Source organism: Castanea sativa, chromosome 1, assembly GCF_040712315.1.
Source record: "Castanea sativa cultivar Marrone di Chiusa Pesio chromosome 1, ASM4071231v1".
In the NCBI taxonomy this organism is placed as follows: domain Eukaryota; kingdom Viridiplantae; phylum Streptophyta; class Magnoliopsida; order Fagales; family Fagaceae; genus Castanea; species Castanea sativa.
In genome coordinates this window covers 87,076,227-87,219,712 of record NC_134013.1, presented here as the reverse complement: position 1 = coordinate 87,219,712, position 143,486 = coordinate 87,076,227, and the positions used below count along the sequence as shown (strand labels likewise).

General features: G+C 33.2%; 10 protein-coding genes, 3 long non-coding RNA genes and 4 pseudogenes across 15 annotated transcripts in view; 4 read left to right on the top strand and 13 right to left on the bottom strand.

Annotated features, from left to right (window-relative positions):
* Positions 1–4,832, top strand: part of LOC142622377 (uncharacterized) — a 5,386-nt gene extending 554 nt beyond the window's left edge. Inside the window, exons 2-3 of the mRNA XM_075795827.1 lie at positions 2,522–3,183; positions 3,960–4,832. Coding sequence (XP_075651942.1) covers positions 2,576–3,183; positions 3,960–4,644 — 1,293 coding nt within the window. The 5' untranslated portion in view covers positions 2,522–2,575 and the 3' untranslated portion in view covers positions 4,645–4,832. The remainder of the gene's footprint in view (positions 1–2,521; positions 3,184–3,959) is intronic.
* Positions 4,833–5,826: 994 nt separating this feature from the next.
* Positions 5,827–9,096, bottom strand: LOC142622831 (tubulin-folding cofactor A). Of its 2 annotated transcripts, none has more exons than XM_075796397.1 (4): positions 8,953–9,096; positions 8,215–8,373; positions 7,742–7,828; positions 5,827–6,123 (listed from the first exon to the last, which is right to left on the bottom strand). In XM_075796397.1, exons 2-4 carry the CDS (start codon positions 8,365–8,367, stop codon positions 6,022–6,024), a joined length of 342 nt encoding a protein of 113 aa, XP_075652512.1. In that variant the 5' UTR covers positions 8,368–8,373; positions 8,953–9,096; the 3' UTR covers positions 5,827–6,021. The 2 variants fall into 2 exon arrangements, with proteins under 2 accessions (XP_075652512.1, XP_075652505.1); XM_075796390.1 differs by having other exon boundaries at positions 8,215–8,379; positions 8,953–9,085.
* Positions 9,097–12,052: 2,956 nt separating this feature from the next.
* LOC142622734 (G-type lectin S-receptor-like serine/threonine-protein kinase At4g27290) lies at positions 12,053–18,444 on the bottom strand. The gene is made up of 8 exons (XM_075796262.1): positions 17,631–18,444; positions 16,670–17,175; positions 14,087–14,209; positions 13,770–13,924; positions 13,493–13,703; positions 13,132–13,369; positions 12,886–13,039; positions 12,053–12,605 (listed from the first exon to the last, which is right to left on the bottom strand). The coding sequence occupies exons 1-8, from the start codon at positions 18,392–18,394 to the stop codon at positions 12,294–12,296; spliced, it is 2,463 nt and encodes an 820-aa protein (XP_075652377.1). The 5' UTR covers positions 18,395–18,444; the 3' UTR covers positions 12,053–12,293.
* Positions 18,445–21,352: 2,908 nt separating this feature from the next.
* On the bottom strand, positions 21,353–25,835 carry LOC142622925 (G-type lectin S-receptor-like serine/threonine-protein kinase At4g27290). Its single transcript, XM_075796485.1, has 8 exons — positions 25,072–25,835; positions 24,096–24,604; positions 23,175–23,309; positions 22,841–22,995; positions 22,563–22,773; positions 22,195–22,432; positions 21,969–22,122; positions 21,353–21,702 (listed from the first exon to the last, which is right to left on the bottom strand). Exons 1-8 carry the CDS (start codon positions 25,833–25,835, stop codon positions 21,391–21,393), a joined length of 2,478 nt encoding a protein of 825 aa, XP_075652600.1. The 3' UTR covers positions 21,353–21,390.
* Positions 25,836–29,366: 3,531 nt separating this feature from the next.
* LOC142624507 (G-type lectin S-receptor-like serine/threonine-protein kinase At4g27290) lies at positions 29,367–33,740 on the bottom strand (annotated as a pseudogene).
* Positions 33,741–34,541: 801 nt separating this feature from the next.
* LOC142635763 (uncharacterized) lies at positions 34,542–36,640 on the top strand. The gene is made up of 4 exons (XR_012844213.1): positions 34,542–34,787; positions 35,681–35,761; positions 35,962–36,020; positions 36,168–36,640. It is a non-coding gene; the product is annotated as an uncharacterized LOC142635763 (long non-coding RNA).
* Positions 36,641–40,195: 3,555 nt separating this feature from the next.
* Positions 40,196–41,446, bottom strand: LOC142636341 (uncharacterized). The gene is made up of 3 exons (XM_075810532.1): positions 41,147–41,446; positions 40,915–40,995; positions 40,196–40,684 (listed from the first exon to the last, which is right to left on the bottom strand). The coding sequence occupies exons 1-3, from the start codon at positions 41,444–41,446 to the stop codon at positions 40,196–40,198; spliced, it is 870 nt and encodes a 289-aa protein (XP_075666647.1).
* A 4,720-nt stretch (positions 41,447–46,166) lies between these two features.
* Positions 46,167–50,523, top strand: LOC142608042 (uncharacterized). The gene is made up of 5 exons (XR_012839414.1): positions 46,167–46,256; positions 48,027–48,071; positions 48,914–48,972; positions 49,151–49,212; positions 50,420–50,523. It is a non-coding gene; the product is annotated as an uncharacterized LOC142608042 (long non-coding RNA).
* Positions 50,524–51,480: 957 nt separating this feature from the next.
* On the bottom strand, positions 51,481–56,320 carry LOC142636332 (G-type lectin S-receptor-like serine/threonine-protein kinase At4g27290; annotated as a pseudogene).
* A 5,044-nt stretch (positions 56,321–61,364) lies between these two features.
* On the top strand, positions 61,365–63,259 carry LOC142622845 (uncharacterized). Its single transcript, XR_012841970.1, has 4 exons — positions 61,365–61,439; positions 62,248–62,328; positions 62,519–62,577; positions 62,726–63,259. It is a non-coding gene; the product is annotated as an uncharacterized LOC142622845 (long non-coding RNA).
* A 690-nt stretch (positions 63,260–63,949) lies between these two features.
* On the bottom strand, positions 63,950–68,221 carry LOC142636324 (G-type lectin S-receptor-like serine/threonine-protein kinase At4g27290). The gene is made up of 8 exons (XM_075810512.1): positions 67,446–68,221; positions 66,489–66,994; positions 65,707–65,841; positions 65,373–65,533; positions 65,096–65,306; positions 64,731–64,968; positions 64,510–64,660; positions 63,950–64,240 (listed from the first exon to the last, which is right to left on the bottom strand). The coding sequence occupies exons 1-8, from the start codon at positions 68,219–68,221 to the stop codon at positions 63,950–63,952; spliced, it is 2,469 nt and encodes an 822-aa protein (XP_075666627.1).
* Positions 68,222–90,487: 22,266 nt separating this feature from the next.
* On the bottom strand, positions 90,488–96,663 carry LOC142636316 (G-type lectin S-receptor-like serine/threonine-protein kinase At4g27290; annotated as a pseudogene).
* Positions 96,664–100,166: 3,503 nt separating this feature from the next.
* Positions 100,167–104,991, bottom strand: LOC142607011 (G-type lectin S-receptor-like serine/threonine-protein kinase At4g27290). 2 transcript variants are annotated; one of them, XM_075778419.1, is made up of 8 exons: positions 104,066–104,991; positions 103,069–103,574; positions 102,256–102,390; positions 101,939–102,093; positions 101,659–101,869; positions 101,296–101,533; positions 101,077–101,227; positions 100,167–100,840 (listed from the first exon to the last, which is right to left on the bottom strand). In XM_075778419.1, the coding sequence occupies exons 1-8, from the start codon at positions 104,824–104,826 to the stop codon at positions 100,523–100,525; spliced, it is 2,475 nt and encodes an 824-aa protein (XP_075634534.1). In that variant the 5' UTR covers positions 104,827–104,991; the 3' UTR covers positions 100,167–100,522. The 2 variants fall into 2 exon arrangements, with proteins under 2 accessions (XP_075634534.1, XP_075634541.1); XM_075778426.1 differs by lacking the exon at positions 102,256–102,390.
* Positions 104,992–108,714: 3,723 nt separating this feature from the next.
* On the bottom strand, positions 108,715–113,169 carry LOC142609468 (G-type lectin S-receptor-like serine/threonine-protein kinase At4g27290). The gene is made up of 8 exons (XM_075781056.1): positions 112,331–113,169; positions 111,401–111,906; positions 110,579–110,713; positions 110,290–110,444; positions 110,012–110,222; positions 109,646–109,883; positions 109,426–109,576; positions 108,715–109,147 (listed from the first exon to the last, which is right to left on the bottom strand). The coding sequence occupies exons 1-8, from the start codon at positions 113,101–113,103 to the stop codon at positions 108,836–108,838; spliced, it is 2,481 nt and encodes an 826-aa protein (XP_075637171.1). The 5' UTR covers positions 113,104–113,169; the 3' UTR covers positions 108,715–108,835.
* A 3,391-nt stretch (positions 113,170–116,560) lies between these two features.
* Positions 116,561–121,908, bottom strand: LOC142621872 (G-type lectin S-receptor-like serine/threonine-protein kinase At4g27290). Its single transcript, XM_075795241.1, has 8 exons — positions 121,057–121,908; positions 119,893–120,398; positions 118,716–118,850; positions 118,389–118,543; positions 118,109–118,319; positions 117,746–117,983; positions 117,527–117,677; positions 116,561–117,289 (listed from the first exon to the last, which is right to left on the bottom strand). Exons 1-8 carry the CDS (start codon positions 121,815–121,817, stop codon positions 116,972–116,974), a joined length of 2,475 nt encoding a protein of 824 aa, XP_075651356.1. The 5' UTR covers positions 121,818–121,908; the 3' UTR covers positions 116,561–116,971.
* Positions 121,909–126,697: 4,789 nt separating this feature from the next.
* Positions 126,698–131,184, bottom strand: LOC142621839 (G-type lectin S-receptor-like serine/threonine-protein kinase At4g27290). Its single transcript, XM_075795206.1, has 8 exons — positions 130,300–131,184; positions 129,382–129,887; positions 128,561–128,695; positions 128,272–128,426; positions 127,994–128,204; positions 127,628–127,865; positions 127,408–127,558; positions 126,698–127,134 (listed from the first exon to the last, which is right to left on the bottom strand). Exons 1-8 carry the CDS (start codon positions 131,070–131,072, stop codon positions 126,823–126,825), a joined length of 2,481 nt encoding a protein of 826 aa, XP_075651321.1. The 5' UTR covers positions 131,073–131,184; the 3' UTR covers positions 126,698–126,822.
* Positions 131,185–138,360: 7,176 nt separating this feature from the next.
* Positions 138,361–143,486, bottom strand: part of LOC142636307 (G-type lectin S-receptor-like serine/threonine-protein kinase At4g27290) — a 6,318-nt pseudogene continuing 1,192 nt past the window's right edge.

The following is a 143,486-nucleotide window of genomic DNA, read 5'->3' as shown; positions in this document are numbered from 1 at the left end:
GATTATTTGTTTTGGACTGTTATGGGTTGTTTTTGGTTAGGATTATGGAAGTGGGTATCACTAGTTTAAGGGAATGGGGAGATGTATTGCGCTTGTGTGAAGCAAGATTTACGCGGTTCTCGTTAGCTCAATTGGTAAAGTATTGGGTTCAAATCTCGCTTACATTGGAGACTTAGCCTGAGGATAAAAGACGATTATCATGGAGTAGATACTGTAGGAGTAGATACTATAGGTTTGCCTATAATGTCTTGAGAATTAAGATTTTAAGCCTTCTTGAGCTGGTCGAAGTTGAAGCCAAAGTCCATAGAGAGAGAGAGAGAGAGAGAGAGAGAGAGAGAGAGATTTGGGTGGGGTTGTCGTTGTGATCATGCACAGGCTACAGGATATTATTATAATCCCCATTGTAAGTAAGTAGGAATCATAATGTTTGATTTCAATTACCAAGACTTTAATAGTTATAGTAATAGTTATGGATGGAACACAAAGTTCATTTTGGGAACTGTATCTGTTTGTTCAACTAATCCCTCTCCCAATCATTACTATTATTGAAATTCCCACATTATTTTTTTACTTACGGTAGACTTTAGAGAGCCAAACCCAACACTTTGTTTAGAGCTAGATATAGAGAAAGAGAGTCAAGGATCTCAAGCCCCCAATTCTCAAATGTTGTTATGAAGAAAGGTAAGTTGAAGGGTCTTTTTTATTTATTTATTTTAATCATTTATTCTTGTTTTTTTTTAGTTTCATATCATCTTCTAGTTTTGCTTTTCTTTCTTTTCAAACTGCTTGTTATGTGGTTTTGACTTTGGTTGCTATCTGTTTGTTCTTGGTTTTTGTTTGTGCTTAAGTAGTGAGCTACTTTTGGTTGGGATTTCATTTGTGGGTTGCCCATTTCTTAGCTAAACTTGAAGGATTTATTATTATTTTTTTCTGTGTGCTAACAAGTAACACCTTGGTTTGAATCAAAATTTTTGCTTATAGTTATAGTACTTCCTTTTATATCAATTATCTTTTGGGTGCGTGGGTTTTGTTGGCATGTTTTGGTTGCTTACCCACTTACCACTTCAAAGTTTGTTGAATTTTATAAGTATTTTGTCATTCTTTTGTAAATAATTTGAAGTGCAAATTGATTTCTCAGAATCGTAGTTTCTGTTTATTTGACAAGAAAATGCAGGAAAAGGAAAGTCCTGAGATTATTGGTATGGGACTTGGATGGATTATGCTAAAAGCTCAACTTAACTGATCATATGTAGATCATTTGCTTTTGAGTTTCTCATGTTATCAGACTTAAAAGAGCAAAAGATCAATTCTTCCAAAATAGAATATAAGGTCCAGTTAAAGTGTGAAAAATAAAGCAATGTTAATGAAACAACTATAAGCATAATCCTGCTTTGTGATGTTGGTGTAAAAGCAACCAGAGGAAGTACATAATGCAATACTACTAGATTTTAATAAATACCCACAAGGAAAATTATGAGATGCCTGCAACAAAAAGACATATATTGGAACCACTAATGGCATGGAAAATCTTGACAAAGAGGGGAGTCGCATGTATGCTGAGTCCAACCCTTCCAAAAAAATTCAAAAGAAATGTTTTACCTAAGATGAAAACTGATTTGATTCTAAGCTTGTGTAGATATCAATATTTTAAGCCTCTAACACAGCTTCCCTTCTTTGAGAAACTAGCTGATGTGCCTAATTTCGATAAAATATCTTTCTTTCTTAAGGAATTAATAAGCATATTCTTTTCTTCTATCTAAATGTTGCCAAGAAGCAAAAGGAATGTCAGAAAAGAAAGCAAGATCTTGTTCACATTTAGTGTCTTTCATACATATGTTTGCAGAAGCCAAACAGAAGTTACCTTTGGATTGAACAAAATTGGTTGCATGTTAAAAATCTGTTAGTGTGTTCTTTCAAATCGGTTCTGGTTGACTCTTTATTTCCATTAATCCAGTAATCAAATTGGATTGAGAAGTTCAGACAGAGGCCCATACAAAAATTCTTGTTTTCCTGTATTGATGATGCTACTCCTTGTAATTTGTTGTTCGGTTGTAGAAATTAGTAGTATTTAGCATGAGTTGATAGGCTGCTTGTTTGGTGCAAATGTCAAGAAATTCCAAATGTTTGACAAAACTTATATCAATGCATGGGCCCTTAGACACATAAATAATTTATGTATGAGTATATTTCCACACAAATGGTGTAACCTGTTTCTTCTTTTGGTCTAAGTGTAACCTATTTTTCAACAAACTGATTGCATGTTGATAGTTTGGGAATAAGACTTTTTTTTGTCCTACATCAGCTTATCATCATTTTACTTTTATAAACTACAATTTTGCCAGCTCCTCTTCACCTCTCTGTTTTATATTTTCATTTTTAATAAAGGGTATTTCTTACTTGCTGCAAATTGTTAAAATTATCTCCTCAAGAATAGGAACATTAAACGCGAACACCTGATGACATAGATGGAAGTATCATTTTTGTTTGCTACCTAATTGTCACTTGTCTCCTGATGCCACAGGGTTCTTGAACTATTTAAGAATAGATCTACAATGGCAAAAGATTTGTGACCATAATGGATCCTCAGGCTTTTATTAGATTGTCTATAGGCTCACTGTGGCTGAGGATACCTGGAGCAGCTTTGAACTCGGTGAATTCTGGAATTCATGCAATCTCTTCGCCATGTTCATGTGAAATTCGTCTTCGAGGTTTTCCTGTGCAGACTACATCAGTACCCTTAATAACCTCTCCTGAAGTTACACATGATTCTCACAACATTGCCTCGAGCTTTTATCTTGAAGAATCTGATCTGAAGGCATTGTTGGCACCTGGCTGTTTTTATAACAGTCATTCATGTTTGGAGATTGCTGTTTTTTCAGGAAGGAAGGGGTCCCATTGTGGTGTAGGCATCAAGAGGCAGCAGATTGGGACGTTTAAACTGGAGGTAGGTCCTGAATGGGGTGAAGGGAGGCCAGTGATTCTTTTTAATGGTTGGATTGGTATTGGCAAAATCAAGCAGGAAAGTGGAAGACCAGGAGCAGAGCTTCATTTGAGAGTGAAACTGGACCCTGATCCAAGATACGTTTTCAAGTTTGAAGATTTGACCAGATTGAGTCCTCAAATAGTTCAACTTCAAGGTTCCATCAAGCAGCCTATCTTCAGTTGCAAGTTTAGTCGAGAAAGGTAATATGATTTACATGATCTGTTCTACTTTGATCAGGCGTATAAAACCTTCAAACTTGATAAGAGGATTACCTTCCATGCCAAAACATATGATAGCTTTTTTTAAAATAAAATTGGGGTTGTCTGTTGTCATCCCAAATATATGAAACTTTCCAAAAGTGAAAATTTCATTTTCTATATTATCCTTAAAAAAAAAAAAAAAAATACAAACAAGATTGTTATTAAAACTCGTGCCATTTCTAATAAAGAGTAAAGGACACTTTAAGAAGATTACTATATTTTTTATTTTTCATTAATAATTGTGTCATTTCAATTGTTTTATTTATAGTGTGGAGAGAGTATCTAATATTGATATCTTGAGAGAAATTTAATATTCTTATTAAGTTTTCAAAAGGTCTTGCTAGCTTTAGATTCTTGTAGGATGGGTAAGCTTTATGAATGTTGTAGTTTTGGCCACATCTGTTTCAGGAGCTACTCCTTTAAGGTAGATGGAACTTTGGGTGACATGCACCTTTTGAGTGAAAGAAGCATGGAACTTTTCTTCCTTATAATAGAATTGGCAGGGGAAGTGATCTTTCTTGATGCTCTATTTGACCACCAATGAACAATAGAAAATGTAACCATGGGTCTCTTGCTTTTTGTGACAAATATTCTGTGTGAAAAGGATTTTTATACTGTTTTCTTGTTTCCATTTCTCTGTTAGTCATGTAATTGAGTAAGTTGAACTTTTGTTTTCCATTAATTTTTTGTAGTGATTAGTGATAATGAATTGACAGGGTACCCCAGGTGGATCCATTGAGCACTTACTGGTCAGCTTCTGCTGATGGTTCTGACCTAGAGATAGAGAGAAGAGAAAGGAAGGGGTGGAAGGTGAAGATACATGATCTCTCCGGCTCGGCTGTTGCTGCCGCCTTTATTACAACTCCATTTGTGCCAGCAACAGGTTGTGATTGGGTGGCCAGGTCCAACCCAGGAGCTTGGTTAATTGTTCGCCCTGATGTTTGCAGGCCTGAGAGTTGGCAGCCATGGGGAAAGCTTGAGGCATGGCGTGAACGTGGCATCAGAGATTCTGTCTGCTGTCGATTTCGCCTTCTTTCTGACGGCCAAGAGGGAGGGGAGCTTCTTGTGTCTGAGATTTTTATCAATGCTGAAAAGGGTGGGGAGTTTTTCATAGACACTGACAGACAAATGCGAGCAGCAGCAGCAAGTCCAATACCAAGCCCACAAAGCAGTGGAGACTTTGCAGCATTGGCTCTAGCTGTCGGAGGTTTTGTCATGAGCTGTAGAGTGCAAGGGGAAGGGAAGAGTGGCAAGCCATTGGTACAACTGGCCATGCGACATGTAACATGTGTGGAGGATGCTGCCATTTTCATGGCACTTGCAGCAGCTGTTGATCTCAGCATTGAGGCATGCAGGCCCTTCCGTAGGAAGATCAAGAGAGGGTCTCACCATTCTTTGTGATATATGTAGAAAATTGTGATGATTAATTTCCACGAACACAGAATACTTTTTCTATGATTGCTGTGATATTTGGCATTGTACAGAATTCCCTAATTAGATACTGACTTCCAAAAATTGTTTGACTAAGTATAGTATTTACAGCCTGCAAGAGGGCAATCTGCCCATGCATCACTTGGGGCTTTTGTACATTTTTTTTGGTTTCTGGGGGTGGTATTTTCTTTCCAAAACCCACTAGAAGTTGTGAACTTAGTTACTGTTCATTTTTCCGCAGAGGGAATTTCCAAAACTTTAAAAGTTATTTAAGGCTGAATTAACAGATTGTCATAGGGTTTAACTAATTGGGACACAGGTAACTAGTTGACTTGCTGGGAGTAGGGGTAATCCATATTGATAACCTCTCTTATATCCTGTTTGCTACAGATCTTTCTAAAAATATTGAATATGTTTTGTCCACACCATTGCAATACGAACAGAATTAATTGAAAAGCATTTTGGACTGAAATCTTGTTAACTGAAATATGATTTGTCCTGATTTCCAATGGAGTATGACCTAGACGTGTTGACCTAAGGGCTTCCCATCTGAACCAAAGGAAAGGGCTTAATGCATTGCGTTGTGCTGCTTTTCAGGCGTTCAAAGTAGAATGTTTATTGCTGCCGGTTCTTCGGCCCATTGATGATTACTAAAAGGAAAGATATATTGTACATGGGATTAATATTTGAACATTCTTGAAATACTGATTGAGCTTGATAAATTCCAAGGTTTGTTCAATTACTAAATTGTGGGGGAAGAGTTTCATAAGACATACTATGCACAAGAATCAGGAATTTTATAATCCCAAGCGGATCAATGGTATCATTTTGAAAGTATTCTCAAAGACTATGGTCTAATCCAATAGTTTTTCTTTCTTTTTCAAAATCACTCTCTACTCACTAGTTGAGAGAGAGGAAGCCATGATCACCAGCTGAGAGAGAGGAAGCTCTGATGCTTTGTCCGTATTGACATCAAAATTAAAATCACAAATGATATAAAAACTTTTAAGTAGTGTCTGCAGTTGTTCTTGTTAACCAAGTTATAGTTTCCTTTGTTTTTTTCTTGTCCCTCACTCAGGTCCCACAAAATGGAAAAAAAAAAAATGAACACATTTGATTTATAATATAAACAAAATAAGTAAACATGTCAAATAGAAACAAATCTGGCAAGAGAAATCTATTCATAAAATATCTTTTAGATTTTTTTAGACACCAACAACAGACAAGAGACTTAAGGCTCACAAAAAAGCAAGGTTCCAAATCTCATCAAGATGCACTCCATGCAAACTGGCTGTAAATGGGAGGACAACTTATATATAAAGTCAAACTCCCTTCCTTAATACAACATTAAGCTTCAGTTGTTTGAAACAACTGTTCAACCTCCACAATAGTGCTTTTTGCTTCCTCAATCTCCGTGCCTTCCTTTTGGTTTGACTCCTCCAGCTCAGCCTGAAAATGAATATCATACTTAGCAGAATGCATTTCATAAAACTCAGTTCACTCTATTGATTAATCCTTCATTTACATGAATGATGAATCCCCATAATTGGGGAAAGAAATTCATGCTATATGTCAAAAACACCAGCAGAGGAGGGAGTTTTAGACATGACATGACATGACAGTAACTTGTTAATTTTGGTTCCCTATAGCACTTGCAAAGTTGCAATTCAGTTGGCAAATAAACAATAATGGCTACTTCAACTCGATGTTATGGAGTATAATAGCATTAGCATCCTTCCCCATCTCTCTCACAAAGGGAAGAGTCAGAAGCAAAAGTGGGAAGCATATAAACCTACCTTTCATGTATTTAATTAATAAACTTATTCATTGCTCCATATTCAATAGTTTTTTTTTTTTTGGATAATTCAACATGTGGGAGAGAGGGGATTTGAACCCTAGATGTCTACCAAATACCAATAGGTGCCCACCAATTGGCTCCATATTCTGGAGATGACACCACTTAAACAAGAAGAATTCCTATTATCCAATGCAAATCCCTTTTAAAATTACTAAATGGGAACTCAAGATTTCCTTGATAACTCCTAATGGGAAGGTGGGTAACACCAATCAGTGGGGCAGACACATGCTTAAGTTTGAAAAAAGGGCCACTTTTGGGAGTTACCTTTACCTTCCTATAATATATCTATAAATCTAAAATTTAAAATGCTTTTCAGAAAATCTAAAATTTCAACCGATTTTAAAATGCCAAATTGCTTATACTCAACAAGAAGTTGCACTTAAGTATGTATACAGGCATGTAAATTGAGAGAATGATCAATTCGTGATGACCTGTGACCTGCCAAGACATGTCTGAACAAAAGTGATCACTTCAGAGTCACAGCCCATTAAAATGTGTCACAACCCACAAATTAGAAGGGTCACCGGTCACCAGAGTTAGTAATCTCATGTTCACAATGATTTAAAGCATAAATTTTCTTATACTTCTTGCCTTAGCCCTCTACTCTCAAGGTCAACGCTATAAGGGCCTATGATTAGCAACAATCTCATATATGAAGCCTTTAACTTGCTGATGCTAAAACACATTTGATTGCCAAGAATCACTTGACCCAGGGTCCTGCCCATTTAAGCATGTTGCAGCTTGCAACCCCAGACTACATGGGTGGACCACAGTCAGTAATCTACTTAAGTCATAGAGAACATGAATTAATAACATTCTCATCTACAACCCAACCATCAAAGCACTGAAGTAAGTACAAATTGTGATGATCCCATTGAATTAACCTTCAACATGCTTGTGTCCAGAGTGATTGCCAAAACAACATACACATACCACCACTGTGTAGCCTATTTACATGTGTCAGAACCCACGGTTAGAAGGGCAGGGCAGTGTCAGTAATCTAATTATCCAATCCTAAAGAAATAATCCATTAAAATCACAAATTTAGAGCATTGACCCTATATGTTCCCACTGCTGAAAGCTATGGAGAAAGGGAAAGCATGAAAAAAATTAGCATGTATTCTGGTATATAATAAATGTGGTATGCTTAGAATGTAAGCAATAAAACAGTGATATTCAGAAAGCACTTGAGAAATAATGATACAATACCAAAGTTCCTTTCAGATCAGCTAATGAGGCCTCTAGACGCTTGCGACAATCAGGTATCATCATCCTTGACTCAGCAAGCACATTCTCCTGTTCAAAGATACAACAAAATGAGAACTTCTAAGTAGGATACAACAACAACAACAATAAGTATTAGTCCTAATTTTTTTGGGATCAGCTATGGATGCTCAACATATTAGTTAGGGTTAGCCACAGAGCGTCTGAGTAGGATACTACAAGTATTTTTTTTTAAATACATTTTATGTAGGTGGGGTTGGGGGGGGGGGGGGAAGGGGGATTTGAACCTGCACATCTATATTTGGAAACACTAGGAAATGCCATTTGACGTAAAGGTCGTGGCGATACTTCAGGACAATTTTCGAATATGAATAGATTCTCATTCCTTCAGTCAAATAGGGAACAGAGGTATTTTAACAATGCACTTTGAAGTATGATTTTAGTCTGCCATATCATACCTGTTGCTTAAGGTCGTAAGGGTCGGCTCCTTTCTCTTTCATGTCTGCCGTTTTGGCAGCTTCTCTCTCGACCTCTTTCTCATACGAATGCAGCTCCTTAACAATACGTTTACAAGTTCCTGTCTTGATTTTCAGATTTCTTAAGGTTGCCATAGGAACCTGAACCTATCATAGGGAAAAAAAAAACCTCTACATGAATTTTTGCACATTACATCAATCTTAGGTTCCTCAATTAAATTCAAACACATGACTGTATTGAATTTAGTTATTCTTATCAACAACATTGTTTGTGCTGCATTGGTTAATGCAATCATGTGTTTGAATTTAATTAGACAACCTAAACTACAATACCTAAGAAATCAACAAATTGTACCTAAGTTTTGCTCACATTATGTTAATTTGAGACATATTACACATTTCTTACCTATCAATATAATAATAATAATAATAATAACAACACATTTTCTTAATAGAAAATCATGCATTAGGAACAAATTTATTGAACAAAAAATCATGGTTTAAAAATCATTAATTTCATTCTTAAATAAAAGGGAGAAAATCAAAATTTCCTATGCCCCCTTTTGCCCCTAGAGTTTCGGATTAAAAATGTCAATAAAGTTTTCTGATTTAGACCCATAATCTTGGGTCCTGAACAAAATCTTGCTACCCATAACTTGAATCAATCAAATTGAAGAGAGAGAGAGAGAGAGAGAGAGAGAGAGAGAGTTATCCTCTAACCTTGCTTGGCCACTTGTCACCGCCGGTGAGCACTTGAAAGAGTTGTCTGATTTGATTTGAGAGACAGAGATGCCGCTGCGCTGTGTTTGTGTGGGAGAGTGAGGGAGGCACGTGAGATGGGTCTGTGCGGGCCAGAGAGATAATGGGCCCATTTTTTTTTTTAAAGAACTAATTAGAGAAACACTTTATACTTAATATTTTCTTAATAAATTTTAAGTATCGGGTTATTATTGATAAACAAAAAAATTATTTATTGTAAAAATAGGGTTTGACTTATCTTTAATATATTTTTAACTGGACATGTTATTTTGTTTTAAATATATAATGACAAGTGGTATTGAGTTTTAATCTCTACAGTTCCGTTTGGATAATGATGTTTGTGTCTGCATCTAGAGTAAAGTTATATATATATTTTAAACCAGTGTGTTATGCACTGTTCATTGTTCATGAACAGTATATTTAGGCTAATGAATAGTGCTGAACAGTATTAAACAAAATTTTTTTGTTATTGTTTTTAGTTTTCAACAAAATAAGTTGTATCTAAACGCACACTACATTTTATTTAGTTAGTAGGTGATGTAATAGTCTCTTATTAAAATAAAAGAAAAATCATTTTAAAAAAGTACTAGAAGTAAGCCATATCAAAATGTTACCTAATTAAATAATTGTATTTATTTCTTCACAAAAAAAGTACACCTTTAGTTTTCGAAATTGTTTTGGTTTTTACATTTTTAAAATTTTATTTTGCTTCTTCATATTTGTTTATGATTTCATATTACCTATATTGTTCATTTCAATCAATAATTTAGTATGTTAAATGCCAAATAAATGTTGTTCATTAAGACATATTATCCATATAAGTCCATTTGTGCAAGTAATTTGACTATTTAGTATCAATCTAATATAAGTATTGTCTGCATGTCACCTATATAATGCTAGGTGTCACTATATTACTAATGGAAATGGATAACATGGTTAATATGAAAACAAAATCAAATATGAAGGGCTAAAATGAAAAGTTTAAAATGTAAAAGAGTAAGATGAAAAAGACCTCAAACTTTTGAAATATGTTCGTGTAAAATAGAAAAAGAAATTTTTTTTTTGAGTTAAAATAAACAAAAAATAATTTAGAGTAAGTAATGCAAATACTCTATTTCCTCACGGAAAAGTCTTGGTCAATAATAAGGCCCATGAATCCAACCTCTCTGGGGTCCAAGAGTCCAACATCCTGCTCCTGTCCTCAAAGACCTCAACGCCAAATTACGCAAATCACGTGATCTCTGGGATTTTGAGTTCGAATCACTGGAAAGTCTCAGTGGAGGACGTTTCTTAATCCTCACCATGATTTCCGTGAAGTCATTGATGCCTCCAAAGTTGAATTTTGATGTGAACAGTGAACACACCCAAAATCAAAGTTGTTTTGAACAAAAAAAAAAAAAAAAGGAGAAAAGAGAAAATGAGTTTTTAGGTGAGTTAACGATGTAAATGTGACAACTGAAGAGCACATTAATATCATTAAAATAGTTAAAAAAATGTAAATTACAAGTTTTAAAAGTTGACCGATTTATAACTTAAAACTTAAAGGGTGTAAAGTGCATTTTAATCAAACATTGTCAACTCATACGTTTATGGCAACGTTAATGTTTACAGAGATTACAATTCTGAGGGTGGCATTGCATTTTAAAGAAATACTAGTAGGTGTCTAGGCAGTTAAAATTGTCAACCGCTCAGGAAAATGAAGCACTACTAGGAATGCAATATTCTGCAAAAAATAGACTCAACTTATCCAACTAATGAATCATATATGGTATGAAATTAATTCCAAACCACATTCCATTTTTTTTTTTCAAGACTGAACCTAATTGGGTGCATATTCAATTCATTTTCTGGTTTTTAATTTTTTTTGCTGGTCCTATATGTGTAGTATATACATATATGAACAGGGTTTTGTTTGTTTGTTTGTGTGTGTGTCACATTCATTTGTGATATATTTTGTTCTTGCTGCATCCATCGTGAGCATGTCCGGGAAAGGTGAGTTCTTTGCTTGTCACTTGCACTTTTTCTTTGAGTTGAGTGATAAAAAATCTTTGATTCCCTTGCTATCAATCTCAACAACCATACAACTTGATCAACAGCAACTCCTAACGAATTACAATCTCAAAGTTTAAAAGATCAAATTTCATGAAAGAAGAACAAAGGCTAACTAGCGCACACATATACAATCGTACAAAGTTGTCGGGAATAGAGATATAAGTGAAATCAATAGAAGCTCAATTTCGTCAAAATTCTAGCTATTATTTTCTCTTGAAATTATCCAAGTAAGACATACTAGTGGAACAGATATTCTTAACTGGCCAGACTTCCCTTGTCAGTAAGCAAACAAATTAACAAGTTTCTTCTCCATCATCCCTCTTGACCCAAACATGAACACGAAAAAGAAAAAAAGAAAAAGAAAACTAGAGATCAAAATTGTCTTGGATTTCCTTGAACCAAGATATCAATTTGTTTTTGATATAGCCAGGTTCGAATCTGAATTTCTTATTCAGCAACAAGAGCTTTTACTAATTGGAACAAACACAATTGGTCCCCTTTTAAAAAAATTTCTACTCTACCACTGAACTAGAGGTTAATTCTTGTTTAAGCCTAAACCCATGCAACTTTGTGTCGGGAATAAGGTTATTTTGATAGTTACATTGGGGAAGGAGGTTACTTTTGGTTGTCTAGGAGGAAACGCCAATTGAGCTATACAAGGCTCTTGGCAGAAATAAGCTTCTTAAATACAGAAATTTTATTTTAAAAATGGAAATAAACATGTCATTGGGTTTCATTTGAAATAAGCTCTTCAAATGTGGCACAAGAGGAAAAGGGAAAAAAAGTTAATCATGACTTAATAGCTTTTATTATTATTACAATAATTAAGGAGTAAAAATGAAGACATTGACGATGTTGGGGAGTGGGGAAAATATTTTAAGGGCCACCAGTTTCTTTCTTCTAGAGAACATGTATGATGTGCATTTCATCAAAAGTGTCAGATTCCATAATTCTAATTACAATTAGGTTTAATGAAAAGAGTGGTGGCACACACTGCACCATGTCAACTAAAGTCGTGTTTTAAAAACATGATTTCAGTTAAATTATGAGTTTGTAATAAAAATTAGCCTAAAGAAAATAAGCAGTACCTTACAAGGAACACAAATTTTGCCACACATGACTTGCAGTGTAAAAGCTCCATCCTTCTAAACAAAAGCTATTTAACCGCACACTTTGTTATGAACAACACCACCTTGCTTCTTTCCTCTTCGGTCACTTCTTATTGCTCTCAAGTCTCAAGTGATGTTATCCTACCTTGCTTCTAATGATGTAAAGGTGATTTCATTTCTTGAAGGCGCTTCAAGCGCTCTTGATGAATAATCTTCTCCAACTGGAACCTTTTCAGTGTAAAAACCTGGTTGGCTTGGCTCGGGCAATGAAATCTCACTGCTCAACATTAGAACCACGGATGACATGTTTGGCCTATCTTCTGGTCTTTGTTGTACACATAACAGACCCACATGAATGGATCTTAACAGTTCCGATAAAGTGCATGAGTTGTCTAAGATTAAGAATTCATCTATAAGTTTCGTTGGCTCATCTTCAATCCATAGTCTCCATGCCTAAAACAAAAACCAGATTTTGTTGGAATACTAGAATTACATGAGTATTGTATGACCGAATGAGTTCGCATGTCAAGACTCACTTGAAATGGAGAGTTCATTTCACAGATAATAATTTTTGTACAGGTCTGTCATTTAAAAGTTTTAATGACATGAAACTAAATATTCCTTTAAATTTGAAATTTTTTAATTTTTGAAGTATGAAATGTGTCCAATTTTGTATGAAGATATCCTAATACCATTGAAATAGTAATGAACAAATGTCAATGTTAATACTTACATGCCCTAGAAGATTAAGGAATTGGCCAGAGTTACAAAATCTCTTGTTGTTCTTCTTCCCACTCACGATCTCTAGTACTAAAACTCCAAAGCTAAAAACATCGGTTTTCACTGAGAAATGTCCATATCCGGCATACTCAGGAGGCATATAACCACTGTCAAAGCAAAAAGAAGTCAATAAAATAAAAATAAAAACCTCCAAGCGTAAGCTATAAAAGAAGTTCAAGAATACTTAATAATTACTCATTATGTTCCAACAATTCTATTGGTATTAGCCTCTATCTGATCCATCCCAAATATTTTAGCTAGGCCAAAGTCAGAAATTTTGGGGTTCATATTACTATCTAGTAGGATATTGCTAGCTTTGAGATCTCTATGGATAATTCTCAATATAGAGTCTTCATGAAGGTAAAGAAGCCCTCTAGCAATGCCACTAATAATATTGTTGCGCATACGCCAATCAAGCAATTTACTCTTCGTTTGGTCTGTCAATTTTCATATTGTTATTAGTACAAACCTGGCCAAAATCTCAACAAAAGAATTAATTAATAAAAGATGCAAGGGCTAAACATGAATGTGTTTGATTCAATGAGGATCAAAGTTCAAACCAAATATAAATGAGTCCAAACTTTTGTTGTGCATGTATTCATAGATTAACAATTTTTCATTTTCTTGAATGCAACAACCGAGTAGCTTCACAAGGTTGCGATGTTGAAGTTTGGCAATTGATATAACTTCGTTTTTGAACTCGATCAATCCTTGTCTAGAATTCTTTGAAAGTCTCTTTACAGCTATTTCTTGCCCTCCAAGAAATGTACCCTAAAAGAAAGAACTATAGTTATGTTTTGAAAATAAAATAGTTTAATTGTTTAGGTTGTTACTTACCTTGTATACGGATCCAAAGCCACCTTCTCCTAACTTGTTGCTGCTTGCAAAGTTATCAGTGGCGTTAGAAATGACTGTCAAATCAAATATTGGTAACTCCATATCTTCCTTCTTGCCTTCATTGTTATAATCGTTTTGGCATCTTATATTCATTTCTGTAATAGTGAAAAAGTCATTGAGCACAAATAACTTTGACAAATTGTTAAAAGCAAATTGTTTGATGACCACCTTATTTAAAGTTTCTTCTCAGTATAAAGTCTTAGCCAAAAACTATTATCAACCATAAGAAATGATCAGAATCCATGTCTATAAATTACCTTCATTTCTAAGTTTCATCCTCCTCACATATGTGACCAGCCCCACTACAAGCATTACCATGAGTAGTGTTGCACTGCATACTATGATTATTACTTGAAGATGCCTCTTCTTCTCAATATGATCTGAAAGATCAAAAGTAGAGTCAACAAACTCATATTTCTTACTACATGATTCGTATACAATTTTGATTTTCCTGCCTTTTCTTTTATATTTTTTTCACTATATGGTATGCCATATATATATATATATATATTTTTTTTTTTCCTCTTCTTTTACGGGTAACTTTTGAGATGCATGGTACAACTTGTTTGACATTTTATGAAAATTTTGGTAACAAAAATAGAGTTTTTTTTTTGATACAAGATAGAATTTCTATTCTAGCATAATCTAAGTGTATATATGTGTGAAGCTCTCTCTTAAAGACTTGAACTCCGGCTCTTGCCCTCTACACCCCATAAGCATTTATACTTGTAGAGTGACTACTGCACCAATGGAGAGTAGTGGTAACAACAATAGAGTTTTACTTACATTTTGGGTCAATTCCCATTTTGGTCATAAAATTGATTTCTTTGCTAATGTCATCACTTAAAAAAGAAAATCGTTTTTAAAATGGTCCTTTCCGTCAGGCTAGAAATGGAGAAATCCTATGTGTCTAACGGAATGCCCTGTTTGCTGACGTGGTGCTGACGTGGCTATTAAAATATTATTAAAAAAGATTATTTGGCATTTTTAAATGCTATGTCAGCATTTTAATTTTTTTAAACAAAGCCACGTTAGAAAATTTATATAAAAAAGAAATTAAATTTTTTAAAAAAACCTTAAATCTAATTTAATTAAAAAAACAACTTGTTTCTCAAAAAAAAAAAAACAACAACTAGGTGTTCTTCGTGTTCTTCCCCATCAAACCCAGGAAGAACTCAAACCCAAATTCCAAGAAAACAAACCCAGCAACCAAACAACAAACACAAACCAACACCTATCATCCCACAACAAAGGAGCTATTTCATTTCAGGCTTATTCTTCTCTCTCCTCTCTCACTTCTTTTCTTTGTTCTCTCATCTCTCCCTTTGTTCTCTGTTCTCGCCGAGACCCAAACCCACCAACCTAGCACCCAACATCGCCGAGGCTTGTTCTTCTCTCCCTCTTTTCTTTGTTCTCTTTTCATGGGTTTGCGTGGATCGAAGGAGTCGTGAGCGTGGATCAAAAGGTGGGTCGAAGCGTGGGTCTGATTGTTCATGGGTCGGAGTGTGGATCATAGGAGTTGTGGTCAGATTTGGTTGATTTGGTTTGTGGGTTTTTTTTTGTTTGTTTTTTTCTTGCTGTGGATGGTGGTGATTTCTTGAGAAATGGTGGAGGAGGAAGTGGTGATTTCTTGTTGTGGTTGATTTTTTTTGCTCTGATGCTGTGGTTTGGGGTTTGGCTAGTGGGTGACGGTGGAAGTGGTGGTCGGATTTGTGGGTTTGGCCATGTGGTGTGTTGTTAGTTTGGGTTTTTGTTTCTGTTGTGGTGTGCTGTTGTGGTTCTGCCGATCTGGGTCTGTGTTTGTTGTTTGGTTGTTGGGTTTGTTTTCTGGGAATCTAGTTTTGATGGGGAAGAACATGAAGAAACACCAAGTTGTTTTTTTAATTTTTTTTTGAGAAACAAGTTTTTTTTTAATTAAATTAGATTTAAGGTTTTTTTTTTAAATTTAATTTTTTTATATAAATTTTCTGACGTGACTTTGTTTAGAAAAATTAAAATGCTGACATCGCATTTAAAGCCAAATAATCTTTTTTAATAATATTTTAATAGCCACGTTAGCGTCTCGTCAGCAAACAGGGCATTTCGTTAGACACTTAGGATTTCTCCGTTTCTAGCTTGACGGAAAGGACCATTTTAAAGACGATTTTCTGTTTTTGGGGATGACATTAGCAAAGAAATCAATTTTGGGACCAAAATGGGAATTGACCCAAAATGTAGGAACCAAAAGTGCATTTTCGCCAAAACCAATTTACCCTACCCTCCAAAAGAAATGGTAGAGAGTAAATCGGTCTTTTAGTATTACATTATGTTAGATTTAACACCAAAATAGATGACATGAGGGTTGATCGTGCATTTTAATAGTTCACGAAGTAAAGAGTAAATTGAGGTATACTTTAGGGTGGAAAAGTATAATTACCCCAAGAAAATATTAAGAATGGAAACGCAAAAAACATTCACTTTTTTTTTTTGGAGAGTATTAAAGACATTCACTTGGCACAATTATAAGACAACTTTTTCTTACATAGTAAATGATGACATAATATGTGATTTTAAAATGATTAGTGCAAAATAAAAATGTTGTTTGTGGTGGACATTGGTATTTTTTTTAATTCAATTATTAAAATGGAGGAAGGAGGATTTAAACCCTAAATATCTCTGTTGGAAACACTAGAAGATGCCAGTTTAGTTACAAAACTTAGACGACATAAACGAAAGCTAATTTTATTCCAATCATAATAAAAATGTCAATAGTTGTGAATAGAAGTTGTCAAAAGTGTTGCCTTCGTAGCATTACTTGAAAATAAAATGACCTGATAATAAAAGAAAAGCAAAGAGGATACCTAGTATTGAAGTGGCCACACGAATATAGAGGTCTTGCCCATCCATTTGGAGCACTACTAAATCAACCAAGTCAGCAAACCAAAGCAAGCAACCACTTCCTCCATTTGTAATGTCTAAATTGGCATATGCTTTGCATAAGCAGTTATCCAAACACATTTCTTCACATTTCTTGAGGCTCATGTTCCTATCAAACCAGGAAGAAGATGTGTCTGGCAATTTCACACTCTTGTAGGTGAGGAACCCATCTCTATCATTGCAACCCAGTGGAGTCCCTCGAACACACCCACCAGACCAATCTGTCAAATTCCAATCTTTTGGAGATTTTGGTATAAAACCTTCCAAGCATGCACATACAGGAGACTTATTGATATCACAGCTAGTGTATGCACCACAGTGGGCATAATTTTCACACTCATTTGATTGGGTTGTAGTTCCAAGCTCCCAACTATTGGTGTGATTCATCCATTTAAAACCCTCCCCAATGCCTGATGGGTTTATCACATACCTTGAGAAACAAAAATTTTCAGATGTTAGAAGTAGAAATTTATGCTCATAAGTCATAAAAACTATTTTTCTCATTTTGGTAAATTACCAATTACCCCCAAAACTTAAGTTATTAGGAAATATTACTTTTAATAATTATTTTAACACCCTCTCACGCACGAAATTGTTTGCTCTCCTTTATAAGGAGAATCAAAATTCAAATCCATTCCTCTCAAATTATTGTAATTAACAAATTGTAATAATAATAAAAAACACTCTCCCCCATGTGGCATTGTCTATTCTTGAAGAGAACCAAAATTTAATACTCTCCATTATTGTAATTATTATATTATAAAAAAATAAATAAAAACAAAAACATAGTACACTATGATAAATCACTAATTATCTTAAAAACTTACTCTATTAAAAAATAGTAAATCTACTTATTTAATCATAATACCAACATTTAACACATACCTCAAGAAAGTAGAATTGTTTTGGACTTTATACTCATAATAAATCTCTTTCTCATTCCTCACGAATTCATACTTGTACAATGAATTCGGTCTTAACCATGACATCCCCGTAAAATTAAGGCCATTCCAAAACCCTAGTCTAACCTTTATTTTGTCTCCCTTCGTAACAACTAATTGTGGGAGCCCTCGACGATCTAACCTTGCTGAAATTTCACTTGGAGCAGGATCTTCTGTGCTATTCCAAGATGTTAAATACCTATCTAGACCGCTAACTAAGTCCCATCCAAGCTTCATTTCCGACAGTAACGTGTCGCAAGGATGATCAAAACTTTGCCACAAAAGACTCTCATTATTTCCATCTTTCACAACAAGATTTCCTGAATCCAATAACTGTGCAGTTGGATTGTTGATATTATTTCCTGCAGTTCTTGATGTATTGGATGACCAAATAGTAGTATTTGTGCAATCAAGAAGGACAAGAATTCCTGCGTTGGTAACCTTTAAAACTCCACAGTGATTTTTAAGAGGGGTTTCTCTGTTAACTACCCATACAACCGTGTCATTAGATACCACAAACCATATTCCCACATATCGGTGTTTCGAACTACCCGGGCTGAAGAATCCCAATTCAAAGATTCTACCAGCTGAAACCAAGGTCTCACCATCTCTGATAGATTGACTTGGAGTGATGGTGTCTAGTGTAGTGGAGGTTCTTAAGAAGGATATTAAGAAAGAGTATACAAACAGAGCTGTTAAGGCTTTCATTGATTTTCCAATTGGTGTATCAACCAACCATCCAAGTGGTTTGCAGGACCTATTCTTCGATTTTCTTTGCCTGACACAACATATAAGAACCACGAACAGTCCTGAAAAAGTATGTGAAGCAGTTAAAAAGACATAAACTGAGTGGTTGTTCTTGTGAAATAGACGTAATTTTGTCTTTTCTTTTTAAAATGGTTAGATTTAAAAAATCACAATCACAATCACGTTTCGTGCATGACTCGACAGCTCTTTCCAATAAAACTTTCTTTTCAATGACTCGCTTTTTAAGTCTTTGCTCGCTACAAACGAGTAAGCACTAGTTTAGTCAGATTCAAGTTTCGGCATTGGTGGTATTTGAGTCTGCTTACCCTGTATAGCTTACTTGGTCAATTGTCCGCTGGTGACTCTGTGAGCACTTGAAAGCTTGTGATTTGAATTGAGATGCCGCTGTGTGTGGTAAAGAGATAATGGAATCCATTAGCGGCGCACATTTTGCAATACATTTTGGAATAATTATACTACCACACATTTTCTGGATTGAGAACAGGTGTACCTAATATAATAAAATAGCTATTAATGACAGAGATTGAGAGTAAAAAAAAAAACTTTCAATCTCAACTATTTAATATAAAAAAAGTGAAAAAAAAAAAAGTGAGTGGTAAAAACAATTTGAGTGAGATGAGGTAATTGCACCCGATCCTAATCCACATTTTCACACACACTTTACTACAACTTACATACTTAGCTATTCTTAAATTACATTACATACAGATCACGACCAAGAAGGTATTTGATATCAAATGATATCATGTTAGCGGTATCAAAATCCAATAAGTGTGAGATATGTCAGCAAAAAAAAACTTATTCACTAACAATTGAAAGGCGTGTTATTTGGTAGTTATCTTTGTACACATATTTCTTGTTTATTGGATTTTAATATAGATGATGCGGTATATTTGATACAAAATACTTCTTGGTGAGAACAATTCAATCACGATTTGATAAGTGTGTGTGACTGTAGACTTTTAGTTAAACAAATGGTCCAATCAAACAATTTGGGCTGAATGCAGAAGTGCACCCAATTGATAACATAATCGGCTACTAATTAGGCACTCGGCCCATAAAAAAAGCCCAAATTAAAACCAATCTCCTCTATCTCTCTCCTATCTTTCATAATAATTTCCCACTCGTTTTCGTTCTCTCTCACAGAATTAGAATTTAGAAGAGGAAGAGTATCGAGTAGATCAAGCTGGCCGGTAAGCTCTCTTTCTCAGATCTCAGCAATCTTATCTCTCTATATATTATCTTACTATCTTCGTAGTATTTAATTTAATGTAAAGCCGGCCGAGTCGTTGAATTGCTGCTTTATGTGTCATGATATGATGATGATGTTGATGCCCATAGTTGAAGAAGGTATCTAATGCGTCTTTCGTGTCGTGTGGGTCCATTGTTAGAGAGATGATAAATATATCCTTTAATGACATTGTGTGAGCTCGATATAGGCATCATCCCTCTTAGAGTGTCGGATTCATATAAGGCCTGTCCACTTTGAAAGAGAAGATGCATATATCCAATGCATGAAATAATTATTGCTACAATTAATTGAACTCTATATGTGTGCTTGCGCCTGTGAGGGTTCCTTGTGTGATTTGCGTTATAAGCGGCTGTGATTCATGTTGTAATATTTATGAGGTTGACAAGGATGTTTTATTCTTTAGGTGCTGGATACAAGTCTCAGCTTGTCTCTGTATTTCAATCTTTTGTTTTTGTCATTTCTGATGTTGCTAAAAGTAGACAAAACTGAGGGGTAGACAATTTATCATATAATACCAAGATTTAGACTCTCTACTCTATAATACATGTTAATTTATAGTTTATTATTTAGGAAATGATCTGCCCTCTAGGCATGTAGAGTCAGAGATTGGGGATCAAAATGTTCAAACTGGAGTAAGTAGTACGTTCTTATTCCCAAGTAGATGTAAAGATCAACTTTGTGCATAGTGCAAAATTCTTTTGAATTTGACTATTAAATTGTTGTGTAATTTTTCAGTTTTTAATTAGGAGCTCATACAGAGTTCATATAGGAGCCCCCAAGCAGGAAAACTCAACCAACTACTAGGTAATAGTTAAATAAACATTCAAGTGTCCTTATCAATTTATCTCAAAATTTTAGACATATAAACTGGGTTAGTACCTGAAATGAGGATATCAAGTTGATTTAGCATCTACTTCAATGATAATCTTACGGATATTCAGGCAGACCATCCTTGAGTCCCCAAAGTTTCACAATCATTGTGTTTATTGACAATGTTTCTTGAAAAACCTTTGATCCGTAATACATTTTATGTTTTTAAAACTGTTATTATATTCTAATGTGTAATCTTTAGTTTATTAACAAAAAAAAACCTTATTTAAAATGTTCAATAAACATTAACTGTGATTTATATTTTTTTAAAAAATATTTACACATTACTTAATGAAAGAAAATTATTTTTATAAAACTGATATGATGAAATTTTATTATATACATTAAAATAATATATATAATAAATCATGATAAAGACATGTATTAAATACAAATTACACACATATGTTTGTTATTTTGAGGATTTAAAAATTATTGATATATTTTGCTTGGTCTCCTTAGAATTTTTTTTTTTGACTCCACCATTGAGCAAGAGCTTAATTATTGTTTAAACCAAAACCATGCAACTTGTCTTGGGAATAAGTTTCTAAGATGCAAAAATTTATTTTTAAAAGGAAAATAAATGCGTCATTGGATTTCGTTAGACATAAGCTCTTCTAGCGTGTGACACGAGGAAAATAAGCACTACTTCACAAGGAATGCATGAATTTCCATACATGGTATATATGAAGGCTCCATTTCTCTAAACAAAAGACATATATTAAACTGTATGTTCTGTTGTGAACAGAAGCACCCTGCAACTTTCATTTTCATTCACTCCTTTTTGCTCTCGAGTCTTAAGTGATGATACTCTCTACCTTGCTTCTAACATTGTAAAGGTGTTTTCATTTATTGAAGGCATTACAAGCTTTCTTGATGAATAATCTTCTCCAAGTGGAGCCGTTTTAGTAAAAAAACCTGGCTGCCTTGGATTGGGCAATGAATTGTCACTGCTTAACATTAGAACCACGGATGACATGTTTGGCCTATCTTCTGGTTTTTGTTGTACACATAACAAACCCACATGAATGCATCGTAACGCTTCAGATAAAATGCAGGAATTGCCTAAGATTAAGAATTCATCTATGAGCTCCGTTGGCTTATCTTCAATCCATTGTGTCCATGCCTAAAAAAAATCCAGATATTGTTGGAACACTAGAATTACATGAGGCCGAATGATTTTGCATGTCAATACTCACTTAAAACAAAGACTTCATTTCACGAATAGTATATTTTTTTTTTACAAGTGTCTGTCATTTAAAAGTTTTAATAACATGACACTACATACACCTTTAAATTTATTTTATTTAATTAGAAGTATGAAATGTATCCATTTCGAATGGAGATATCCTAATATCACTAAAATAGTGGAATGTCAATGAAAATACTTACATGTTCTAAAAGATTAAGGCGTTGGCCAGAGTCGTTACACAATTCCTTGCTCTTCTTCCCACTCACAATCTCTAGTACTAAAACTCCAAAGCTAAAAACATCGGTTTTCATGGAGAACTTTCCATACCCGGCATACTCAGGAGGCATATAACCACTGTAAAATTAAAAAGAATTAAAAAAAAAAAACTCCAAGCAGAAACCATAAAAGAAGTTTAAGAATACTCACTATGTTCCAACAATTCTATTGGTATCAGCCTCTGTTTGATCTTCCCCAAATATTTTAGCAAGGCCAAAATCAGAAATTTTTGGGTTCATATTATTATCTAGAAGGATATTGCTAGCTTTGAGATCTCTATGGATAATTCTTAATCTAGAGTCTTCATGAAGGTAAAGAAGCCCCCTAGCAATGCCATTGATAATGGTGTTTCGCATACGCCAATCAAGTAGTCTACTCTTTGTTTGGTCTGTCCATTTTCATGTTATTGTCAGTACATATATACCTGGCTAAAATCTCAACAACATAATTCATTAATAAAAGATGAAATGGCTAAACATGTATGTGCTTGATTCAATAACGAGGATCAAAGTTCAAACCAAAAATAAATGAGTCCAAGCTTTTGTTGTGCATGTATTCATAGATTAACATTTTTTCATTTTCTTGAATGCAATAACCGAGCAGCTTCACAAGGTTGCGGTGCTGAAGTTTGGCAATTAATGTTACTTCGTTCTTGAACTCATTGAATCCTTGTCCAGAATTCTTTGAAAGTCTCTTTATTGCTATTTCTTCTCCCCCATGCAATGTACCCTAAAAGGAAAAAGTTCAGCTAAGTTTGAAAAAGAAATATAGTTCAATTGGTTAGGTTGTTATTTACCTTGTATACAGATCCAAAGCCACCTTCTCCTAACTTGTTGTTTATTGCAAAGTTATCAGTGGCATTAGATATGGTTATCAGATCAAAGATCGGTAACTCCATATCTTCGTTCCATCCTTCATTTTTAGAATCATTTTGACATCTTATATTCATTCCTGAGACAGTAAGGGAGTCATTGAGTAGAAATAACTTCGACAGTTGTATAGCTAAAAGCAAATTGTTGACCACCTTATCTAAGGTTTCTTCCAGTTTAAAGACTTAAGATTCAAATTACCAAGCTAAAAATCTATTATCGTGCATAAAAAATTGTAAGAATCCAGGTCATATAAATTACCTTCCTTTCTAAGTTTCTTCCTCCTTACATATGAGACCAGCCCCAGTACAAGCATTACCATGAATAGTATTGCGCTACAGATCATGATTATTACTTGATTTTTTTGGCCAAAGTGCCTGCTCTTCTCAGTATGATCTGAAAGATCCAAAGTAGAGTCAACAAACTTATGCTTTTTACCATAGGATTTGCCACATTAATTTTCCTCATTTTCCTCTTGTTATTTTTTTTTAAAATTTTTAATTTTAATTTAAATTTTTTTTACTTTATGATGTTCCATATAAATTTTATGCCATATGAAAATTTCTTTTCTTTTAATGGTAATCTTCTAAGATGTATGGTAAAACTTGTTTGGCATTTTATGAAACTTTTGGCAACAACAATTGAGTTTTACTTAGTGCATATTACGTAAGAAATTTTAAAATTTTAATACGTCTATATTGTGCCACATGGGGAAAGAAGAAAATATGAAGTTTGGAAAAGTAAAGGACCATCACTTAGCACAATTATAAGACATTGTTTTTTTTTTATAAAATTTTTATTTTACTTTTACATAGTAGTTGATAATGTAATATATGATTTTATAATCACTGGGACTTAATAAAATGTTGTTTGTGGTGGACAAAGGTGATTTTTTTTTTAAAATTATTTATTTTATAATCCGATAGTTACAATGGGAAGAGAAATTTGAATCCTAGAAGTTTCCTTTGAAAATACTAAGAAGTGTCAGCTAAACTACAATACGTATTGTAGTTTAGCTGACACTTCAAAATACTAAGAAGTATACTTTTGACGATATAAGTGAAAACTAACATTATTCAAAATATATTTGTTGTTGTTAAAAACAGTTGTCGAAAGTGTTGTCGTTGTAGCATTACTTGAAAATAAAATGACCTAATAATAAAAGAAAAGCAAAGAGGATACCCAGTACGGCCACACGAATATAGAGGTCTTGCGACTCTTGCCCATCCATTTGGAGTACTACTAAATCAACCAAGTCAACAAACCAAAGCAAGCAACCACTTCCTCCATTCCTAATATCTAAATTAGCATATGCTCTGCATGAGCAGTTTTCCAAACACATTTCTTCACATTTCTTAAGACTCATGTTCCTATCAAACCAAGAAGAAGATGTGTCTGGCAATTTCACACTCTTGTAGGTGAGGAACCCATCTCCATCATTGCAACCCAGTGGAGTCCCTCGAACACACCCATCAGACCAATATGCTGAATTCCAATCTTTTGGAGATTTTGGTATAAATCCTTTCAAGCATGCACATACAGGAGACTTATTGATATTACAGCTAGCGTATGCACCACAGTGAGCATAATTTTGACACTCATTTGATAGGGTTGTAGTTCCAAGCTCCCAACTTTTGGTGTGATCCATCCATTTAAAACCCTCCCCAATTCCTGATGGGTTTATCACATACCTTGAGAAAACAAAATTTTTCAGATGTTAGAAGCAAAAATTCATACTCATAAGTCATAGCAAGTATTTTTCTCATTTTGGCAAATTACCAATTACCCTTAAAACTTAAGTTATTAGGAAATATTACTTTTAATATTTATTTCAACACCCTTTCACGCACGAAATTGTTTTCTTTCCTTTGTAAGGTGAATCAGATTCAAATCCATTCCCGTCAAATTATTGTAATTAACAAATTATAAGAACTTAATTATAATAATAATAAAAAACACTCTCCCGCACGTGGCATTGTCTATTCTCAAAGGAAACCAAAATTTAACATTCTCCATTATTATAATTATCATATTATAAAAAAAAAACAAAAAAAAAACATAGTATATTATGATAAATCACTAATTATCTTAAAAATTTACATTATTAAAAAATGATAAATTTAATTATTTAATCATAATACTAACATTTAACACATACCTCAAGAAAATAGAATTGTCTAGGACTTTATACTCGAAATAAATCTCTTTCTCATTCCTCACGAATTCATACTTGAATAATGGATTCGGTCTTAACCATGGCATCCCTGTAAAATGAAGGCCATTCCAAAACCCTAGTCTAACCTTTATTTTGTCTCCCTTCATAACAACTAATTGTGGGAGCCCTCGACGATCTAACCTTGCTGAAATTTCACTTGGAGCAGGATCTTCTGCGCTCTTCCAAGGTGTTAAATACCTATCTAAACCGCTAACTAAGTCCCATCCAAGCTTCATTTCCTCTAGTAACGTGTCGCAAGGATGATCAAAACTTTGCCACAAAAGACTTTCAATATTTCCATCTTTCACAACAAGATTTCCTGAATCCAATAACTGTGCCGTTGGATTATTGATCTTATTCCCTGCAGTTCTTGATGTATTGGATGACCAAATAGTAGTATTTGTGCCATCAAGAAGGACAAGAATTCCTTCGTTGGTAACCTTTAAAACTCCTTGGTGATTTTCAAGTGGAATTTCTCTGTTGGCGACCCATACAACTGTGTCATTAGATACCACGAACCATATTCCCACATATCGGCTTTTCGAACTACCCGGGCTGAAGAATCCCAATTCAAAGAATCTACTAGCTGAAACCAAAGTCTCACCATCTCTGATAGATTGACTTGGAGTGATGGTGTCTAGTGTAGTGGAGGTTCTTAAGAAGGATAGTAATAAAGAGTACACAAACAGAGCTGAAAAGGCTTTCATTGATTTTCCAATTGGTGTATCAACCAACCATTCAAGCGAGTTCACAGGACTTATTCTTCGATTTTCTTTGCCCGACACAACATATAAGAACCATGCACAGTCCTGAAAAAGTATGTGAAGCAGTTAAAAAGACATAAACTGAGTGGTTGTTCTTGTAAAATAGATGTAATTTTGCCTTTTCCTTTTAAAATAGTTAGATTTAAAAAATCAGAATCACAATCACGTTTCGTGTATGACTCGACAGCTTTTTCCAATAAAACTTTCTTTTCAATGACTTGCTTTTTAAGTCTTTGCTCGCTACAAACGAGTAAGCACTAGTTTAGTCAGATTCAAGTTTCGGCATTGGTGGTATTTCAATTTGAGTCTGCTTACACTGTATAGCTTACTTGGTCAATTGTCCACTGGTGACTCCGTGAGCACTTGAAAGCTTGTGATTTGAATTGAGATGCCACTGTGTGTGGGCTAAAGAGATAGTGCAATCCATTAGCAGCGCACATTTTGCAATACATTTTGAAATAATTATAGTACCACACATTTTTAGGATTGAGAACTGGTGCACCTGATACAATACAATAGCTAGTTATGAATCACTGAGATTAAGAGTAAAAAAAAAATTGTAACTTTTAATTTTAACTATTAAATAAAAAAGGTAATAAAAAGTAAAAAAGTGAGAGTGCTAAAAATAATTTGTGCGTGCGATGGTTGTACTTGCACCCGATCCTAATCCACATTTTCATATTACTTTACCGCGACTTGCACATTTATCTATATTTAGTGTGCGTTTAGCATTGGCTTAAAAAATCAATTTTTTATTTTTATTATTTAGCTTATTTTTGCTACTAGTTATGGGTCCTAATACACTTTTTGGTACTATTTATGGATCCTATCGTATTATTGCAGCTACCTTTTAGCTTTACCTACAGTACTTTCAGTAAAAAGTTTTCAGTTTCAGCTAAATAAGCTGTTCCCCAAACCGACTCTTAAATTACATTACATACAAAGCACCATGACCCCGGGAAGGTATTTGGTATCAAAAGATATCATGTTAGTGGTATCAAAATTCAGTAAGTGTGAGACATGTCAGTAAAAAAATAACTAACTTACTAACAATTAAAAGACGTGTTTATTGATAATTACTTTTGCACATATATTTCTCATTTATTAAATTTTAATATGAATGACGTAGTATATTTAATACAAAATACTTTTTTCATGACGAGAACAATTCAATCACCATTTGACAAGTGTGTGTGCCCGTAGACTTTAACAAATAGTCCAATCAAACAATTTGGGCTGAATGCAAAAGTTCACCCAATTGATAACATAATCGGCTGCTACTCATTAGACACTCGGCCCAGAAAAAGCCCATAATTAAAACCAATCTCCTATATCTCTCTCCTTTCATGATAATTTCCCACTCGTTTTCGTTCTCTCACAGAATTAGAAATTAGAAGCGGAAGAGTATCAAGTAGACCAAGCTGGCCAGTAAGCTCTCTTTCTCAGATCTCAGCAATCTTATCTCTCTGAATTTTATCTCATTATTTTCGTAGTATTCAATTTAATGTTAAGCCGGCCGAGTCATTGAATTGTGCTACTCAGATGAGTTTTTCTTTGCAACCAAACGATTTTTTATGCTATCCGGATTGGTCCGTCCGCAATTTTTGAGTTTCGTTATATTTTTTTTTTGAACCACACCAAGTATTGTTTGTACTTTTTAGTATTAATATTGTAAATATTATTAGTATAGTCTTGAAAATGTTGCAATATTTTTTTTGGACTTTGTGGAGTATAATTATACTATCTGATCTGATTCGAAATTTCCGAATTCATTAGATTTTCGCAAAGTTGAATGTTGTTTTGTAAAGCATTAGAGAGTGGAATTGGAATTAACCATACGCTGCTTTATATGTCATGATATGATGATGATGTTGATGCCCATAGTTGAAGAAGGTATCTAATGTGTCTCTCGCATTGTGTGAGTCCATTTTTAGAGAGATAATACATATATCCATTAAATGACATTGCGTGAGCTCAATATAGGCATCATCTCTCTCATAGTGTGGGTCCCATATAACTATAAGACTTGTCTACTCTGAGAGGGAAGATGCATATATCCAATGCATGAGAAAATTATTGTTATAATTAATTGAACTCCATATGCGTGGTTGCACCTATAAGGGTTCCTTGTGTGATTTGGGTTATCAGTGGTTGTGATTCATGTTGTAATATTTATGGGGTTGACAAGGATCGATGTTTTATTCTTTAGGTACTGGATACAAGTCTCAGCTTGTCTTTGTGGGTTCTCATTTCTGAACAACCAAGATGGTAAGAGTTTTTACTTTATTATATATATATATATATGTTTCAATCTTTTGTTTTTGTCATTTCTGATGTTGCTTAAAGTAGACAAAACAGAGGAAAGTAGACAATTTATCATATAATACCACGATTTAGGCTCTCTACTCTATAATACGTATTAATTCATAATTTATTATTCAGGAAATGATCTTCCCTCTAAGCATGTAGAGTCATAGATTGGGGATCAAAATATTCAAACTGGAGTAAGTAGTACGTTCTTATTCCCAAGTAAATGTAAAGATCAACTTTGTGCATGGCGCAAAATTCTTTTGAATTTGACTATTAAATTGTTGTGTAATTTTTCATTTTTTATTTAGGAGCTCATACAGAGTTCATATAGGAGCCCCCAAGTAGGAAAGCTCAACCAACTATTAGGTAATAGTTAAAATAAAACATTCAAGTATCCTCATCAATTTATCTTAAAATTTTAGACATATAAGGTTAGGACCTGAAATGAGGATATCAAGTTGATTTAGCATCTACTTCAATGATAATCTTACGGATATTCAGGCAGACCATCCTTGAGTCCCCAAAGTTTCACAATCATTGTGTTTATTGACCAATGTTTCTTGAAAAACCTTTGATCCATAATACATTTTATGTTTTTAGAACTGTTATTATATATATATATTTTTTGACTCCACCATTGAGGAAGAGCTTAAATATTGTTAAAACCAAAACCATGCAACTTGTCTTGGGAATAAGTTTCTGAGATGCAAAAATTTATTTTTAAAAGGAAAATAAATGCATCATTGGATTTCGTTAGACATAAGCTCGCTCTTCCAGTGTGTGACACGAGGAAATTAGGAAAAGAGGAAAAAAGTAATCATCATTTAATAGCTTTTATTATTATTATTATTATTATTATTATTATTATTATTAGCAGTAAGGAGTAAAAATTAAGGAATTGATGATGCATGGGGAGTGGGGAGGGGGGATGATACTATGGTGTACAATTCTGCAAAAGTGTCAGACTCCATCCTTATAATTGCATAGGCTTAGAGAAAATAAGCACTACTTCACAAGGAATGCATGAATTTCCATGCATGTTATGAAGGCTCCATTTCTCTAAACAAAAGATATTAAACTGTATGTTCTGTTGTGAACAGAAGCACCCTGCAACTTTCATTTTCATTCACTCCTTTTTGCTCTCGAGTCTTAAGTGATGATACTCTACCTTGCTTCTAACATTGTAAAGGTGATTTCATTTATTGAAGGCATTACAAGCTTTCTTGATGAATAATCTTCTCCAAGTGGAGCCGTTTTTGTAAAAAAACCTGGCTGCCTTGGATTGGGCAATGAATTGTCACTGCTTAACATTAGAACCACGGATGACATGTTTGGCCTATCTTCTGGTTTTTGTTGTACACATAACAAACCCACATGAATGCATCGTAACACTTCAGATAAAATGCAGGAGTTGCCTAAGATTAAGAATTCATCTATCAGCTCCGTTGGCTTATCTTCAATCCATTGTGTCCATGCCTAAAACAAAATCCAGATATTGTCGGAACACTAGAATTACATGAGGGCGAATGATTTTGCATGTCAATACTCACTTGAAACAAAGACTTCATTTCAAAAATAGTATTTTTTTTTACAAGTGTCTATCATTTAAAAGTTTTAATAACATGACACTAGATACACCTTTAAATATATATATTGTTTAATTAAATGTATATTGTTTAATTAGAAGTATGAAATGTATCAATTTCAAATGAAGATATCGTAAGATGACTAAAATAGTGGAATGTCAATGAAAATACTTACATGTTCTAGAAGATTAAGGCGTTGGCCAGAGTTACACAATTCCTTGCTCTTCTTCCCAATTACAATCTCTAGTACTAAAACTCCAAAGCTAAAAACATCGGTTTTCACTGAGAACTTTCCATATCCGGCATACTCAGGAGGCATATAACCACTGTAAAATTAAAAAGAATTAAAAAAAAAAAACTCCAAGCAAAAACCATAAAAGAAGTTTAAGAATACTCACTATGTTCCAACAATTCTATTGGTATCAGCCTCTGTTTGATCTCCCCCAAATATTTTAGCAAGGCCAAAATCAGAAATTTTTGGGTTCATATTATTATCTAGAAGGATATTGCTAGCTTTGAGATCTCTATGGATAATTCTTAATCTAGAGTCTTCATGAAGGTAAAGAAGCCCTCTAGCAATGCCACCGATAATGTTGTTTCGCATACGCCAATCAAGTAGTCTACTCTTTGTTTGGTCTGTCCATTTTCATGTTATTGTTAGTACATACTTGGCTAAAATCTCAACAACGTAATTCATTAATAAAAGATGAAATGGCTAAACATGAAGGTGCTTGATTCAATAATGAGGATCAAAGTTCAAACCAAAAATAAATGAGTCCAAGCTTTTGTTGTGCATGTATTCATAGATTAACATTTTTTCATTTTCTTGAATACAATAACCAAGCAGCTTCACAAGGTTGCGGTGCTGAAGTTTGGCAATTAATGTAACTTCGTTTTTGAACTCATTGAATCCTTGTCCAGAATTCTTTGAAAGTCTCTTTACAGCTATTTCTTGCCCTCCATGCAATGTACCCTAAAAGGAAAAAAGTTTAGCTAAGTTTGGAAAAGAAAAGTAGTTCAACTTGTTAGGTTATTATTTACCTTGTATACAGGTCTGAAGCCACCTTCTCCTAATTTGTTGTTTATTGCAAAGTTATCAGTGGCATTAGATATGGTTATCAGATCAAAGATCGGTAACTCCATATCTTCATTCCATCCTTCACTGTTAGAATCATTTTGGCATCTTATAGTCACTCCTGAGACAGTAAGGGAGTCATTGAGTAGAAATAACTTCGACAGTTGTATAGCTAAAAGCAAATTGTTGACCACCTTATCTAAGGTTTCTTCCAGTTTAAAGACTTAAGATTCAAATTACCAGGCTAAAAAACTATTATCGTGCATAAAAAATTGTAAGAATCCAGGTCATATAAATTACCTTCATTTCTAAGTTTCTTCCTCCTTACATATGAGACCAGCCCCAGTACAAGCATTACCATGAGTAGTATTGCACTACAGATTATGATTATTACTTGATTTTTTTGGCCAAAGTGCCTGCTCTTCTCAGTATGATCTGAAAGATCCAAAGTAGAGTCAACAAACTTATATTTTTTACCATATGATTTGCCACATTAATTTTCCTCACTTCTTTTTTTTTTTTTTTACTTTATGATATAAATTTTATGCCATATGAAATTTTCTTTTCTTTTAATGGTGATCTTCTAAGATGTATGGTAAAACTTGTTTGGCATTTTATGAAACTTTTGGCAACAACAATTGAGTTTTACTTAGTGCATATTACGTAAACAATTTTAAAATTTTAATACGTCTATATTGTGCCACATGGGGAAAGAAGAAATTAAATATGAAGTTTGGAAATGTAATGGACCATCACTTAGCACAATTATAAGACCTTTTTTTATTATTTTTTTATTACTATTACATGGTAGTTGATAATGTAATATATAATTTTATACTGACTGGGACATAATAAAAATGTTGTTTGTGGTGCACAAAGGTGATTTGAAAAAAAAGTTTATTTATTTTATAATATGATAGTTACAATGGGAGAGAGATTTGAATCCTAGAAGTTTCCATTGAAAATACTAAGAAATGTCAATAAACTACGATACTTTTGACAATAAAAGTGAAAACTAACGTTATTCCAAGCACAACAAAATATATTAGTCGTCGTTAAAAAAAGTTGTCAAAAGTGTTGTCTTCATAGCATTACTTGAAAATAAAATGACCCAATAATAAAAGAAAAGCAACGAGGATACCCAATACTGAAGCGGCCACACGAATATATAGGTCTTGCGACTCTTGCCCATCCATTTGGAGTACTACTAAATCAACCAAGTCAACAAACCAAAGCAAGCAACCACTTCCTCCATTCCTAATATCTAAATTAGCATATGCTCTGCATGAGCAGTTTTTCAAACACATTTCTTCACATTTCTTGAGACTCATGTTCCTATCAAACCAAGAAGAAGATGTGTCTGGTAATTTCACACTCTTGTAGGTGAGGAACCCATCTCCATCATTGCAACCCAGTGGAGTCCCTCGAACACACCCACCAGACCAATCTGCTGAATTCCAATCTTTTGGAGATTTTGGTATAAATCCTTTTAAGCATGCACATACAGGAGACTTATTGATATTACAGCTAGCGTATGCACCACAGTGGGCATAATTTTGACACTCATCTGATAGGGTTGTAGTTCCAAGCTCCCAACTTTTGGTGTGATCCATCCATCTACAAACCCTCCCCAATGCTTGATGGGTTTATCACATACCTTGAGAAAACAAAAATTTTCAGATGTTAGAAGTAGAAATTTATACTCATAAGTCATAACAAGTATTTTTCTCATTTTGACAAATTGCCATTTACCCCAAAAACTTAAGTTATTCAAAAATATTACTTTTAATAATTATTTTAACACCCTCTCACGCATGAACTCTCCTTTATAAGGAGAATCAGAATTCAAATCCATTCCCCTCAAATTATTGTAATTAACAAATTATAAGAACTTAATTATAATAATAAAAAAAACACTCTCCCCCACGTGGCATTGTCTGTTCTCAGAGTGAGCCAAAATTTAATACTCTCCATTATTGTAATGATCATATTATAAAAAAATAAAATAAAAACATAGTATATTATGATAAATTACTTATTATCTTAAAAACTTACATTATTAAAAAATGGTAAATTTAATTATTTAATCATAATACTAACATTTAACACATACCTCAAGAAAATAGAATTGTTTAGGACTTTATACTGGTAATAAATCTCTTTCTCATTCCTCACGAATTCATACTTGAACAATGGATTCGGTCTTAACCATGGCATCCCCGTAAAATGAAGGCCATTCCAAAACCCTAGTCTAACCTTTATTTTGTCTCCCTTCATAATAAATAATTGTGGGAGCCCTCCACGATCTAACCCTGCTGAAATTTCACTTGGAGCAGGATCTTCTGCACTCTTCCAAGGTGTTAAATACCTATCTAGACCGCTAACTAAGTCCCATCCAAGCTTCATTTCCGGTAGTAACGTGTCGCAAGGATGATCAAAACTTTGCCACAAAAGACTTTCAATATTTCCATCTTTCACAACAAGATTTCCTGAATCCAATAACTGTGCCGTTGGATTATTGATCTTATTCCCTGCAGTTCTTGATGTATTGGATGACCAAATAGTAGTATTTGTGCCATCTAGAAGGACAAGAATTCCTTCGTTGGTAACCTTTAAAAGTCCTTGGTGATTTTCAAGTGGGGTTTCTCTGTTGGCTACCCATACAATTGTGTCATTAGATACCACAAACCATATTCCCACATATCGGCTTTTCGAATTATCCGGGCTGAAGAATCCCAATTCAAAGAATCTACTAGCTGAAACCAAAGTCTCACCATCTCTGATAAATTGGCTTGGGGTGATGGTGTCTAGTGTTGTGGAGGTTCTTAAAAAGGAGAGTAAGAAAGAGTATACAAACAGAGTTGAAAAGGCTTTCATTGATTTTCCAATTGGTGTATCAATCAACTAATCAAGTGAGTTTACAGGGTTTATTCCCTTGGTTTTCTTCGCCCGACACAACATATAAGAGCCATGCACTCTTGTAGAGGTAGGTGAAGCAGTTACAAAGACATAAACTTAGGGAAAATTGTCGTATACGCCGGGAGTATACTTCCTCCCTTCACAGATGTAATTTAGTCTTTTCTTTTTTAAATGATTAGATTTACATTAAAAAAAAAAAAAATCACATTCACAATCTCGTTTAGTGTATGGCTTGACAGCTCATTCCCATACAACTTTCTTTTCAATGACTTGCTTTTCTAAGTCTCTGCTCGCCACAAAAGAGTAAGGACCAGTTAGATTCAAGTTTTGACTAGTAAGGACTTCCTTTTCCAAGTCCCATAAAACTTTCTTTTGAATGAATTGATTTTTCAAGTCTTTGTCACTTCAAACGAGTAAGGACTAGTTAGATTCAACTTTCGGCATTGAGAGTATTAGAGTCTGCTTGTTCTGTACCTTTCTTGGTCAATTGTCAATGCCGTTGACTCGGTCAGCAATTGAAAGGTGGTGATTTTTTTTTTTTTGAAAAACAGAGATGCCCCTGTTTGTGGGTTCAAGAGATAATGGGGTCCATTAGCAACACACATTTTGCCATGCATTTTGATATAATTCTAGAACCACACTCCATACACATTTTGCCATAATTTGCACACTTGTCAATTTCTAGTTAGATTACATAATTTATACTTGGTGAGAAGTAATCTAATCACCATTTGATACATACACTAAGTTGTGGTAATGCTAATGTATGTGATGAAGTGTGTTAAACAAATAGCCCAATCAAATAATTTGGGTTGCATGCTAAAGTGCACCCAACTGATAACATAATCGGTTGCTCATTAAGCAGTTGGCCCAGAAAAAGCCCATAATTAAAGACAATCTCCTATATTTTTCTTTTTTCATAATCATCTCCCACTCGTTTTCGTTGTCTCTCTCTCTCAAAGAGAATTAGAATTTAGAAGAGGAAGTATCAAGTAGATCAAGCAGGTAAGCTCTCTTTCTCAGATCTCAGCAATCTCTATCTCTCTGAATTTTCTCTCATTTTATTCATAGGCTTTATTTCATTTTCCTCAGTACTCTCTTCGTAGTATTCAATTCAATGTAAAGCCGGCGGAGTCGTTGAATTGTGCTACTCATATGAGTATTTCTTTTTATTTTCCTACATTTTCTTGGCAACCAAACAAAACTTTATGCTATCCGGATTGGTCCATCTGCAATTTTTGAGTTTTTTTTTTTTTGGTTATTAACCACACCAAGTATTGTTTGTACTTTGTAGTATTAATATTGTAAACATTATTGTACTATTGAAAATGTTGCAATATTTTTTTGGACTTTGTGGAGTATAATACTATTTGATCTGATTCAAAATTTCTGAATTGGTTAGATTTGACAAAATTGAACATTGTTTTGTAAAGCATTAATGCATTAGAGAGTGGACTTGGCATTAACCATACGCTGCTTTGTATGTCATAATATGATAGTGATTATGATTATAATGATGCCCATAGTTGAAGAAGCTATCCTATGCATCTCTCGTGTTGAGTAGGTCCCATTGTGAGGCCTGTACATTGTTAGAGAGATAATGTATATATCTGTTACATGAGATGATTATTTACTAATTTACTATAGTTGAGTTTTGTATACTCTCAATATATGCATTCTTCCTTTCACAAAGTGTGGGTCCCATATAGCTGTATGGCCCATCCACTTTGAGAGGGAAAATATATTACATTCAATGTATGAAATAATTATTGTTATAATTGAGCTGTGTTTGTGCGCTTGCGCTTGTAAGGTTTTATTTTTTATGTGATTTGGGTTATAAGCGGTTGTGATTCATGATGTAATATTTATGAGGTTGACAAGGATGTTTTATTATTTAGGTGCTTGATACAAGTACAGTGTTACTTGTCTGCCTTTCTCAGCTGGTCTCTGTGGGTTCTGATTTCTGAATAACCAAGATGGTAAGAGTGTTTACTTTGTTATTATATATATATATATGTGTGTGTGTGTGTGTGTGTGTTTCAATCTTTTCTTTTTGTCATTTCTGAATGCTATTGCTTAAAGGAGACAAAACTGAGGAAAGTAGACAATTTATCGTATGATACCAAGATTTTAGACTCTCCACTCGATAATCCATATTAACACATAATTTATTATTCAGGAAATCATCTGTCTTCTATGTATGGACTGGGGATCAAAATGTTCAAACTGGAGTAAGTGGTTAGTTCTTATTCCCAAGAAAGAAATTAGAGTATTTTATATGTATATATCTGGTGCAGGTAGATGTGAAGATCAATACGTGCATAGTGTAAAATTCTTTTGAATTTGATTATTAAATCATTCTGTAATTCTTTGGTTTTAATTTAGGGGCTCATACAGAGTTCATATGGGAGGACCCATCGGAAGATGGTGGTTGTTAAAAGATGTTTAATGTGCAAGTGCAGTTGTGAAACCATTGAGCAGATTTTTCTTCATTGTCTCTTAGCGAAAGAGGTTTGGTCTTCTGTACTCACAGCTTTCAGGGTAATAATTGTGTTGCCAAGGCAGGTGATAGATTTTGTTGGTTGTGTGGAGAGGATTGTTTTGGCCATCACAAGAACAAGGTGTCTGGCAAGCACTCTGCCTATTGTCTCATGTGGATGATATGGAGAGGGGAATTGTCGAAAGCTATAGTTGGAGGAAATTAAGAAGAGTTTTCATGAAATCTCTGTAATTATCCCTTTTTTTTTAGATCTTTGTTTGAATATTGTACTTAGATCGGGGTCATCATTTAGTTCCAATGTTGATTTTTTGGATTATATCAATGTTCGCTTGTTATTCTTTATGGACGCTTGCCTTTGGACGCTCCTTCATTTTAGTAAAACATTTTATGTTTTTTGAAAATATTATTATATTGATATATTCTAATGTGTTATCTTGGTTTATTAACAAAAAATAAAAAGATAAAACCTTGATTTAAATTGTTCAATAAACATTAACTGTGACTAATATTCTATAAAAAAAAATACTTATACATGACTTAATGAAGAAAAATTATTATATTGAATTATAGAATACTGATATGATGGAATTTTATTATATACATGAAAATAAAGGTTTGAAAGGGGGAAAAAGTAATCATCATTTGATAGCAATTATTATTATTTTTAGCAGTAAAGAATAAAATTTAAGGAATTGATGATGTATGTGGAGTGGGGATAATGGTTTGAAAGGAAAACAGTTTCTACTTTCTAGGGAACATGTATGATACAATGATGTACAATTCAGCAAAAGTGTCTACTTCACAAGGAATGCATGAAATTTGCTACACATGAAATCGTTCGGTATGAAGGCTCCATTTCTCTAAATAAAAGATATTAAGTGCAAGTTGAAGAAATAGATCTAAACGACTGTAGTTTTACCTTTGTATACAAACAGAGGTCATATTCCTCTCTAATTAATGAAGTTCATATTCATACATTTACAGTTTTCTAATATGAACAGCAGCACAACATATAAGAACCATGCACAGTCCTTAAAAAGTATGTGAAGCAGTTAAAAAGACATAAACTGGTTTTTCTTGTAAAATAGATGTAATTTTGTCTTTTCCTTTTAAAATGGTTAGATTTAAAAAATCACAATCACAATCACAATCACAATCACAATCACAATCACAGTCACGTTTCGTGTATGACTTCACAGCTCTTTCCAATAAAACTTTCTTTTCCATGACTTGCTTTTTAAGTCTTTTTAAGTAAGCACTAGTTTAGTCAGATTCAAGTATTTGAGCCTGCTTACCCTGTATACCTTGGTCAATTGTTCGCTGGTGACTCTGTGAGCACTTGAAAGCTAGTGATTTGAATTGAGAGACGGAGATGCCGCTGTGTGTGGGCTAAAGAGAGATAATGGAATCCATTAGCAACACACATTTTGCAATAATTATAGTACCACACATTTTCAGAATTGAGAACAGGTGCACCTGATACAATACAATAGCTATTAATGACTGAGATTGAGAGTCGAAAAAAAGTAACTTTCAATCTCAACTATTAAATAAAGGAGAAATTACAGAAAACCCATCTATGGTTTGACTCGTTTTCACTTTGCCTACTTGTGGTTTGAAACTTAACACTTTGCTCACCTGAACTTCAATCTGTTTGCTTTCCGTTACCCACCTGATCCTCAAACGTTAGAAAAACACATTTTTAATAGAAATTAGAACATAACACAGATCAAAAACATGAACCATTGAAACTTTTCCTTACGAGCCCTAGAAACACAAAAAGCCCTTGTATTAAGCTGGGGTTTTGATTTTTCTGATCGTGGTGCATAACACTTTCATGTGAGGTTGAGGTTCTGACTTTGGGTTGTCTTGAGGCATTGAATATTCAAAGATACATCATCACCATGTATGAAATTTCTGCTTGATGTGGGTTGGGGTTTCAACTTTTAATGGTAGCTTTGATTTATAGGAAATTTGGGCAAAAGTTGATAAGCGATGTCTTCTTCGAGTGGAAATTTCTTAGGTTTAAGTGGGCATATGTGTACACATGAGACTTGTGTGCTAAGAACAAGTTTGACAGTGGATAATTTTGGGAGAAGCTTTCTAGGTTGTAGCCGATATAAGGTATGTATAGTTTTTACTTAATCTAGTTGACTTAAGTGAGTTTGGAATGTGATGTGTTCAATTCAATTTATGAACAGGTTGGTCCCAAGTGCCATTTTTTTCGATGGATTGATAATCCCACTTGTATGCGTGGGAATGAAGCTACCCATTTGGTGCAACAAAAGCTGGATTTACTGCAGAATGAGTTGTAACTTGCAAATGAAAGGGAAAGAGCAGCTACGCAAATAGCAGCAGAAGCTACCCAAATGGCAAAAATTGCTCAAGAAAGGGCAGCAATAGCCATTGAGAGGGAGATAAAGTTTTGAGCTTCCTCTGTTAAAGCCAAGGAGATAGTAGTGAGAGTTTTAAAGTAAGAGAGAGAGTGTAGAATTGCACTAATTCTATCATGGTTTTTTGTTTGTTTGGTTGTTTTGGTTATGTTGTTTTCATGTTTTAGTTCAAGTGAGAATGTTGGAATGATGAAATTGAGTCTGCCTAGTGGGTTGTAATGTATAAGCAGGTCCTCAATTATACTATAATAGAACTATGTAAGATGCTAGATGCTGTTGGCTTGAAGCCATTTTATAATATAAACTTTTTAAAGATAAAGTGTTATTTATTTTAGATGCTGTTGGTGTTTTTGTTTAGAGTGAATTGGCAACTTGTGACTTCTTGTTTTGTTGTTTTGTTGGATGATGTGAACTGTGTTGGATGCTGTTACTTGTTTGTGCATAAAGTGCATTGTGTGAAGATAATTGTGTTGAAAGTGAATTGTTTAAACTTTAAAGTGCATTGTGTAAAGTGTTTGTGTTGAAAGTGCATGACAACTATCTGTCAAATTGCAAGAAAAGACAACAAATACACACATAAACCTATATATCTTTCATCAACCACTAGTAAATATAGGACATTTGGTACAACAACAACCAAAACAGTTGCACATGCCTTTGTTTACAAAACTTACAAAAATACAAATAAATCACAACAGTGTTTTAACAGCATATATAATCAACAATTGTTTGTCCTGCCATAGTCTACAAATTACATATAACCCTAACACAGAACCATATTGTCCTAACACTACTTATACATAGCAACAATATTGTCTTGACATAAGCTTCATTTATTGCCCCTGCCTCTCCCACCACTGTTGGCCTTTCCACCTCTTGTTTTACATTTCTGTGTCCTAGCTGCATTACTCCTTCCTCTCAAAGTAACTCCTCTGGTAGCAGGTGGCCTTGTAGGCTGTGATGATAGTGCTCCAATGTCCTATGTTTCTACGGGGGTGTGTGGTGTTGGTTGGCTTGAAGAGAACTAAGGAGCTCCCTTACCTGTATACTTGAAGTCTGAAAAGTACCATTGAATTGGTTGTTGTGACCATAGAGTTTGACTTGGTGGCTGTGACCCTGCTATTTGGTTGGATGAGGCCATAGTATAAGGCTGATGTGTTGGTAGGGGCTGAGATGATGCTAAGAGTTGAGATAAGGATGGGGCTTGGGATGAAGATTGGGCTTGTAATGAAGATGGGACCTGGGATCCTTGTTTGCATGTAAAAGGCCTTCCCCTTGCTTACAACCAAATATGAGCATGTTTACAGTGTCAATTATTGGCCTTTTGCTTATAATAAAATTTTTTTGTAAAAACTTACAGATTTCTCTTTCTGCACTCTCTTTCTCATCTCCCATAGTGTCTCACCAGTGATATTGGCCTTGCATCCCCTTGCATTGTGCCCTTCCTTTTGACACCTTCCACACCTCATTGGCTTGTTTGCTCTAGACACCCTATAAGGGTTCCTTGGCTCATCAGCATCTCATTTCCTCTTTATGGGTGGCCTGCTTGGTGGCTTATAGATAGTAGGTGCAATAGGCTTGGGTTGGCCACTTGAGATCCACTTAGACTGGCCAGGCATGGGAGGTATGAGTGTCTTGTATGTCTGCTCATAAGCATCCTTATAGTAGCATGGATAGGTGTAATCCTCTGGTTTCTCACAATTCACAAAAATGGCCGCAACTCCATGCTTGCAGGGGACTCTTGTCAAGTTCCATACTCTACAACTGCATGTCCTCCCTACCAAGTTCACCACATGCCTTTCCCTCTCATTGTCAACTTTATACACAAACTTCCCAGATGGCATTGCACAAAAGTTCTTAGACTTTAATTTCAACTTCTCCAACTTGTCTTGTATGCTTGGACACAATTTGCCACCATACTTTTCTATGCCAATCTTCTTTATATGTGGCCTACTCATAAGCCTAACTTTGATCCACTTCAGCATTGATAATATTGGCTTGTGTCTAGCCTTCACAATTATAGAGTTAAAACTCTCACTCAGATATTTTACTAGAAAATCTTTCAATGCCCTTGGAGAAAAGTGGGATTTGGTCCACTGTGTAGGCTTTATATCTGCAAGGTACTTCCAAGCTTCTTCATCCAAACTTTAAGATAGTCCATCCCTCTCTCAAATTCCCTATCTCATGTGCTAGCACACCTCCACAATACACTCTTCAACTCCATACCCTTGTGGCTAACCTTGAAGTTGTTGTATATGTGCTTCACACAATACTTGTGCTCTACAGTTGGGAATAGAGTCTCCATTGCAGGTAGAAGGCCCTGAGTATTGCAAGCAAGTAAGCATTTAATGTCAGCAAGTAAGCATTTAATGTCAGCAAGTAAGCATGTAAGCATTCAGATAAGTAACTATGCAAGTAGGCATTCAAGTAAGCAAGTAATCAAGTCATAAATATGAGCTAAATGATAATACCTTCTGCCTGTCATTGATGAATGCTAGATTGAGATCCTCTAGCCTACCAATATTATCTACAAACAGCTCCAAGAACCAGATCCAATTGTCCTCATTCTCTTGCTCAACCACAGCCATTGCTACTGGGAATATATTGTCATTTCCATCCTTGGCAGTGGCAGACAATAATTGCCCACCAAACCTACCTTTCAAATGGCATCCATCCAGCCCAACAAAGGGTCTACAACCACTTAGAAATCCAACTTTTCTGAGCATTGTACCTAATGTACATCCTTTTAAACTTGGGTTCTGCATTCTCATTTTCCATCCTTGTTTGCAATATCACCTTACTTCCTACATCTTTCCTCTTTATCATTTCTGTATAATCTCTAAATAGGTCATACTGAGCCTCTTCATTCCCAGTGATCAAACCCCTAGCTGTCTTTCTTGATCTATACACCTAACTAAGACTTAAATTAATTGAAATCTGTTATGTCACATGGTGCTTAAGACCTGAGACTTCCCAGTTAGGATTCTTACTAAAATCCTCCAAAAACTTGTTTGCCACATAGGCTGATATAACTTGCCCATTTTGAAATATTAGGGGATAGGTACACTTTGTATTAAGTGTCTTGATCTCAAATATGCACTCTCCAGTCACCATTGAGGCATAACACCTCCATCCATAGTTGTTTTTACAATGTACATAAATCTTCTTCTTCTCATTCAACTTCCACTTGATATTAATGTGATGCTGAGTCACATACTCTCTCAAAGCCTTCCTAAAAACTTTGGAGTTTGAAAACTTCATTCCTTTTATCAACTGAACATTTGTCACATAAGTCCGCTCATTGAATTCTGGGTTGCCAGGCCTTTGCTCATCATCAGAATCGCCCACACTTGCAATATCATCTTCTAAAGTTGGATTAGCCCACTCTTTATCTAAATTTATGTTTGGAGGTGGAACATTGCTTGGCTGAGATGTATCTGTGTTTGGCTGAGGTGTATTTGTGTTTGACTAAGGTGTATCAATGGTTGGTTGAGATGGAACAATGTTAGGCTTAGATGGAATAGTGTTAGGCTCAGGTGGAACACTGTGAGGTGGAGAAGACTTACTAAAATATCATCAGCAACGTCTTCTCCTTCCAGACTTTCATTCAACCAATCAAACTCCTCCTCTACCCCCACACTAGCATCACCCCCTGTAACAACCCCTTGACCAACCCCTGCACCAACCCCTTGACCAACCCCTTTAGGAACTTCAATTGCAAATGGAGCATGACCACTCTTTACATATAGTATGATTGTGTCTCTTGGCCCTCCCTCATTAAGTTTACACATAGACACCACATTTGTATCATCTTCTATGATCCTCAAGTCTTGCTCCAAGTTGCCCCCAAGAGCTAAATAATGAACCCTAGATGGTTCATTAATCCCCAATTCCTCACATATACCTTCTATTTCAAAATAACTAAGCCTATCAGGATCCTTATCAGGGACGGACCCCGAATTTCAAGCTGGGGGGACCGGGGATTAAGTGAAAAAAAATTTCAAATACGCATCCATATAATATTAATAAACTATCAACCAAGACAAATACCCAAAAATCATTATTTTTTAATATATTAAGATACAATCATCTACCAACAAAAACAAAAAACATGAAACACTATTGTTTCTTAATACAATCATTTATAAAAAGGGAACTCGACGCTCTTTCAAATCTTCAAAATCATCTACAATTGAATCCAAACTAAATGTTGAAGTTATATCCTTTTTAATGTATAACATCAAAGAGTCCGTCAAAAAATCATTTTCTATTTTGTTTCGAAGGTTAGTTTTGACAACTTTCATAGCTGAAAATACTCACTTTGTAGTAGCAGTAGAAATTGGAAGAGTAAGCACAAGTCTCACCATTCTATAAACAAGTTTGTAGTGTTCTGAATTTCTAGTTCTCACTAACCATTGACACAACTCCGATAAACTTTTCAATTTTTTGAACTCTGGATCCTGGACTACATTATGCTTAAAATGATAAAGCTCTTTCTCCAACACTTGTTTGTCATAATCTGTGAAATCTTGTGGATAGAAATTCTTTATCAACAAACAAAGATCACTACTTTTGAAATATTTTAATGCCTCTCGAGGTTCTAAAGCTGAGCTAAGCCTAAGTAATTCCATTGCATCTTCATTAAACCGATGATTTAGTTCCTGTAGTTATGAATCTATTGCAGTATAAAAAATATTTACTTGATAATGATGCCCAATTCTAACGTTATCTTACTGATTACGAGCTCAAACTCATCTTGCAACATAGCAAGCATTCATATCTAGGACATCAATGCAATGCTTCTCACAAAATGATATCACAGTGGTGAGTAAGCTATCCCATCCATCATCTCTAAATTTTTGGATAAGTGCTTTAGTAGATGAAACTAAATGCATGACATTTAAAATGTCTTGAGATTGGCTTTGCAAAGTTTGACAAAGTTTATCAGTGATCTCCATAGTTTCCTTCTTAAGATGCAAGATGATGACAAATTCAAATGAAGTTGAACCATTATAAGCTGACTCTACTTTTGCCTGATGTTCTCCATCAATTGCATCATCAATTGTATTTAGTAAAACTTCAACAGTTGAAGTAAACATTCTTAATAAGTTAAAATTGATCTAAAATGTGAACTCCAACGTGTTTCTACAGGTCGTTGTAAAGTGCCAATTTGATTAAGTCCACTTCCAGTCTCAAGCTCTTAAAGATCAATCAAACGTGCTATTTCATTAGCATTTACAACTTTCAATTGCTCATTACGCTTGCATGAAGCATTAACAATTTTGATTAGAAAAAGCAATTTAAGAAAAAACCCACTAATGGGGACAACTTGTTTTGATGTTTTTACTAATGCCAATTATAAGCGATGTGCAAAACAATAGATGTAGTAAGCATATGGGAAATCATTCAAAATCAAAGCTTGTAATCCATTCCACATACCTCGCATGTTGCTTGCTCCATTATATCCTTGCCCTCGAATATTTTGTATATCTAAGCAATGTTGAGATAAACAAGAATATATATCTCCTTCTTTAGAGTCAAAGCCACAATGTCAACAACATGAATATGCCCAAAAAAAGTTCTTTCACAAAGCCTTCTGCATCAACATATCTAAAAACCATAGCCATTTGCTCTTTCATGGACTTATCACGAGCTTCATCAACCATTATGAAAAAATTTGCATCACCAATTTCTTCCTAAATGGCCTTCTTCACTTTGGCTGAGAAAACATGTAGAATTTTCTTTTGAATCCTAGGTGATGTGTAGGTTGCATTTTTGGAAGCTTTTTTCTATTATTTCAACAACCTTCTCATTCCAAAAAGTCACAATACCCAATGATTCAAGAAAGTTCCCATGATTTAATGAACTAAAACTTTCATCTTGACCTCTAAAAGCTATAGCTTGAAAGGCAAGATGTCGGACAATAAAAACTGAGGCCTTCAGTTGCAACGGATTATTTGCAATTTGTTCAGTAGTGAAATGATCAACTACCCTTTGTAAATGCTGTCATTGGTTGATCAAATCCTTACACATTTTGCTCGGCAACTCTATGAGCTGAGTTAGGATCTTTTCCTATATGACCTTGAAAATAACAATCTTTGCCCCCAACATTTTTCCAATTTCTAAATCCACCAGCAATGAATGTATTTTGTCCCACAACCCCATTTGGATTATGAAAGACAAAGCAGGGTAGACAATAAGCTGCATTTGTTGTAGGAGAATATTCAAGCCATGTTGAATTATATTCAAACCAAGAAGCTTGAAAGCTACGATTATGCTTTCCACTTTTTTTGTATGTCTTTAGAGGAGGTTGGTGCAGACCATTTTAATGTAAGCTCGTTGAATTTCATCAGGTTGATTAACATGATATTCCCATATTTGTTTGCGTGTTCCAAGATCATAATCCAAAGAATCAAGATCAACTCTTTGAAATTGTGTTTCAGAGATTGGAACATCGACATTTTCCAGAATTGGGGAATGCATATTTTCTAGAATTGGAACATCCACATTTTCTAGAATTGGAATAGCAACATTAGTTGTTGGCAATCCCACGTTAACTTCGGAAGAATTTGAATCTTTTCTTTTGAAAAAATCAAGCATTGTAGTTGATTTTTTCATGATCTACAAATAAAATAAGAATCATATATATTATCGCACGAACAGTTGTTATTACTAACTAAAGACAAATACTAGAATCCAGGTAATATGCATGATGCATTTAATTATAAATTTAGCATTATGAATTAACAATAGGCGCAAGTGAATCATTGTTATTTTCTTAAATTTGTGTGACAATTTTCTATATTATATGATTTGTTTGTTTGTTTTTTTGTTTTTGTTTTTTTTTTTTCATTTTGTCTTTGGTTTGCCTTTATTTATCTTTGTCTTTGTGTTGTCTCCATCTTTCTGACATTGACCCACTAACCCAATCCCACTACGGCACTACCGACACTATAAATTTATTCTGCACTACTAACAAAAACTTTTCTTAACTTTACTTTTTTTTTTTCCTGTCACTTGTCCCTATTATGCTCAACTACCAGTCAACAAAGAACAAACAAACAGTCAAACAAATATTCTCTAATCTAAGTAATCTCTACAAACTCTACTCTCTCTCTCTCTCTCTCTCTCTCTCTCTCTCTTATCTATATAATACAAGAGAGAGAGTCACAAACACAAAGTGACAGAGAGTCACAAAGCCAAAAAGCCAAAAAAAAAAACACCATAGGTCATAGCATAGATTCAATTCAGAATCACCAACATCAGTAATCAGTTCATCACTCATTTTTCATCAGTAAAAACACAAACACTCCATAAGCACAGATTGTTAGATTTTGAGATTCACAAACATTTTATTAGGTTTTAATGGAAATGATAGATTAAATACTTATAAAGGCTGCAGCAATGAAGCTGGGCTAGGCAGATCGAGCAATTGGCGGCGGCGGCAAGATGGGTCCCACGTGGGCGGCGGCGACAATTGAGACTCTCGCATGATGATTGCGACGTCGGCGTGGGTACTGCCGTACTGGGTAGTCTCTCGCGTCGGCATGGTGATGATGGCGGCGTTGCGTCAGCGTCTGGGTAGTCTCTATCTCTCTGTCTTACCTCACTATCTATCTTATTCATTTTTTTTTTTCCTTCGTCTTTCACTTTCTCTGTTAGGTTTTTCCGTTTTGGAATGCTGAGTTTTTTTTTTCTTTTTTTTTTAGTCATGGGCTCTTGCCTCCTGGGCTGGCCGACTAGGCTAGGCATTCATGATTTTTGGGAGGGGGGGTTGAGCTAAAAACTAAGGGGTGCCTAAGCCTATATTTTTTTTTTTTGGAAAATTTAACCTGCTAAATTTTTTTTTTTGGGCCCAAGGGGGCCCGGGCCCCCTTAGACCCCCACCTGGGTCTGTCCCTGATCCTTATAAACTATTTCAACTTTCCCACCAAAGTTTTTTAAACTTGGGTTCCATAGAAAGGTACCCCCATAATGAACCTCGAATTTCACTTCCTCATCATCCATTTGCAATAGCAAATTACCATTTGACACCTAGACAATTAAAGAATTGTAAACAACAGACACATAAAGAGTAAACACTTGTATGTTTCTGTTTTGCTTTTTGGATGCAACACACACATTAGATGGACCACATTTTCTACTTTGCTTTTGTTTCTCTTTTACTAATAAGCACATGCAAATACTAAAATTTGAACCCAACAGAAACTTGGGTCCACTTTGAGACACAATGACCACAACAGACAAAAGCCCATAAACAAACAACAGGTGGTCACATTTTTCATAAACATCAACAAACACAACCAATATTCTCATTTTGTTACATGTAACATTGACCATTGACTGATTACTCAAAAACTATAAAACAACCACAAACCCAAATTAAAAACCCAAACAAAGACTGATTTCTTACCAAGATTTTAGTCCCTCGAACAACCCATTGCTCGTCTAGGTTTATTCTTCCAGCGTGATTTCAATATCAGATGCAGAAGGGGGTTTTTCGTGTTTTTAAGACTCGTGAGGAAAAGTTTCAATGGTTCGTGTTTTTGATCCATGTTATGTTTTGATTTTTAACAAAAGGGTGTTTTTCTAATGTTTGAGGGTGAGGTGGGTAACGGAGAGCAAACAGATTGAAGTTCAGGTGGGTAAAGTGTTAATTTTAAACCACAGGTAGGCAAAGTGAAAGCATGTCAAATCACAGGTGGGTTTACTGTAATTACCCCATAAATAAAAAAAGTGATAAAAACTAAAAAAGTCAGAGTAGTAAAAAGTGGGATGGGGTAATGCACCCAATCCTAATCCACATTTTCACACACACACACACACACACACACACTTTACCGTGACTTGCACATTTACCTATACTTAAATTAAATTACATACAAAGCACCATGATCTCGAGAAGGTATTTGGTATCAAATGATATCATGCTAACGGAATCAAAATTCAATAAGTGTGAGACATGTCAGCAAAAAATAACTAACCCACTAACAATTGAAAGTCATGTGTTAGTTTGTAGTTATTTTTGTACACATATTTCTTGTTTATTGAATTTTGATACAGATGACACGGTATATTTGATACAAAATACTTTTTGATTTTTTTCCAATACTTGGTGAGAACAATTCAATCACCATTTGATTAGTGTGTTTGCTTGTAAGACTTTTAGTTAAACAAATAGTCCAATCAAAGAATTTGGGCTAAATGCAAAAATGCACCCAACTGTTAACATAATCGGCTACTCACTAAGCACTAGGCCCAGAAAAAAGCCCATAATTAAAACCAATCTCCTATATCTATCTCCTTTCTTTCGTAATAATTTCCCACTCGTTTTTGTTTTCTCTCTCACAGAATTAGAATTTAGAAGAGGAAGTATCAAGTAGACCAAGCTAGCCGGTAAGCTCTCTTTCTCAGATCTCAGCAATCTTATCTCTCTGAATTTTATCTCATTATCTTCGTAGTATTCAATATGTAAAGCTGGCCGAGTCGTTGAATTGTGCTACTCAAAAGAGTTTTTCTTTGATTTTCCTACATTTTCTTGGCAAATAAACGATCTTTTATGCTATCCAGATTGGTCCGTCAGCAATTTTCGAGTTTCGTTATATTTTTTTGAACCACACCAAGTATTTTTTGTGCTTTATAGTATTAAAATATTGTAAATATTATTAGTATAATATTGAAAATTTTGCAATATATATATATATATATATATATATATATGGACTTTGTGGAGTATAATACTATTTGATCTGATTCACAATTTCCGAATTCGTTAGATTTAGACAAAATTGAATGTTGTTTTGTAAAGCATTAGAGAGTGGAATTGGAATTAACCATACGCTGCTTTATATGTCATGATATGATGATGATTATGATGATGATGATGATTATGATGATGATGATGATGATGTTGATGCCCAGAGTTGAAGAAGGTATCTAACGTGTCTTTCGCGTCGTGGGTCCATTTTTAGAGAGATGATATGTATATCCATTAAATGACATTGTGTGAGCTGGATATAGGCATCATCCCTCACAGTATGGGTCCCATAGAACTGTAAAGCCTGTCCACTCTAAAAGGGAAGATGCATAACCAATGCATGAAATAATTATTGTTATAATTAATTGAACTCTATATGTGTGCTTGCGCCTGTAAGGGTTCCTTGTGTGATTTGGGTTATAAGTGGTTGTGATTCATGTTGTAATATTTATGAGGTTGACAAGGATGTTTTATTCTTTAGGTGCTGGATACATGTCTCAGCTTGTCTTTGTGGGTTCTCATTTCTGAACAACCAAGATGGTAAGAGTTTTTACTTTATTATTTATATATATATATATATGTTTCAATCTTTTGTTTTTATCATTTCTGATGTTGCTTAAAGTAGACAAAACAGAGGAAAGTAGGCAATTTATCATATACTACCAAGATTTAGGCTCTCTACTCTATAATACATATTAATTCATAGTTTATTATTCAGGAAATGATCTGCCCTCTAGGCATGTAGAGTCATAGATTGGGGATTAAAATGTTCAAACTGGAGTAAGTAGTATGTTCTTTATCCCAAGTAAATGTAAAGATCCACTTTGTGCATAGCGCAGAATTCTTTTGAATTTGACTATTAAATCGTTCTGTAATTTTTCAATTTTTATTTAGGAGCTCATACAGAGTTCATATAGGAGCCCCCAAGTAGGAAAACTCAACCAACTACTAGGTAATAGTTAAATAAAACATTCAAGTATCCTTATCCGTTTATCTCAAAATTTTAGACATATAAACTGAGTTAGTACCTGAATTGAGGATATCAAGTTGATTTAGCATCTACTTCTATGATAATCTTATGGATATTCAGGCAGACCATCCTTGAGTCCCCAAAGTTCCACTGTCATTGTGTTTATTGACTAATGTTTCTTGAAAACCTTTAATCCATAATACATTTAATGTTTTTAAAACTGTTATTATATTCTAATGTGTAATCTTTAGTTGATTAACAAAAAAAAAACCTTATTTAAAATGTTCAATAAACTTTAACTCTGATTAATATTTCTTTAAAAATATTTACACATTACTTAATGAAAGAAAATTATTTATAAAAAACTGATAGGATGGAATTTTATTATATACATGAAAATAATATATATAATAAATCATGATAAATACATTTATTAAATACAAATTACACACATATGTGTGTTATTTTGAGGATTTAAAAATTATTGATATAATTAGCTTGGTCTCCTTAGAAATTTTTTTTTTGACTCCACCATTAAGCAAGAGCTTAATTATTGTTTAAACCAAAACCATGCAACTTGTCTTGGGGATAAGTTTCTAAGATGCAAACATTTATCTTAAAAAAAAAGTTTCTAAGATGCAAAAATTTAGATTTAAAAAGAAAATAAATGTGTCAATGGATTTCGTTAGACATAAGCTCTTCCAGTATGTGACACAAGAGGAAATTAGGAAAAGGGGAAAAAAGTAATCATCATTTAATAGCTTTTATTATTATTATTAGCAGTAAGGAGTAAAAATTAAGGAATTGATGATGCATGGGGAGTGGGGATGATACTATGATGTACAATTCAGCAAAAGTGTTAAAGACTCCATCCTTATAATTGCATATAGGTTTAGCGAAAATAAGCACTACTTCACACGAAATGCATGAATTTCCATACGTGATATCATTCGGTATGAAGGCTCCATTTCTCTAAACAAAAGATATTAAACCGTATGTTCTGTTGTCAACTATCAGAATGATGGAAGAAAGGAGAAACAATAGCTTGAAGAAGACAAGACTGAAAAGATGATTAAGTGAAAGTTGAATAAATAGATCTAAACAAATGTAGTTTTACCTTTGTTATTAGTTTGGGTGGCAGTTATGCTCTTCCCTCTTGTATAAAAACAGAAATCATTTTCCACTCTAATCAATGAAGTTCATATTCATACATTTCCAGTTTTCTAATATGAACAGCAGCATCTTGCAACTTTCTTTTTCCGTCACTCCATTTTGCTGTCGAGTCTCAATTGATGATACCCTACCTTGCTTCTAACCAGGGCCGGCCCTAGATATTTTGGGGCCTTAGGCGAGAACTAAAAATGGGGTTTATTTATTTATTTTTAAGTTTTCATATCCAGATGCATATTTTCTAGTAGACATTTCTAATCAAACAATATATTTATAAAGACTAAAATAAAAAATAACTTTCAAGTGTAGAGTAAATGAGAAATAGAACCTGATTTATATAAAAAGTATTGTTGTAGTTTCACCGAACAATAATAAGTTTTTAGCAATTTCAACCTGCATAAATAAATACTTATTTAATATATTACCACTAACTAAAATATATATATATATATATATATATATATATATATATATATAAACACAAGATTAAAATTTAAAAAAAAATTAAGCACAATCATAACAAAAATTTAAGCACAACCATAACACAAGGCTTATTAATAAGACCCATCTAAAAAAAGCACAAAACAAATCATATCTAATTTCTATAACACATAACAGTATAACCCAAAAAAAAAAAAACCCAAACAACATGAAACACATCCAGGCAGCGGATGGCGGCCCAATTTTTAATCTGAAGTTACTTAATAAGTCCAACTGTCCAAGCAAATAAAACGTGTAGAGATTAGAGAAAGTCTGAAGCCAAGCGCCCATTCATCAAAAAAGAAAAAAGAAAAAAAAGAAGCCAAGCACTGAAGCGCACTACCTGATAGCAGAGCCGCACTAAGAGAACTCAAAACCTAGAGGCTAGAGGAGAGGTGCAGAGGCAAGCTTTCTTGAGATGAGAAGGATTAGGAATCAGAGAGGCGGAGAAATGCAAGCTTGCTTGAGATGAGAGAGGCTAGAGGCGGAAAGCAGAGAGAAAGAGGCAAAGCTGCAAAGGGATTTGAGGAACGGTAAAACTAAAAATTTTAGGGATTTGAGTTGTTTTATTTGTTTTGATTTGTGATTGTTTTGTGGTTAATCTTTTAGAACAGATTTGTAGTTTATCTTATTGATTTTTGGTTTGTCTAGAGGATAATAATATTATTTTTGGACAATGATTTTGTTTAGAGCCAATGTATAATCGGATCTACCAAAATTTTTATTTTTTGGTTAAAAGGATGTGCTGAAAATAAGGCTTTATCTGAAAATAATTTTTTTTTTTTTTTTTTGCTCCTACTACCTAATTTTTTTTCTAAAATTTTGGGGCCTCCCTTCCACTTGGGGCCTTAGGCAATTGCCTAATTGGCCTAAGGGAAGGGCCGGCACTACTTCTAACATTGTACATGTGATCTCATTTCGTGAGGAATAATCTTCTCCAAGTAAAGCCTTTTCTGTAAAAAAACCTGGCTGCCTTGGATTGGGCAATGAATTATCACTGCTTAACATTAGAACCACGGATGACATGTTTGGCCAATCTTCTGGTTTTTGTTGTACGCATAACAAACCCACATGAGTGCATCGTAACACTTCAATAAAATGCAGGAGTCGCCTAAGATTAAGAATTTATCTATCAGATCCATTGGCTTATCTTCAATCCATTGTGTCCATGCCTAAAACAAAATCCAGATATTGTTGGAACACTAGAATTACATGACCGAATGATTTCGCATGTCAATACTCACTTGAAATAGAGAGTTCATTTCACGAATAATATTTTTTTTACAAGTGTCTGTCATTTAAAATTTTTTATAACATGATACTAGATACACCTTAAATTTATAATATTTAATTTGAAGCATTAAATGTATCCATTTCGAATGGAGATATCCTAATATCATTGAAATAGTGGAATGTCAATGAAAATACTTACTTGTCCTAAAAGATTAAGGTGTTGGTCAGAGTTACACAATTCCTTGCTCTTCTTCCCACTCATAATCTCTAGTACTAAAACTCCAAAGCTAAAAACATCGGTTTTCACTGAGAAATGTCCATACCCGGCATACTCAGGAGGCATATAACCACTGTAAAATTAAAAAAAAGTTAAAAAAAAAAAAACAAAAAAAAAAAAAAACTCCAAGCAGAAACCATAAAAGAAGTTTGAGAATACTCACTGTGTTCCAACAATTCTATTGGTATCAGCCTCTGTTTGATCTCCCCCAAATATTTTAGCAAGGCCAAAATCAGAAAATTTTGGGTTCATATTATTATCTAGAAGGATATTGCTAGCTTTGAGATCTCTATGGATAATTCTTAATCTAGAATCTTCATGAAGGTAAAGAAGCCCTTTAGCAATGCCACCGATAATGTTGTGGCGCATACACCAATCAAGTAGTCTACTCTTCGTCTGGTTTGTCGATTTTCATGTTGTTGTTAGTACATACTTGGCTAAAATCTGAACAACATAATTCATAAATAGAAGATGAAATGGCTAAACATAAATGTGCTTGATTCAATAACGAGGATCAAAGTTCAAACCAAAAATAAATGAGTCCAAGCTTTTGTTGTGCATGTATTCATAGATTAACATTTTTTCGAATGCAACAACCGAGCAGCTTCACAAGGTTGCGGTGCTGAAGTTTGGCAATTAATGTAACTTCATTTTTGAACTCATTGAATCCTTGTCCAGAATTCTTTGAAAGTCTCTTTACTGCTATTTCTTGCCCCCCATGCAATGTGCCCTAAAAGGAAAAAGTTCAGTTAAGTTTGGAAAAGAAAATAGTTCAACTGGTTAGGTTGTTATTTACCTTGTATACAGATCCGAAGCCACCTTCTCCTAACTTGTTGTTTATTGCAAAGTTATCAGTGGCATTAGATATGGTTATCAGATCAATGATCGGTAACTCCATATCTTTGTTCCATCCTTCATTGTTAGAATCATTTTGGCATCTTATAATTATTCCTGAGATAGTAAGGGAGTCATTGAGTAGAAATAATTTCGACAATTGTATAGCTAAAAGCAAATTGTTGACCACCTTATCTAAGGTTTCTTACGGTTTAAAGATTTCAGATTCAAATTACCTGGCTAAAAATCTATGATCATGCATAAAAAATTGTAAGAATCCATGTCATATAAATTACCTTCCTTTCTAAGTTTCTTCCTCCTCACATATGAGAACATCCCCAGTGCGAGCATTATCATGAATAGTATTGCACTACAGATTTACGATTATTACTTGGTTTTTTTGGCCTTTGCCTGCTCTTCTCAGTATGATCTGAAATATCAAAAGTATAGTCAACAAACTTATATTTTTTACTATATGATTTGCCATACTAATTTTCATCACTTTTCTTTTGTATTTTTTTTGTTTTTTACTTTATGATGTGCCATATAAATTTTATACCATATAAAATTTTCTTTTCTTTTAATGGTAATCTTCTAAGATGTATGGTAAAACTTGTTTGGCATTTTATGAAACTTTTGGCAACAACAATTGAGTTTTACTTGGTTCATATTACGTAAAGATTTTTAAAATTTTAATACGTCTATATTGTGCCACATGGGGAAAGAAGAAAATATGAAGTTTGGAAACGTAAAGGACCATCACTTGGCACAATTATAAGACATTGTTTTATTTATTTATTTAATTTATATTTTATTTTTACATAGTAGTTGATAATGTAATATATAATTTTATAATGATTGGGGGACATAATAAAAATGTTTTTTTGTGGTGGACAAAGGTGATTTAAAAAAAAAAAAATTATTTATTTGATAATCCGATAGTTACAATGGGAAGAGAGATTTGAGTCCTAGATTTTCTTGTTGAAAATACTAAGAAGTGTCAATTAAACTACAATACTTTTGATGATATAGGTGAAAACTAACGTTATTCCAAGCACAACAAAATATTTTAGTCGTTGTTAAAAAAAGTTGTCAAAAGTGTTGTCTTGGTAGCATTACTTGAAAATAAAATAACTAGATAATAAAAGAAAAGCAAAGATGATACCCAGTACTGAAGAGGCCACACGAATATAGAGGTCTTGCCCATCCATTTGGAGCACTACTAAATCAACCAAGTCAGCAAACCAAAGCAAGCAACCACTTCCTCCATTCCTAATATCTAAATTGGCATATGCTTTGCATGAGCAGTTTTCCAAACACATTTCTTGAGACTCATGTTCCTATCAAACCAAGAAGAAGATGTGTCTGGCAATTTCACACTCTTATAGGTGAGGAACCCATCTCCATCATTGCAACCTAGTGGAGTCCCACGAACACACCCACCAGACCAATTTGCTGTATTCCAATCTTTTGGAGATTTTGGTATAAATCCTTTCAAGCATGCACATTCAGGATCAGGATACTTATTGATATTACAACTAGCGTATGCCCCACAGTGGCCATAATTTTCACACACATCTGATTGGCTTGTAGTTATAAGCTCCCAACTTTTGGTGTGATCCATCCATCTAAAGCCCAACGCAATGCCTGATGGGTTTAACGCACCCCTTGAGAGAACAAAATTTCTCAAAAGTAAGAAGTTTATTCAATTATACTCATAACAAGTATTTTTCTCATTTTGACTGATTACCAATTGCTCCCAAAACTTAAGTTATTAGGAAATAGTACTTTTAATCATTATTTTAACATCCTCTCACATGCAAAATTGTTTGCTCTCTTTTATAAGGAAAATCAGGATTCAAATCCATTCCCCTTCAAATTATTGTAATTAATGAATTATAAGAAATTAATTATAATAAATAAATAAAAATACTCTCCCCCACGTGACATTGTCTATTCTCAAGGAGAACTAGTATTTCATACCCTCCATTATTGTAATTGTCAAATTATAAAACAATAAAAAAAATTGATACCATAATAAATCACTAATTATTTCAATTTTTTTTTGAAACAATTATCTCAAAAACTTATACAGTTAAAAAATAGTAAATTTAATTATTTAATTATAATATTTACATTTAACACATACCTGAAGAAAATAGTATTGTTTAGGTCTTTCCACTCATAATAAATCTCTCTCTCATTCATCACGAATTCATGGGTTAACCATGGACTCGGACTTAACTGTGGCGTTAACCATGGGGTCCCCGTAAAACTAAGGCCATTCCAAGACCCTAGTCTAACCTTTATCTTGTCTCCCTTCATAACAACAACTTGTGGGAGCCTTCGACGATCTAACCCTGCTGAAATTTCACTTGGAGCAGGATCTTCTGTGCTCTTCCAAGATGTTAATACCTATCTAGACCACTAACTAAGTCCCATCCAATCTTCATTTCAGATAGTAACGTGTCGCAAGGATGATCAATACTTTGCCACAAAAGACTATCAATATTTCCATCTTTCACAACAAGATTTCCTGAATCCAATAACTGTGCCGTTCGATTATTGATCTTATTCCCTGTAGTTCTTGATGTATTGGATGACCAAATAGTAATATTTGTGCTATCAAGAAGGACAAGAATTCCCTCGTTGGTAACCTTTATAACTCCATGGTGATTTCCAAGTGGGGTTTCTCTGTTGGCTACCCATACAACTGTGTCATTAGATACCACGAACCATATTCCCACATATCGGCTTTTCGAACTACCCGGGCTGAAGAATCCCAATTCAAAGAATCTACTAGCTGAAACCAAAGTCTCACCATCTCTGACAAATTGGCTTGGAGTGATGGTGTCTAGTGTATTGGAGGTTCTTAAAAAGGAGAGTAAGAAGGAGTATACAAACAGAGCTGAAAAGGCTTTCATTGATTTTCCAATTGGTGTATCAACCAACTAATCAAGTGAGTTTACAGGGTTTATTCCCTTGGTTTTCTTTGCCTGTCGCAACATAAAGGAGCCATGCACTATTGTATTCTCCTGAAGTACACTTCCTCCCTCTTAATGTTAAAGAAGAGTGGGTCTCACTCACATGAGGCCTAATCCTCTGTGAGAGAGAAGGAGAATACTCCCAGAGTATTCGGGTAAAATAGATGTAATTTTAGTCTTTTCTTTTTAAAATGGTTGGATTAAAAAGAAAAATCACATTAACAATCACGTTTAGCGTATGACTCGATATCTCATTCTCTTTTCAGTGACTCGCTTTTCTAAGTCTTTGCTCACTACAAACGAGTAAGGACTTAGATTCAAGTTTCGACAGCTCATTCCCATAAAACTTTCACTTCAATGACTTGCCTTTTTAAGTCTTTGTCACTATACGCAAGCTTGGACTTCTCGGCATTGGCGTTATAAGAGTCCGCTTACCCTGTAGGCCTGTACCCTTACTTGGCCAATCTGTTGGGTGCATTATAGCACCGTGTGGGTCCAGGCTATCCAGCACTCTTGGTTGCCACATTTGTCAATGCTGATTTGTGAGTTGTGAGTCTTGTGACAAGCCAACTTCTCTTACGCTCCATTTGATTAGAGTGAAAATAGAAGGGATAGAAAAAAGGAGGAAAATAGGGAAGAAAATGATATTTCTCTTTTTTCGGTTCAGGAAAGAAAACAGAAAACACAAGGAATAGAAATCAAAGGGGAAAAAGAAAGAAAGAAGAGACAAAAGGAGTTTACTTCTTGAATTACACATTAACCCCCCCACCCCCTCCCCTCTAGGGATGGCAATTTTTCCCCGCCCCGCTTGACCCGCCCCTCCCCGCTTCGCCCCGTGCAGGTTTTCCCCGCCCCGCAAAGGTGATGGGGTGGGGATGGGGCGAGATTTTAGACCCGCATCATGGGGCGGGGCGGGGATGGGTTTACACATTTTAGACCCGCCCCGCCCCATCCCCACCCCACCCCGCGTTAATAAGGATTAAGTTATAATTTTTTCATACTCTAAAATCCTACTATTTAAACAAAAATATCATCAACTTATTTTATTCTACCTAACGTGGTTTTACCTCTCTTTTCTCTCAAGCAAAGTTGGAAATAAGGTACCGATTTTAACTCTTTTTTTTTGTCTTTTCATTCATGATTCAAATGTCTTTCTCAACTTACTGTTCATCATTAATATAATATGAGATTTTTGTGTCATACTATGAGATTTTTGTTGTGACATTGTCTTGTTAAACATTTAAATAATATTATTTAGTTTTTGCTAAAAATTAGTTTGATTTGATAGGATAAATTTATTTATAATTTCAAGTATATTTTTAATATTGAAACATGTCATTTTATTTGAAAAAATGGTAATAGTTATAGGGAAAATTAACAAGAAATAAAGTTTTACGGTATAGGGCGGGGCTTCGCGGGTCTTCACGGGGCCTTAAGGGGCGGGGATGGGGCAAGAAATTTTCCCCATCATGCGCGGCGGGGCGGAGATGGGGCAAGAAAAATCTATACGGGGCGGGGGCGAAGATCCCATCCTTCGGCCCCGCCCCGCCCCATTGCCATCCCTACTCCCCTCCCCCCCAAAAAAAATGGTGTCCTATATTTAGAGGTGGCAATTCATGTTCATAGGTCGGGTTCGTGTCGTGTCGAGCCATGTGTATTCGGCTATATGAGTTGACCCAAACTCGACCTATTTAGTAAACATGGCAATTCATGTTTGGGTTGAGGATTCCTGACACGACCTGTTTATTAAACAGGTCGTCCCAACCTGACACATTTAACTCGTTTAATTAACAAGTCATATAAAGATCAATATAAATGACCCATTTAATAATCTATTTGATTAATAGGTCATATCAAACCTATATAATTTTTATCAATTCCCATTTATCTAAAATTAAAATACAATTACAACTATAAATATGGTAATAAACATATAAAAACAACTATTAATTAAGCAATAATATCAAAATAACTAATCATTTTATAAGTTAAACGGGTCAAACGGATCAGACGGGTTTGTACATTGAATACAAATACGACCTGTTTATTAAACGGGTTAGTCGTGTCAACCCGAATATGAGCCGAACCCGTTTAGCATCAAACCATGACCTGTTTATAAACAGTTAGTCATATCGGGTTTGCAGGTTGTGTTAGATTTTGCCACCCCTACCTATATCATATACATTTATGGTCTTTTTTCAAATTTTTTATTTTATTTTATGGGAAGTTGTGTATTGATCCTTATCCTTTTTTTTCCTTCTCATCCTTTCTCCTTTTTTTTTTTTTAAATACTTTTCTTTTGTTCTCATTTTTCCTTTTCTCTCGACTGTTTTGGGTTTTATTTTTTATTTTTTATTTTTGAGAAAAAATTTTTGGGTTCTTGAATTTTTTTTTTTGGTTAATGAAGTAATCATTCATACATAATTCTTTAATAATATAATGTGTTATTTTTTGTTTTATCTAATTTGGACATAATTATAAATTTATACAAACTCTATTTTTTATCCTCTCATTTTTCTTCTCAACAAAATAAAAAAATTTTCCATCCCTCCATTTTTCTACTCTCCCAACCAAACACATATGAGAGAAAACAAAATCTTTTTTATCTTTCTACTTTTCTATCCCCTCTCCATTTTCTATCCTCCCATTTCTCTACTCATCGAACCAAACGGACCCTTAATATGAAGTGATGCTAAGCGTGTTTTACACGCTGAATGAAAAGGAAGAGCTGAAGCAAAAAGAGAGGCCATTCGACCATTGTGTGAGTTTCATTGAATGAGCAAAAAGCACTAAGAGATTGAGAGTTTAGTGAGAGGTGTAGTCTGAAGAGATAGAGAGAATATATAGTGAGATGGTATGAGAGTGAAAAAGAAAAATGAGACATTTTTCTTTGCTCAAGCTACACATAATGAAGATAAATTGGTGGAGTTCTCTTGGAAGTTTGAGTGCTACAACCACAGAGTGTTCGAGTGTTCATAGGAAGATCTTGCTTTTGGGTTTTGTGGTGAAATTGTATTTACTCCTTGAGTTTTATTTGTTATATATCCAATTTATTGTGAACTCAAGTTTGGCATAAACTTGAGAGTTGTAATATCTATTTTCATAATGGTGCGAGGTTCACCAACAAGTAGTATTAGAGTCTATGGTGGTGTGCGGCAAAGATTGTGAGGTGTTCATGGTCCCTACCTAGTGGGGACAAAGCAAGCCTAAACGACCCACACACAAGGATCCTGGAGAAAAATCCCAACAAAGGAATGTTGCTAATAGTGTAGCGTGAGGTTCCCAAAGACTTGGATGTGCACGGTTCCCTAGATGTGTGTGCGGGGTTAACATGTGGTTCCCATGGATAGCATACAAGAGGCCCATGGATTATGAGTTGATGATGAAAATATCCCATAAGGCAAGGGGGAGCTTGTATGACTTGTTCATGGCCCACAGAGAGGCCTTGAAGCCCATAGAGAGGCAGAGACTCACACGTGAAAGGGAGACTGTTGGCTATACAAGTGTGAGTGAAGTCCCACATTTGAATAATGATGAGAATAATGCGTGGTTAATATAACATAAATAAACACATACTCATTGGGGCTTAGGCCTTTTGGGTTAAAGTGTGTCTCTATATATTATATTAATTATTCAAGAAAACTTCCCAAGGTGTTTATCTCCCCGACACAATTGTCACCATCGATGACTTGGTTAGCACTTGAAAGGTGGTAATTTGATTTTATAGACAGAGTTGTGTGTGGGCACAAGAGATGGGGTCCATTAGCAACACATTTTGCCATTCATTTTGAAATAATTCTAGTACCACACTTCATACACATTTTTGCCATAACTTGTTGTTGGTGTAAACACAATGATAATGGAAATAACACGAAGAGAAACTAAATAATACTTCTGAATTTTTATTAGTTTAAAGAAAGAGATTACACAACACTATTTGGATTGAGGCGCGGCACTCGCTCTCTTTAAGGAGATTCAAGCCCTTGGTTGGCTAAACTTTGTAACCGGTGCAGACCGTCTCTGACTTGTCTCTCCCGGGATACAACAGCCCAACAAGTGTCGTATGGCTAGAACAACCTCTGCACAAAGTGTTCAAGCCCAAAGCTCCACTAGAAAGAACACCCTTCCTTGCCAAGAATCTCTCTATTTTTTTTTAGTGTATTTGCAGTCACATGGATTGTGTCTGAATGGGTCTATTTATAGACTCAATGAGCCTCACGAAATTACTACCCAAATCAATATGATTAATTAGGTCCATTATTTTGATATAGTGAGTGTTACAAGATTAATTGTTAGGTCCATTATTCTGATATAGTGGGTGTTACAAGATTAATTGTTGGATATTATTCTGATGGGTTAAAGTTATGCAATTAATGGTGAGATAAGGAGTTTTCTAAATAATGAAAAGAGCCAAACGGATAGTCCATTAAGTGGGTTAATGGCTCGTTATTTACTCTGAATGGGCTGTCAAGTAGGAGGATCCAAGGTACCTCCACCCTTCACCTCCCCCTTGCGCACGTATCTGGCCCAATATTTGAGACAATTCATGTTATCCCTTAATCACCACAATTAAAAAGAACAAAATAGTCTTTCTCATTTTCAATGTGGGATTAAACATTTTCACTAATTCCTCATTTTCTACATTCACTCTCACATCTTTATATTTATGTTATAAAATTTATTCATTTTAATTATTTAATATTAAAATGCTTCAACACTTGCATATTTGTCAATTTGTAGTTAGATTGTATCATTTACACATGGACCACCACCGATACTTGATGAGAAGTAATCTAATGCTAATGTATGTGATGAAGTGTGTTAAACAAATAGCCCAATCAAAGAATTTGGGTTGCATGCTAAAGTGCACCCACTGATAACATAATCGGCTACCCTTGGCCCAGAAAAAGCCCAATTAAAACCAATCTCCTTTCTCCTATATATATATATATATATATATTTTTTTTTCATAATAATTTCCCAGTCGTTTTCGTTGTCTCTCTCTCTCTCTCAAAGAGAATTATAATTTAGAAGAGGAAGTATCAAGTAGATCAAGCTGGTAAGCTCTCTTTCTCAGATCTCAGCAATCTTTATCTCTCTGAATTTTCTCTCATTTTATTCGTAGGCTTTATTTCATTTTCCTCAGCGCTCTCTTCGTAGTGTTCAATTCAATGTAAAGCCGGCCGAGTCGTTGAATTGTGCTTGAATTTTTGTGTTTTGTTTTGAACAACACCAAGTATTGAACTATTGATTGTACTTTGCAGTATTAATATTGTAAACATTATTATAACATTGAAAATGTTGCAATATTTTTTTGGACTGTGTGGAGTATAGTACTATTTGATCTGATTCAAACTTTCCGAATTCGTTAGATTTGACAAAATTGAACATTGTTTTGTAAAGCATTAGAGAGTGGGCTTGGCATTAACCATACGCTGCTTTGTATGTCATAATATGATAATGATTATGATTATAATGATGCCCATAGTTGAAGAAGCTATCCTATGCATCTTCTTGTCGTGTAGGTCCCATTGTAAGGCCTGTACATTGTTAGAGAGATGATGTAAATATCTCTTGCATTAGATGATTATTTACTAATTTACTATAGTTGAGTTTTGTATGCTCTCGATATATGCATTCTCCCTTTTACACAGCGTGGGTCCCATATAACTGTAAGGCGCATCCACTTTGAGAGGGAAAATGCATTACATTCAATGTATGAAATAATTATTGTCATAATTGAGCTGTGTTTGTGTGCTTGCGCTTGTAAGGTTTTTTATTATTATTTTTTATGTGATTTGGGTTATAAGCGGTTGTGATTTATGATGTAATATTTATGAGGTTGACAAGGATGTTTTATTCTTTAGGTGCTTGATACAAGTACAGTGTTACTTGTCTGCCTTTCTCAGCTGGTCTCTGTGGGTTCTGATTTCTGAATAACCAAGATGGTAAGAGTTTTTACTTTATTTTATATATGTGTGTGTGTGTGTGTGTGTGTTTCAATCTTTTCTTTTTGTCATGTCTGAATGCTATTGCTTAAAGGAGACAAAACTGAGGAAAGTAGACAATTTATCATATAATACCAAGATTTAGATTCTTCACTCCATAATCTATAGTAATACATAATTTATTATTCAGGCAATCATCTGTCTTCTATGTATGGATTGGGGATCACAATGTTCAAACTGGAGCAAGTGGTTAGTTCTTATTCCCAAGAAAGAAATTAGAGCATTTTATATGTATATATCTGGTGCAGGTAGATGTGAAGATCAACTACATGCATAGTGTAAAATTCTTTTGAATTTGATCATTAAATCATTCTGTAATTCTTTGGTTTTAATTTAGGGGCCCATACAGAGTTCATATGGGAGGACCCATCGGAAGATGGTGGTTGTTAAAAGACGTTTAATGTGCAAGTATAGTTGTGAAACCATTGAGCAGATTTTACTTCATTGTCTCTTAGCAAAACAGGTTTGGTCTTCTGTACTCACAGCTTTCAGGGTAATACTTGTGTTGCCAAGGCAGGTTATAGATTTTGTTGGTTGTGTGGAGAGGAATGTTTTGGCCATCACAAGAACAAGGTGTCTGGCAAGCTACTCTGCCTATTGTCTCATATGGATGATATGGATAGGGAAATTGTCAAAAGCTGTCTTTGGAGGAAATTAAGAAGAGTTTTCTTGAAATCTCTGTAATTATCCCCCCCTTTTTTTGAGGTCTTTGTTTGAATATTGTACTTAGATCGGGGTTGTCATGTAGTTCCAATGTTGATTTTTTGGATTATATCAATGTTAGCCTGTAATTCTTTATGGATGCTTGCCTTTGGACACTCCTTCATTTTAGTAAAACATTTTATGTTTTTTGAAACTATTATTATATTGATATATTCCAATGAATTATCTTGGTTTATTAACAAAATATAAAAAGATAAAACCTTGATTTAAAATGTTCAATAAACATTAACTGTGACACTATTCTATAAAATAAAAAAAAACTTACACTTGACTTAATGAAGAAAAATTATTATATTGAATTATAGAATACTGATATGATGGAATTTTATTATATACATGAAAATAATAGTTTGAAAGGGGGAAAAAGTAATCATCATTTGATAGCAATTATTATTATTTTTTAGCAGTAAGGAATAAAAATTAAGGAATTGATGATGTATGTGGAGTGGGGATAATAGTTTGAAAGGAAAACAGTTTCTACTTTATAGGGAACATGTATGATACAATGATGTACAATTCAGCAAAAGTGCCTACTTCACAAGGAATGCATGAAATTTGCTATACATGAATCCGTTCGGTATGAAGGCTCCATTTCTCTACACAAAAGATATTAAGTGCAAGTTGAAGAAATAGATCTAAACGACTGTAGTTTTACCTTTGTCATTAGTTTGGGTGGCAGTTATGCTCTACCCTCTTGTATACAAACAGAGGTCATATTCCTCTCTAATTAATGATGTTCATATTCATACATTTACAGTTTTCTAATATGAACAGCAGCGCCTTGCAACCTTCTTTTTCAGTCACTCCTTTTTGCTGTTGAGTCTCAGGTGATGATACTCTACCTTGCTTCTAACACTGTACAGGAGATCACATTTCTTGTTGAATAATCTTCTCCAAGTAGAGCCTTCTCTGTAAAATAACCTGGCTGCCTTGGATTGGGCAATGGATTGTCACTGCTTAACATTAGAACCACGGATGACATGTTCGGCCTATCTTCTGGACTTTGTTGTACACATAACAAACCCACATGAATGCAACGTAACACTTCAAATAAAGTGCACGAGTCATCAAAGATTAAGAATTCATCTATCAGTTCCTTTGGCTTATCTTCAATCCATAATCTCCATGCCTAAAACAAAAACCCAGATACGATTGAAACACTAGAATTACATGATCATTGTATGACCTAATGATTTCACATATCAATACTCACTTGAAACAGAGAGTTCATTTCACGAATAATACTTTTTGTACGAGTGTTTGTCAAAGTTTTTAATAACTTGACACTAGACACACCTTTAAATTTATAATATTTAATATGAAGTATGAAATATATCCATTTCGAAAGGTGATATCCTAATATCACTGAAATAGTGGAATGTCAATGTTAATACTTACATGTCCTAGAAGATTAAGGCATTGGACAGTGTTGCACAATTCCTTGCTCTTCTTTCCGCTCACAATCTCTAGTAATAAAACTCCAAAGCTAAAAACATCAGTTTTCACTGAGACTTGTCCATACCCAGCATACTCAGGAGGCATATAACCACTGTAAAAATAAAAATAAAGTAAAAAATATCTCCAAGCATAAACTATAAAAGAAGTTTAAGAATACTCACTATGTTCCAACAATTCTTTTGGTATCAGCCTCTGTTTGATCTCCCACAATTGTTTTAGCAAGGCCAAAGTCAGAAATTTTTGGATTCATATTATTATCTAGTAGGACATTGCTAGCTTTGAGATCTCTGTGGATAATTCTCAATCTGGAGTCTTCATGAAGGTAAAGAAGCCCTTTAGCAATGCCACAGATAATGTTGTGGCGCATATGCCAATCAAGCAGTTTACTCTTTGTTTGGTCTGTTGATATTCATATTGTTGTTAACACATATTCGTCTAAAATCTCAACAACATAATTCATTAATAAAAGATGAAATTTCTAAACATGAATGTGCTTGATTCAATAATGAGGGATCAAAGTTCAAACCAAAAATAAATGAGTCCAAGCTTTTGTTGTGCATGTATTCATAGATTAACATTTTTTCATTTTCTTGAATACAACAACTGAGCAGCTTCACAAGGTTGCGGTGTTGGAGTCTGGCAATTAATATAACTTCATTTTTGAACTCATTGAATCCTTGTCCAGAACTCTTTGAAAGTCTCTTTACAGCTATTTCTTGCCCCCCAAGCAATGTACCCTGAAAGGAAAAATTCCAATTAATTTTGAAAAAAAAAATAGTTCAACTGGTTAGGTATTTATTTACCTTGTATACAGATCCAAAGCCACCTTCTCCTAACTTGTTGTATCTTGCAAAGTTATGAGTGGCATTAGATATGGTTATCAGATCAAATATCGGTAACTCCATATCTTCGTCCCAGCCGTCATTGTTATAATCATTTTGGTCTTTTATAGTCATTACTGAAACTGTAAGGGAGTCATTGAGCAGAAATAAGTTCAACAATTGTATAGTTAAAAGAAAATTGTTGACCACCTTATCTAAGGTTTTTTCCAGTTTAAAGACTTCATATTCAAATTACCTGGCTAAAAATCTATTATTATGTATATGAAATTGTAAGAATCCATGTCTTATAAATTACCTTCCTTTCTATGTTTCATCCTCGATAAATATAAGGCCAGCCCCATTACAAGCATTACCATGAGTAGTATTGCACTGCATACTGTGATTGTGATTATTACTTGAGGTCGAGGGTGTCTGTTCTTCTCAATATGATCTGAAAGATCAAAAGTAGAGTAAAGAAAGTTATATTTTTTTACCATAGGATATACCATATTAATTTTTCTCTTTTTTGTTTATATTTATTTTACTTTATGATGTGCCATATGAATTTTATGCCAAAGTAGACTCAACACTAAAATAGACAACATGGGGGGTTGATCAAGCATTTCAATAGTTCAAAGGGTAAAATGTAAAAGATGGTATAGTTTAGGGTGGAAAAGTATAATAATCGCTAGAAAATATTAGGATTAGAAACATAAAGGACATTCACTAGGCACAATTATAAGACATTTATTTTTAAATTTTTTATTTTACATAGTAAATGATGACATAACATGTGACTTTGTAATGATTAGTGCATAACAAAAATGTTGTTTGTGGTGGACATGTGGAATTTTTTTAATTCAATAATTACACTGTGGGAAGGACTTAAACCGTGGAAGTCTCTGTTGAAAATACTAGAAGGTGTTAGTTGAGTTACTAGGCTTCTAACAACATAAATGAAAACTAATGTTATTCCAATCTTAACAAATATATCTGTAATTGTGAATAAAAGTTGTCAAAAGTGTTGTTTTCATTAGCATTACTTGAAAGTAAAATTACTAAAAGAATAAATAAATAAAAGAATAGCAAAGGGGATACCTAGTACTGAAGAGGGCTGACGAATATAGATGTCTTGCCCACCCACTTGGAGTACTACTATATCAACCAGGTCAGCCAACCAAAGCAAGCAACCACTTCCTCCGTTTCTGACATCTAAATTTGCATATGCATTGCATGAGCAGTTTTTCAAACACATTTCTTCACATTCCTTAAGACTCATTTTGTTATCAAACCAAGAAAAGCAGGTGTTAGGCAATTTCACATTCTTGTAGTTTTGGAACCCATCTTTGTCATTGCAAGCCGGTGGAGTTTCTCGAACACACCCACCAGACCAATCTGCTGAATACCAATTATTTGGAAATTTTGGTTTAAATCCATCCAAACATGAACATACTGGAGATTTATTGATGTCACAGGTAGAGTAGACACCACAGTGGGCATAATTTTGACACACATCTGCCTGGGTTGTAATTCCAATCTCCCAACTTTTGGTGGTATCCATCCATTTAAAGCCCTCCCCAACGCCAGATGGGTTTAACACAAACCTTGAGAAAACAAAATTTCTCAAAAGTTAGAAATTTATTATACTCATAACAAGTATTTTTTCTCATTCCGACAATTCACCAATTGCCCCCACAACTTAGGTCATTAAGAAATAGTACATTTAATCATTATTTTAACACCCTCTCCCAAGCAAAATTGTTTGCTCTCCTTTTTAAGCAGAATCAAGATTCAAATCCATTTCCTTCAAATTATTGTAATTAACGAATTATAAGAACTTAATAATAACAAATAAATAAAATTACTCTCCTCCCACGTGACATTGTCTATTCTCCTTTATAAGGAGAACCATGATTTACTACTCTCCATTGTTGTAATTATCAAATTATTAAAAAAATAAAAACATTGATACTATAATAAACTACTAATTATCTCAAAAACTTAAATTGTTAAGAAATAGTAAATGTAATCATAATACTAACATTTAACACATACCTCAAGAAAAAAGTGTTGTTTGGGACATCATACTGGAAATAAGTCTCTTTCTCATTCATCACGAATTTATACGTGAAAAACGGATTTGGTATTAACCATGGCATCCCCGTAAAATGAAGGCCATTCCAAGACCCTAGTCTAACCTTTATTCTGTCTCCGTCCATAGCAACTAATTGTGGGAGCCCTCGATGATCAAAATATCCTGAAAATTGACCTTGGGAAGGATCTTCCATACTCTTCCAAGATGTTACATGCCTATCTATACCACTATTTAGGTCCCATCCAATCTTCATTGACGGTAGCAATGTGTCACTAGGATAATCAAAACTCTGCCACAAAAAGGTGTTTGGGTCCCTAACATTTCCATCTTTCACCACAAGATTTCCTGAATCCAAGAGCTGTGCAGTTGCATTGTTGATCTTTTTCCCTGTAGTTCTTGATGTTTTGGATGACCAAATAGTAGTATTTGTGCTATCAAGAATGACAAGAATTCCCTTGTTGGTAACCTTGAACACTCCTTGGTGATTTTTAAGGGGGGTTTCTCTGTTGGCTACCCATACAACTCCGTCATTATTAGATACTGAGTACCAAATTCCTAAATATCGGTTTTCCGAATTACCTGGGCTGAAGAATCCCAGTTTAAAGATTCCACCAGCTGAAATCATAGTCTCACCATCTCTGATTGATTGGCATGGAGTGATCCAGTCATGTGTTGTGGAGGGTCTTAAGAAGGAGAGTAAGATAGAGTATACAAACAGAGCTGGAAAGGCTTTCATTGATTTTCCAATTGGTGCATCCACCAACTATTCAAGTGAACTTACAGGGCTTATTTTCTCGGTTTTCTTTGCCCGACACATCATAGAAGAGCCATGCACTCCAGAAGAGGTATGTGAAGCATAGATGTAATTGAGTTATTGTTCTGGAAAAATAGATGTAATTGATTTGTTCGATCCCCCCAAACCAGTGGAAAAAGTCTCAAAAAGTGAAGACAAGAAGACTGAAAGGGTGACATGTCCTCTTAAACAACACATTTTTTCATCTTTAAAATTTGGGTTAATTAGATTTTTGCCATTAAAGTTTCAATATTTGGATCCGCACCAGTAATATTATATCTAATTAAGATTTAAGTAATTCCATCCACGATAAAATGTTCGTTAAGTACTTCCTAAAACTTTGAGAGTGTAAATTGCAAACTAATTATTAAAAATTTAAAACAACATAGTTTTGAATTAAAAAAAAAAAAACGTTGTTTTGAGCTTAGTTGGTACTTAACAGACAACTCATTATAGTGCATTGATGGAAGAACTTAAATCCAAACTATATGCAACATATTTCCAAATTTTAAGGATGCAAATTATAATTTAGTTTCTTCATTTTTATAATGTTGAATTTATTATTATTTATTATTATTAATATGTTTTTTGTATTAAAAAAAATCACTCATGTTTCGTGTATGATCCACAGTTCATTCCCATAAAACTCTCTTTTCAATGAAACCATTAATTGAACGTAATAAGAGTCTTCTGTTGCAACCGTGCTTCTCATGTACTATAGTTAAAGAGACTTCCAGAGAGATTCTGTTGGGATGTGGGTTGACGACCATTTCTTTTACCATACATTCATACTAGCTATCGTTTTCATAAAACGAAAAAATAAGAGTTCTTTCCCTACCTGACTTGCTGTTTTAAGTCTTTACTCGCCACAAACGAGTAACCAATAGTATTTTTTTTCTTCTTTTTTATTTATTTATTTGGTCTTGTTATCAAGTGTTAGAACATTTGTTATTGACCAATTTTAAGAAAATTTTAATAAAACTTTTATGGAAAATATGAAAAGTTGTAAAAAAAATCTAGTTACTTTTTTCTTTTTCTATAAAAAGTTTTTAAAATTAGTTTATAAACTAATGTATTTAAGGCATCCGTTAACCTTTCCCTTTTAATAAGTCTTTGCTCGTTAACTTTTCCCTTTTAATAAGTCTTTGCTCATTACAAACAAGTAACCAATAGTTAGATTCAAGTTTGGACGTTGGAAGAGCTAGGGTTTTTGTTTTGTTGGGAGTGGATATTGCACTCTCATCCTGCCAAAACCAACTAGTCCTAATCATAATTATTAATTGGGATCTTCGCAAATCACAAGTATTATTAGTTGATATAAATGTGTGTTTAGTATTTGGAATTTTAATCTAAACAATTATAAATAAATAAAAAGTTCTTTGCTTTTGCTAAATAAAACAACTAATTGATGTGTAACGCTATATATACTGCCCCCTTACAGGGGAGTAGGTCTCACACTTGTGGGTTCACCCCATCAACATGTGAGGGAGGCCTTAAATGCACATGATACATCTAATAATAAAAGGGAGGGGTCTCATATACTTGTGAGATCCACCCATATGAAGGGGGCATATATATGTCATACGCTCATAACATATAATATTTTTTAATTGATCGACAGTGCTTGAAATTCACAAGACTCCTTTAACAATTTTTTTTTTTTTTTTCCTTTTGCTACATAAAAGTCATAAAACCACTAATTGATGGCACAAACTTGATGTTCAGAAGATTCTTTATGGTCCGTTTGGATTGAGGGAGCTAGAGGGAGAGAGAGTTGAGTATAGTAGATTTGGCCTAAAATTAGCATTTTTTCAGCCAATTCTACTTTACTCCTCTCCACTCTCTCTCTCTCCCCCTCTCAATTCAAACAAGCACTTAATCTTTGGAGTTTTCTCTGATTTGACTTTGGGTTTAGGTTTGGGCATTAGACATGGTTTGGTCTTTCCCTCTCTCCTAAATTTCAGTCATATAGTAGTCATATTCCTTCTTTTTTAAAATTCCAAATTGTGACTTTCATTCCAAATTGAAAACCCAAGAAGTAAATAAAGAGGCCCAAACAAAGGGAAAATTATACCATTGAACAACCCATTTGTTGTGAGAGAGAGAGGCTACATGTAGCGGATATATGATATACTTTTTCTCTACAAAGATAACATATTAGTATTACAATTTTTTAAAAGCTATTATTATATTTTAACACGTAATCTTTAGTTTATTTAAAAAAAAAAAAACTGGATTTAAAAAGTTCTATAAACATTACCTGTGATTAATATTTTTTAAAAAATTATTATATTGAATTATATTAAACCGATATGATGGAATTTTATTATATACATGAAAATAATATATATAATAAGCATGTTAAAGACATGTTTTAAAGGTAATTACGGTAAATTCAAATGTTGTTAGACCAATTTTATTAATAACTACTTGTGGTTTGGATTTTATTACCCTACCCACTTGAAGTTCCATTAGGATTCCATAACTGTTTTACTTGTTAAAAACATATATAAAGATTAAACACATCATAAAAATAAACAAATCAAGATTTAAAAATGATATTTGTAAAAATTTTGAAAATTTTAAATCTTCAATGAACACTAAATTCAAAACCCCAGATCTTCATAAATGGTTTTACGGATCTATTTATAGTCACAATAATGTCCATCTGTCTTACTCTACAGTCCTCAAGCATAGAAAGCATACCCGAGCCACCTTTTAGCCTCACACGTAGCAGCTCCTGTTTAACCATCTTTCTTAACTGAGTAAAACCTTTATAGCAACTAGTAAGTTGCCCGTGCAGACAATGTTGTAATGTTTTATGTAATTTTTTTTTTTGAAAATTTATACATATATTATAGCATATATATCATAAAACTCTGTTACTAATGAATTTATCATAAAAAAAATAATTATAAATCGTACACATATATCTATTATGAATATTTTGTTCAACTAATGAGCAATAATTAAAACAACTTTGGAGTATATTATATAACACAATTTGATCAAAGCATATTAATTCTTCCATTATGATTTTTTTTTTCTTCAATGCTTTGTTATTGTGGTATGGTGACACTTATAAGTTGAAGGGTATTTTGAGCTTTCACTACTTTTCCTTTTGTTGCATCATTTGTGTTAATCACTAATGAATTGGCACTAGGAGATTCTTGATTGGATTTTACCAAATTTGGACTTTGTCGCTAAGATTTTTCGTAGGTATTTGCTTTCATATTAAATTTCAATGATGTGACAGTTTTTTTGTAAATATAAATATATATATATAGGTTAATTTTGGAATAGTGCAGCAAAAGGAATTAATATAGCATATTGGATTGTGTATATTTTGTTTCCATACCTTTTTGTCATTTAAAGGTGCATAAAAAATTTTAGCAACTATGTAATTTTCAAAACCATCATTTAGATTGAATTCATTCAAATAAAGTAGGAAAATCCTTTTTTTTTTTTCCTTTTTTTTTTTCAAATCATGTGGGATTCCTTCTACAATATCAATATTTTTACAATAATTTAAATAAATTCCACCTCAATTTGTTCTTAAGCAAGATCTCCTGCAGATTTATTTAGGATTTTCTCGACATCTTGATCAAATATATCAAAAGTTGTTTTGCATCAAAAACTTCAATTTGAATCTCGTAACTGAAGTAGTTTGCAATTGTATATATATAGTAGTTGTGGGGGGTAAAAGGACCCAAGTGGGCATATGGGCCTTTGGGCTGTAACATGGAGGGCCGACCTGCTCCAGGGTTAAAACTCTATGAGTTGGCCCATACGAGGGTCCGAGGCTACAGCCGAGGACTAGTTTCTCCTCGGAAAAGCCCTAGAGAATTCAAAATTTCATTATGAAGGTCAAAGCACAACTCTGGAGAGACCAGTGGTTAAAAGGGGACATTCTGAATCTTCTAGATGCACCAGTATTAAAGAAAATATCAAGAATAAAGGCTGCCACCTCCGCATTAAAGGCTCTGCACCTACCTCCCTGGCCGCATTAATGGGGAGGTGACCCCTGAACAGTGAGGTGGAAACTTCTAGTCACTGTTCAAAAAGTATTAGGGAAGGAAGTATAAAAGGGGGGTAAAGGCCAAAGAAAAAGGGAGATCGGGAAACTAAGAAAGAAATTAAGAACTTGTAATTTTGAAGGAAGAAAGAGAAATAATAAAGAAATAGTCCTCGGCTCGAGTCCGAGGAGATCCATTTGTCATTATCGTTCTTTATTTACTTGTGTTTGCTTATAAAAGTCTGTTATCAAACTTCTAGCATTTCTAACATAGGTTTAAAGCCCACACTCTACAGATCTTATTGTTTAAGGCTCATTGGGCCTGAGCCCGTGATTGTCTTTGGGTCCAGGTGCAATTGTGCACTTACAGTAGTTATAGTGAGATGAATATATTATAAATATTTGGAGACTATGTAGTTAATGTGAGTGCCTCTAACCTTGGGATAGAAATATTTGTTTTTGTTCCACATTTTGCACATTGAAATGATTCTATTTGTGGTTTGACATTCCTTTTGCAAAGCATGCATGAAATGTAATACCAACTCATTGTTGTATCAATGTTATTTATTGTTGCAATACCCTAGCAGTTTGCATCTTGCAATGAACTTTGAAATTAATATGTATTATTTTTTTAATGTAAATAATATGATGTATTATTTTTTTTTAATGTAAACGATGAATATAATTTGAAATGATTAACAAACCTATTTCGTATGATCTCATTCAATGCATTTTATCTTTACTATTGTTTTCATATTCTTTAAAGATAAATCTTCCTATGAAAATTGTTTTGCATGTATTTTTGGTATTTCTTTTGTAGGATAATGTTTTTTACCATTTCTATCATTGAATTTTTTTAAAAAGAAAATATTAAGTAAATGACATTTTGTGAGATAGTATATGCTATTTATTACACTTTTTTCTTATTATAAATTTTAGAAATATGCACTTGTTAATTATTTTAGCAATCTCAAGGATTTCAAGATTTATATATATTTTTGTTGCACAAGTTGATGACAAAGAGAATTTGTCTGTATAAATTGCATAGTACATTATTAATAAACAAAAACATATTGAATTAAAATTGGGAAAATATGAAGACACGATTTCATGAAAATGAGATTTTCTAGAAGTATCAGTTATACAAAATGAAGACATGATTTCATGAGAATGAGATTTTATAGAAGTACCATCTATATGCGGGGGAGGAGGAAGAGAGCTTGTAACTGGGTAATAGTTTTAACTTTGATTTACACGTGGAAATGGTCAGACTTGGGTCATAATATGTAAGATAATAACTAGGCTTGGGTGATAAAAAAAAGGCTATTTTATATAATAGTAAAAAGAAGTTATTATGATCTATTGGGTAAAAATAAAAAAAAATTAATTAAAAAAAGTAAAAAAAAAGGCTAAATGCAACATTAGAGTGCCACATAGTAGGCCCTCATGCACTCTCGCATGAGGTCTCTGGAAAAAAAAAAGTGAAAAAATTAAAAAACTACCTAGTACTTTATTTCTTGGAAGTAAAGTACTATACAAAAGGAAAAAAAATAAAAAAGATAAATCATTCCACAATCCACAATCTAAATACTAATAACTATCTTAAATATTTACAATTCACTTAATAATATAAAATTAAAAAAGAAAAAAAAACTGAAAAAAAAAATTACCCAATACTTGATTTCTTAAAACTAAAGTACCATACAAAAAAAAAGATAAAGATAAATCATTCCACAGTCTACACTCTAAATACTAATAACTATCTTGAATATCTATAATTTACTTAATAATATAAAATGTACAAAAAAAAAGTTTACCCAGTACTTTATTTCTTGAAAGTAAGTACCAGACAAAAAGAAAAAATATATATAAATCACTCCACGGTCCAAACTCTAAAACCTAATTACTATCTTAAATATTTATAATTCACTTAATAATGTAAAATTTTCAAAAGAAAAAAATAATAAAGAAAAATCACTTCACAGTTCATACTCTAAATACTAATTACTATCTTAAATATTTATAAACCACTTAATAATATAAAATTTACAAAATAAAAAAAAAAAGTGAAAAAAATTTACCCAGTACTTGATTTCTTGAAAGTAAAGTACCATACAAAAAGAAAAAAAATTAAAGAGAAATCACTCTGCAGTTCACATTCTAAATACTAATTACTATCTTAAATATTTATAATCCATTTAATAATATAAAATTTACAAAAGAAAAAAAAAAAAATTTTTTTTTACCCAGTACTTGATTTCTTCAAACTAAAGTATCATACAAAAAGAAAAAGATTTTTTTAAAAAAAAGATAAAGATAAATCACTCCATAGTCAACACTATAAATACTAATTACTATCTTAAATATTTATAATTCACTTAATAATATAAAATTTACAAAAGAAAAAAAAAAGTGAAAAAAGAAACTTACCCTGTACTTGATTTCTTGAAATTAAAATACCATACAAAAAGAAAAAAAAAGAAGATAAAGATAAAACACTTCACAGTCCACACTCTAAACACTAATAACTATTTTAAATATTTATAATCTACTTAATAATATAAAACTTATGAAAAAAATTCTCAGTACTTTATTTCTTGAAAGTAAAGTACTATACAAAAAGAAAAAAAAAAAAGAAAAATTCATTTACAGTCCACACTCTAAATACTAATTACTATTTTAAATATTTATAATCCACTTAATAATATAAAATTTACAAAAAAAAAAAGTAAAAAAAAATTTACCAAGTACTTTATTTCTTGAAATCAAAGACCATACAAAAAGAAAAAGAAAAAAATAAGGATAAATCACTCTACAGTCCATATTCTAAATACTAATTACTATCCTAAATATTTATAATCTACTTAACAATATAAAATTTACAAAAGAAAAAAAAAGTAAAAAAAAAAAAATTTACCCAGTGCTTGATTTCTTCAAAGTAAAGTACCATATAAAAAGAAAAAGAAAGAGAAAAAGATAAAGATAAATTATTCCATAATCTTGAAAGTAAAGTACCATACAAAAGGAAAAAAGAAAAAATATATAAAGATAAATCACTCCATAGTCCACACTCTAAATATTAATTACTATATTAAATATTTATAATCCACTTAATAATATAAAATTTACAAAAAAAAAAAAATGAAAAAAATTTACCCAGTACTTGATTTCTTCAAACTAAAGTACCATATAAAAAGAAAAAGATTTTTTTAAAAAAAAGATAAAGATAAATCACTCCATAGTCAGCACTCTAAATACTAATTACTATCTTAAATATTTATAATCCACTTAATAATATAAAATTTACAAAAGAAAAAAAAAAGTGAAATTTTTTTTACCTAAGTACTTGATTTCTTGAAATTAAAATACCATACAAAAAGATAAAAATAAAACACTCCACAGTCCACACTCTAAATATTAATTACTATTTTAAATATTTATAATCCACTTAATAATATAAAATTTACAAAAAAAAAAGTGAAAAAAAAATTTACCCAGTACTTTATTTCTTGAAATTAAAGTACCATACAAAAAGAAAAAGAAAAAAATAAAGATAAATCACTCTACAGTCCATATTCTAAATACTAATTATTATCTTAAATATTTATAATTTACTTAATAATATAAAATTTACAAAAGAAAAAAAAATGAAAAAAAAATTACCTAGTGCTTGATTTCTTCAAAATAAAGTACCATACAAAAAGAAAAAGAAAAAGAAAAAGAAAAAGATAAATTATTCCATAATCTTGAAAGTAAAGTACCATACAAAAGGAAAAAAAGAAAAAATATATAAAGATAAATCACTCCATAGTCCACACTCTAAATACTAATTACTATCTTAAATATTTATAATCCATTTAATAATATAAAATTTACAGAAGAAAAAAAATTGAAAAAAGAAATTTAACCAATACTTGATTTCTTGAAATTAAAGTATCACAAAAAAAAAAAAAAGATAAATCACTCCATAGTCCACACTCTAAATAATAATAACTATCGTAAATATTTATAATCCACTTAATAATATAAAACTTACAAAAGAAAAAAAAAGTCAATACGTTATTTCTTGAAAGTGAAGTACCATACAAAAAGAAAAAAAAAATCATTCCATAGTCCGTAGTTCACACTTTAAATACTAATTACTATCTTAAATATTTATAATCCACTTAATAATATATAATTTACAAAAGAAAAAAGTGATTTTTTTTTTTTTACTCAGTGCTTTTTTTTTTGGTTGAAATTAAAGTACCATACAAAAAGAAAAGAAAAAAATAAAGATAAATCACTCTACTGTCCAAATTTTAAATACTAATTACCACCTTAAATATTTATAATCTACTTAATAATATAAAATTTACAAAAGAAAACAAAAGTGAAAAAAAAAATTTACCCAGTACTTGATTTCTTCAAAGTAAAGTACCATACAAAAAGAAAAAGATAAATTGTTCCATAATCTTGAAAGTAAAGTACCATACAAAAGGAAAAAAGAAAAAAATATATAAAGATAAATCACTCCATAGTCCACACTCTAAATACTAATTATTATCTTAAATTTTTATAATCCATTTAATAATATAAAATTTACAGAAGAAAAAAAATTGAAAAAAAAAATTTAACCAATACTTGATTTCTTAAAATTAAAGTACCATACAAAAAAAAAAAGATAAATCAGTCCATAGTCCACACTCTAAATAATAATAACTATCTTAAATATTTATAATCCACTTAATAATATAAAACTTACAAAAGAAAAAAAAAAAGTCAATACTTTATTTGTTGAAAGTGAAGTACTATACAAAAAGAAAAAAAAAATCACTCCATAGTCCGTAGTCCACATTCTAAATACTAATTACTATCTTAAATATTTATAATCTACTTAATAATATATAATTTACAAAAGAAAAAAAGTGATATTTTTTTTTTACTTAGTGCTTTTTTTTTGTTGAAATTAAAGTACCATACAAAAAGAAAAAGAAAAAGAATAAAGATAAATCACTTCACAGTCCATATTTTAAATACTAATTACCACCTTAAATATTTATAATCTATTTAATAATATAAAATTTACAAAAGAAAACAAAAGTGAAAAAAAAAAAATTTACCCAGTACTTGATTTCTTCAAAATAAAATACCATACAAAATGAAAATGAAAGAAAAAAAGATAAAGATAAATTAATCCGTAGTCTTGAAAGTAAAGTACCATACAAAAAGAAAAAGGTAAAAAAATAAAGATAAATCACTCCATAGTCCATACTCTAAATGCTAATTACTATTTTAAATATTTAGAATCCACTTAATAACATAAAATTAACAAATGAAAAAAAAATATGAAAAAAAATTTACCTAGTACTTGATTTCTTGAAATTAAAGTACCATACAAAAAGAATAAAAAAAAAAGATAAATATATATCACTCCACCGTCTACACTCTAAATACTAATTATTGTTTTAAATATTTATAATTCACTTAATAATATAAAATTTTCAATAGAAAAAAAAAATGTGAAAAAAAAAATTTACTTAGTACTTTATTTCTTGATTGTAAAGTACCATACAAAAAGAAAAAAGATAAAAATAAATCTCTCCATAGTTTACACTCTAAATACTAATTGTTATCTTAAGTATTTATAATCTAATTAATAATATAAAATTCAACTACACAGAGTTTTAACCTTTTTTGAGGATAAACGACAAACACATAGGTTTAACATTTGATGTACACAACTGTGCGGGTGAGTCAGACCTTGTAGGTTTTGAGCTAACGTGGGTGTGAGAGTTCAGATTTAGGTCATAAATCATAATGGTTGGGCTTGGGCTTTTTGTCTCTTTTGAGAAGGTAGTTATTTGTTTTTAAAGAATTACATTTGTTTGGTTTAATTGTCAACCTCATCTCATATCAATAACTAATAGTAAAAATAAGTTACTATAAGTTATTGGGTAATATTTTAAAAACTTAATGAAAAAGGTTTACAAAATTAAATGGAAGCTTAGAATGCCACATGGTAGGACCTCATGCATTCCTAGTTTCCCACATGAAGCCTTTGCTTTTATATATACTAGCTTTTAACTCGTGCAATGCACGGGAATTTTTTATTTTATTTATTTGTTATGTTTTATCTTTAAATTCCTTACAAAGCAACTTATATTGCACTTTCAATTTTTTTTTGTTACTTTTCATCTTTAAATGTTTTCCTAAAAAAAATAGAAAAAAGAGAATAATAATAAATTTGATTTAATCAAATGTATTATACAATGTGTAGAAAGAAAAAAGAGGAATCATTTCACATCTCTTGTAAATTTCAAATACTTATTAAACTTGCATGGTTTTAATATAGAAATTCAAATGTTCAAAAGTTCTACACATTCATGTTGTCACATTTTTAACCTATTGTACTAACAAAAGCATAAAAGTACCAGACATAGAATTTCATAAAGGTATAGAACACAAAAAAAGAAAAGAAAAAAAGATAGACTTGAAAGAGTATGTCTTATCCTCCAAATCAATGCATGTAGGTTGAAACAAATCAATGTATATAGGTTGAAACAAAGGTTCCTCATATTTTTGACTCTAGCCAACATTTTTTGTGATTTGTAACAACTGTTTAACTACCGCTAAATATGTTAATTTTTTTGCTAGTGAATAACTAAAATATAATATAGATTCTGCTAATGATAAAATTTCTCATAATCTGTAAAATGTCATTTGCTAGAGGAGGAATATCAGGACACATAAAATACTTCCAAGACCTAGAAATGTGACGTAACTCAAGATCTTTTTTGCAATTGCTATAACAACTATTATTTTGTCTAATTTTTTTTTAAAAATTCCTTTGACTTTCCTTTATTTTGCCTTTATTTCATATTTTTTGGGCAAAATTTCACTTTATTAATAATCAAAGGCATGAAATTTAATTATGACCTTAGAATAAAATTATATAACCAATTGCTCAACAAAAATAAAAGTGGTAATGTCATTTTCATCTAACACATATATTAGATAACCTCAATACGATGCTTCATCATGTTGATAATGACAATCATATACAATTAATGCCGGCAAAAGAATGAAATAAAAATAATAAAAAAAAAATTAGTAAAAGAAAACAAACCTGACAGAGAAAGAAGCTGAAGTATTTTGATATCACAGTTACAGACTTACAGTAAATCCCTTTTTCCCACATACACACCACATGTATGAGAAAATGAAAAATAAATCCTTAAATAGGAGCTATTATGAAAAAAATTATCGTATTCAAGAAATTGTCACTCTAATTTTAACCAAAAAGAAATGCTTCCAATCAGAGGTATATTTTTCTATTTCTCGTTTTCTTTGTTTCTTAAATTTATCATATATATTTTCAACTCTTTTCCTTTTACTTGTTACTCAATTGGCTTGAAATTTGATGAAAACAAATAGCTAAACATACAGATAAACTACTTATTTACATGATTTTTCTAAAGATGACTCGATTGCCCAACCTTTTCATTAATCTTTGTAGTTAAAGTCTAATATAAAGAATATTAAAAAAAAAAAATGTTTCTATAAAGTGTTTTTATAGAATTCAAAACATCATTTATATTATTTAGGTGTAATCTAACATACACATATTAGTGCGTTTGAGGTCCAAAATATGTAATTAGTTAACTCATGTTAAACATTATTGACATCTCCTTGTTAAAATAATGTCTTTATTTATTATTTTTTTTTATTATTATTATTTTTTTTCTGGTTTGTCTTTTGGCTGTAGTTGCATATTCTAAACACATTGATTCTAATTCCTTTTCATCTATTTGTTAGTAGAGTAGTAGAGAGTTTCAATAGAACTCATTTGTGTGAGCACTTGGATTTTTCTTTTCCCTCTTTTGTCTCTTCTTTCATTTTTTACTTCAATTGTTTAGATTGATTTTAGCATTCTCAAATAGCGGAGTAGTAGAATTTTAGTTAGACTCAGTTTACTTAGAGCAAAAATTGTGTCATCACTGAGTTTTTCTTGGAGTTGTGAATTTTATTTATTTATTTATTTTATGCAGCAGCTGGAATTTATATGTTTGAGTAAACTAATTTTTTAAGAAATCTTTTAGTAGCATGACAATAATTTCTACAAAACTGGCTATGCCTGTAAAAAATTTATACAATAATAGTTATGTCACTAATACAATAATTTCTATAAAATTGGCTAAGCCACAAATTAAACAGCATTGTACAGTGACAAACTAATATTAGTATAATTATTATAAACAAATAGTATCTCTCTCAGCATGTCCACTCAAACTATCACTGCATTTTCTCAACCAATGCATACCAACCAATGGATATTCAAAGTAATTATAATTATTATCCTTAACATTGAAACTCTATAATGCACCACCAATCAGACTGTCAAATATGCTGGAACTCTTACGTTAATTAAGAATTTAAGAACAACAAAAAAAGCCTCATGTTACCCCAATCTTATTACCATTTACCAAAACCTCGAATCCTTATGATTAGGGGAAAATACAAAACAAAAGGGATTGAACCCACACATAGGATAACATGAGAATTATAGAGAGTAAATGGCAAAAAGGCAAAAGCAACAGAGTAACGCAACTAAACAAAAAGCAATGTAGAGCAACCCTAATGAAACCAAACAGCACACAGAGGCAAAGCAAGAGTAATAGCAAAATCGAAAATGAAAACCAACACACCGTATTGTCTACCTGACGCCGATATGATTCTGGCCGAAACCCATTACATGAATACAACATAGGGTCTCCCCAATGAAACTATCTTAGTCCTTGAAACCTGGGTTGCACCGACATGCTGTTTTTGGCATCGTGTCGATGTCCAACACGTATCGGACACCGGAACCGGTACGATTCGCCGGACTCCGGTGTCCAAGCAGTCTCTTTTTTTTTTTTTTTTTTTTTCCACTTCTCCGACACGGCGCCGACACGGCTCCGACTCGGCGCCGACACGTTCGACACGCCAGGAGTGAAAAAAAAGAGAGAGAGAGAGAAGAAAATCACAGATTGGTGATCGGCGCTGCCGCTGCGGTGCCCTGTCCATCGCCCCTGCCGTGCCCTCTGCCCGCTGCCGCTCCGTTGCCGTTGCCCTCTGTCCATCGCCGGAGCTAGATCGGGCCGATCGGCGAGCGCCATTGATGTCGCCGATGTGCCCTGTCCCTTCCGATCTCTCTCTCTCTCTCTCGGCGTGGACGTCAGATCCGATTTCTTTCTTTAAGCTTCTTCTCTGTGTTTTTTTTTTTTTTTTCTTCTTTTAGATATTTGGCCGTTTGGTAATAGGTGAGTGGGTTACTTATAAACACTCACTGGACAACGTGAATTTTTTTTTTTAATCCCACTCACTTATTATAATTTTATTAATTTATTAAAGTTAAACTTAAATATTGTAGATGATTTTATTAAAATGAATACTGAAAGTATAAATTAAAAATGAATATTATAGCTTTTAAATGTAGCCTATTTAAATTTTTGGTTTGTACTCTAAACATTTTGTGTATTATTGAACTATTTTGAGTGTTAGTTTACTTATTTGTAGTTCTTACATAATTTAAATTCTAGACATAAATGTATTTTATGTCTAAAAATATTTAAAAATATGCCTAAATATAAAATTTAATTAATTATTTAATTGTCGTGTCCACGCCGTGTCGTGTCCTTGTTTTTCAAAAATTGCCGTATCTCCGTATCAATGTCCGTGCGTGTCCGTGTCCGTGTCCGTGCATCATAGCTTGAAACTTGATCCATCTCAATTGCCAATTTGTCGGCATGCCAAAAATAGTGTATACAACTGATACTCAGACATTGTAAATGCCAACCTAAACCTTGTAAATGGGTTGAGAGGCAGAATCTTGGGAATGGAAAATAAGTGGTGGTTTGGGGACGTTGGAGATGCAAAGGAAGGGTCTGAGGGGAGATTTATGAGGTTTTGAAGTGTTTATTTGAGATTTGGGCAATGAAGAAGAAGAAATAGAAGACGGATTGGAGTATATCAGTGTTTTGTTTGAATCAGTGAATATGGGCATGAACAGTTTTTGGCTGCGTTGTTTTAGATTTTGTTTATTAAAAAAATCAAAAATCAAAGAAAGCAAAAAAAGAAAACTCACCATGTAACAGAGTACCACCGGTTGAGGGAAGCAGAATTTTTGGCAGTCAGAGTCCGACAATGGTGCTAGCTTCCCTATCTTGCTAAACTCTGACTCCTCTATTCTCTATTTCATCTCCGTGTCCCAGGCCTCATTGCCTCTTTCTCTCCGTGTCCCAAGCTTCTTTGTATCGCTAGGTTTTTTTTAGTTGCAAGTCCTTTTTTTTTAATTTTACTTTAACCATTTGTTTTAATATATATACACAAATTAAGACTATCAAATGGTGTTAATGTTGGGAAAAAATATAATTTATCGCTTTTTAACTTATACATGTCTAATTTTTAGATAGGCATTTTTTCTACATGGCAGCACGTCCTTTATTGCAGAAAAAAGTTTTTGCTATTATATATAGTGTATGGTATATTGATGATTGATTGATTGATTTTAGAAATTAATCAACAAAACCAATATGACAATTTCACAAATTAAACAAAATAATAGCAATTTCACAAATTTAAGCAAAGCCCAGTTAGCATTTTTGCACTAGGCAAAGGTCCACATTGACGATTTGAATATATAAGCAAACACTGAATTCTGACCCCTTAAACAAAGACTAGATTCGATATGTAAGAGAGAAAGAGAAAAATATCAGAACATCCTCATTCCCATGCATCAAAATCCCAGCTTCTTCACCATCATCACCATGAGCATCCTGTCCTTCTTCTTCATCAACCTTGTCTTCTTCTCTCTTTCTCTCTGAGTCTCTAACCTTTGAACCGATCCACCCTCCCATCTCGTTTTCACATCATGCAAACCCCACCTTAGCTGCTCTCTCTCTCTCTCTCCTGGGATTTGGGTTTGCTATCTAAATGAGTTCAGATGTGGGTTTTGGGTTATGTAACAATCTACATTGTGTGGGTTTTGGGTTTAATGTGCAGAGGGTTGAAGGATGTGGCTGATTGTGTGTTGTTCTATGTGCTTACGAGTCTGAATATATGTTATGGTTGTTGAAAGAGGTGTGTTCTTAACTTCACACAACCCTAAATTTTAGATCTTCATATATTTGTTTTTGTTATGTTTTTTTTTCTGTTTTTAACTGTGAAAAGGTGAGGTGGGTTCACAGATGCTTAACAGAGCCTACTTCAGGTGAGTAAAACTATAAAATCCAAACCACAACTAGACATTATTATAATCTGTTGGAGCATTTTTAATATTAAATAATTAAAATGAATAAATTTTATAACATAAATGTAAAGATGTGGGAGTGAATGTGGAAGATGAGGAGTTAGTGAAAATGTTTAATCCCACATTGAAAAGGAGAGAGACTATTTTGTTCTTTTTAATTGTGGTGATTAATGGGCTAACATGAATTGTCTCAAATATTGGGCTAGATACGTGCGTAAGGGGGAGGTCCTTATTTCACCATTAATTGTGTAACTCTAGCCCATCAGAATAATATTCAACAATTAATCTTGTAACACCCACTATATCAGAATAATGGACCTAATTAATCAGATTAATTTGGGTAATAATTTCGTGAGGCCCATTGAGCATATAAATAGACCCATTCAGACACAATCCAAGTTACTGCAATATACACTAAAAAAATAGAGAGATTCTTGGCAAGAAAGGGTGTTCTTTCTGGTGGAGCTTTGGGCTTGAACACTTTGTGCAAAGGTTGTTCTAGCCATACGACACTTGTTGGGTTGTTGTATCCTGGGGGAGACAAGTCAGAGACGGTCTGCACCGGTTACAAAGTTTAGCCAACCAAGGGCTTAAATCTCCTTAAAGAGAGCGAGTGTCGCGCCTCAGTCCAAATAGTGTTATGTAATCTCTTTCTTTAAACTAATAAAAATTCAGAAGTATTATTTAGTTTCTCTTCGTGTTATTTCCATTATCATTGTGTTTGCACCAACAATTTTAAGAAGATTCAAAACATGAAGTCTACACAAGAGAAACCAAATGAGCCTGTTGGAGATCTCAATAAGCCCTTTCGCTTTAAGGGAGCCCACTTCAAGAGGTGGACAAGAAAGGTCCTCTTCTACTTGAGCCTTCTCAAAGTTGCCTACATCCTCACTGAAAAGAATCCGTCAAAGGTTCCTACCGATGAGATGAGTGACGAAGAATATATTCTCCATCAAGAAAAAATAGATAAGTATACAAAAGATGAATATAATTGTCCCTCTTATCTATTGAATTGTCTTGCTGATCATTTCTATGATTATTATGATACAACTTACAAGTCTGCTAAAAAAATTTGGAAAGCTTTACAAAGCAAGTATGATACCGAAGAGGCAAGTGCAAAGAAGTATGCTGCTAGTAGATTTTTTCGTTACCAAATGGTGGATGGAAAATCGGTGGTGGATCAAGCACAAGACTTCCAAATGATTAGTTGAGATCCGAAGGCATAAAGATCGGAGACAATTTGGTAGTAGCTGTCATAATTGACAAACTACCACAATCTTGGAGGGAGTTCCAAAAGACTTTGTGGCACAAACAAAAGGAGACATCCTTGGAGACCTTGATCACACGCATCCGTGTGGATTAGGAGGCTAGAGGGCAAGATGCACTCATGACATAAGAGAGCAATGGTAATTCCACCACAAAGGTAAACCTTATTTCATCCAATAATAATATGCCCAAAGATTATTTTCCTAGAAATGGTCAATTGAAGCCAAAAAAGAAAGCCTTTGAAAACAATAATAGATCACCTCAAGGAAGGGGAAACCCGAATAAAAATTACAATAAAAACCAAGGACCCCCTTCACAAGATCAATTTAATAGATCCTGTTTTGTCTGTGGCAAGAGTGGGCATATTGCTCAATTTTGCAAATTTTGGAAACGTGAATCTGTCCCGCAGGCTAACGTAACCGAAGAGCCTTTAGTGGCTATGATTACAGACATCAATATCGTGCAATATGTTGAAAGGTGGTGGGCAGATTCTGGTGCTAATAGGCACGTCTGCTATGACAAAAATTGATTCAAATTGTACACTCCTTTTGAAGAAGAAAAAACTGTTATGCTTGGTGACTCTAGCAAAATCAAGGTTCTTGGGAGTGGTGAGGTTGAATTGAAATTCACTTCTGGACATGTGCTAACATTGAAAGATGTACTTTATACTCCATCCATAAGGAAGAGTTTGATGTCAAGTTTTTTGCTTAACAAGGCTGGCTTCAAGCAAACTATGGAATCTGATAATTATGTAATCACTAAAAAGGGATTATTTGTGGGTAAGGGTTATGCTTGTGATGGAATGTTTAAATTGAATGTTGAGAATAATAAAGCATCTACCAGTTCAGTTTATATGGTTTCTTCTATTAATTTTTGACATGCTCGTTTGTGTCATATAAATAGTAGATATGTGGGAATCATGAGTAGTTTAGAATTAATTCCAAGACTGTCAAAAGATTTTGAAAAATGTGAAACTTGTAGTCAAGCTAAGATTATAAAAAGGCCTCATAAAAGTGTTGTAAGAAATACCGAATTGCTTGAGTTAATTCACTCCGATTTATGTGAATTTGAGGGAATTTTAACTCGTGGAGGAAATAGATATATTAATACTTTTTTTTATGATTTCTCAAAATATACAACTATTTATTTGTTGAAAAATAAAAGTGATGCTTTTGAAAAATTTCAAGATTTTTTAAAAGAAGTTGAAAATCAATTCAGTAGAAAAATAAAAAAAATAAGAAGTGATAGAGGTCATGAGTATGAATCAAGTGCATTCAACTCATTTGTTCAGTCTTTGAGAATTATCCATAAAACTACTGCACCATATTCACCTGCTTCTAATGGTGTGGCTAAAAGAAAAAATAGAACTTTAATTGAGTTAACAAATGCCATGTTAATTGAATCTGGTGCACCTTTACATTTTTGGGGTGAAGCTATTTTAACTGCATGTCATGTTTTAAATAGGGTGCCACATAAAAAGTCACACGCCACACCTTTCGAGATGTGGAAAGGACATAAGCCACATTTGAGATATTTGAGAGTATGGGGTTGTCTTGCTTATGTAAGGCTTACTAACCCTAAAATACCTAAATTAGGTATAAGAGTTACTACCTGTGCTTTTCTTGGTTATGCATTTAATAGTGCAGCCTATAGATTTTTTGATTTTGAAAACAAAATAATTTTTGAATCCGGTGATGCAATTTTTCGTGAAGAAAAATTTCCTTTTAAATTGAAAAATAGTGAGGGTAAAGAAAATATTTTGTCACAAACTAGTTCTTCTACTTCACATTTACAAAATCAAGAAAATTTTGAAATGGAACCTAGAAGGAGTAAAAGAGCTAGAGTTAAAAAGGGTTTTGGTCATGATTATTATGTTTTTAACATTGAGGAAAATTCCCAAAATTTAAAAGAGGCCTTAATATCACCTGATGCTATATTTTGGAAAGAGGCTGTAAATGATGAGATGGAATCTCTAAGTTCTAATAAAACTTGAAAATTAGTAGATCTTCCATCGGGTTGTAAGACCATAGGTTGCAAATGGGTCCTTAGAAAAAAGTTAAAACCGTATGGATCAATAGATAAGTTTAAAGTTAGACTTGTTGCAAAAGGCTTTAAACAAAAAGCCGATCTTGATTTCTTTGATACTCTTTCTCCGGTAATAAGAATTACATCTATTAGATTATTAATTGCTATTGCTGCAATTTTTGATTTGAAAATTCATCAAATGGATGTAAAAACTGTTTTTCTAAATGGGGACCTAGAGGAAAAGATTTATATGGATCAACCTGAAGGCTTTGTAGAGCTGGACAAGAAAGCAAGGTATGTAAGCTAACTAAATCCCTATATGGCTTAAAACAAGCACCTAAACAGTGGCATGAAAAGTTTGATTCCTGCATGATTGAGAATAGTTATAAATCAAATGAATGTGATAAATGTATTTATTCTAAATCATGGAATAACTTACATGTTCTTATTAGCCTCTATGTGGATGATATGTTGATTTTTGGCTCAAATTTGCATGTTATAAATGAGACAAAAAATATGCTTAAAAGCCATTTTGATATGAAAGATCTTGGTGAGGCTAATTTTATTTTGGGCATGAAAATTACAAAAACATGTGATGGAATATATTTTGACTAATCACATTATGTTGATAAAATATTGAGAAAATATAATTTTCATGATCACAAAAGTGTAGGTACTCCTTTTGATTCTAGTGTTCATTTATTTCCTGTGAATAATGATGATAAGATTTTTAATCAAAAGGATTATGCTAGCATCATTGGTAGTTTGTGTTATGCGACTGATTGTACTAGACCTGACATTGCATATGCAGTAGGAGTGCTAAGTAGGTTTACTAGCAAGCCTAGTAAAGATCATTGGCTAGCTATTGAGCGAGTTATGAGATATTTAATTGGTACCAAAAGTTATGGCTTATTTTATAAAAAGTACCCTGCTGTGATTGAAGGTTTTAGTGATGCCGATTGGAATACTTTGTCAGGTGATTCTCTCTCTACCACTGGTTATATTTTTACCTTAGGCAGTAGTGCCATTTGTTGGAAATCTAAAAAGCAAACAATAATTGTTAATTCAGCAATGGAAGCTGAATTAATAGTATTAGCTTCAGCTAGTGAAGAGGCAAATTGGCTTAGAGATTTGTTATATGAAATTCCACTTTGGAAAAAGTCAATTCCACCTATATTAATTCATTGTGATAGCACTACTGCAATTGGTAGAGTTAAAAACCGTTATTACAATGGTAAATCTAGACCTATAAGAAGAAAGCACAGTATTGTGAGATCTTATTTGAGTAGTGGCATCATAACTGTGGATTATATTAAATCTAATGATAATCTTGCAGATCCATTTACCAAGGCCTTGGCAAAAGATAGAGTCTAGAATACATCGAGGGGGACGTGACTAAAGTCCATAGAATCATGAGCCATGTATGAGGATACCCAACCCAAAGACCAGAGATCCTGAAAATTGGGTTCAATGGGAAAAACGAATCATACGATGGTCGTAAGAAATGCACAATTTTTTTTAATTATTTATTTTGTAAATAATTTCTTAATTGTTCATCCCTATGATGTAAGTGCATTTATCCTGTAATGTGGAGAGGTTGAGTAAAAAACTCTTAATGAAATTTGTAGCTTGTATGAGTGGGGTGTCAAAATTACAGGAGCACCCTTGACAAAATTTCACCTATGTGAGTGTGGGGGTGGTGCCGCTCTCTATGAGATTTGGACTTAATCTCAAATACACTTATGAAACCAGGATCAGCACATGGCCGTAAAGTGCTAGTTATAAAAGCTCATGTCAACACTTGGGTTGTTATGTGTAAGCAGTGACGCTTAATTTCCCTAAAGCAGTCTTAGTTCAAGTCGAAGACCACTACGACTCTGGAGTTGAGATCGTTGTTTTACTAAGTGAAGGTTCAATGCAGAGCACACTTCATGATGCATAGTGACCCATCTTTGCTTGGTAATCTCTCTCTAACTAAAAATTTAATATTAAAATGAATGGAGGATTGTTGGAACATTTTAATATTAAATAATTAAAATGAATAAATTTTATAACATAAATGTAAAGATGTGGGAGTGAATGTGGGAGATGAGGAGTTAGTGAAAATGTTTAATCCCACATTGAAAAGAGGAAAGACTATTTGTTCTTTTTAATTGTGGTGATTAATGGGCTAACATGAATTGTCTCAAATATTGGGCCAAATACGTGCGCAAGGGGGAGGTAAAGGGTGGAGGTGTCAAATTTGGAAATGAATTAGCACCTTAACCCAAATTAATATTCCATTTTTATTATAGAAAATAATGAGCCATTAACCCACCTAATGGACTATCCTTTTGGGCCTTTTCATTATTCAGAAAACTCCTTATCTCACCATTAATTATGTAACTTTAGCCCATCAGAATAATATCCAACAATTAATCTTGTAACACCCACTATATCAGAATAATGGACCTAATTAATCAGATTAATTTGGGTAGTAATTTCGTGAGGCCCATTAAGCCTATAAATAGACCCATTCAGACACAATCCAAGTTACTGCAATATACACTAAAAAAATAGAGAGATTCTTGGCAAGAAATGGTGTTCTTTCTGGTGGAGCTTTGGGCTTGAACATGTTGTGCAGAGGTTGTTCTAACCATACGACACTTGTTGGGTTGTTGTATCCTGGGGAAGACAAGTCAAAGACGGTCTGCACTGGTTATAAAGTTTAGCCAACCAAGGGCTTAAATCTCCTTAAAGAGAGCGAGTACCGCGCCTCAGTCCAAATAGTGTTGTATAATCTATTTCTTTAAACTAATAAAAATTCAGAAGTATTATTCAGTTTCTCTTCGTGTTATTTCCATTATCATTGTGTTTGCACCAACATAATCGGCCTAAACATAAGTGGGTTTATTGTAATTATCCTATGTTTTAAATATAAATTGTACATATGTGTGTTACTTTGTGGATTTAAAATTATTGATCTATTTAGCTTGGCTACCTTTGGGAAAAAAAAAAAAAAAAAACTTATGCCACCATTAATTGAGCCAGAGCTTAATTGTTGTTTAAACTAGAACCAATATGCAACATGTTTAGGGTAAGTTTCTCAAACGCAAATAGTTTGAAACTTGTATGATACAGTTTCTACTTTGGGGATAATAGTTTGGAAGGCCAACAGTTTCTACTTTCTAGGGAACATGTATGATACAATGATGAACAATTCAGCAATACAGATTTAGCGAAAATAAGCACTACTTGACAAGGAATTCATGACCTTTGCTATACCTGATATCGTTCGGTATGAAGGCTCCATTTCTCTAAACAAAAGATATTAAACCGTATGTTTTGTTGTCAACTATCAGAATGATGGAAGAAAGAAGAAAGAAGAAATAATAGCCTGAAGAAGGCAAGACTGAAAATAAGATTAAGTGAAAATTGAATAAATAGATCTAAACAAATGTAGTTGTACCATTGTTATTAGTTTGGGTGGCAGTTATGCTCTTCCCTCTTGTATATAAACAGAGTTCATAGTCCTCTCTAATCAATGAAGTTCACATTCGTACATTTCCGGTTTTCTAATATGAACAGCAGCGCCTTGCAACTTTCTTTTTCCGTCACTCCATTTTGCTGTCGAGTCTCAATTGATGATACCCTATCTTGCTTCTAACATCGTACAGGTGATCTCATTTCTTGAGGAATAATCTTCTCCAAGTAGAGCCTTTTCTGTAAAAAAAACCTGGCTGCCTAGGATTGGGCAATGGATTGTCACTGCTAGCTTAACATTAGAACCATGGATGACATGTTTTGCCTATCTTCCAGTCTTTGTTGTACACATAATAAACCCACATGAATGCATTGTAACACTTCAAATTAAGTGCATGAGTCGTCTAAGATTAAGAATATATTCATCTATTAGTTCCCTCGGCTTATCTTCAATCCATAATTTCCTTGCCTAAAACAAAAACCAGATATTGTTGGAACACTAGAATTACATTAACATTGTAAGACCCAATGATTTCACATGTCAATACTCACTTGAAACAGAGAGTTCATTACAAGAATGATATTTTTTTTTTGTACAAGTGTCTGTCGTTTAAAAGTTTTAATAACATGGTACTAGATACACTTTTAAATTTATAATATCTATTTTGAAGCAAGAAATGTGTCCATTTCGAATGGAGATATCCTATATCACTGAACTAGTGGAATGTCAATGTTAATATTTACATGCTCTAGAAGATTAAGACATTGGCCAAAGTTACACAAATCATTGCTCTTTTTTCCACTCACAATCTCTAGTAATAAAACTCCAAAACTAAAATGATCGGTTTTCACGAAGACTCGTCCATATCCAGCATACTCAAGAGGCATATAACCACTGTAAAAATAAAAATGAAGTAGAAAAAAAAAAAAAAACTCCAAGCATAAACTATAAAAGAAGTTTAAGAATACTCACTATGTTCCAACAATTCTTTTGGTATCAGCCTCGGTATGATATCCCCCAATTGTTTTAGCAAGGCCAAAGTCAGAAATTTTTGAATACATATTATTATCTAGTAGGACATTGCTAGCTCTGAGATGTCTATGGATAATTCTCAATCTAGAGCATGGTTTTGAAACCCGAACCGTTCATTGAATCGTACAAGAAAGAAGTCAATGTTTTTGAGATCGAACTGAGGTTGAACTAGGGTCGTACTGTGATGATGTCATAATTAATTTAATTATTAAAGCCTAAATATAGATATTGAATTTATAAAACTAGCAAAATTGACTAATATATTTATATATGTGAGGGAAATTTAATGATTTTCAAGCATATATTTAATAATTAAATAAGAAAGTTATTAAAATAAAATAATAACCATGAAAACATTAAAATTTATGATTAATTTTTGAAGTAAAGTTGAATATCTTTGAAGGAATTTAATTATATATATTTTTTATTTTTGTAAGAGATGGATAATTTAATTAAGTAGAATAAAATTGTGTTAAGTTGTTTTTATATAAAAAAAATGCTAAGGAGTTGGACCTCACGGTTCTTGCCATCGGTTCGTGCGGTCCAACTCCGGTTTTAGGGGTTCACAAAATTAACAAAAAATCTAGTTCTTTATGCTTAAAAAACCAGTTTTCATCCTGGTTCCCAATTTTCACGATCCGACCTCCCAGTCTGGTTCGGGTCTGAAAACAGTGATCTAGAGTCTTCATGAAGATAAAGAAGTCTACCAGCAATGCCACCGATAATGTTGTGACACATACTACAATCAAGCAGTTTACACTTCATTTAGATTATCGATTTTCATATTGTTGTTAATATATACCCGGCTAAAATCTCAACAACATAATTCATTAATAAAATATGAAATGGCTAAACATGAATGTGATTGATTCAATAATGGGGATCAGAGTTCAAACCAATAAGCTTTTGTTGTGCATGTATTCATAGACTGACATTTTTTCATTTTCTTGAATACAACAACTGAGCAGCTTCACAAGGTTGCGGTGTTGAAGTCTGGCAATTAATATAACTTCATTTTTGAATTTGTTGAATCCTTGTCTAGAATTCTTTGAAAGCCTCTTTATAGCTACTTCTTGCCCCCCAAACAATGCACCCTAAAAGGAAAAAGTCCACTTAAGTTTGGGAAAGAAAATAGTTCAATTGGTTAGGTTGTTATTTACCTTGTATACAGATCTAAAGCCACCTTCTCCTAACTTCTTGTATCTTGCAAAGTTATGAGTGGCATTAGATTTGGTTATCAAATCAAAGATGGGTAACTCCATATCTTCATCCCAACCATCACTGTTATAATCATTTTGGCATTTTTTATTCATTCCTGAAACAAGGAGTCATTATTGAGTAGAAATAAGTTCAACAATTGAATAGTTAATAGCAAATTGCTGACCATCTTATATAAGGCAAAGAGTCAATTATTATGCAAATAAAATCGTAAGAATCCATGTCATATAAATTACCTTCCTTAATTTGTAAGTTTCTTTCTCCTCACATATAAGAGCAGCCCCAGTACAAGCATTACCATGAGTAGTATTGCATTGCATGCTATGATTATTACGTGAAAGATCAAAAGTAGAGTCTAGAAACATATATTTTTTCTCTACATAATATGCCATATTAATTTTCTTGCGTTTTCTTTAATATTTTTTTATTATATGATGTGCCATATATATTTTTCTCTTCTTTTTAGGGTAACTTCTGAAATGCATGGTAAAACTTATTTGACATTTTATGAAAATTTTGGTAACAACAATGGAGTTTTATAGAAATAATTTTAATATGCCTATGCCCCATTTTACGCTTTGTTTCTAGAACTATCAAAATCCACGATTGACCCCCAAAGTATAATGAAATTTAGTATTAAAACATCAATTTATCCTTCCTCCAAAGCAAAAAGTATAGGGTAAATTGATTTTTTAATACTATATTTGATTAGACTCAACACCAAAACAGACGGTGTGGGGAGTTGTTCATGCATTTCAATAGTTTTGAGGTAAAGTGTAAAATGAGGTATAGTTTAGGGTGGAAAAGTATAATTATCCCAAGAAAATATTAGGATTAGAAATGTAAAAGAAATTCACTTGGCACAATTATAAGATTTTTTTTTTTTTTTTTTACATAGTAAATGATGACAGAACATGTGATTTTGTAATGATTAGTTAATAATAAAAATGTTGTGTGGTGGACTTAGGTGAAAGCAATTTTTTTTTTAAATCAAAAATTAAAATGGAGGAATGAGGATTTAACTCCTGGACATTTTTGTTAAAAACACTAAAATTTGTTAGTTAAGTTATAAAACTTTTGACAACATAAATGAAAACTAATGATATTCCAAAAGTATATCAGTAATTGTGAATAAAAGTTGTCAAAAAGTGTTGTCTTTGTAGCATTACTTGAAAATAAAATTACTAAAAAATAAAAGAAAAGCAAAGGGGATACTCATGAGTACTGAAGCTGCTTGACGAATATAGATGTCTTGCCCACCCACTTGGAGTACTACTATATCAACCAAGTCAGTAGGCCAAAGCAAGCAACCGCTTCCTCCATTCCTAATATCTAAATTTGCATATGCTTTGCATATATGTGCCACTTTGCAGACACAATTCTTCACATTCCTAGAGACTCATGTTCTTTTCAAACTAAGAAGAAGATGTATTAGGCAATTTTACATTCTTGTGAATGAGGAACCCATCTCTGTCATTGCAAGCTAGTGGAGTCTCTCGATCACACCCACCTGACCAATTTGCTGAATTCTACTCTTTTGGAGATTTTGGTATAAATCCTTCCAAGCATGCACATACAGGAGTCTTATTGATATTGCAGCTAGTGTATGTACCATAGTGAGCATAAATTTCACACTCTTGTGTCTGGGTTGTAATTCCAAGCTCCCAACTTTTGGTGTCATCCACCCATTTAAATCCTTGCCCAATGCCTAATGAGTTTAACTCGTATCTTGAGAAAACAAAATTCTTAGAAGTTAGAAGTTTAGGGTATGTTTGGTAATTGGTTTTTCCCCTTATTTTCTGTTTCTAAAATCAATTTTCTATTTTTGAGATTAAAATACTTGTTTGCCAAAAGGTTTTCAAACTCGGATCGTTCATTGAACTGTAAAAGGGAAAGGTTCAAGGTTTTTGAGGTTGAACCGAGGTCGAACTGGGGTCGAACCATGATGACGTCATAATTAATCTAATAAATAATTAAAGCCTAAAAATAGATATTAAATTGATAAAATTAGCAAAATTGAATAATATATTTATATATGTGAGGAGAATTTAATGATTTTCAAGCATATATTTAATAATTAAATAAGAAAGTTAATAAAATAAAATAATAACCATTAAAACATTAAAATTTATGATTAATTTTTGAAGTAAAGTTGAATATTTTGAAGGATTTTAATTATAATTTTTTTTATTCCTTGTAAGAGGCGAATAATTTAATTAAGTAGAATAAAATTGTGTTAAGTTGTTTTTATTAAAAAAAAATTGCTAAGGGGCTGGACCGTACACGGTCCAACCCCGATTTTAGGAGTTTACGAAATTGCCAGATATGTCAGGTTCTCTATGCTTAAAAAACCAAATTTCCATCCGGTTCTCGGTTTTCACGGTCCAATCTCCCAGTCCAGTCCAGGTCTGAAAACTTTGCCCAAAATGGACAGAAAACAAAAATTGTTCTCAAAACTCAATTTATGAAGGAAACTGAAAACATGCAAAAGATTGTTTTCAGTTTCTAATTTCAAATGCTAATGAAAACACACATTTAATTTAATGAATCTATCTCATTTAATGAGTTAGCATTAGAGTTCAAATCCTAGTGACAATATATTTTAGTATTTTCTATTTTTTATTAAAAAACTATCTTTTTAATTTCGACTAACCAAATATGTTTTTGATTTCAAAAATACAAGAAAATTGTTTTTTCTTTATATTCTCAAAAACAAGTTTATGAAAATAGAAAACAAAAACTGTTATCAAACATAACCTTACTCTCAAAACAAGTATTTTTTTCATTCTAATAAATTACCAATTGCTCCAAACACTTAAGTTATTAGAAAATAGTACATCAAACATTATTATAGCAGTCTCCCCTGTGTGAAATTGTTTGCTCTCCTTTACAAGGACAACCAGTATTCAAATCCAATCTCCTCAAATTATAGTAATTCACGAATTATAAGAACTTAACAATAATAATAATTAGATATAAAAATACTCTCCCCCAGGTGACATTGTCTACTCTCCTTTATAAGGAGAACCATGATTTAATACTCTCCATTGTTGTAATTATCAAATTATAAATTACTAATAATATCAAAAACTTAAAACTGTTAAGAAATTGTAGATACAATCATAATACAGACATTTAACACATACCTCAAGATAAAAGAATTGTTCAGGACTTCATACTCAAAATAAATCTCTTTCTCATTCATCACAAATTCATAGTTGAACCATGCATTCGGCATTAACCATGGCACCCCCGTAAGATGAAGGCTATTCCATGGCCCGAATCTATCCATTATTTTGTCTTCCTTCATAACAATTAATTATGGGAACCCTCGACGATCTAACCCTCCTGAAAATTCACGGCAAGATGTTCTGCGCTCTTCCAAGATGTTATATACTTATCTAGATCACTAAGTCCCATCCAACCTTCATTGATGATAGTAATGAGTTGCTAGGATAATCAAAGCTCTGCCACAAAAGCGTCTTTGGGTCACTAATATTTCCATTTTTCACAGCAAGATTTCCTGAATCCAAGAGCTATGCAGTTGGATTGTTGATCTTATCTCTTGCAGTCCAGGGCCGGCCCTTCCCTTAGGCAAGTTAGACAATTGCCTAAGGCCCGCAAGTGGAAGGGAGGCCCCCAAATTTTAAAAAATAAGGGGTAGTAGGGAAAAAAAAAATTTAGTATCAGATTTAAACCCAAAAAAGAAAAGAAAAAAGTATCAGATGAATCCGGTTAAACATTGTTATCCTCTGGACAAACCAAAAATCATCCAAATAAACTACAAATCCAATCTAAGAGATTAACCAAAAAATAATCACAAATCAAAACAAATAAAACAATTCAAACCCTAAAAATTTTACCTTCTCTGTTCTTGATATATTGGATGACCAAATAGTAGTATTTGTGTTGTCAAGAAGGACAAGAATACCCTTGTTGGTAACCTTGAGCACTCCATGGTAATTTTTTGGGGGGGTTTCTCTGTTTGCTACCCATACAATTGTCTCATTAGACATCCCAAACCAAATTCCCACGTATCGGCTTTCCGAGCTACCTGGGCTGAAGAATCCCTTTAAGAATCCCATTTCAATCATTATATGTCTTCTTAAACAACACATTTTTTTTTCATCTTAATAAATTGGGGTAATTAGAATTTTACCTTTAAAGTTTCAAAATTTGGATATGCACCTGTAATATTATATATAATTAGGATTTAAGTAATTCTATCAATGTGCCTTGATAAAGTGTTTGTTAAGTGCTATTTCAACTTAAAATGACATAGTTCTATGGATTTAAAATTTGAAACTTTAGGGTGTAAAATTAAAATTACCTCAAACTTTAAGAGTGTAAATTGCAAACTAGTAATTAAAAATTTAAAACAGCATAGTTTTGAATGAAAAAACAACGTTGTTTTGAGCTTAGTTGATACTTAACCAACAACTTATTATAGCACATCGATGCTAGGACTTAAATCCAAACAATATGTAACGTTAGGAATACAAGTTTAATTTTAACCGTGCTTCTCATGTACCATAGCTAAAGAGGCTCTCTAGGGAGTTTCTGTTGGGATATGGGTGGACGAAATTTCTTATACAATAAAATCAGATTAGCTATCCTTTTCATAAAAGGGAAAAAGGGGGAAAAAAAGAGTCCTTTTCCTACCTGACTTGTTGTTTTAAGTCTTTTCTCGCCACAAATGAGTAGCCATTAGTATTTATTTATTTATTGAGTAAATGGGTGTCCTTAGAACATTTGTTAATAAAACCATTTTAAGAAGATTCTAATACCACTCTTAAGGAAAATATAAAAAACTATCCAAAAAGTTAATTATTTTTTTCTTTTTCCATAAAAAAAATTTATAAAAATAGTCTTAAACTGATATTTTTAGAGTATCTGTTAACTTTTCCCTTTTAATAAGTCTTTGCTCATTACTAATAAGTAACCAATAGTTAGATTCAAGTATTGATGTTGGTAGAGTTAGGGTGATTTTTTGTTGGGGGTGGATATTGCACTCTCATCCTGCCAAAACCACCTAGTCCTAATCATAATTACTGATGGGGACCTTCACAAATCACAAATATTACTATTGGAATGTACTTGACATAAATGTATGTATAGTATATGGAATTAATCTAAATAAGTATATAGAAGATGTTCTTTTCTCTTGCTAAATTAAACAACTAATTGATGTGTAATGGTATATATAGTGCCCCTTCACTGGGTAGGTCTCATGCTTGTGAGGTTCACCTTATTCCCATGTGAGGGAGGCCATATTTATGCCTAATACACCTGATGATTATAGGAATAAGTCCCATGTTTGTGATATCCACCCATATGGAGGAGGGGGGGATTATATATATCACATCATATAGCATTTTCTAATTTATGGTTTGTGCTCGACGTTCACATGACTAACATTTTTTTTTCTTTTGCTAAATAGAAGTCATAAAGCCACTAATTGATGGCACATACTTGATGTTCGGAAGACTCTTTGACTTTGGAGTTTTCTCGGATTTGACTTTGGTTCAGGTCTTTGGGCATTAGACACGATTTGGTATTTCCCATCCCTCCTAAATTTCTATCAAATAGTAATAGACTAATAGTCATATTCCATAATTTTTCTTTTCTTTTCTTAAATTCCAAACGGTGATTTTCATTCCAAATTGAAAACCAAAGAAGTAGAACAAAAAAACCCCAAATAAAGGGAAAATTATACAATTAGACCCGTTTGGTGTGAGAGAGAGGTTACATGTAATGGATACATGGTATACTTTTGTTGATATCTTTTTTTAAGGTTGGTCCAAAGCCCAAAGCCTGGTAAGAAATAGGGCCCAAGAAGCCCCTATGAAGAAGTGCACGAGTGAGAAAATGGCAGAAGAATAGCCTAAATGTTATGAGAGAAGAGAAAAGCCCAAAGATGGCCTCTTGCAGAGTTGCTTGGAAACAAGAAATTAACTTCCAACAAGCTCAAAACCCAGTTGGATGAATTTTTCCATACATGTGAACAGCAACACCTTGCAACTTTCTTTTCTAGTCACTCCTTTTTGCTGTCGAATCTCAAGTGATGATACTCTACCTCGCTTCTAACATTGTAAAGGTGATTTCATTTGTTGAACTTGAAGGATTCTCAAGCTTTCTTGATGAATGATCTTTTCCAACTTTAGGATGTAAAATTAAAATTACCTCAAACTTTAAGAGTGTAAATTGCAAACTAGTTATTAAAAATTTAAAACAGCGTAGTTTTGAATAAAAAAACAACATTGTTTTGAGCTTAGTTGATACTTAACCGACAACTTATTATTGCACATTGATGGTAGGACTTAAATCCAAACAATATGTAATGTTAGGACTACAAGTTCAATTTTAACCGTGCTTCTCATGTACCATAGCTAAAGAGGCTCTCTAGGGAGTTTCTGTTGGGATATGGGTGGACGATATTTCTTATACCATAAATTCAGATTAGCTATCGTTTTCATAAAAAGGAAAAAAAAAAATACTTTTCCTACCTGACCTGTTGTTTTAAGTCTTTTCTCGCCACAAATGAGTAGCCATTAGTATTTATTTATTTATTGAGTTAATGGATGCTCTTAGAACATTTGTTAATAAATCATTTTAAAAAGGTTCTAATACCACTCTTATGGAAAATATAAAAAACTATCCAAAAAGTTAATTACTTTTTTCTTTTCCATAAAAAAATTTATAAAAATAGTTCTTAAACTGATATTTTTAGAGTATCCGTTAACTTTTCTCTTTTAATAAGTCTTTGCTCATTACTAATAAGTAACCAATAGTTAGATTCAAGTTCTGATGTTGGTAGAGTTTGGGTGTTTTTTTTGTTGGGGGGTGGATATTGCACTCTCATCCTGCCAAAACCACCTAGTCCTAATCATAATTACTGATGAGGACCTTCACAAATCACAAGTATTACTATTGGAATGTACTTGACATAAATGTATGTATAGTATTTGGAATTAATCTAAATAAATATAAAGAAGATGTACTTTTCTTTTGCTAAATTAAACAACTAATTGATGTGTAATGGTATATATAGTGCCCCTTCACAGGGGTAGGTCTCATGCTTGTGAGGTTCACCTTATTCCCATGTGAGGGAGGCCATAATTATGCGTAATACACCTGATAATTATAGGAATAAGTCCCATGTTTGTGATATCCACCCATATGGAGGAGGGGGGGCATTATATATATCACATCATATGACATTTTCTAATTTATGGTTTGTGCTCGACGTTCACATGACTAACATTTTTTTTTCTTTTGCTAAATAAAAGTCATAAAACCACTAATCGATGGCACATACTTGATGTTCGGAAGACTTTTTTTTTTTTTTTTTGATGGGTTCGGAAGACTCATTAGTCTTTGGACTTTGGAGTTTTCTCGGATTTGACTTTGGTTCAGGTCTTTGGGCATTAGACACGATTTGGTATTTCCCATCCCTCCTAAATTTCTATCAAATGGTAATAGACTAATAGTTGTATTCCTTAAATTTTTTTTTTCTTTTCTTAAATTCCAAATGTTGATTTTCATTCCAAATTGAAAACCAAAGAACTAGAACAAAAAAAGCCCAAATAAAGGGAAAATTATACAATTAGACCCTTTTGGTGTGAGAGAGAGGCTACATGTAACGGATATGCTTTTGTTGATACCATTTTTTAAAGTTGGTCCAAAGCCCAAAGCCTGGTAAGAAATAGGGCCCAAGAAGCCCCTATGAAGAAGTGCACGAGCGAGAAAATGGCAGAAGAATAGCCCAAATGCTATGAGAGAAGAGAAAAGCCCAAAGATGGCCTCTTGCAGAGTTGCTTGGAAGCAAGAAAGTAACATCCATCAGGCCCAAAACCCAGTTGGATGAATTTTTCCACTCATGTGAACAGCAGCACCTTGCAACTTTCTTTTCTAGTCACTCCTTTTTGCTGTCGAATCTCAAGTGATGATACTCTACCTCGCTTCTAACATTGTAAAGGTGATTTCATTTGTTGAACTTGAAGGATTCTCAAGCTTTCTTGATGAATGATCTTTTCCACCTAGAGCCTTTTCTGTATAATAACCTGGCTCCCTTGGATTTGGCAATTTATTTTCACTGCTTAACATTAGAACCACGGATGACATGTTTGGCCTATCTTTTGGTCTTTGTTGCACACATAACAAACCCACATGAATGCATCGTAACACTTCAGATAAAATGCACGAGTCACCTAAGATTAAGAATTCATCTATCAATTCTGTTGGCTTATCTTCAATCCATAGTCTCCATGCCTAAAACAAAAACCAGATATTGTTGGAATATAGAATTACTTGTGCATTGTATGACTGATTGATTTCACATGTCAATGCTCACTTAAAACAGAGAGTTTATAAGTGTCTGTCATTTAAAAGTTTTAATAACTACTTTTAAATTTATAATATCTAATCTAAAAGTATAAAATGTATTAATTTCAAATGGAGATATCCTAACATCACTAAAATAGTGGAATGTCAATATTAATACTTACATGTCCGAGAAGATTGAGGCATTGGCTAGAGTTATAGAATTCCTTGTTCTTCTTCCCGCACACAACCTCTAGTAATAAAACTCCAAAGCTAAAAACATCAGTTTTCACTGAGACTTGCCCATATCCAGCATACTCAGGAGGCATATAACCACTGTAAAAGTAAAAATAAGTCAAAAAATCTCCATGCATAAACTATAAATGATGTTTAAGAATACTCACTATGTTCCAACAATTCTACTAGTGTCAGCCTCCGTTTGATCTCCCCCAAACATTTTAGCAAGGCCAAAGTCAGAAATTTTTGGTGTCATATTATTATCTAGTAGGATATTGCTAGCTTTGAGATCTCTGTGGATAATTCTCAATCTAGAGTCTTCATGAAGATAAAGAAGTCCTCTAGCAATGCCATTGATAATGTTGTGGCGCATACGCCAATCAAGCAATCTACTCTTTGTTTGGTCTGTAGAATTTCATGTTATTGTTAGTACATACCTAGCTAAAATGTCAACAACATAATTCGTTAATAAAAGATAAATGGCTAAACATGAATGTGCCTAATTCAATAATAAGAATGAAAGTTCAAACCAAAAATAAATGAGTCCAAGCTTTTGTTGTGCAAGTATTCATAGATTAACAATTTTTCATTTTCCTGAATGCAACAACCGAGCAGCTTCACAAGGTTGCGGTGTTGAAGTTTGGCAATTAATATAACTTCATTTTTGAACTCATTGAATCCTTGTCTAGAATTCTTTGAAAGTCTCTTTACAGCTATTTCTTGCCCCCCAAGCAATGTACCCTAAAAGGTAAAAAGTTCAATCAAGTTTGGAAAAGAAAATAGTTCACTGCTGGTTAGGTTCTTATTTACCTTGTATACAGATCCAAAGCCACCTTCTCCTAACTTGTTGCTGCTTGCAAAGTTATTAGTGGCATTAGATATAGTTATTAGATCAAATATTGGTAACTCCATATCTTCCTTCCAATCTTCATTATTATAATCATTTTGGCATCTTATATCCAATCCTGCAATAGTGAGGGAGTCATTGAGCACGAATAACTTCAACAATTCTATTATTAAAAGCAAATTGTTGATTAACTTATTTAAAAACTTTATATTCAACTTACTTAGCTAAAAATCTATTATCATGCATAAGAAATTATTAGAATCCATGTCTTGTAAATTACCTTCCTTTCTAAGTTTCATCCTCCTTACATAAAAGACCAGCCCCAGTACTAGCATTACCATGAGTAGTATTGCACTACAGACTATGATTATTACTTGATATTTTTGGCCAAAGTGCCTGTTCTTCCCAATATGATCTGAAAGATCAAAAGTAGTGTCAACAAACTTAAATTTTTTACTATATGATATGCCATATTAATTTTCCTCCCTTTTGTTTTGTATTTTTTTACTTTATGATGTGCCATATAAATTTCTCTTTTCTTTTAATGGTAAGCTTCTAAGATACATGGCAAAACTTGTTTGACATTTTGTGAAACATTTGGTAACAACAATAAAGTTTTACTTAGTGCAGATTGCGTAAATAATTTTAAATAGCGTGCCACATGAAGAAAGAAGAAATTATGATGATTGGAAACATAAAAGGACAATCACTTGACACCATTATATGACATTGTTTTTTTTTTTTCCCATAGTAAATGATAATATAATATGTGATTTTATTATGAGTGGAACATAATAAAAATGTCAATTGTTTGTGGTGAACAAAGGTGAAAGTTTATTTATTTATTTGATAATTCGATTGTTATAAGGTGGAAATGGCATTTGAACAAGGGAAATTTTCGTTGGAAACACACACAAAAAATGCCAGTTAAGTTACAAGGTTTTTGGTAATATATGTGAAAACTAATGTAATCACAACAAAATATATCAGCAGTTGCAAAAAAAAAATAAAGAAAGGTTGTCAAAACTGTTGTCTTTGTAGCATTACTTGAAAATAAAATGACTCAAAAGTAAAGAAAAAGCAAAGAGGATACCTAGTACTGAAGCGGCCACACGAATATAAAGGTCTTGGCCATCCATTTGGAGTGCTACTAAATCAACCAAGTCAGCAAACCAAAGCAAGCAGCCACTTCCTCCGTTCCTAATATCTAAATTTGAATATGCTCTGCATGAACAGTTTTTCAAACACAATTCTTCACATTCCTTGAGACTCATGTTCCTATCAAACCAGGAAGAAGATGTGTCAGGCAATTTCACACCCTTGTAGTTGAGGAACCCATCGCCGTCATTGCAACCCAATGGAGTCCCTCGAACACACCCACCAGACCAATCTGCTAAATTCCAATCTATTGGAGATTTTGGTATAAATCCTTTCAAGCATGCACATACAGGAGACTTATTGATATTGCAGCTAGCATATGCACCACAGTGAGCATAATTCGCACACTCATCTGACTGGGATGTGGTTACAGGCTCCCAACTTTTGGTGTGATCCATCCATTTAAACCCTTGCCCAATGCCTGATGGGTTTAACACATACCTTGAGAAAACAAACTTGCTCAGAAGTAAGAAGTTTATACTCATAACAGGTATTTTTTTCATTTTGACAAATTACTAATTGTTCGAAAAACTGAAGTTATTAGAAAATAGTACATCTAATAATTTAATCATTATTTCAACACTCTTTCATGTGAGATTGTTTGCTCTCCTTTATAAAGAGAATCAGGATTCAAAGCCATTTCCCTCAAATTATTGTATAATGAGTTATAAGAAATTAGTAATAATACTACTACTACTAATAATAATAAATAAAAATACTCTCCCTTATGCAACATTGTCTATTCTCCTTTATAAGGAGAACCAAGGTTTAATACTCGCCATTGTTGTAATTATTAAATTATAAAACAATAATAAAGAATAAAACATTAATACTATAATACCTTGATAAATTACTAAATATTTCAAAAAATTAAACTGTTAGAAAATGATAAATTTAATCATTTAATTGTAACACTAACATTTAACACATACCTCACGAAAATAGATTTGTTTGGGATTTTATAATCATAATAGATCTCTTTCTCATTCATCATGAATTCATACTTGAACAACGGATTCAATCTTAACCATGGCATCCCAGTAAAATAAAGGCCATTCCAAGACCCTGGTCTAACCTTGATATTGTCTCCCTCCATATCAACTAATTGTGGGAGCCCTCCACGATCTAACCCTTCTGAAATTTCACTTTGAGCAGGATCTTCTGTGCCCTTCCAAGATGTTAAATTCCTATCTAGACCACTAACTAAATCCCATCCAATCTTCATTTCCGGTAGTAATGTGTCGCTAGGATAATCAAAACTCTGCCACAAAAGACTCTCAGTGTTTCCATCTTTCACAACAAGATTTCCTGAATCCAATAACCGTGCAGTTGGATTGTTGATATTATTCCCTGCAGTTCTTGATGTATTGGATGACCAAATAGTAGTATTTGTGCTATCAAGAAGGACAAGAATTCCTTTGTTGGTAACCTTGAACACTCCATCGAGATTTTCAAGTGGGGTTTCTCTGTTGGCTACCCATACAACTGTGTCATTAGATACCCCAAACCATATTCCCACATATCGGCTTTTGGAACTACCTGGGCTGAAGAATCCCAATTCAAAGCTTCCATCAGCTGAAACCAAAGTCTCACCATCTCTGATAAATTGACTTGGAGTGATGGTGTCTAGTGTAGTGGAGGTTCTTAAGAAGGAGAGTAAGGAGTAAATAAACAGAGCTGAAGGGGCTTTCATTGATTTTCCAATTGGTTTATCAACCAACTATTGAAGTGAGATTACAGGGCTTATTCTCTCGGTTTTCTTTGCCCACACAACATATAAGAGCCATGGACTCCTGAAGAGGTATGTGAAACAGTTAAAAAAGGCAAAAACTAAGGGGTTGTTCTTTAAAAATAGATGTAGTTGATGTGTTTCACAAAACCAATGGAAAGATTCTCAAAAAGAGAAGAAAAGAAAATTGTACATATAATGATTGAAAGGGTGTCCTCGAAACAACACTTTTTTTCATCTTTAAAATTTGAGGTAATTTAGATTTTTGCCCTTGAAGTTTCAAAATTTTGATATTTACCCGTAATATTATATATAATTTGAATTTAAGTAATTTTATCTGTGTGCCATGATATTGTGTCCGTTAAATGCTACCTCAACTTAAAATGACATAATTATATGGATCTAAATTTCAAATTTCAAGGCGCAATTTACCCTATACTTAAATTGTGGAAGATTAAAAATTTAAAACATTATGGGCATGTTTGGTAGACTTGTTTAAACATATATTTCAGTTTTTAAATAATATTACACGTATTTTCATATATATTTTCACCACACATATTTTCATACACGTTTTTAAACAACAAAACACATGTTTTCAAACACATGTACCAAACACCCCCTATAATTTTGAATGAAAAAATGACACTGTTGTTTTGAGCTTAGCCAGTATTTAACGAACAACTCATTATAGTGCATTGATGGAAGGATTTAAATCCAAATAGAAATACAAATCTAAATTTTAAAAATGTTTATGGGATAAAATCAAAATTAATTATCTCAACTTTTAAGGGTGCAAATTATAATTTAGCCTTTTCTTCTTTATATGGTTGAATTTTTTTTATATATATATTTTTAAAAAAATCAGAACACGTTTCGTGTATGATCCACAGCACATTCCCATAAAACTTTCTATTCAATGCAACCAATAATTGAACGCAATAATAGTCTTCTTTTGTAACATGCTTTCTCATGTATTATAGCTAAAGTGGCTCTGTTGAGAGATTCGGTTTGGATATGGATGGAGGACCATTGCTCTTACCCTACATTCGGATTAGTTTCAATCAATAAAGCTGCTATTGTTTTCACAAAAAGAAAAGAAAAGAAAAGAAGAAAAAGTCTTCTTTAGTTCTTTTTCTACCTAACCTGCTTTTTTAAGTCTTTGCTCGCCACAAACTAACAAACAATAATTTGTTTTCTTCTTTCTTATTTATTTATTATTATTATTTTAAGTACGTAGCGGTAACCACTTTTAGATTCAAGTTTCGACATTGGCGAGTCTTCTTTTCCTACCTGACTTGCTTTTTTAATGAGTCTTTGCCCGCAACAAACGAGCATAACAGTAACCAATAGTTAGATTCAAGTGTGTATGTTGTTGGGGATTCGATATTTCACTCTCATCCTGCAAAGCCACCTAGACCTAATCATAATTCCTTATTGATTGGAACCTTCACAAGTATTACTGAAATTTGAATTTATAATTTCTATCTGAACAATTTATATATATAAAACAACAAATTGATGTGTAACGGTGTATACAGTGCCCCCTTACAGGGGAGTAGGTCTCATGCTTGTGGGGTTCAACCTAATTCCATGTGTGAGAGGCCTTAAATACGTGTGATACACCTAATTGGATGAGTCTTTCCGCTTACGAGATCCACCCATATGAAGGGGCATTATATATGTCATACCATAACATATTTTCTAATTGATTGCTTGTGCATGACGTTCACAAGACTATTTCAACAACTTTTTTTTTTTCCTTCTGCTAAAAGTTTTAAAACCGCTGATTGAGGACATGTAATTACTATTCAGAAGTCTCTTTAGTCTTTGGAGCTTTCTCGGATTTGACTTTGGTTCCGTTCAGGTCTTTCAACCGTCTTTGGTCATTAGTGATTAGACATGATTTGGTCTTTCCCTCCCCTCCTAATTTTTTTTTTTTTTTTTTGAAACGCTCCCCTCCTAAATTTCAATTAAATAATAGTCATTTTCTTTCTTTTTTCTTTTTCTTTTCTTAAATTACAAACTGTGATTTTCATTCCAAATTGAAAACCAAATAAGTACAATAAAGAAGCAACAAAGCAAAAATTATACCATTGAACCCTACTATAAAAGGGAGGTTATATATAGCGGATACATAATATACTCTCTCTACATAGATAACATATTACAATAAATCTATAACCATCTTATAATAGGAGGTGAAGCATAGTTGGTGGTTCCACGCCCTTCCAAATTTGGGTGTTCCTTGAAAACTTTTTAAGTTGTTGTGCTAACTCGTGTGCCATATGTTAGAAGTATGTGTTTAAATGTTTAAATTTACCATATTCTAATAGTTTAAGCTTTTGAGACAATTTAGTATTTTAACATGATATCAGAGTAGGAGGTTCTAAGCTCGATCATTGTCTCATCCACACTTGTGAGGGGGAGTGTTATAAGTGTGTGGTTAAATAATTAAATTTACCATATATCCCAAGAACTAAAACTTTTGAGAAAATTCTTCCAGAGCCACATTCAGAGTGATACAATAAAAAAGTGCATGAGTCATAGATTCAACGTCTTCATCATAGAGGAAATACCCCATTAGTGTCAATACCCCTCCTTCATAGATTTTGTAGTGTGGGAAAAGCGTTTATACATGTGTATATAGGCCTGTTTACAATTGGAAGCAACTCATGGTGTATGTGGACACAACCTGTGCAATTGCTTCAAATAAGGATTTCTCTTCCCCTCATGGATAATAACTTCTCTTTCCATCCAATGAGTTTCTTTTCTACCCGCCCCTTCTCTTGCAAGCGTTATGACTACAAAACACCAATAATTTATCAGTGTTGATCTTTTGGCTCAAGGCAACTTCGTATACCTAATACCTCAAGTATTTCCTTTAGCTTTTGACACTCTTGGCCTCTCGTCCTACAGAATAATATGCTATCATTTGTAAAGAATATGCGAGTGGAATATGGGCATCCTCGACATATTGAGATTCCATGAAGCATTTGGTTTCATAAAGCTTCATTAATGAGCCTCGAAAAACCTTCTACACACAATAGGAAAATATATAAGGGGATTATGCACCTATGAGTGACCCTATTATTTAGTGTTGAATAGGAAATAATAGAAATACAATGCATAATCAGATTAATCAATTTTCAAGGAAATCTAATTTCCCCATCACATTTTCAATAAAATCCCATTTCACCCTATCATACGTCTTCCTCATATCAAATTTAATGGCCTTACAGCTTTCCTTCCTCTCTTCCAAAAAATTTTCCTGAGATCTTTGTTAGGATATTGTGCTTAGAATTGGGGGACGAGGGGGTGGGGTCATCATGTACTTCCATTGTTGATTTTTTTGGATCATATTGTTTGCTTGTAATTCTTTAAGGAGGCTTGCCTTTGGACACTCCTTCATTTTAATAAAATATCTTATAAAAAACTATGGTGAGGTATATAAAGTGGTATTTATCATTTTATTTGTATACATTTTATGTTTTCTAAAACTATTATATTATATTCTAATGTGTAACATTTAATTTATTTAACAAAAAAAAAAAACACCCTTGATTTAAAATGAAATTCAAAGAACATTAACTGTGATTAATATTATTTAAAGGATACTTTCACATGACTAAATGAACGAAAATTATTGTATTGAATAATTTGAATTATAAAAAACTGATATGATGAAATTTTCTTCTATCTACATAAAATTAATATATACAATAAATCATGTTTTTGACATATTTAGCTAAAGTGGCCATTAAAAAAAATTATGACTCTAACACTGAGAAAAAGTGTCAAATTCCATCCTTACAATTGCATTTAGGTTTAGCGTAAACGAACACTACTTCACAAGGAACACATAAATTTTTCCATACATGATATCGTTCGGTGTAAATTGTTAAGGCTTTATCTCTCTAAACAAAAGATAATAAACTGATCTTTTTTCTCTCAAGTCTCAAGTGATGATATCCTATCTTGCTTCTAACTCTGTAATGGTGACTTCATTTATTGAAGGCATTTCAAGATTTCCTGATGAAGAATCTTCTCCTAGTGGAGCCTTTCCTGTAACAAAACCTGGCTGCCTTGGATTGGGCAATGAATTGTCACTGCTTAACATTAGAACCACAGATGACATGTTTGGCCTATCTTCTGGTCTCTGTTGTACACATAACAAACCCACATGAATGCATCGTAACACTTCAGATAAAATGCAAGAGTCGCCTAAGATTAAGAATTCATCTATCAGCTCCGTTGGCTTATCTTCAATCCATAGTTTCCATGCCTAAAACCAAATTAAAACCAGATATTATTAGAACACTAGAATTACATGAGCATTGTATGACTGAATGATTTTCACTTGTCAATACTCACTTTAAATGGAGTGTTCATTTCATGGATAATATTTTTTGTACAAATGTCTTTCATTTAAAAGTTTTAATAACGTGACACTAAATATACTTTTAAATCTATAATATTTAATTTGGAATATGAAATGTATTCATTTTGAATGGAGATATCCTAATATCACCAAAGTAGTAAAATGACAATGTTAATACTTACATGTCCTAGAAGATTAAGACATTGACCAGAGTTACACAATTCCTTGTTCTTCTTTCCGCTCACGATCTCTAATAATAAAACTCCAAAGCTAAAAACATCGGTTTTCACTGAGATTTGCCCATACCCGGCATACTCAGGAGGCATATAACCACTGCAAAGTAAAAAGACGTCAAAAAAATCTCCAAGCATAAACTAATAAAAGAAGTTTAAGAATACTCACTATGTTCCAACAATTCTATTGGTATCAGCCTCCGTTTGATCTCCCCCAAATGTTTTAGCAAGGCCAAAGTCAGAAATTTTTGGGTTCATATTATTATCTAGTAGAACATTGCTAGCTTTAAGATCTCTATGGATAATTCTCAATCTAGAGTCTTCATGAAGGTAAAGAAGCCCCCTAGCAATGCCACCAATAATGCTGTGGCGCATTCGCCAATCAAGTAGTCTACTTTTTGATTGGTCTGTCAATTTTGCTATTGTTGTTAGTACATATACCTGGCTAAAATCTCAATAACATAATTCCTTAATAAAATATAAAATGTGTAAACATTAATGTGCTTGATTCAATAATGAGGTTCAAAGTTCAAACCAAAAATAAATGAGTCCAAGCTTTTGTTGTGCATGTATTCATAGATTAACAACTTTTCTTGTTCTTGAATGCAACAACCGAGCAGTTTCACAAGATTGCGGTGTTGAAGCTTGGCAATTAATATAACTTCATTTTTGAACTCGTTCAATCCTTGTCCAGAATTCTTTGAAAGTCTCTTTACAGCTATTTCTTGCCCCTCAAGCAATGTACCCTAAAAGGAAAAAAGTTCAATTATGTTTGGAAAAGAAAATAGTTCCATTGGTTAGGTTGTTATTTACCTTGTAGACAGATCCAAAACCACCTTCTCCTAACTTGTTATTGCTTGCAAAGTTATCAGTGGCATTAGATATGGTTATCAGATCAAATATTGGTAATTCCATATCTTCCTTTTTGTCTTCATTGTTATAATCATTTTGGCATATTATATTCATTCCTGAAATAGTGAGGGAGTCATGAGCACAAATAAAGGAAACAATTCTATTGTCAAAAGCAAATTATCAGAATCCATGTCTTATCATGCAAAAGAAATTATCAGAATCGGATTTGGATCCATGTCATATAAAGTACCTTCCTTTCTAAGTTTCATCCTCCTTACATATGTGACCAGCCCCAATGCTAACATTACGGTGAGTAGTATTGCACTGCAGACTATGATTATTGCTTGATATTTTTGGCCAAAGTGCTTGTCCTTCTCAATATGATCTGAAAGATCAGAAGTAAAGTCAACAAAATTATATTTTTTTACTATAGGATATACCAAATTAATTTTCCTCCTTTTTGTTTATATATTTTTTACTTTATGATGTGCCATATGAGTTTTACGCCATATAATTTTCTTTTCTTTTAATGGGAAGTTTCTAAGATGCATGGTAAAAAATGTTGACATTTTATGAAACTTTGGTAACAGCAATAGTCTTACCTAGAGAGCAGATTAAGTAAATAATTTTAATATGCCTATAGATTGCCACACATGAAGAAAGAAGAAAAGATGAAGATTGGAAATGTAAAGGACATTCTCTTGGGACAATTATTAGACTTAAAAAAAATTGTAAATGATAATATAATTTGTGATTTTATTATGATTGGAACATAATAAAAATGTTGTTTGTAGTGGACATAAGTGAAAGCATTTTTATTTATTTTTATTTTCTGATAATTATATAGTTAAAATAGGGAAAGGGGGATTTGAATTTTGAATATCTTTGTTGGAAATAATAAGAGGTGACAATTGAGCTGTAAAGATTTTGGCGATAGGTGAAAACTAATATTATTCCAATCCCAACAAAATATATCAGTAGTTGCTAAAAAATGGTTGCCAAAAGTGTTGTCTTCATAGCATTACTCGAAAATAAAATGACTCAAAAAATAAAAGAAAAGTAAAGAGGATACCTAGTTCTGAGGCGGCCACACGTATATAAAGGTCTTGCCCACCCATTTGGAGTACAACTAAATCAACCAAGTCAGCAAACCAGAGCAAGCAACCACTTCCTCCATTCCTAATATCTAAATTTGCATATGCTCTGCATGAGCAATTTTTCAAACACAATTCTTCACATTCCTTGAGATTCATGTTCTTATCAAACCAGGAAGAAGATGTGTCAGGTAATTTCACCCCCTTGTACTTGAGGAAGCCATCTCCATTATTGCACCCCAATGGAGTACCTCGAACACACCCACCGGACCAATATGCTGAATTCCAATCTTTTGGAGATTTTGGAATGAATCCTTTCAAGCATGCACATACAGGAGACTCAATGATATTGCAGCTAGCATATGCACCACAGTGGCCATAGTTTTGACACTCATCTGATTGGTATGAAGTCAAAAGATCCCAACTTTGTGTGCGAGCCATCCATCTATATGCCAGCCCATTACCTAATGAGTTTAACACATACCTTCAGAAAACAAAATTTCTCAAAAGTTAGAATTTTATACTCATTATTTATATTTTTCTCATTTTGATGAATTAGCAATTATCCCAAATGCTTAAGGTATTAGATAAAAAAATATTTAATCATTATTTTAACAGTTAACACTCTCACTCATGTGACTGTGTTTGCTCTCCTTTGTAAGAATTATCAGGATTCAAATCCATTCCTCCGGAATTTTTGTAACTATGGAATTATAAAAATTTAAAAATACTCCCCACATGTGACATTATTTGTGATAGTTCAATACTCTCCATTGTTGTAACTATAAAATTATTAAACAATAAAAAAAATTAAAAACATTAGTATCATGATAAACTACTAATTGTCTAAAAATTTAAACTGTTAGAAAGTGGTTGATTTAATCATAATTTTAACATTTAACACATACCTTAACAAAACCGAATTGTTCAGGAGCTTATAATTATAATAGACCGCTTTCTCATTCAACACGAACTCATACTTGAACAACGGATTCGGTCTTAACCATGGCTTCCCTGTAAAATAAAGGCCATTCCAGGACCCTGGTCTGCCCTTTATTTTGTCTCCCTGCATACAAACTACTTGTGGGAGCCCTCGACGATCTAATACTCCTGAAATTTCACCTTGAGCAGGATCTTCTGGGCTCTTCCATGCTGTTAAATACCTATCTAGACCACTAGCTGAGTCCCACCCAATCTTCATTTCTGGTAGTAATGTGTCGCTTGGATGATCAAAACTCTGCCACAAAAAACTCTTTGGGTCACTATTATTTCCATCTTTCACAACAAGATTTCCTGAATCCAATAGCTGTGCAGTTGGATTATTGATCTTATTCCCTGCAGTTCTTGATATATTGGATGACCAAATAGAAGTATTTGTGCTATCAAGAAGGACAAGAATTCCTTTTTTGGTAACCTTGAACACTCCATGGTGATTTTTAAGGGGGGTTTCTCTGTTGGCTACCCATACAACTGTGTCATTAGATACCCCGAACCATATTCCCACATATCGGCTTTTCGAACTACCTGGGCTGAAGAATCCCAATTCATATCTTCCACTAGCTGAAACCAAAGTCTCACCATCTCTGATAGATTGACTTGGAGTGATGGTGTCTAGTGTAGAGGAGGTTCTTAAGAAGGAGAGTAAGAAAGAGTATACAAACAGAGCTGATAGGGATTTCATTGATTTTCCAATTGATGTATCAACCAACTATTCAAGTGAGTTTACAGGGTTTATTTTCTGGGTTTTCTTTGCTCGACACAATATATAAGAGCCATGCACTCCTGAAGAGGTATGTGATTCATGCGAAGTAGTTAAAAAAGACAAAAACTGAGTGGTTGTTATGGAAACATTGATGTAATTGATTCCCCCAAGTCAAAAAGAAATTTTTTAATATAATGATTGAAAGGGTGATATGTCATCTTAAACGATTATCAAAAAAAGATATGTCATCTCAAACATCATCACATTTTTTTTCATCTTTAAAATTTGGGGTAATTAAAATTTTTACCCTTAAAGTTTTCAAATTTTGGATCCACACCCATAATATTATATATCGTTTGGATTCAAGTAATTTTATTTATGTGTTATGATAGGGTGTTTATTTAGTGCCACCTCAACTTAAAATGATTTGTAATGTTCAAAATTTGGATCCAAATTTTAAGGACCTGTTTGGTGAGTAATCTCAAACTCACATTTTCACATTTTAAACAATATTTCACATATTTTTTCACCCACACGTATTTCAAAAAACTACAAAAATCTCATCTCAAACTACTCTACCAAACACCCCCTAAATCTTTAAGAGATAAAATCAAAATTATACTAACTTTAAGGGTACAAATTAAAATTTAATCTTTTCTTTTTTTAATGGTTTGAAAAAAAAAATCACAATCATGTTTCGTGTATGTCCACAGCTCATTCCGATAAAACTTTCTTCTCAATGAAACCACCAATTGAACTCAATATCTTCTTTTGTAACATGCTTCTCATGTACTACTTTTACCATGCATTATAAGCTCTAATAATCAACAATAAAGCTGCTAACGTTTTCATTAAAAAGAAAAAATAGAGTCTTCTTTTCCCACATGACTTGCTTATTTATCTTTAAAAAAAGACTTGCTTTTTTAGGTCTTTTACTCGCTAGAAACGTCAAACGTCAAACGTGAAACGTGTAACCACTAGATAGATTCGAGTCTTGACATTGCTGAGTCAGTGAGTCTTCTTTCGCTACTTGACTTGCCTTTTTAACAAGTCCATGGTCGTTTCAAACGAGTAACCGATAGTTAGATTCAAGTTTTGACGTTGGCAGAGCCAGACTGCTTTTTCTTGGGGTGGATATTGCACTCTTATGGCCTGTTTGGAAGTTTAGAGAGGAAGGAGAGTAGATGAGAGGAGAGTTGTGGAGAGGAGAGTAGACTGAAATGATTACCCTCCACCTTATTTGGATGTTTTTAAAATTAGTAAGGGAGAAGGGAGTAATTAGCCCTTCCCCTTGTTTGGATGTTTTTAAAATTGGGATGGAGAGGAGAGGAAATAATTAAATAGACAAATTTACCTATATTTGAAAATAAATTGCAACATTGGTCTATGATTAATTGGTTTGTAATTTCGTTAATTTAAAAAGGGTAAATTTGAGAATTCATTTGGTCAATAATTTATCTACTCTACTTTCCCTCTAAATCTCTCCAATTTGGGAGAATTAAAAATGAGGGGTTAGAGGTAGTTGAAACCCCCCAAACCCCTCCAAATCTCTCTCCCTCTTTCCTTAAAAAACTTCCAAACAAGAGATTTAAATTACTCTCCCTCCCTCTACTCTACTCTCCCTCCTTTTTTAAACATCCAAACAGGCCATTAATCTCTCATCCTGCCAAAACGAGTAACCTATAGTCCTAATCATAATTATTGATTTGGACCTTAACAAGTATTGCTTTCTTATTTATTTTTTTACTTCATGCATAAAAAGATGCCAATTATCTTCACAAGTATACTACTATTAGAACTTGGCATAAATGTATATTTACTATTTAGAATGAATAATTCTACTACTCGTCGATTCTCAAAAAAAAAAAAAAAAATCTAGTACACTTTATCACAACTATTCTACGTGGTAAACTATGAGTAGTAGAGAATGGAGATAAATGGTAGGTCTATATGATAGTGATAGACAATTAATCACAGTCTATCACATAAGACAATGGTGACAAAGTGTGTGCTACTAGAATTATACAATTAAACTTTCAATCCTGAACAATTATTATAAATAAATAAAAAATTCTTTTGCTAAATAAAACAACTAATTGATGTGTAACGGTATGGTTTGAACTTTGAATTGAGAAGAAAAACCCATCCAAAGAAAAAAAGAATTGAGAAGATTAAAATTATCTGTTTCGCATTAGATTCTACTTTCTATACTATGTAGCCCATAATGTTGGCCCAAGAAATCCCTACATTTTGGGTTGCATACAAAAGTGTACCCAACTGATTACATAATCGGCTCATTAAGCACTTGGGTCAAAAAAAGCCCATAAACCCAATCCATATATCTTTCTCCTCTCATGAAATTTTCCCACTCGTTTTCGTTGTCACTGTCTCACTGCAAGAGAATTTAGAAGAAGAAGAAGTAATTCAAGCTGGTAAGCTCCCATTCTAAGGTTAGATCTCAGCCGTCTATATCACTGATTTTCCTCTCATTTTATTCATAGATTTCGTTGATTTGTGCTACTCAGATGAGTTTTTCTTTGATTTTCCTGAATTTTCTCGGAAACCAAACGATCTTTTATGCTATCCGGATTGTTCAGTCCGCAATTTTTAAGTTTCATGATTTTATTGAAAATGTTGCTCTTTTTTTTTTGGTGGACTTTGTGGATTATAATTCTATTTGATCGAGTTCAAAATTTCCGAATCCATTAGATTTTGACAAAATTGAATGCTGTTTTGTAAAGCATTAGAGAGTGGACTTGGCATTGCAACAGTTTTCTGCTTTATATGTAATGTTGTGATGATGATATTGATGATGATGATGCCTATAGTTGAAGAAGGTATTTCATGCATCTATCACGTTGACATTGTTACGGTCCCACTGCGAGGCCCACACATTGTGAGAGTGCAATGTCAACTATTGACATTGTTGATATGAGACTTCCAATCAATCAACTATTGACATTGTTGATATGCCCCTTCACTGGGGTAGGTCTCATGCTTGTGAGGTTCACCTTATTCCCATGTGAGGGAGGCCATAATTATGCCTAATACACCTGATGATTATAGGAATAAGTCCCATGTTTGTGATATCCACCCATATGGAGGAGGGGGCATTATATATATCACATCATATAACATTTTCTAATTTATGGTTTGTGCTCGACATTCACATGACTAATATTTTTTTTTTCTTTTGCTAAATAAAAGTCATAAAACCACTAATCGATGGCACATACTTGATGTACGATCGGAAGACTCTTTAGTCTTTGGACGTTGGAGTTTTCTCGGATTTGACTTTGGTTCAGGTCTTTAGGCATTAAACACGATTTGGTATTCCCCATCCCTCCTAAATTTCTATCAAATAGTAATAGACTAATAGTCGTATTCCATAATTTTCTTTTCTTTTCTTAAATTCCAAACGATGATTTTCATTTCAAATCGAAAACAAAAGAACTAGAACAAAAAAAACCCAAATAAAGGGAAAATTATACAATTAGACCTGTTTGGTGTGAGAGAGAGGCTACCTGTAACGGATACATGGTATACTTTTGTTGATACCATTTTTTAAGGTTGGTCCAAAGCCCAAAGCCTGGTAAGAAGTAGGGCCCAAGAAGCCCCTACGAAGAAGTGCACGAGTGAGAAAATGGCAGAAGAATAGCCCAAATGTTATGAGAGAAGAGAAAAGCCCAAAGATGGCCTCTTGCAGAGTTGCTTGGAAACAAGAAATTAACATCCAACAGGCTCAAAACCCAGTTGGATGAATTTTTCCATACATGTGAACAGCAGCACCTTGCAACTTTCTTTTCTAGTCATTCCTTTTTGCTATCGAATCTCAAGTGATGATACTCTACCTCGCTTCTAACATTGTAAAGGTGATTTCATTTTTTGAACTTGAAGGATTCTCAAGCTTTCTTGATGAATGATCTTTTCCAACTAGAGCCTTTTCTATATAATAACCTGGCTCCCTTGGATTTGGCAATGAATTGTCACTACTTAGCATTAGAACCACGGATGACATGTTTGGCCTGTCTTTTGGTCTTTGTTGCACACATAACAAACCCACATGAATGCATCGTAACACTTCAGATAAAATGCACGAGTCACCTAAGATTAAGAATTCATCTATCAATTCCGTTGGCTTATCTTCAATCCATAGTCTCCATGCCTAAAACAAAAACTAGATATTGTTGGAATGCTAGAATTACTTGCACATTGTATGACCGAATGATTTCACATGTCAATGCTCACTTAAAACGAAGAGTTTATATGTGTTTGTCATTTAAAATTTTTAATAACTGCTTTTAAATTTATAATATATAATCTACAAGTATAAAATGTATTAATTTCAAATGGAGATATCCTAACATCACTAAAATAGTGGAATGTCAATATTAATACTTACATGTCCGAGAAGATTGAGGCATTGGCTAGAGTTATAGAATTCCTTGTTCTTCTTCCCGCACACAATCTCTAGTAATAAAACTCCAAAGCTAAAAACATCAGTTTTCACTGAGACTTGCCCATACCCAGCATACTCAGGAGGCATATAACCACTGTAAAAGTAAAAATAAGTCAAAAAATCTCCATGCATAAACTATAAATGATGTTTAAGAATACTCACTATGTTCCAACAATTCTACTAGTATCAGCCTCTGCTTGATCTCCCCCAAACATTTTAGCAAGGCCAAAGTCAGAAATTTTTGGGGTCATATTATTATCTAGCAGGATATTGCTAGCTTTGAGATCTCTGTGAATAATTCTCAATCTAGAGTCTTCATGAAGATAAAGAAGTCCTCTAGCAATGCCATTGATAATGTTGTGGCGCATACGCCAATCAAGCAATCTACTCTTTGTTTGGTCTGTAGAATTTCATGTTATTGTTAGTACATACCTAGCTAAAATGTCAACAACATAATTCGTTAATAAAAGATAAATGGCTAAACATGAATGTGCCTGATTCAATAATAAGGATCAAAGATCAAACCAAAAATAAACGAGTCCAAGCTTTTGTTGTGCATGTATTCATAGATTAACAATTTTTCATTTTCTTGAATGCAACAATCGAGCAGCTTCACAAGGTTGCGGTGTTGAAGTTTGGCAATTAATATAACTTCATTTTTGAACTCTTTGAATCCTTGTCCAAAATTCTTTGAAAGTCTCTTTACAGCTATTTCTTGCCCCCCAAGCAATGTACCCTAAAAGGTAAAAAGTTCAATCAAGTTTGGAAAAGAAAATAGTTCAGTACTGGTTAGGTTCTTATTTACCTTGTATACAGATCCAAAGCCACCTTCTCCTAACTTGTTGTTTCTTGCAAAGTTATTAGTGGCATTAGATATGGTTATTAGATCAAATATTGGTAACTCCATATCTTCCTTCCAAACTTCATTATTATAATCATTTTGGCATCTTATATCCAATCCTGCAATAGTGAGGGAGTCATTGAGCACAAATAACTTCAACAATTCTATTATTAAAAGCAAATTGTTGATTAACTTATCTAAGGTAGTTTAAAAACTTCATATTCAACTTACTTAGCTAAAAATCTATTATCATGCATAAGAAATTATCAGAATCCATGTCTTGTAAATTACCTTCCTTTCTAAGTTTCATCCTCCTTACATAAAAGACCAGCCCTAGTACTAGCATTACCATGAGTAGTATTGCACTACAGACTATGATTATTACTTGATATTTTTGGCCAAAGTGCTTGTTCTTCCCAATATGATCTGAAAGATCAAAAGTAGTGTCAACAAACTTAAATTTTTTACTATATGATATGCCATATTCATTTTCCTCCCTTTTGTTTTGTATTTTTTTTACTTTATGATGTGCCACATAAATTTCTCTTTTCTTTTAATGGAAGCTTCTAAGATGTATGGCAAAACTTGTTTGATATTTTGTAAAACATTTGGTAACAACAATAAAGTTTTACTTAGTGCAGATGCGTAAATAATATTAAATAGTGTGCCACATGAAGAAAGAAGAAATTATGATGATTGGAAACATAAAAGGACATTCTCTTGACACCATTATATGACATTGTTTTTTTTTTTTTTTACATAGCAAATGATAATATAATATGTGATTTTATTATGAGTGGAACATAATAAAAATGTTAATTGTTTGTGATGAACAGAGGTGAAAGTTTATTTATTTATTTATTTGATAATTCAATTGTTATAATGTGGAAATGGGATTTGAACCAGGGAAGTTTTCGTTGGAAACACACCACAAAAAATGCCAGTTAGGTTACAAGGTTTTTTGTAATATATGTGAAAACTAATGTAATCACAACGAAATATATCAGCCAATGCCCCCCCCCCCCTGCCCTAGCATGGGTCCAACCTGACTGGAAGAGGGGTGCTTTCATTGTTAAGCCAATAGAAGATTGGCTAGATGAGAGGCAACTGATTGCCGAACAAGACAAATGATGGCACCCATGATATTGTAATAAGATTTTTTCTTCTTTTTCTTTTTGCATGAAAACATTATTAAAAAAGGTTACCAATTATATATTGACCTACTATGGTTGCGTCTTTCTCTTCTCCCAATCATACGTCACATTGGATAATAAAAACTGTGATTTATACCAGTTTTTATTTTCATAAAAAAAAGAAAAATTTGTTTCAAGCTTGCCCCCCTCAGGTTCGAATCCTGGTTCCATCCCTGATATCAGTAGTTACTAAAAAAAGTTGTGAAAAGCGTTGTCTTTGTAGCATTACTTGAAAATAAAATGACTCAAAAATAAAGAAAAAGCAAAGAGGATACCTAGTACTGAAGCGGCCACACGAATATAGAGGTCTTGCCCATCCATTTGGAGTTCTACTAAGTCAACCAAGTCAGCAAACCAAAGCAAGCAACCACTTCCTCCGTTCCTAATATCTAAATTTGAATATGCTCTACATGAACAGTTTTTCAAACACAATTCTTCACATTCCTTGAGACTCATGTTCTTATCAAACCAGGAAGAAGATGTGTCAGGCAATTTTACACCCTTGTAGTTAAGGAACCCATCTCCGTCATTGCAACCCAATGGAGTCCCTCGAACACACCCACCAGACCAATCTGCTAAATTCCAATCTATTGGAGATTTTGGTATAAATCCTTTCAAGCATGCGCATTCATGAGACTTATTGATATTGCAACTAGCGTATGCACCACAGTGAGCATAATTCGCACACTCATCTGTTTGGGATGTAGTTACAAGCTCCCAACTTTTGGTGTGATCCCTCCATATAAACCACATCCCAATGCCTGATGTGTTTAACACATACCTTGAGAAAACAAAATTGCTCAGAAGTAAGAAGTTTATACTCATAACAGGTATTTTTCTCTTTTTGACAAATTACTAATTGTTTGAAAAACTGAAGTTATTAGAAAACAATACGTCTAATAATTTAATCATTATTTCAACACTCTCTCATGTGAAATTGTTTGCTCTCTTTTATAAAGAGAATCAGGATTCAAAGTCATTCCCCTCAAATTATTGTATAATGGGTTATAAGAAATTAGTAATAATACTACTAATAATAATAATAAATAAAAATACTTTCCCACATGCAACATTGTCTATTCTCCTTTATAAGGAAAACCAAGGTTTAATACTCTCCATTGTTGTAATTTTCAAATTATAAAACAATAATAAAGAATAAAACATTGATATTATAATCCAATGAATAGATTTGTTTAGGATTTTAACACATACCTCATGAAAAAATATTTGTTTAGGATTTGATAATCATAATAGGACAATAAAGGAGAACCAAGGTTTAATATTCTCCATTGTTTTATTTATCAAATTATAAAAAAATAATAAAAAATAAAACATTAATACAATAATACCACGATAAATTACTAAATATTTCAAAAAATTAAACCGTTAAAAATGATAAATTTAATCATTTAATTGTAACACTAACATTTAACACATACCTCACCAAAACAGATTTGTTCGGGTTTTTATAATCATAATAGATCTCTTTCTCATTTATCACGAATTCATACTTGAGCAACGGATTCAGTCTTAACCATGGCATCCCAGTAAAATAAAGGCCATTCCAAGACCCTGGTCTAACCTTTATATTGTCTCCCTCCATATCAACTAATTGTGGGAGCCCTCTACGATCTAACCCTTCTGAAATTTCACTTTGAGCAGGATCTTCTGTGCCCTTCCAAGATGTTAAATTCCTATCTAGACAACTAACTAAATCCCATCCAATCTTCATTTCCGGTAGTAATGTGTCGCTAGGATAATCAAAACTCTGCCACAAAAGACTTTCAGTGTTTCCATCTTTCACAACAAGATTTCCTGAATCCAGTAACCGTGCAGTTGGATTGTTGATATTATTCCCTGCAGTTCTTGATGTATTGGATGACCAAATAGTAGTATTTGTGCTATCAAGAAGGACAAGAATTCCTTTGTTGGTAACCTTGAACACTCCATCGAGATTTTCAAGTGGGGTTTCTCTGTTGGCTACCCATACAACTGTGTCATTAGATACCCCAAACCATATTCCCACATATCGGCTTTTCGAACTACCTGGGCTGAAGAATCCCAGTTCAAAGCTTCCATCGGTTGAAACCAAAGTCTCACCATCTCTGATAGATTGACTTGGAGTGATGGTGTCTAGTGTAGTGGAGGTTCTTAAGAAGGAGAGTAAGGAGTAAACAAACAGAGCTGAAAAGGCTTTCATTGATTTTCCAATTGGTTTATCAACCAACTATTGAAGTGAGATTACAGGGCTTATTCTCTCGGTTTTCTTTGCCCACACAGCATATAAGAGCCACGCACTCCTGAAGGGGTATGTGAAGCAGTTAAAAAGACAAAAACTATGGGGCTGTCTTTAAAAATAGATGTAGTTGATATGTTTCCCAAAACCAATGGAAAGATTCCCATAAAGAGAAGAAAAGAAAATTGTACATATAGGGTCCGTTTGGATAGAACTTATTTTGCTGAAATTGAAAACTGAAAACTGAAAACACTGTAGCAAAATAATTTTTAAATGTGTGAATAGTACCGTGGGACCCATTTTTAATGAAAAAGTTGTTAAAAAGCAAAATTTGTGGGACCCATGAACAGTGCATTTGTGCACTATTCATGGTTGAAAAGTCCAACCTTGCGGCTGGGTTAAAAAAAAAAAAAAAAAAAAAGAAGCAAACGCGGACGTGGACGCACAGAAGTGCTATCCAAACGCCCTCATAGTATCAGTTTGGATCCGCATCCGCGTTTATTGCATTCGCGTTTTCAGCTTTTTTTTTTTGTTTTTTTTTGTTTTGTTTTTAAGACGTAAAATTTGACTTTTCCACCCATGTAGTGTTCACACGTTTCAGATTTTCTCCAAGTGCACTGTTCAGCACTATTTTTTGCATTGTTTATGGGATCCACAAGCATTTTATTCAGAAAAAAAAAATATTAAAAATGAGTCTCATGATACTATTCACACATTTAAAAATTATTTTGCTACAGTATTTTCAGTTTTCAGCAATAAGTTCTATCCAAACGGACCTATAATGATTGAAAGGGTGTCCTCGTAAGCAACACCTTTTTTCATCTTTAAAATTTGGGTAATTTAGATTTTTACCTTTAAAGTTTCAAAATTTTGATATTCACCCATACTATTACATATCGTTTGAATTTAAGTAATTTTATCAATGCGCTATAACATTGTGTCCGTTAAGTGCTACCTCAACTTAAAATGACATAATTATATGGATCTATATTTTAAAATTTTCAAGTGCAAAATTAAAATTACCCCATACTTTAAGCGTGGAAATTGCAAACTAGTGATTAAAAATTTAAAACACTATAATTTTGAATGAAAAAATGACACTATGTTGTTTTGAGCTTAGTTGGTATTTAACGAACAACTCATTACAGCGCATTGATGGCAGGATTTAAATCCAAACGATATATAACATTAGAAATACAAATCTAAATTTTAAAAATATTTATGGGATAAAATTATAATTAATTATCCCAAACTTTAAGGGTGCAAATTATAATTTAGCCTTTTCTTCTTTATATGGTTGAATTTATTATTTTTTATATTAAAAAAAAAATCAGAACCATGTTTCGTGTATGATCCACAGCACATTCCCATAAAACTAGAAATTCAATGAAACCAATAATTGAACGCAATAATTGTCTTCTTTTGTAACAAGCTATCTCATGTATTATAGCTAAAGTGGCTCTGTTGAGAGATTCTGTTTGGATATGGGTGGAGGGCCATTTCTCTTACCCTACATTCAGATTAGTTTCAATCAATAAAGCTGCTATTGTTTTCACCAAAAAAAAAAAAAGTCTTCTTTAGTTCTTTTCCTACCTAACTTGCTTTTCTAAGTCTTTGCTCGCCACAAACTAACAAACAATAATTTATTTCTTCTTTCTTATTTATTTATTATTATTTTAAGTAGCGGTAACCACTTTTAGATTCAAGTTTAGACATTGGCGAGTCTTCTTTTCCTACCTGACTTACTTTTATAATTAGTCTTTGCCCGCAACAAATGAGAATAACAGTAACCAATAGTTAGATTCAAGTGTGTATGTTGTTGGCGTTCGATATTGCACTCTCATCCCGCGAAACCACCTAGACCTAATCATAATTCCTAATTGATTAGAACCTTCACAAGCATTACTGAAGTTTGAATTTATAATTTCAATCTGAACAATTATATATATATAATGTTCTTTTCTTTTGCTAGAAATTATACACTATAGAGTGCTCCCTCATAGGTCTCATACTCGTGATATTCACCTTATCCCCATTTGTGGGAGGCCTTAAATACGTGTGATACACCTAATTGGACGAGTCTTACCGCTTACGAGATCCACCCATATGAAGGGGCATTATGGGTCCGTTTGGATAGAACTTATTGCTGAAAACTGAAAACTGAAAATACTGTAGCAAAATAATTTTTAAATGTGTGAATAGTGATGCGGAACCCATTTTTAATAAAAAAAATTGATGAAAAAGTACATGAACAGTGCGTGCACAGTACGCGCACAGTGCCGCACAGTGCGCGCACTGCACACATGTCCCCTCTGCAGCAGAAACAAAAAAAAAAAAAAAAAAAAAAAAAAAATCAAAACGTGGACGCAGCAATAAGCTGCATCCAAGCGCCCTCATATATATGTCATACCATAAAATATTTTCTAATTGATTGCTTGTGATTGACGTTCACAAGACTATTTCAACAACTCATCTTTTTTTTCTTTTTCTTTTTTTCCTTCTGCTAAATAAAAGTTTTAAAACCACTGATTGGGGACATGTGATTACTGTTCAGAAGTCTCTTTAGGATCCGTTTGGATAGAACTTATTGCTGAAAACTGAAAACTGAAAATTGAAAACACTGTAGCAAAATAATTTTTAAATGTGTGAATAGTGATGCAGGACCCATTTTTAATAAAAAATTAATAAAAAAGTACATGAACAGTGCGCGCTGCGCACTTGTCCCCCTGCAGCAGAAGAAAAAAAAAAAAAAAAAAAAAAAAAAAAAGCAAAACGCAAAACGTGAAAATTTTAAGTGGAATCCAAACGCCCTCAAGCTCTTTAGTCTTTGGAGTCTTCTCGGATTTGACTTTGGTTTTGGTCTTTCAACCGTCTTTGGTCATTAGTGATTAGACACGATTTGGTCTTTGCCTCCCCTCCTCAATTTCAATTAAATAATAGTCATATTCTTTCTTTTTTCTTTTTCTTGTTTTAAATTACAAACTATGATTTTCATTCCAAATTGAAAACCAAATAAGTACAATAAAGAAGCAACAAAGCAAAAATTATACCATTGAACCCTACTATAAAAGGGAGGTTATATACAGCGGATACATAATATACTCTCTCTACATAGATAACATATCACAATAAATCTATAACCATCTTATCATAGGAGGTGAAGCATAGTTGGTGGTTCCCGCCCTTTCAAATTTGCGTGTTCCTTGAAAACTTTTTAAGTTGTTGCACTAACTCGTGTGCCACATGTTAGAAGTATGTGTTTAAATGTTTAAATTTACCATATTTTAATAGTTTAAGCTTTTGAGACAATTTAGTATTTTAACTTGATATCAGAGTAGGAGGTTTTGAGCTCGATCATTGTCTCATCCATGCTTGTGAGGGGAAGTGTTATAAGTATGTGGTTAAATGATTAAATTTACCATATATACCAATAACTAAAACTTTTGAGAAAATTCTTCTAGAGCCACATTCAGAGCGATACAATAAAAAACTGCATAAGTCATAGATTCAACGTCTTCATCATATAGGAAATACCCCATCAATGTCAATACCCCTCCTTCATAGATTTTGCAGAGTGGGAAGAGCGTTTATACATGTGTATATGGGCCTATTTGCAATTGGAAGCAACTCACGGTGTATGTGGGCACAACCTGTGCAATTGCTTCAAATAAGGATTTCTCTTCCTCTCATGGATAATAACTTCTCTTTCCATCCGATGAGTTTCTTTTCCACCCGCCCCTTATCTTGCAAGCGTTATGACTACAAAACACCAATAATTTATTAGTGTTGATCTTTTGTCTCAAGGCAACTTCGTATACCTAATACCTCAAGTATTTCCTTTAGCTTTTGACACTCTTGGCCTCTCGTCCTACAGAATAATATGCTATCATTTGTAAAGAATATGCAAGATCCTCGACATATTGAGATTCCATGAAGCATTTGGTTTCATAAAGCTTCATTACTGTGCCTCGAAAAACCTTCTACACACAATAGGAAAATGTATAAGGGGATTATGCACCCATGAGTGACCCTATTATTTAGTGTTGAATAGGAAATAATAGAAATACAATGCATAATCAGATTAATCAATTTCCAGGGAAATCTAATCTCTCCATCACCTTTTCAATAAAACCCCATTTCACCCAATCATACGTCTTCCTCATATCAAATTTAATGGCCGTATAGCTTTCCTTCCTCTCTTCCAAAAATTTATCCTGAGATCTTTGTTTGGATATTGTACTTAGAAAAGGGGGACGAGGGGGTGGGGTCATCATGTACTTCCATTGTTGATTTTTTTGTATCATATTGTTTGCTTGTAATTCTTTAAGGAGGCTTGCCTTTGGACACTCCTTCATTTTAATAAAATATCTTATAAAAAACTATGGTGAGGTATATAAAGTGGTATTTATCATTTTATTTGTATACATTTTATGCTTTCTAAAACTATCATATTATATTCTAATGTGTAATATTTAATTTATTTAACAAAAAAAACACCCTTGATTTAAAATGTAATTCAAAGAACATTTACTGTGATTAATATTATTTAAAGGATACTTTCACATGACTAAATGAACGAAAATTATTGTATTGAATAATTTGAATTATATAAAACTGATATGATGAAATTTTCTTCTATCCTCATAAAATTAATATATACAATAAATCATGTTAAAGACATGTTTTAAATATAAATAATACGCAAGTATTATTTTGTGGATTTAAAAATTAATGATATATTTAGCTAAAGTGCCCATTAAAAAAAATTATGACTCTAACACTGAGAAAAAGTGTCAAATTCCATCCTTACAATTGCATTTAGGTTTAGCGAAAATGAACACTACTTCACAAGGAATACATAAATTTTTCCATACATGATATCGTTCGGTGTAAATTGTTAAGGCTTTATCTCTCTAAACAAAAGATAATAAACTGGTCGTTTTTCTCTCAAGTCTCAAGTGATGATATCCTATCTTGCTTCTAACACTGTAATGGTGACTTCATTTATTGAAAGCATTTCAAGATTTCCTGATGAAGAATCTTCTCCAAGTGGAGCTTTTCCTGTAACAAAACCTGGCTGCCTTGGATTGGGCAATGAATTGTCACTGCTTAACATTAGAACCACAGATGACATGTTTGGCCTATCTTCTGGTCTCTGTTGTACACATAACAAACCCACATGAATGCATCGTAACACTTCAGATAAAATGCAGGAGTCACCTAAGATTAAGAATTCATCTATCAGCTCCATTAGCTTATCTTCAATCCATAGTTTCCATGCCTAAAACCAAAACCAGATATTATTAGAACACTAGAATTACATGATCATTGTATGACTGAATGATTTTCACTTGTCAATACTCACTTTAAATGGAGTGTTGATTTCATGGATAATATTTTTTGTACAAGTGTCTTTCATTTAAAAGTTTTAATAACGTGACACTAAATATACCTTTAAATCTGTAATATTTAATTTGGAATATGAAATGTATTCATTTTGAATGGAGATATCCTAATATCACCAAAGTAGTAAAATGACAATGTTAATACTTACATGTCCTAGAAGATTAAGACATTGACCAGAGTTACACAATTCCTTGTTCTTCTTTCCGCTCACGATCTCTAATAATAAAACTCCAAAGCTAAAAACATCGATTTTCACTGAGATTTGTCCATACCCGGCATACTCAGGAGGCATATAACCACTGCAAAGTAAAAAGAAGTCAAAAAAATCTCCAAGCATGAACTAATAAAAGACGTTTAAGAATACTCACTATGTTCCAACAATTCTATTGGTATCAGCCTTCGTTTGGTCTCCTCCAAATGTTTTAGCAAGGCCAAAGTCAGAAATTTTTGGGTTCATGTTATTATCTAGTAGGACATTACTAGCTTTAAGATCTCTATGGATAATTCTCAATCTAGAGTCTTCATGAAGGTAAAGAAGCCCCCTAGCAATGCCACCAATAATGTTGTGGCGCATACGCCAATCAAGTAGTCTACTTTTCCATTGGTCTGTCAATTTTGCTATTGTTGTTAGTACATATACCTGGCTAAAATCTCAATAACATGATTCCTTAATAAAATATAAAATGTCTAAACATGAATGTGCTTGATTCAATAATGAGGATCAAAGTTCAAACCAAAAATAAATGAGTCCAAGCTTTTGTTGTGCATGTATTCATAGATTAACAATTTTTCTTGTTCTTGAATGCAACAACCGAGCAGCTTCACAAGATTGCGGTGTTGAAGTTTGGCAATTAATATAACTTCATTTTTGAACTCGTTCAATCCTTGTCCTGAATTCTTTGAAAGTCTCTTTACAGCTATTTCTTGCCCCCCAAGCAATGTACCCTAAGAGGAAAAAAGTTCAGTTATGTTTGGAAAAGAAAATAGTTCCACTAGTTAGGTTGCTATTTACCTTGTAGACAGATCCAAAACCACCTTCTCCTAACTTGTTATTGCTTGCAAAGTTATCAGTGGCATTAGATATGGTTATCAGATCAAATATTGGTAATTCCATATCTTCCTTTTTGTCTTCATTGTTATAATCATTTTGGCGTATTATATTCATTCCTGAAACAGTGAGGGAGTCATGAGCACAAATAAAGGAAACAATTCTATTGTCAAAAGCAAATTATCAGAATCCATGTCTTATCATGCAAAAGAAATTATCAGAATCGGATTTGGATCCATGTCATATAAATTACCTTCCTTTCTAAGTTTCATCCTCCTTACATATGTGACCAGCCCCAATGCTAACATTACCGTGAGTAGTATTGCACTGCAGACTATGATTATTGCTTGATATTTTTGGCCAAAGTGCTTGTTCTTCTCAATATGATCTGAAAGGTCAAAAGTAAAGTCAACAAGATTATATTTTTTTACTATAGGATATACCAAATTAATTTTCCTCCTTTTTGTTTATATATTTTTTACTTTATGATGTGCCATATGAATTTTACGCCATATAATTTTCTTTTCTTTTAATGGGAAGTTTCTAAGATGCATGGCAAAATGTTAACATTTTATGAAACTTTGGTAACAGCAATAGTCTTACTTAGAGAGCAGATTAAGTAAATGATTTTAATATGCCTATAGATTGCTACATGAAGAAAGAAGAAAATATGAAGATTGGAAATGTAAAGGACATTCTCTTGGGACAATTATTAGACTTTTAAAAAAAATTGTAAATGATAATATAATTTGTGATTTTATTATGATTGGAACATAATAAAAATGTTGTTTGTAGTGGACATAAGTGAAAGCATTTTTATTTATTTTTATTTTCTGATAATTATATAGTTATAATAGGGGAAGGGAAATTTGAACTTTAAATATCTTTGTTGGAAATAATAAGAGGTGACAGTTGAGTTATAAGGATTTTGGCAATAGGTGAAAACTAATATTATTCCAGTCCCAACAAAATATATCAGTAGTTGCTAAAAAATGATTGTCAAAAGTGTTGTCTTCATAGCATTACTTTGAAAATAAAATGACTCAAAAAAGAAAAGAAAAGTAAAGAGGATACCTAGTTCTGAGGCGGCCACACGTATATAAAGGTCTTGCCCACCCATTTGGAGTACAACTAAATCAACCAGGTCAGCAAACCAGAGCAAGCAACCACTTCCTCCATTCCTAATATCTAAATTTGCATATGCTCTGCATGAGCAATTTTTCAAACACAATTCTTCACATTCCTTGAGATTCATGTTCTTATCAAACCAGGAAGAAGATGTGTCAGGTAATTTCACCGCCTTGTACTTGAGGAACCCATCTCCATTATTGCACCCCAATGGAGTACCTCGAACACACCCACCAGACCAATATGTTGAATTCCAATCTTTTGGAGATTTTGGTATGAATCCTTTCAAGCATGCACATACAGGAGACTCAATGATATTGCAGGTAGTGTATGCACCACAGTGGCCATAGTATTGATACTCATCTGATTGGTATGAAGTTAAAAGATCCCAACTTTCTGTGCTAGCCATCCATCTATATGCCAGCCCATTACCTAATGAGTTTAACACATACCTTCAGAAAACAAAATTTCTCAAAAGTTAGGAGTTTTATTTATATTTTTCTCATTTTGATGAATTAGCAATTGTCCCAAATGCTTAAAGTATTAGATAAAAAAAAATATTTAATCATTATTTTAACACTCTCACTCACGTGACTGTGTTTGCTCTCCTTTGTAAGAAGAATTGGGATTCAAATCCATTCCTCCGAAATTGTTGTAACTACGGAATTATAAAAATTTAAAAATACTCCCCCACATGTGACATTGTTTGTGATAGTTCAATACTCTCCTTTGTTGTAACTATTAAATTATTAAACAATAAAAAAAATTAAAAACATTAGTCTCATGGTAAACTACTAATTGTCTAAAAATTTAAAGTTGTAGAAAGTGGTAGATTTAATCATAATTTTAACATTTAACACATACCTTAACAAAACCGAATTGTTCAGGAGCTTATAATTATAATAGACCGCTTTCTCATTCATCACGAATTCATACTTGAACAACGGATCTGGTCTTAACCATGGCTTCCCTGTAAAATAAAGGCCATTCCAGGACCCTGGTCTGCCCTTTATTTTGTCTCCCTGCATACAAACTACTTGTGGGAGCCCTCGACGATCTAATACTACTGAAAATTCACCTTGAGCAGGATCTTCTGGGCTCTTCCATGCTGTTAAATACCTATCTAGACCACTAGCTGAGTCCCATCCAATCTTCATTTCTGGTAGTAATGTGTCGCTTGGATGATCAAAACTCTGCCACAAAAAACTCTTTGGGTCACTATTATTTCCATCTTTCACAACAAGATTTCCTGAATCCAATAGCTGTGCAGTTGGATTATTGATCTTATTCCCTGCAGTTCTTGATATATTGGATGACCAAATAGAAGTATTTGTGCTATCAAGAAGGACAAGAATTCCTTTGTTGGTAACCTTGAACACTCCATGGTGATTTTTAAGGGGGGTTTCTCTGTTGGCTACCCATACAACTGTGTCATTAGATACCCCGAACCATATTCCCACATATCGGCTTTTCGAACTACCTGGGCTGAAGAATCCCAATTCATATCTTCCACTAGCAGAAACCAAAGTCTCACCATCTCTGATAGATTGACTAGGAGTGATGGTGTCTAGTGCAGAGGAGGTTCTTAAGAAGGAGAGTAAAAATGGGTATACAAACAGAGCTGAAACGGCTTTCATTGATTTTTCAATTGGGGTATCAACCAACTATTCAAGTGAGTTTTCGAGGTTTATTTTCTAGGTTTTCTTTGCTCGACACAATATATAAGAGCCATGCACTTCTGAAGAGGTTTGTGATTCATGTGAAGTACTTAAAAAAGACAAAAACTGAGTGGTTGTTACGGAAACATTGATGTAATTGATTCCCCACCCCCAGTCAAAAAGAAATTTCTATTAACTGTATAAAAAGCGGCTAAGCCGGTGTTTTCAGTTTTCGTTTTATATTGTGCTGTATTGTACTTGCAACGGGGCTTTGGTTTAGTGAGTTTTTTTTTTTTTTTTTTTTTTAAGTAATCGGTTTGTGCTTTTCTTTTTTTTTTTAAATATTGATATAAGCTGACATTTATATTATTATACTGACACAATAAATTTCATAATATTTTCATAATTATTGATGTGTCAATTTCTTACACGTCGAAATAAAATAATAAAATAAAATATGAGATTGGATTTTTTTTTTCAGTAATCGGTTTGTGTTTTTTTTTTTTTTAGATGTTGATGTAAGCTGACATTTATATTGTTATACTGACACAAAAAATTTCACAATATTTTCACAATTATTGACGTATCAATTTTTTACAAGTCGAAATAAAATAATAAAATATGAGACTGTAACCAACCACAACTGAAAATAAATGTTTTCAAAAAATGTTACAATACTTATTGTTATCACAATATTTTCACAATTGTTGAGATCTCAGTTTCTTATAGATCAAATAAAAAAAATTCTAAGTCCAGAACATTTTAACATTAATTTCTATAGTGCCTAAAGTTTTTTTTTCCCAGTAATCGGTTTGTGTTTTTTTTTTCTTTTAAATATTTATATAAACTGACATATATATTGTTATAATGACACAACAAATTTCACAATATTTTCACAATTATTGAGGTATCAATTTCTTACAAGTCGAAATAAAAAAATAAAATATGAGATTGTAGCCAACCACAATTGAAAATAAATGTTTTGAGAAAATGTTACAACACTTATTGTTATCACAATATTTTCACAATTGTTGAGATCTCAGTTTTTTATATATCAAATAAAAAAATGCTAAATCCACAACATTCTAACATTAATTTCACAACAAATCATAAGTAAGCTATTATTGATGGATAGCACTGGAGCTACAGTGTTTTTGGTTTATTCAACTGGCACGGTAGCTACAGTGCCTAAAGTTTTTTTTTTTTTTCCAGTAATTGATTTGTGTTTTTTTTTCTTTGAAATTTTTATATAAGCTGGCATGTATATTGTTATACTGACATAACAAATTTCACAATATTTTCACAATTATTGTCGTGTCAATTTCTTAAAAGTCAAAATAAAATAATAAAATATGAGACTGTGACTAACCACAACTGAAAATAAATGTTTTGAGAAAATGTTACAACACTTATTATTATCACAATATTTTCACAATTGTTGAGATCTCAGTTTCTTATAGATCAAATAAAAAATGCTAAATCTACAACATTTTAACATTAATTTCTACCTTGCCTAAAGTTTTTTTTTTCCTTGTAATCGGTTTGTGTTTTTTTTTCTTTTAAATATTTATGTAAGCTGGCATATATATTGTTATACCGACACAACAAATTTCACAATATTTTTACAAATATTGAAGTATCAATTTCTTACAAGTCGAAATAAAATAATAAAATATGATACTGTGACCAATCACAACTGAAAATAAATGTTTTGAGAATAACAATAACAATGTTATCAGTTTAAAACCAATAATAACTTGTCATTTAGAATTTGTTCTAAAAATTTTATGAACATAGCATTTCTCTCAAATAAAAAAAAAAAATCTATTCAGATCCTAAAAATGAAGATATTGTGAAAATATTGTGATATTTTGTTGTATTTTTAGACTTCTCTTTTAATATAGCCAAATTGGGTGAGCCAAAATTCACGATTTCACACACAAAATCTATATTAATTCTCTCACTACTGGGGCAGCACGTGCCTTGCACGTACTGCCAACACTAGTTTTAATATAATGATTGAAAGGGTGATATGTCATCTTAAACGATTATCAAAAAAAGATATGTCATCTCAAACATCGTCACATTTTTTTCATCTTAAAATTTGGGGTAATTAAAATTTTTGCCCTTAAAGTTTTCAAATTTTGGATCCACACCCATAATATTATATATCATTTGGATTTAAGTAATTTTATTTATACGTTATGATAGGGTGCCTACTAAGTGCCACCTCAACTTATAATGACATAATTTTATGAATTTAAATTTTGAAACTTTAAAGTGCAAAATCCAAATAATTTGTAATGTTCAAAATTTGGATCCAAATTTTAAATTTTTACGAGATAAAATCAAAATTATCCTAAACTTTAAGGGTACAAATTATAATTTAATCTTTTCTTTTTTAATGGTTAGAAAAAAAAAATCACAATCTGTTTCGTGTATGATCCACAGCTCATTCCGATAAAACTCTCTTCTCAATGAAACCACCAATTGACCTCAATATCTTCTTTTGTAACATGCTTCTCATGTATTACTTTTACCATACATTATAAGTTCTTATAGTAACAATAAAGCTGCTAACGTTTTCATTAAAAAAAAAATAGTCTTCTTTTCCCACATGACTTGCTTTTTTATCTTTAAAAAAAGACTTGCTTTTTATTTTTTAAAGAAAAAAAAAAAGACTTCCTTTTTTAGGTCTTCTACCCGCTAGCAACGTCAAATGTGAAACGTGTAACCACTAGATAGATTCAAGTCTTGCCATTGCTGAGTCAATGAGTCTTCTTTCGCTACTTGACTTGCCTTTTTAACAAGTCCTTGGTCGTTTCAAACGAGTAACCAATAGTTAGATTCAAGTTTTGACGTTGGCAGAGCCAAACTGCTTTTTGTTGGGGTGGATATTGCAGTCTCAATCTCTCATCCTGCCAAAACGAGTAACCTATAGTCCTAATCATAATTATTGATTTGGACCTTCACAAGTATTGCTTATTTATTTAATTTTTTTTACTTTATGCATAAAAAGATGCCAATTAGCTTTACGAGTATATTACTATTAGAACTTGGCATAAATGTATATTTAGTATTTAGAATGAATAATTTAGTACTCGTTGATTCTCAAAAAAAAAAAATATATATCTAGTATACTTTGTCACAATTATTCTATGTGGTAAACTATGAGTAGTAGAGAATGGAGATAAATGGTGGATCTATATGATAGTGATAGACAACTAATCACAGTCTGTCACATAAGACAATGGTGAGAAAGTGTGTGCTCCTATAATTATACAATTAAAATTTCAATCTTGAACAATTATTTTTTTTTTTTAAATTATTTTGATAAATAAAACAACTAATTGATGTGTAACGGTATGGTTTGAACTTTGAATTGAGAAGAAAAACCCATCCAAAGAAAAAAAGAATTGAGAAGATTAAAATTATCTGTTTCGCATTAGATTCTACTTTCTATACTATGTAGCCCATAATGTTGGCCCAAGAAATCCCAACATTTTGAGTTGCATACAAAAGTGTACCCAACCGATTACATAATCGGCTCATTAAGCACTTGGGTCAAAAAAAGCCCATAAACCCAAGCCATATATCTTTCTCCTCTCATGAAATTTTCCCACTCGTTTTCGTTGTCACTCTGTCTCACTGCAAGAGAACTTAGAAGAAGAAGAAGTAATTCAAGCTGGTAAGCTCCCATTCTAAGGTTAGATCTCAGCCGTCTATATCACTGATTTTTCTCTCATTTTATTCATAGATTTCGTTGATTTGTGCTACTCAGATGAGGTTTTCTTTGATTTCCTGAATTTTCTTGGAAACCAAACGATCTTTTATGCTATCCGGATTGTTCAGCCCGCAAATTTTTAAGTTTCATGATTTTATTGAAAATTTTCCCTTTTTTTTTTTTGGGTGGACTTTGTGGATTATAATTCTATTTGATCCAGTTCAAAATTTCCGAATCCGTTAGATTTTGACAAAATTGAATGCTGTTTTGTAAAGCATTAGAGAGCGGACTTCGCATTGCAACTGTTTTCTGCTTTATATGTAATGTTGTGATGATGATATTGATGATGATGATGTCTATAGTTGAAGAAGGTATTTCATGCATCTCTCATTGACATTGTTACGGTCCCATTGCGAGGCTCACACATTGTGAGAGACAAATATCTGTTATAGGAGATAATTATTACTAATTTGCTATAATTGAGCTTTTTGTGCTCTCGATATATGCATCATCGTTCTCAAAGAGTGCGGGTCCTATATAACTGTAAGGCCCATCCACTCTAAGAAGAAAGATGCATATATTATATATAATGTATGAAATAATTATTGCTATAGTTGAGCTTTGTGTGTGCGCTTGCACGTGTAAGAGTCGATTGTATGATTTGGGTAATGATCAGTTGTTATTCATTTTCTTAAATCAGGTTGTAATGTTTATGAGGTTGACGAGGATGTTTTATTCTTTAGGTGCTAAATACAAGTACAATGTTTCTTGCCTGCCTTTTTCAGCTGGTCTCTGTGGGTAATCATATAATTTTCTTCTTTCTGAATGCTGCTGCTTAAAGGAGAGAACTGTGGAAACTAGACAATTTTTCAAATGATACCAAGATTTAGACTCTCTCTACTCAATAATCCATAATAATACATAATTTATTATTTAGGAAATGATCTCCCATAAGTTATAGACTGGGATCAAAATGTTTAAACTGGAGTAAGTCGCACACTTATTTCCATGAAAATAATTTGGGCATTTTATATGTATATATATCTGATGCAGATAGATGTGAAGATCAACTTCGTGCATAGCACACAATCATTGAATTGGACTATTACATCTTATATAATTGTTCAGTTTTTATTTTGGAGCTCAAAAAAAGTTCATATAGGATAGGTGGCCCAAAGTAGCAAAACTCAACCAACTAAAACGTAATAGTTGAACAAAACATTACCTTGTCAATTTATCTTTTTTCATGACTTCTTTTTTTCAAACCCAAATTATTTTTTCTTTCCGGCTAAAATAGTGTTTACCTTAGGATCGCTTCTAAATTGGTTTGTTGACTATGAAAACTTGTAATTTATATCATTAAGTATTACACCAATATCAATGTATCCCTTTTGTCAAGATCCATTAGAATTTTGATATCGTTTTGAACAAAATATAAAAAATTAAACGAGTAAAAAATTTGATGTCGCTTTTAGGTGGGTTAATGACATCATAACAAAAGGGCACATTGATATCACTATAATTGTCATTGGTGTAAATTGAAATTTTTGATAATCGAGGGAATGATTTAGGACCTACTTAGAGGGTGTAAAGTACATTTTAGTCAAAAGAATTCTACGCTTCTAACAAACCACCTGATAATAATCATGTATCATTTTATGGCAACGCCAACATTTACGAAGATAACAATTCTGAGGATGGCATTGCAATTGAAAGCAATATTAGGAAGTTAAAATTGTCAGCTATTCAGGAAAATGATGAACTATTATGAATACGATTAAATCTCAGACAACAACAAAAAGTTGATAAAGTAAATTTTTTTTTTTACCCCCATTGAAGAGAAAAGTGAGCTCAATTCTGAGAAACTATTTGAAAGATTTTATTTTCCAAAAAAAATTTGAAAGATTTGATTTACTACAATTTTAAAAACTTATTTTCTATGGGTATATACATATACAAAAAGGAATGAAAAATATGTATTATTTGACATGTGATGTAATTCCTAAAACATAATTCTTCCATACCCTACATCTGAACGCACAAACACCACTATCTGACATTTTGTGTCTGTTTTTTTTTGGGGGGGGGGGGGGGTGGGGGTGGTGGAGAGAGGAAAAATGAGGAAGAAGAAAAATGGATGTAAATAAAAAGTTATTTAAACTAAGCTCTACTTACAAAATGTTAGACTAGGCGACTCATGATTTCGAGCCAATCTTCTTTCTTCTCCATTTGTGGAACCAACTTAACCTATTATTTTCCCTCAAAAAAAATTAACCTATTATTAAATTGGATTACACATATTTGATTATTGAATTATTCCAATTGAAATTTTTATATTAGCATTTTTAACATCTAATTTTTGAATAATGAATTACTTATTGGCCTCACCTATGCCTTTCCTCACCTATGACCTTTTGGTGCGTGGAACACAAACCAAAAGACCCACTATTTGAGGACCAATATACTAGAGAGAAACTAATTGCTATTTTTTACCACTGTACACCTTTAATGTGATAGATAACTTCGCAAGTATAAATTCTTGTGAAGTGAGGGAGGATAATGGCGAAGGTTCAAGTCTTCATGAGAGAACTTCACAAATATATATGCACTTTTTTTAGAGATTAGGCTCAAGTAGAATTTTATCTCAGATAAATAAATAAATTATATATATATATATATATATATATATAGACACACACACACACACGCTAAGAGAGAGAAAGTAAGGAATAATGTATTTCTTAATATAATACTGTAATTTCATAATGGTTTAAGCATTGACAAATTTAATACTCCCTCTGTACCCGAATGTTGGTCATGTTTAGAAAATCCAACTTTTTAAGAGAACATTAATGTATGTCTATCAATTAAAAATGTACAAATTATCAAAATTGTCCTCATTAATTTAAATTATATAAAAGAAATGACTTTGTCTTTTTAAATAAAGTAAAGGGTAAGATAGGAAAGAGGACTTCATTGCTGGTCATCCCAAAATAGAATGGAGGACTTACAATTTGGGATGGAGAGTGTAAATTTGAACTCTGGTCTTTTATTCGATGACAGAAAAATTTACCAATTGATCCAACTAGAATTTATCTACCTTTTAGAATTAGATTTCTTGGATTGAGAAGATTAAACTTATCTAATCCAAATTAGTCTTTAGAGTATGTAGACCAAAATGCTGGCCCAAGAAATCGCAACCGTTTAGGTACTGGGCCTAGAAAAAAAGCCCATAAAACCAAACTACTATGTTTCCTCCTTTCCTAAAAATTTCCTACTTGTTTTTGTTGTCATTATCTCATCTCAGTCTCTCTCTGTGTAAGACAGCAAGAGAATTAGAATTTGGATCAAGCTGGTTAACCTCTCTTTCTCAAATCAGATCTCAGCCACCTATCTCTCTGAATTTTCTCTCTTTTTCCTCAGTGTTCTCTTCGTAAGTGCTAAAAATTAAAGGTCCTTAGGTACCAACAGAATTGACATAGCTTACTTGAATGTAGGAAAAGTTTACAGATTATAATCATGAACATGATTCTGTATCGACAATTCTCTATGAGTTTCGTTAGTACAAAGTCCTTACCGAGCCTCCAATAATGTAATTGTTATTTCATTGGTGGAAAATAATTCCTGCTTACTTGAGAAACAATGTGCTTCATTTGAATCTTTTTCCAAGAAAAAACCAGGTTGTTTGGGCTGAGGCAATGCACCCTCACTGCCCAACATCACAATCACAGATGACATGCTTGGCCTATCCTCAGGACGCTGTTGCAAGCATAAGAGGCTAATGTGGATGCAACGTAGAACCTCTGACAATGTGGACGATTGTCTGAAGCATTCATCAGTCAATTCTAATGGCCTTCCCTCATTCCACAGTCTCCATGCCTAAAAATTTAAAACAATTCTGTTAGGGGCACCAATTTTTCATCGACTTTTTCATTGTTACTGAAATAGTCAGACAACTTGTTAAGAAAATTGGGTGTCTATAGACTTAGAATATAAAAACGTGATTTATCATTCATTTGTCCAACATATCTAGATAAGAAATCAAGTATTTGAAACTTACATATCCAATAAGGTTAAGGCTGTGGTTTGAATGAAAAAGCCCTCTACTTTTCTTTCCGCATATGATCTCAAGCAACAAAATCCCAAAGCTAAAGACATCAGATTTTGTTGAGAATAGCCCATCAAAAGCATATTCCGGTGCCATATAACCACTACAGGATATCACTAGTGTTCTGTGAGAAAGACTAATTAAGGAAAGAAAGTAGATTTACATTAGAAGCATGTCAAGATATACTTACCAAGTTCCCACTACTCTATTTGTGTTTTCTTCTAACTGATCTCCTCCAAAAGTTCTAGCTGCTCCAAAGTCTGAAATTTTAGGATTCATCTCAATATCAAGTAAAACATTACTTGCTTTGAGATCTCTATGTATGATTCTCAATCTGGAATCTTGATGAAGATATTGAAGCCCCCGAGCAATTCCGCATATAATATTGAAGCGCATGGACCAATCTAACCGTGTACATTTTGTTTGATCTGGTAAGTTTCAAAATCAAGTTAATTACATAACCCTAAATTTCAGCCAAAATTGGAAATTTTCTATATTTTATGAAATATTGATAACATAGTTACACTAGCTCAACCAAATGTATTAGGTTTGTGGACTCGAACCAAAAATGAAGGAGTCTAGACTTTTATTGGGCATGTATTCATAAACCAAAATTTTCTCTTCTCCTTCAATGCAACAGGCTACAAGCTTTACAAGATTCCGGTGCTGAAGCTTGGCTATCAATCTTACTTCATTCTTGAACTCATTCAATCCTTGTCCAGAACTCCTTGAAAGCCTCTTGATAGCTATTTCTTGCCCATCTTCTAATATACCCTGAAATTTTCATATGCAGAAAGATTGCTAAAATCTGTAACAGAAGCATAATAAAAGATTGTTTCATCATCTACCATTGTTTTTGTACAAGCATATCACAAGTTTACCTTGTAAACAGGTCCAAAACCACCTTCACCAAGCTTGTTGTTGGGTGCAAAGTTGTCAGTGGCACCAACTATTGTGGATAGGTCTAAGAAAGGGAGCTCAAGGTCTTCCTTTTGACCTTCATTGTTTTGATGAATTAAAATTCCATTTGACTCCTTTTTTACTGAAATAGAAAAGAAATTTAGAAAACAAAAACAAAAGGAAAGAACTGAGTTATGAAGGAAACATGAAGTAATATATTGAGAATGACTGGGTTTAGTTGAGCTGCAATAATAACCAAAATCTCAGATTACTAAATTTCTTTCATAGCAGCAATGATAATGACTTATTAACGCAGATACTTTTTCCCAGAAAGATACTATCCAACTTGAACATTGAAATTAAAATGAAACTAAATCTAATACATAGCGATATGAGCAGAGTTATGCTTATATGGTGATTTAAAGGAAATCAAAGTACTATTAACAAAAAAAAAAAAAAAAACTATGCTAATCAAACTTGAAAAGCTTTAAAATTCAACTTGTACCAATGAAGACCAGGCCTAATATGCATCTGTTAAGATCAAAGAGAGTTGTAGCTGGATTCAAGGTCAGCTGGGCCTCCAAAGAAGAAGAGAGAAATAGAGAAGATTTAGAGAATTAGAGAGATAGAGAGAAACTAAAATAAGTTCATTTTTATTGTCTAACTCAATACAACAGTAATAGGGCTTCCTAGGTCACAGATGAAAGATGTAATTTTTGTTGTGGTAGATAGGCGTAATAAGTTTGTCCACTTCATGCCCTTGGCTCATCCTTATACTGCTTCCAAAGTAGCTATTCTTTCCTCGCAAAATGTGTTCAAGTTACATGGCCTTCCTTCTTCAATAGTGAGTAACGGGGATCCTGTGTTTACCTCTCATTTTTGGCAAGAACTAATGAAGTTACAAGGAGTTCAGCTTGCTATGTCATCAGCTTATCATCCACAAATTGATGGCCAAACTGAAGTAGTTAACAAGGGTCTTGAGCATTAATTGTGAGCCTTTGCAGCTGACAGACCTACTACTTGGGTGGAATGGTTGCCCTTGGCAGAGTTTTGGTTCAATACAAATTTCCACGTTTCTATCAAGATGACCCCATTTGAGGCTCTTTATGGCTACCCTCCCCCCAGATTTTTCGATTACATACCTGGTACAACTAAGGTTGACAGTGTGGATGTTCATTTGAAATCTCGACAGCAACTCACTGCTCTGTTGAAGCACAATTTGTTGGCAGCTCAAGAGAGAATGAAATTGTTTATTGATAAGCATAGAACTGAGAGGGAGTTTGCAGTGGGGGATTGGGTCTATCTTAGGTTACAACCTTAAAAATAAAGATTGATGAAACAAAGGCATTTGGGAAAATTATCTCCTAGATACTATGGGCCATTCCAGATTCTACAGAAGATTGGTCAGGTGTCTTACAAATTAGACTTGCCTCTAGACTCAAGACTTCATCCCACCTTCCATGTCTCTTGTCTCAAGCTTAAATTGGGCCAACATGTTGTACCAATTCCATCCTTGCCACCTGTGGATTCAGATGGCATTCTTAATCCAGAACCTATAGCTATTCTGCAGGACAAAACTCAGCAGCTGAAAAGTAGGACCATCACTCAAGTTTCAGTCCAATGGCAAGGAGAAAGTTAGGATGATGCTACTTGGGAAAATCTATATTTGCTTCGGAAACAATTCCCTCACCTTGTGGGCAAGGTGCTTTAATGGGGAAGGTATTGTTAGGATTGTAGAGTGTATTGCTGATGTAAGCTAGTAGATTGTATTGTAAGGCTGATGCAAGCTAGAAATTTGTTTCTGGCGGTTAGTGCAGCTAGCTACCAGCTGTAGATGGTTATGACAGTTGGTTATCAGTTAGAGTAGGATTGATTAAGGAATGTATAAAAAGGGGCATTACTATTGTATTGAGTTAGGCAATAAGAATGAACTAATTTCAGTTTCTCTCTCTCTAATTCTCTAAATCTTCTCTATTTCTCTCTTCTTCTTTGGAGGCCCAGCTAACCTTGAATCTAGCTACAACTCTCTTTTTAGCTCATTGAGTGTGAGATCAAATGAGTTGCGGCTTTGTGGTCGGATCTCGGAAAGGGAAACCTAGAGACTAAATTAAAATAACGGATAGGTTAGTGGAGCCACCAAAAGAGAAAGGGCTACCATTGGGTCAGTGTTGCTAAAGTGAGCCGTAATGGACGTCGGCTGCAAAGCGTGGTGGTATGTTATGATCCTAGTGTCTCACATGGATTTAGTATAAGCTTAACCATGTGTTTATAAGCTCTTTGGCATCCTCCCCTTTCAAGCCGATTTTCAAGAGTGAGTTTTACCCATGGATTTGTAACATTTGATATCAAAACCAACTACCACTCGAATAATTGAGTGTAGCTCATCGAGTAATCGCTAGAAGTTCTACCAATGGGTTTGTAATAGCATCTTGCTAATTTAACCACTCCAACAGATATATACTAATATGAGCACCTTGGCCTATTTATTCAAGAATGTCCACTTGGAAGGTGGAACCCAATATATATATATATATATATATATATATATATATATATATATTTTTTTTTTTTTTTTTTTTTTTTTCCTTTGGCTAAGTAATTAAGGAGAACGCAATGAGTGGATGAAGGCCTTATAAGTGTAAGCAACCATAACTCAGTGTCAAAGTAAAGTTATTTTACCTTTTAATTTTGTCCCGATTCTGCAAATATAAAAGCCAACTAAGAGTGTTCCAGAAACTACAGCAACGGCAGCAGCAACTGTCACTGCAATCTTGATCTTGGGACCATGTTTTTCCTCTTCATAATTGAATTTAAATAAGCAACAGAAATATAGTTAGAATACAGCTAAAAGATATGAAAAAGCAAGGGAAGCATTAAACATAATAAATTTTAAAAAAATTAAGCTATTACAAAATGGTGAATTACAAAGCTTAAACTTAATTATTTAACCATTATTCGAATGCTTCCCTTCACATATAGGTCCAACACTTGAGATTTTTAACTTTTAAATAGAAAATAGAGTGGAGACAAGGTTCAGACTCAATTTCATTGACTCTAATATCATGATAAATTACTGACTGTCTCAAAAGTTTAAGCTACTACAAAATAATAAAATTTAATCATAAGTCATTATTCAAACAAAACAAACAAAAAAGAAACAGAATGCAAAGCAACCCCACACCTAGTAGCTCTGAAGCTGACATTCTGATATATAAATCTTGCCCACCTGCTGGAAATTGTCTAATATCCATTAAATCACCAAACCAGATGGCGCAGCCACTACCTCCTCCTCTAATATCCGAGTTTGTATAAGCCATACAGGTGCAGTTGTTCAAGCATTTGATCCTGCATTCATCAAGGCTCATACTTTTGTTCTCCCAAGAATATGTAGTATCTGGCAATTTCAAGTCAACAAATTTAACAAACCCATCTGTATGGCAGCTCAATGGTTTATTGCGTACACAACCTTGAGACCACTCCATTGAGCTCCACAATTCTGGTGATTTAGGCTTGAATGCTTTTAGACATTGGCAGACCGGTGATGCAGTAAAGACACAATTTCCATTGGCTCCACAAAGTCCATAACTGTCACAGTAGTCCCTAGGTCTTGATGTATAAGCCTTCCAAATTTTCTCTGCTTCAACCCATGTATAGCGATCCC

What these genes read in the sequence shown, in the direction of transcription:
- LOC142622831 (XM_075796397.1), bottom strand. Translation starts at nt 8,367, where the DNA reads ATGGCAACCTTAAGAAATCTGAAAATCAAGACAGGAACTTGTAAACGT. An exon ending in CTTACGACCTTAAGCAACAG is followed by an intron (nt 7,829 to 8,214) that starts GTATGATATGGC and finishes ATCTTTGAACAG; the next exon opens with GAGAATGTGCTTGCTGAGTC. An exon ending in CTGATCTGAAAGGAACTTTG is followed by an intron (nt 6,124 to 7,741) that starts GTATTGTATCAT and finishes ATTCATTTTCAG; the next exon opens with GCTGAGCTGGAGGAGTCAAA.
- LOC142622734 (XM_075796262.1), bottom strand. Translation starts at nt 18,394, where the DNA reads ATGAAAGCCTTAACAGCTCTGTTTGTATACTCTTTCTTAATATCCTTC. An exon ending in AATAGAATTGTTGGAACATA is followed by an intron (nt 13,040 to 13,131) that starts ATGAGTAATTAT and finishes TTGCTTTGACAG; the next exon opens with TGGTTATATGCCTCCTGAGT. An exon ending in TCCTTAATCTTCTAGGGCAT is followed by an intron (nt 12,606 to 12,885) that starts GTAAGTATTAAC and finishes TTTTTGTTTTAG; the next exon opens with GCATGGAGACTATGGATTGA.
- LOC142622925 (XM_075796485.1), bottom strand. Translation starts at nt 25,835, where the DNA reads ATGAAAGCCTTTTCAGCTCTGTTTGTGTACTCTTTATTACTATCCTTC. An exon ending in GACAATTCTATTTTCTTGAG is followed by an intron (nt 24,605 to 25,071) that starts GTATGTGTTAAA and finishes TGTTTTCTCAAG; the next exon opens with GTATGTGATAAACCCATCAG. An exon ending in CTTGGACTCATTTATTTTTG is followed by an intron (nt 22,433 to 22,562) that starts GTTTGAACTTTG and finishes GAAAATGGACAG; the next exon opens with ACCAAACAAAGAGTAGACTA.
- LOC142636341 (XM_075810532.1), bottom strand. Translation starts at nt 41,446, where the DNA reads ATGAGAATGCAGAACCCAAGTTTAAAAGGATGTACATTAGGTACAATG. An exon ending in TCATCAATGACAGGCAGAAG is followed by an intron (nt 40,996 to 41,146) that starts GTATTATCATTT and finishes TGCAATACTCAG; the next exon opens with GGCCTTCTACCTGCAATGGA. An exon ending in ACATATACAACAACTTCAAG is followed by an intron (nt 40,685 to 40,914) that starts GTTAGCCACAAG and finishes ATAATTGTGAAG; the next exon opens with GCTAGACACAAGCCAATATT.
- LOC142636324 (XM_075810512.1), bottom strand. Translation starts at nt 68,221, where the DNA reads ATGAAAGCCTTTCCAGCTCTGTTTGTATACTCTATCTTACTCTCCTTC. An exon ending in AACAACACTTTTTTCTTGAG is followed by an intron (nt 66,995 to 67,445) that starts GTATGTGTTAAA and finishes TGTTTTCTCAAG; the next exon opens with GTTTGTGTTAAACCCATCTG. An exon ending in CTTGGACTCATTTATTTTTG is followed by an intron (nt 64,969 to 65,095) that starts GTTTGAACTTTG and finishes GAATATCAACAG; the next exon opens with ACCAAACAAAGAGTAAACTG.
- LOC142607011 (XM_075778419.1), bottom strand. Translation starts at nt 104,826, where the DNA reads ATGAAAGCCCCTTCAGCTCTGTTTATTTACTCCTTACTCTCCTTCTTA. An exon ending in TGTGGCCGCTTCAGTACTAG is followed by an intron (nt 102,391 to 103,068) that starts GTATCCTCTTTG and finishes TTGATCTTTCAG; the next exon opens with ATCATATTGGGAAGAACAGG. An exon ending in GATGAAACTTAGAAAGGAAG is followed by an intron (nt 102,094 to 102,255) that starts GTAATTTACAAG and finishes TCACTATTGCAG; the next exon opens with GATTGGATATAAGATGCCAA.
- LOC142609468 (XM_075781056.1), bottom strand. Translation starts at nt 113,103, where the DNA reads ATGAAATCCCTATCAGCTCTGTTTGTATACTCTTTCTTACTCTCCTTC. An exon ending in TGTGGCCGCCTCAGAACTAG is followed by an intron (nt 110,714 to 111,400) that starts GTATCCTCTTTA and finishes CTGATCTTTCAG; the next exon opens with ATCATATTGAGAAGGACAAG. An exon ending in GTCTTAATCTTCTAGGACAT is followed by an intron (nt 109,148 to 109,425) that starts GTAAGTATTAAC and finishes ATTTGGTTTTAG; the next exon opens with GCATGGAAACTATGGATTGA.
- LOC142621872 (XM_075795241.1), bottom strand. Translation starts at nt 121,817, where the DNA reads ATGAAAGCCTTTTCAGCTCTGTTTGTTTACTCCTTACTCTCCTTCTTA. An exon ending in TGTGGCCGCTTCAGTACTAG is followed by an intron (nt 118,851 to 119,892) that starts GTATCCTCTTTG and finishes TTGATCTTTCAG; the next exon opens with ATCATATTGGGAAGAACAAG. An exon ending in AGTAGAATTGTTGGAACATA is followed by an intron (nt 117,678 to 117,745) that starts GTGAGTATTCTT and finishes TTACTTTTACAG; the next exon opens with TGGTTATATGCCTCCTGAGT.
- LOC142621839 (XM_075795206.1), bottom strand. Translation starts at nt 131,072, where the DNA reads ATGAAAGCCGTTTCAGCTCTGTTTGTATACCCATTTTTACTCTCCTTC. An exon ending in GTTTTGGATCTGTCTACAAG is followed by an intron (nt 128,205 to 128,271) that starts GTAAATAGCAAC and finishes TTTTCCTCTTAG; the next exon opens with GGTACATTGCTTGGGGGGCA. An exon ending in AATAGAATTGTTGGAACATA is followed by an intron (nt 127,559 to 127,627) that starts GTGAGTATTCTT and finishes TTTACTTTGCAG; the next exon opens with TGGTTATATGCCTCCTGAGT.